This window comes from Dasypus novemcinctus, chromosome 1 (genome assembly GCF_030445035.2).
Source record: "Dasypus novemcinctus isolate mDasNov1 chromosome 1, mDasNov1.1.hap2, whole genome shotgun sequence".
Lineage (NCBI taxonomy): Eukaryota > Metazoa > Chordata > Mammalia > Cingulata > Dasypodidae > Dasypus > Dasypus novemcinctus.
The window spans coordinates 53,362,912-53,507,090 of NC_080673.1; the positions used below are offsets into that span (position 1 = coordinate 53,362,912).

Consider the following 144,179-nt stretch of genomic DNA (forward strand, 5'->3'; position numbering starts at 1 on the left):
TCTCTCATTCTCTTTGATTCTCTTTGGTTTTTGTTTTTGTTTTTTTTTTCCTTCCAGGTGGCTGGCCAAATAGTGGTTAAGTCCTAAAATTAGGATTCTGGTTTGATTGGGAAGGTGGAACCTTTTTAGGTCTCTGGCCTAATCTGTGTAAGTTCTCTCTGGCTTATTAAATGTTCCTACAACGAAACCCAAGGCTATACTGTAAAGGAATTTGGTCACATTTCTGAGTGGTACTAAGGAACCTTTGCTTTCTGGATTCTCAGAATAAACAACCAAGGAGCCAATCATTTGATTTTAGAAATTGTATAATGGAAAGAATTGTTTTGTGTGATTACTAATTAACACTTTGTTGTGGTGTTTGGCATTTAATCCATAGAGGACCCAAATTAAATAGCAATGCTCTTTTCAGAGTGTGTGAAGTCTGGAGTACAGTAAATTTATACTGAGAAGGGAAAATTTTGCTCCTTTCACTAACACTGAAATGGAATACTTTCTGTGGAAGGAGTAAAAATATTAAGGTCAGCGGAAACCCTAATTTGTTTTATGATGATTTATGTTGCACTTCTCTGAATAACATGCCACTGACCCAAATTGATAGATCCTTGATGCATTGGTCCCCCATGTGATCCTTCTAATAGGAGAAAAATGGGGATCCTGTTAATCCAAATACATAAAGTAGCTAGGGAAACGACTTAAGTCCTGAGCAATGGTAACCTTTGAGAACTCTACACTGAATTACAGTGAGCGATGAAGAAACTACAATGGACAGTGGCCCAAATATGCTACTGGGACCTTAAGATTCCAACACGTACGCATGATTTTAAAAGTTTCCGACGCTAGAATACTTGCAAATCTGAGGCTTTGAAAGAAAAATAATACTGCCACCTAGTGGCCACCTCTGAGATTTAGGGGCTCAACAACTTCCTAGGTCTGGAGAGTTGGTTTGTTGAGGAGCTCTTGGGCTCCCCTCAAAACGGTTCCCTTAAGAACAACAAATTATTTTGAATTCTTAAATATCAGTTATATGAGTGACATCAGAAAGAGATTATAATAAAAAGAATACTGTACAATAGTTTTCAAGTAAAACTGAATTCATGACACCAGGGGTGTCTCTGGGGAACTGTAACACATTCGTGAGCAGGTAGCACCTTTGCTCTGGCCTAATTTTAGAACTCTCAGGTTGTAGCCTATTTCTGTTGCTGAATGATCATGACTCTTTTTCCAACATCAGACAAATTTCTTGGCTTATCCATGAGAATTCCCATTTAATAGATTTTACCCTGTGGACAGTAAAAACTCAGTCAAATAATGCAAAGGTAAGTTCATACAATGGGCTGAGTTGAGAGCAGTAGGCATGACAGTGGAAGAAGAACTTAATTTTTTCCCAGAAGGCAACACCTACGTATTTAGAGTCATAGGTAGTAACTATGCGGTCAGGAAAATAAGAACCTCATATGAGTGAACATTAGGAATATCCCAGTGTGGAAGATCATTTGGAAGGCCGTATGAGACTTCCCAAAGTCATGCAATTGTGGGTGGGGTAGTGATATATTCCACTTGTCTCCTACCTAAGCCACTAATGTGAAAAGAGACTATGTTGAATGCTAACAAAAAAATCACTTAGAGATGGCATTAGGAAAAATCTGCTGGGCACAGGAGTCAGGGCATATGAATCAGCACACTCTGTAGCATTACTATTTGTATCCCCCAGACGAGTCAAATAAATGTGACACTCCATTTTGCACTTCACACACCAAGTAATGTGAAGCTAAAGTCACAAACATGATCCAAGGCTTGAAACAAAGAACAAATTTTAGTTTGTTTCCCCATCATATATCCCAATGAACCAAAGAATACAGGGCCAATGTACAGAAATAGGCTAAAAATGTCCCAACATGATATAGACATGTTGTATTCCTTACTACCTATGGAGTAGATGTTAAATTGATAACAGAACAAGTAACTTAACCATTTATTGTTGAACATATTTCGTAAGGATATGAAAGGTTGGCTGACTCAATTAGGCTCATGTGCACCTTGTCCAATTAGGAAGGGTATTAAATGGGGAATACTTTTAAATGGTTTGAGGGTGAAGAGGTGAAGGATGATGCTCTGATACAACTCTTTCCCACTGTACAAATTTTTATTTTCTTGGATCCTGTGCTTAAGGGGCCAAGATTGCATTTAGGTAACCCAACGGAAGGTAAATTGCCTAAGAGGCAGTTACCTGGTAAGAAACCTTGGAAGAGCTGATCTATATTCTGACAGGCAACAAATGAAAAAAGGAGTTGAAATATTAAGGAAAACAGGAGGGATACTGTCACTCTTATGCCTGAAGAGTGGCCCATAAGAGAATAATACACACAGCTATTTCTCTCAAATTTAAAGTCACTCTCAAGGTTGATGACAGAATAAACAATTGGAACTGTTCTCCCCCAAATTAGATTGAAGCTGATTTACATTGGGTCAGCCTGAAATTTCTGCTGGGTAACCTGGAGAAAAACTGTGACACAGGATTCCTAAATATGTGCCTGAATGGTAGCAGGTTGGGCTTGTCAATTGGGCTGCACTGTGTGGGCTTTGTTTATTTTTCTGGTTCTTGTCATAGTACCTTGCGGGCGATACTAACTGAACCAACTGAACTCTCCCTATCCAGCAATTAAAGCTTGTACTGTGCTGCTGTGAATCAGATTGACCCTTTGCTAAGACAGTTGCTTGGGAATGGTGGAAAAGCATTACCAAAACTTTCACAGGATGTTAAAGCCTGCTCTGCTGTTCATTTGTTTGTTTGTAGGTACAAGGGATTGAACCCAGGTCATCCTGGAAGCAGGTACTCAACCGCTCAACCATGAGCTACATCTGCTCCCCTCTGCTGTTTTTGATTATATTAGATGTAAATGTGAATGTAATACTTTAAAGAAAAGTGGAAAATAACCTCAAAGAGGGTGGGAATTGGAGTGGTACAGCGGATATCATCATTCTCTTTTTATATATAGATATTACCAATCACTTTTGAAGAATGTCTGCTTTGGGAAACCTAAGGGTATTATCAGACTAAATTGTACTTAAGAACAATGTGCCCAAAAGGAAATACTGGGGATACATAATGCTTTTTGTTTGCATGCACATAGTTGAACTATACAACATTCCCATTTGCATGCATTGGCACAAGTATATGTGGTAGCACTAGTTCAATTGATCCAGAAAGGACCTGGAAGCTCCAGGAACTGGATTCCATGTTCTCAGCTGAGTAGGGCTGACATTTGTGAAAGTAAGAGACCACCACCACATTGAAAAAGACATATAATTCTGTTTAGAGACACACAAGCCCAGGAGTGAGTATCTCCTTAAATGTTGCACCCAAGACACCTAAATTGCTTCACTCTCATCTGACTCCGGTGACAGGCTGAGAGGCATAGGTATGCAATGAACTAAATGGAGAGAACACTGTCCACAACTTAACTGTAGTTCTCAACTAGAGGGAGTGATTAAGATTCACCTGTGGAAGTTTCCAACCTATGCCACTCGCTTGTCCTCCACCCACCTCTTTGAGAACTGGTACCTGAAGGAATAAAGAACTTTCATGAAAAAATATGTGAAGATAAAGGCCATCTGTGTAACAGAAGACAGAAGACCTGATTAGCTGTAGTAAAAATTAAGCCCTGCTCAAGTAACCTTGTTGCACAACTCCAGGGCCATTCACACCATAAACTAAATGAATTGTGCCCTCTGGAATAGGGCAGTGCACAAAGCGTGTAGCCATATTAGCAGCTCCAGTCCTGCCTGATACTGCGTCCCAACCTTTAACCCTCTCCTCTCTTCCCATACTCTGTTACCTACTGCTGGGTAACAAATAACTCCAAAATGCAGTGGCTTAAAACAACAGTAATTCGTTTTGCTCCTGAATCTGCAACTTGGGCACAATCAGTGGAAATGGTTCTTCTCTGCTCCTTTTCTGTTGAAAAGTTACTTGGTAAACTCCGTGGCTTCCTAGTTTTCAGTAAGACCTGGACCATACCTCATCCTTGTTCTGTGGCTTCCAAGTACAGGTGAGGCTTCAGTGATCCTATATAATCCTCTTTGTGAATTAGTGAAAAAGGCTCTCTTTACTCTGAATAGACACATCTTGCATCAGCATGTACTTGGAGCAAGTGCAAATTTCAGCCCTAACCTTAGCTCTGAGCAAGGCACATTTGGTAGGACACAGCCCACACATACTTACATAGCAAGCTTGGGGCTTGGAGCCTTATTCCAAAAGACCAAGTATTTTTTTCTAATTCTGGCTGCACCTGTCTCAAATCCCAAGCTGACTTTTATTTCTAGATTCCCTATTACTGTTCTTTATTCACCAGGGGCCCTGTATTAGTCAAAACTCTTTAAGTTACAAGTGATGGAAAAACAGCTCGCAATGACTTAACAAAGGAAATGTTATTGGCTCTTGTAACTAAAAAGACAAAGATTAATATAGATTTAGGCCTGACTAGATTAGGTAATCAAATGGGATCATGCTCTCCCCAACTAGTAGCAAAATGGCTCTAGAAGCTGCAGGTCTAGGACCAAAAGTCATGTAATTGAGTCTTATTTGACCTGTTTGAGTCATGTGCAGATACTGTACCAATTTCTGTGCCCAGAGTCATAGAAAACAATGATTTGTCAGGACTGGTTCATGTGTAAACCTGTACACATAAATTAAGAGTGAGGGAATTGGCTCCTAAACAGTTATCATTGCTGCAAAACAAACCACCATTCCACATTTGGTAGCTTACAACAACAATTTGTTATTTCTCTTGATTCTCTGGGTTGTCTAGGACTCAGCTGGGGACTCTTGTGTGGCTGCATTCAGCAGTGAACTTGGCTAAGACCAGGATGTCCAAAATGGCCTCTCATTCTAGCAACCCTCTCCCTGTGTTCTCCAATCATTCAGTAGTATGACCTGGACTTCCTTCCAGCGTGGTGGCTGGGCTACAAGAAGGAGGAGGCAAAAGTTGCCGGTCTTAGTAAAGCATGTACTGGAAGTAGCATAACATCCTTTCTACCACTTTCTGTTGGTCAACACAAATTATAAGACCAGCTCAGACACTCATCTCTTGAGGTAAGGAGAAACACACACAAATGAGAATTGTTGGCTAACTACCATAATTCCTCTAACGAAAATTGGAGTGCTGTTACCATGGGAAGGACAATAAAAACAAACAAAACACGACCACTCAGTTCTTTTGCTCCAGGTTGGGCCCTTGGATGCTTTCTACTTTTCTGTACCCATTTTCCTGTTTCTGTTCATCTAATTGTTGAAACACATGCCCTGCTTGCTTGATAGAATTTCACCTTTTGTTTGCAGCTAGGCCTTTCAATTCAGGGGATAATCCTAGAAATCTGACTGTACTAATATTACTGTATCTTTTGGCAGTGACTCAAGTCAGTATTGGTATATCCAGGGATATAAGACACACTTTGAAAGGACTGTTTACTTCTAGAATATAATGGCCAAGGGACAGAGTGGAATACCTCTCACTAGTGGCAGATGCTATGGTGCCTTTATGAGAGAGATATTCCGGGAGGGTTTAGCAAAAGGATAACTATTTCCTTTTACCAGAAGCCACAATATCATCTGAAAACTTGTCAGAAATGCAAATTTTGGTGTCCCATCCTCAATCTACTGAATCAGAAATTCTGAGGGTGGCACCCAGGTACCTGTGTTTAACAAGGTCTCCAGGTGATTCTTACGTGAGACCCACAGTGATCATAAATGATCCAATGTCTCTTTCAGTACTTAGTTCTCATGAATTGTGCTGAGCAGATGGAGCTCACCCTCAGAACAGATGACTTATTCCTAAATAATGTGAAACAGGAAAGAGGGGCCAGGACAACTGTTGTTTTATCACCAGTCATTATCTTTCAGACTTTTATCACTTTCAGAATCCTACATATATGTGTCCAGAAAAACATGTGTTTAGTGAGTTGACTTTTCTGTGGTAATAACAGCCTTGAGACAACCATTTAGACTGAGGTTAACTAAAGAAGGCTCGATGGTTGTTTGTCACACTAGTGATATCCTGCAGAGGACACTTTATTCCTATTATATTAGCAAATATTTATCTTTAACCTGACAGTTTTCTACTTGAGTGTGACACTAACGTAAAAAATAAATCACAAAAGAGAAGTCTGAAGGTCTTTGAGCATGCCACTGTACTCTCTATCTACTGGATTTCCTGGAGTAATGTTTATCCTTGACTTAAGTGACACTTGGTAGTGACTGCAGGTGGTAAATTGTGAATAGCTCAGTTGTACCACAGGTTTGTGTTTCAATCAATACATTTTACATGTAAAACACCATGAAATGAACAATGGGGAATATTAAAATATGTAAAGACATCATCTCTCTCTTCTAGGGTGATAAAATTGTATAGAGAAAGTCCTGGGGACCCCCACAGAGCCAAAAAAGAAAAAACAAAAAATAAAAAAAAATTTTTAAAGAGAGAGAAAAGAAAAAAAAAATGCCCTATTTCCTCTGTATTCCCTTTTGAGTTTCCTCTTTATTTTTAGAAATTTGAAATGCCCACCAAGGCAGCAGACCTAGATAGCCAACCAAACCTAGTTCACTACATCTGACCCAATACAAAATAAAGCCCCCCTGCTCTAAACCCACCCCTATAAGACAGATAAACCCTCATCCCATCATTGACTCAAGCCAACTTCTTTTCATGTCTCTAAAAGTCATTTGCCCCCCTAGTATTCTAAGGCTACTTCCATTCTTGCAAGTGATCTGGCTACCTGTGCTGTAGCAAAACTGGTGGCCTGAATAAAATACTCTAGTCTGCAGGCTTAACTCCAATTTGTCTTTCCACACGTTTGGAAGCCCCTGAGAGATATAAAAGGTGCCATCTGGAGCTGCAGGCTCCAGCGACTGGCCAGGTGAGGTACCCACAACAGACCTCTTTGTGTCTGCTGTCCGATCGCTGAGACTCCACACCCCCCAGGTAACCCCTTCCTAGACCTGAACTTTGCAATCTGTGTCAAGTACCATTGCCTTTTATTCGGGACTCTGGTTTAGGTACCTCTGGTTTGCGTTTGGTGTCAGTTCTATCGCCAGACCTTCCATTTGATTTCATGTCATTTATCCCTCCTGCCCTCTAATTTTCTCACTCAGAGAAATAGCTTTGGGAATCCGGAAGCCTGCTAAGCTGACCACCCAAATGGGTCACATGGCAAGAGGTTTGCCCATCATCTCGCTCCTGTGATGAACCCCCTCTTCTACCCATTACACTGCCTGTGTGCAGTTCCAGACACCAGGGATTCCACCAAGGTCTGAGCAGTATCTAAAAGGCTGAGCCGAAAAGGCCAGACCTAAGAGGCGTTTCGTCTGACTGCTCTTCCTGCTCTAAATCTCCCTCTACTCCTCCTGCTCAAACTCCTGCTTCTTATGTGTACTCGCTCCATGGACCCCTGACTTTCTGTTCATGGGTGGATTTGATGAGGCATGATTTGTCTTTGTAGTGGCCACTTTGAGAAACTTCACAGGAACAAAATTGTGTTCTTGAGAGGTGCCTTGAAAGAAAAACGGGGTATCCAAGAATGGTATGTGGAGGCTGCTAGAGGACGATCTGCCTCTACAACAGCTTTACTTAAAGGTTCATTAGTAAAAGGCCAAAAACAGAACAAAGGGGGGAAAGCTCCAAACCAAACCTTTAGCTCCCCCATTTCCCTGTACCCAGCCGTTTTCCTACAGCTGCCCTAACAGGTTCCTCTTAAACCCCTGAGGGAAAATGATCTCGAGCAGGCTCCTTTAAAGATTAAGCCTTCTATGGAAACTGGCCACCTGCTACAGCAGAATTTAAACCCTGGACCTGAACTGAATTAAGAGCTATAATTAAAGGTTTCCCTAAATAAGACTATAACAGAGGGTTAAGAATTAACAAATAATTATGATTACTAAATTATATGGATGCCTTTATATTATAAAATAGCCAAAGGTTGATACCTGAAATTGCTGAAGCTAGCTAGAGTAGGCTCACCCCTTGTTTATGTACTCTAGATTTAGCCTCACCTTGGTGTGTGATTACCTTTGTGATGGTAATCCTAGATTGACTTTACCCTTGTTTATAGATAAGCCTCAAACTTGTGTATGCTTACTATTGTGCTGGTAATTCTAGATTGAACTTTCCCTTGTTTGTGGTTTAGGCTCACCTTTGTTTATGCTTACCATTGGGATGGCAACCTTTCCACCCTCCTCTGTTACTATCCATATGAAAAAATAAAAACTTGTAACTGACCTTTGTTCCCTCTACTTCTATCCCAGATCCTTGTGACTGACCCTGATTTGTTCTGTATACTCCTCTCCCAGATCCTTGTGACTGACCCTGGTTTGGTGGTGTACCCACCTGCACCAGCTAACTTCTATGAGCTCATAATGGGAAGGCCCATGTGGCTTATTGTTTGTTTTTCCTACTTTACTGGACTCCAGCCTATTACAGGGTGAAACTGCTAATTATTGTAAGGGACTAATCACAGTTCCACCATTCACAGTTCTAGGCTGCCTTTCCTGAGATTCTTCTACAGTGGACTGTACATGACCTTCAGCCAAGAGACTAGATATACTGGATGAGACATCAACCAAACACCGCTTCAGAACCTAGATGGAAAGGACCTCATCAAGTCGTATTGACCACCCTGCTGACAGTAAAACTAGGGAATTGATCCCTGGGTCCACATGTCACAACTAAAACATGTTCCAAACCCTTGAAACGTTACTCCCATTTTAGATCTCAAGCTAAAATTGACAGAAGGAGTCCACAAACAGACAGCATCTGATGTAGACCGTTTCTGCCCAAAGCATTGGAACAGTAAATGACAACCAAGATCACCTATCAAGACACACTTAAATTTCCTTATCTTATTCTCTGTCTCTTCCTTTTGACTATCTAAATGTTCTCTTATGTGTCCTGTACCCCTTACAATGCCCAATCTCCATCCCCAATAATGCTATACCTTCACCATGATTTTCTTTTATCTCCTTTCTGCCCTATTTCTGCTCTATGTACTTTGTGTTTTTTTTCCCCCTATGTAACTAGAACACAATTCACTATAACCCAAGGAATGTTATATATTTATCAGAAACCAGACAGGTAAAAATGTCCACCCTGTAGGATACAGTAAATGCCCAGTTTTTATACGGAAAGTCTCCTTTTATTTTCCTTAGCCAGAAGCACATTGTAGGGATCAGAACCCCATTAGAGACATGGTTTTTCTCCAAGCATTTTTGAAGCAAGACAGTTGTTCATCTCTGCAAGGGTTCAGCGGTCCTGTCTCTCAGCTACAGGCTGGCATAGGGCTCATCTTTCAGGGCTTCCTATATCAGTTTCTGGTGTAGAATTTGTTTCTTTCCAGGCCTTCTCCTTTCTGTCACATGGCAGGACTGAGATGACCAAGTTCTCTCCTCTTCCATGTCTTCTTCTGTGTCTTCTTGAGTGAGTGCCCATTTATATTACTTTAAGTGGAGACTTAATATGAGTTACACCCTACTGACTGGTCAAATCAAAGCCCTAATCTTAACATTATTTAATCAAAGACATCCCAGTTAAATGTAATACAATCAAAGGGTATCGTGCCCAGAGGAATAGATTATTTTAGAAACATCATCTCTTCTTTATTTTGTAATTCATAAATAATACTAAACTGCCACATCAGGTAAACTCATGGGTGTTGGGTTCTCAGGATTGTGCCCTAATCATTGGGGCAGGTATCTCCTGGTTGGGAGATACACTATTATAAGATTATAGGTGGTATTAGAGAAGGTAGCTTCAGAGTTAGACAAATCTGTCACCTAGGGCAGGCCATCGGTTCACTAGCTGATGAAGTATTAGAACTGTGCAAAATCACTCTAAAAAACTGGTTAACATTAGACTATATTCTGGCTTGCAAGAAGGGTGTGTGTGCACAAGTGGGGACCCAGTAGTGTGGATTGGTACATGACAGGCAAGAGGATGTTTACAAAGAGGTAGTGGCAGCAGAACGTCATGCTAAAGAAGCAGCCAAATCTGCTTACCAGCCCCCCAGTCTGACTGATCTGAGTCTCTTTTGATTGGTTTCTAGGGTCATGGGGAGCTCGGCTCAGAAAGTTCCTAAGAGGAGCATTTGTTATCCTCTTACTCTTACTCATAATATCTCTCAGTTGTCATAGGATCTCTCTCCTCTTCAAAGCTGCTGTGTAGCCACTAACTCAACAAATGAAACAACTGAAAATTAAAAAAAAAATAAAAGAAAACAGCATGAGTTAGATAACAGAAATCTTGAACTTCTGTTAAGCTGTGAAATCAGTGATAAAGCATGAGAGACTTTTAGTGGTGAATGAAAAATTAACAACATCTTTGGTCAAGCCCTCATAAGTAAGGGAATGACCAAAAAGGAGAAATTAATAAAATTGTATAGAGAAAGCTCTGGTGACCCTCAGAGAAAAAAAAAACCAAACAACAACAAAGAACCCATATAAAAAATAAAGCCCACCTGCCCTAAACTCAACCAACCCCTAAAGAATGGACAAACACTCATCTAATCAATAGAAGTCAAGCTCACTTCCTTTTCATGTCTATAAAAATCACTTGCCGTTCTGAGAATCCCAAAGCTATTTCTATTCTTGTAAGTTACCTGGCTTCCTTTGCTGCATCAAAACTTTGGTGTCCTGAATAAAATGCTGAGGTCTGCAGCCTCAGCTCTGATTCATCTTTTGGTAAGATGCTCATAGCATGGTAGAACAAATAAAAAATGTGCATAACAATTAAACATGAGGCAGACCTAGTGCTCTTAGAGAGGACTGGCATTCTACACGAGTTAAAAGTGGATTGAGACTGCTTTACACATGGGTGGTCAAAGCAGGCTTCATGGAGACAGTGGGACTTGAGCTGAGTCTTGGATGATTTTGATAGGCATGTGTGTGTGTGTGTGTGTGTGTGTATGTAGCGGGTACAGTCTTCATGTGTGAGCATAACAAAGAAGCTAAAGCCAAGAAGTAGCAGGTGACTTTGTATGCTCAGTACCTGGTTCAGTGAGGTGCACAGAGTAGGTGCTCAATAAATACCATGTGTCTTGACTGAAAGACAAAGTAATAATATAGTAATAACTTTTAATATATATATATACACAAAAGAAAAACCATGTTAAATGTACACCTCGATTGGAAGACATTCCTGACTTCAAAAACACTAAACTATTGCAAGGTACTTTTTCTCAATCTGGAGAACATGGTATTGGGTGACTTGGAAAGGAGAAAAACTTTTAAGTACTAGAGTAGAAGCATATATGCCTGAGAAGATAGAATGGAACCAGATTGTGCAAGACTCTGAATTCTAGGCTAGCACTTTTTTTAAACAAGAGGTCATTGAAGGAATTTTGAGTAGGAAGTCTGCTCTCAATTAGAATCAGTGAGAAAATAAGCTCTGCTTTTTAAAAAATGTATTTCACCAGCTGCTTTTATTCTTTTTTTTTTACATTTAAATTTTTATTAGAGAAGTTGCAGGCTTACAGAATAATTATCCATAAAATACAGGATTCCCATATACTACCCCACTACCAACATCTTGCATTGATGTCAAATATTTATTACAATTGATGATAGCATATTTTTATAATTATCCTATTTTTTTTTTCTTCACAGTAGTAGCCAGTATTTATTAAGAGATTCTATCTATGTTCTAGGCACTGTGTGAAGCAAGTTACATATATTACTTCATTTAAAATACCCAATATATAGGCCTGTGAAATACGTCCTTTTTAAAAAGTATCTTTTTTTAATTAGAGAAGTTGCAGTTTTACGGAAAAACACAATGTTTTCATACACCCCCTATTGTTGGCACATTGCATTAGTGTGGTAACTTTGTCACAAGTGATGAAAGAGTATTATTATAGTACTATTAACAATACCCATGGTTTACATTAGGTATATTTTCCCCATATACCTTATCCCCTATTATTAACACCTTGTATTAGTGTCATACATTTGTTATAATTAATGAAAGAACATTCTTATACTTGTGCTATTAACTATAGCCCACTGTCTACTGTAGGGTTCACTGTATTGTACAGTCCTATGTTTTTTTAAAAATTTATATTCTAATAACATACACCACCTAAAGTTTCCCCTTTTAACCACATACACAGGTATAATCCAGTACATTAAGTACACTCAATCATGTGCTATCATCACCCCCATCCATTTCCAAACATTCGCAATCAACTTGAAAAGAAATTCTCTACAAATTAAACATCAACTCCCATTCTCTAATCACAATCTACCACCAGGTAACCTATATTCTAGATTCTAAATCTGTGATTATGCTTATTATAATTAGCTCATATTAGTGGGATCGTACAATATTTGTTCTTTCGTGTCTGGCTTATTTGACTCAGCATAATGTCGTCAAGGTGCATTCATGTTGTCGTATGCACTATGATTTCATTTCTTTTTATGGCTGAATAATATTCCATTGCATGTATATATCACATTTTGTTTATCCATTCACTGGTTGATGGACCCTTGGTTTACTTCCATCTTTTGGCATTTGTGAGTAATGCTGCTATGAACATTGGTGTACAAAAATCTGTGCAAACCCCTGGTTTCAGTTCTTCTGTGTATGTACCTAATAGAAGAATTGCTGGATCATATGGTAATTCTACATTTAGCTTGGTGAGGAACTGTCAAACTATTCCATAGCAGCTGCACAATTTTATATTCTCACCAGCAATGAATGAGTGTTCCTATTTCTCCACATCCTCTCCAACAACTGTAATTCTGTTTTTTTATTTTTTTTAATAGAAGCTATTCTAGGGGATGTGAAATGATACCTCATTGTGGTTTTGATTTGAGTTTCCCTAATAGCTAGTGATGTTGAGCATCTTTTCATATAGTTTTTAGTCATTTGTTTATCCTCTTTGGAGAAATGTCCAATTAGGTCTTTTCACCATTTTTAAATAGGGTTGTTTGTCTTTTCTTTGTTGAGTTTTAGGATTTCTGGATATTCATATTCTGGATATTAAACCCTTGTTGGATAAGTCATTTTCAACTATTTTCTCCCATTGAATAGATTGTCTTTTCGCATTTGTGAGAAAGTCTTCGATGTGAAAGAGGTTTTAATTTTGAAGAGGTCCCATTTATCTACTTCTTCTTTCATGGCTTGTGTTTTGTATATAAAGTCTAAGAAAGCATTGTTTAATGCAGGATCCTGAAGATGCTTCCCTACCTTTCCTTCTAGGAGTTTTACAGTCCTCGTTCTTATATTTAGGTCTTTGTTCCATTTTGAGTTAATGTGAGGTAGAAGTCCACCTTCACTCTTTTGGATATGGAGCTCTAATTCTCCCCCACCATTTGTTGAAGGAACTTCTTTCCCAAATGACAGGACATGGAAGACCTGTTAAAAATTAATTGGCCATCGACATGAGGGTCTATTCCTAAACTCTCAATTCAATGCCATATGTCAATATATCTATCCTTGTGCCAGTAACATATTGTTTTGACCACTGTAGCTTTGTAATATGCTTCAAAGTAAGGTAATGTGAGTCTTCCTACTTTGCTCTCCTTTTTCAAAAATTTTCTGGCTATTTGGGGCCCCTTACCCCTCAAAATAATTTTACAGTTAATTAGCTTCCCCATTTCTGTAAAGTAGACTGAGAATTTTGATTGGGATTGTACTGAATTTCCAAATCATTTTGGGTAGAAGTGGCATCTTAATGCTTAGTCTTTCAAACCATGACCATAGAATGCCCTTCCATTTATTTTGATCTTCTTTTTATTTTTTTTAAAGTAATGTTTTGTAGTTCTCTATGTATAAGTCCTTTACATCCTTGGTTAAACTTATTCCTCGATATTTGATTCTTTTAGTTGCTATCGTAAATGGAATTTTTTTCTTGATTTCCCTCTCAGATTGCTCATTACAAGTATATAGGAACACTACTGACATTTGTGTGTTAATCTTATCCTGCTACTTTTCTAAATTCATTTATTAGTTCTAGTAGCTTTGTTATAGTTTTACAGGACTTTTCATATATAGGATTATGTCATCCGCAAAGAGTGAAAGTTTTACTTCTTTCTTTACAATTTGGATGCCTTTTATTTCTTTTTCCTGTCTAACTTCTCTGGCTAGAACTTCCAGTACAATGACAGATAACAATCATGACAGTGGGCATCCTTGTCTTGTTCCAGATGTTAGAGGAAAGCTTTCAGTCTTTCACCATTGAATATGATGTTAGCTATAGTTTTTTCATGTATGTGCTTTATCATGTTGAGGATGTTTCCTTCTGTTCCTATCTTTTGTAGTGTTTTTATTAGGAAAATGGTGTTGTATTTGGTTGAATGCTTTTTCTGCATCTGTAGAGATGATCATGTGATTTTTTTTTCTCTCAATCTGTTTATGTGGTGTAGTACACTGATTAATTTTCTTATTTTGATCCATCCTTGCACACCAGGGATGAAACCCACTTGGTCATGATGTATAACTCATTTGATGTGTTGTTATTAGCAAGTATTTTGTTGAGGATTTTAGCATCTAGGTTCATTAGAGAGATTGGTCTATAGTTTTCCTTTCTTGTGGTGTCTGTTTGGCTTTGGTTTTAGGGTGATGTTGGCATGATAGAATAAGTTAGGCAATGTTCCCTCCACTTCTATTTTTTGAAAGAGTTTAGGCAGGATTGGTATTAATTCTTTCTGGAATGTTTGGTAGAATTCAATTCTGGAGCCATCTGGTCCTGGGTTCTTCTTAGGTGGGAGGTTTTTGGTGACTAATTCTTTCTTGTTACTTGTGATTGGTCTGTTGAGTTCATCATTTCTTCTTTCATCAATGCAGGCTGCTTGTGTGTTTCTAAAAATTTGTCCATTTCATCTAAATTGTCCACCTTGTTGGCATATAATTTTTCCAAGTATCCTCTTATAATAGTCTTTATTTCTGTGGGGTCAGTGGTGATATCCCCTTCCTTGTTTCTTATCTTATGTATTTGCATCTTCTCTCTTTTTTTCTTTGATAGTCTAGCTAAAGGCTTGCCAATTTTATTGATCTTCTTGAAGAACCAGCTTTTGGTTTTGTTTATTTTTTCCTATTTTCAATTTCATTTAGTTCTGCTGTAATCATTGTCATTTCCTTCTTTCTACTTCCTCTGGGGTTAGTTTGTTGTTCATGTCCTAATTCCTCCAGGTGTGCAGTTAGGTCTTTGATTTTAGCTCTTCTTTCTTTGTTTTCTTTTTTAAGATTTTTTATCCACCCTCCCTGCTGCTTGCTTGCTGTCTGCTCTGTGTCCATTTGCTGTGCATTCTTCTGTGTCTGCTTGTCTCCCTTTGTTGCGTCGTCTTGCTGCACCAGCTCTCTGCAGGCACAGGCCATCAGCTCTATGTGAGCAGAAGCCAGCTTGCCTTCACAAGGAGGCCCTGGGAAGTGAACCCAGGGCCTCCATATCATAGATGGGAGCTCAATCGACTGAGCCACATCTGCTTCCCCCTTCTTTTTTAATATAGATATTTATGGCTATGGATTTTCTTTTTATGTATATTTACAATGTCTTCAGTGTGTTTTCCCTGTATCTTCTTAATATCCTTAATGTCTTCCTTTACTTTATTAAAGGATTCATGAATTTTTTTGAACACCTCTGATTCATTGTTCCATGGTCTGCATCTCCTCTTGTTTTTTAATTGGTTCGTTGGACTGGGCCATGTCTTTACGTTTCTTAGTATGGGTTATAACTTTTGGTTGGTGTCTAGGCATCAGCTCATCTTGATAGGTTTGTTAGTTGACTAGCTTCTCTTTGTAATCCAGGGTTTTATTTTGTTGTTGTTTTGGTATGTGTGGTAAGTTTTCACTTTGACACTTCATTACTCTTATTCTATCTCCTTGCTGTTGTCTATGTTCCCAGAGGATGGGCCCTCCCACTTGGTGCTGGTGTGAGTCAGGGGAGCATGGAAGATTTTCACCTTGAGGGTGGGGCCTTGCCACCTGCAGCTTCCAGTTACAGGGGTAGGAAACTCACAGTTTACCCTTGGGCTCTTTATCTCTTTGTTCAGTTCTTCCAGATCAATGCCCTGAAGCCTTCTGCTCTGTGAGTTCCCAAAACAGCTCACGTGGGTAGGATTTTGCACCTTCTGAGCCATTTTTGCAGGAGAGCTGGGGTGTGCACCCCTAAGCCAACACCATCTTGAAAAGATTCCCCTCATTGTCTTTCCTGTCTGTTACGGATTTCTAGTTTCATTCCATTACGATCTGAGAAGCTGCTTTGGATAATTTTAATCTTTTCATATTTATTGAGAGGTATACTGTGACCTAACATGTGTTCAATCCTAGAGAAAGACCCATGGGCACTTGAGAAGAATGAATAACATGCTGAGTTTGGATGCAGCGTTCTGTATATGTCTGTTAACTCTAACTCATTTATCATATTGATCACATTCTCGGTTTCCTTGTTTGTCTTCTCGTCTAGTTGTTCTGTCTAATGTGAGTGGTGTGTTGACATATCCAATGATTATTGTAGAGATGTCTATTTCTTCCTTCAGTTTTGTCGAGTTTGTCTCATGTATTTTGGAGAACCCTGGTTAGGTGCATAGATATTTATGACCATTATGTCTTCTTTGTGGATTGTCTCTTTTATTAATATATAATGACCTTCTGTATCCCTTATCTTTTTTTTTTTTTGCACATAAACTCTGTTTTGTCCAATATTAGTATAGCTACCCCTGTTCTTTTTTGGTTACTATTTTCGCTTTCACTGGTTTGTAACCCTGGGTCTAAGGTGAGTCTCTTGTAAGCAGCAAATGGAGAGCTCATGTTTTTTTAACCATTCTGTCAGCCTATATCTTTTGATTGGGGAGTTTAATCCACTCACATTCAATGATATTATTGTATACCCATTATTTACTTCTACCATTTTATTCTTTGGTTTTCATATGTCATATCTTATTTTAGACTGTCTGTTTACTCTTTTAGTTATTCTTTCTTCTATTCTCTCTTCTATACTATTCTCCAGGTCTCTCCTCTCCTGTCTTTTTCTTTCAGGCTTTAAGGCTTTAATATTTCCTGTAAAGGTGAATCACTTTTTATGAACTGTCTTTGTTTCTCTCTCTTTGTTTGTTTCTGTTTGTTTGTGAATACTTTATACTCATCTTAGTTGAAGGACAATGTTGCTGGATAAAGAAATCTCAGCTGGCAGTTTTTCTCTTCCAATAACCTAATTGTATCATATCACTGTCTTCTCACTTCCATTTCTCATGAGAAATCTGCCCTAAGTCATACTGGGCATCCTTTGTATGTGATGGTTTTCTTCTCCCTTGCTGCTCTCAGAATTTTCTCTTTATCTTTGATATTTGACACTCTGAGTAGCATTTGTCTTGGAGAAAATCTATTTGGATATATTCTGATTGGGGTATGCTGTGTTTCTTTGACATGTTTGTTCATTTCTTTCATGCGAGTTGGGAAATTTTCAGCTATTATTTCCTCAAGTACTCATTCTTCTCCTTTTCCCTTCTCTTCTCCTTCTGGAACTCCCAGGACACATATGTTTTTGTATTTCCTTTTGTCATTCAACAACCTGAGCCCCTGCTCATTTTTTCCCATTCTTTTCTCTCTTCAATTTTAGCTGTCCTGTCTTTGTTATCACCTATTTGTTCTTCTATCATTTCGAGTCTGCTGTTGTATGCCTCTACTGTGTTTTTTTATCTCATCTATCGTGTCTTTAATTTCCATGAACTCTGTTATTTTTCTACTCGATTTTAAATTCTTCTTTGTGCTGGCTAAATGTCTTCTTGAAGTCATTTATTTCATTAGCCATATTGTCTTTTAACTCATCAATTTGATTTTGGAAATTTGTGTGCATCTCATTAATTATTGTCTCAAATCCTATGTCTCTTCCAGGGCTTTTATATATTTCTTTCCTTGGGCCCTTTTCTTAGTATGGTTCAACATTTTTTGCTGATGTCTAGGCATCTGATTAGGATGGTGAGTTTACTCAAATGCTCAATTTCTTTCACAGGGATTTAGTGGTGGGTGGCTGTGTGTTACTGCTGCTCTTCGATTCTTGGTTCAATCTGGGTCTTTAGGATTGTCCCTGTTATGTGCTCAAAACTGGGCTCTGGACCCAGTAATGGGTTGCAGACCCGCTTCCTAGAGGGGAAGGGAGGTTATAATGGCCAGAACAAGCCTCTTACGTATTTACTTTTAATTTCCTCACTTGCACTTCCTTTGTCTGGCAGCAGGTTGTGCTCTTTGTCAGCCCTCTAATTTCAATGCCTGGTCGGACTGTGTTTGCTGCAACACAGACCAGGTCAATGATACAAGTTCCAGCCATGAGCCTAATAGCCTCGTATTTCGAACTTTCTTAGAGACAGTTCTCCAACCTTTGATGGCAGCCCCCTCCGTTTTCCCAGGTAGAAAATAGTTCCACTCCCCTCTGCATCTTCAACAAATCAGTCCCACTTAGCAGGGAGGAAGATTGAGAAGGTTGGATCTCTTTAGTCCCAAGCTGGCTCCCAAGGCAAATAATGGCCCGGCCCCACCAGGCCTGGAAGGGCTCATGGGACACAGCTGACCAAATTTGTGGGTCAAGAGCTCAGTCAGCCTTTGGCTGTGTACCTCTTTCTCCCCTTTCCGGGGGAGGTAACTTCCTGGGTCCCCCTTTGTCTGTAGCCACCAGCCCCAAAGCCTGAGAATTCAAAACAATTTTTAGTGTGTGGGAGGATGTCAGCAGTTGAAGCTGCTGCTTTTAACTCACAGTTTTGCCATTGTGATTTCTTTTCTTTTGTCCCTCTCTCTTCTGCACAGTGTCTGGCCCTCCCCCAATACCCTAAACTCTGGAAGATTTTTTTCTAGACCATTTCTGCCTGTTCTGTAGCTCTTTTTCTGGGAGAGAAGAGAGTCCTGTGTCTTTCTAGTATGCCATCTTCCTGGAAGTCCCATGATTCTTTCTTCTGCCTGTTCAGATTTGCTGTTGTGTACCTCCAGTGTGTTTAATCACTAGTATTATGTCTTTCATTGCATTTCTGTTACATTTCTTTTTATACTTTCAAATTCTTCTTTATGCACACACATTGTCTTCTTAATATGTTAGCTCTTTATTCATATTTTCCTTCATCTCCTTGATGAAGGAGTTTTGTTTGAACTTCTTTGATAAGTTGTTCCAAATTCTGAATTACCTTTGAGGTTTTACTTTATTCCCTAGAGAGAGCCATATCTTCCTGTTTCTTAATACATCTTGTAATTTTTTGCTTAAATCTAGGTATCCAATTATCTTCATGAGTTAACTCTGTAGTTTCTCCCTCTTGTCTAGAGATGTATTGTTGATTGGCTTTGTGTTAAGGCTCTTCTTTCACGCTTGGTCCAACTTATTTTTATCCTCTAGGATAGCCTGTGTTTAACTCTGTTTAGGTCTTCTTCATCTGGTTTTTGCTTTGGATATGCAGTATAATTTTTAGGATTGTACTTTTTTCACAATTGTTTCATTCCCAGGAGAAAGCTTCCTTTCTTCTATTCCTTCTCCAGGAAGCTTGATCTCTCCTGGGTTTTTGTTTTTTTGATTTTTGGGTTTTTTTTTGGTTGGTTGGTTGGTTTTTGTTTTTTTTGTTTTTTGTTTTGTTTTTTGTTTTTTTGTTTTTTTTGTGTGTTTTTTTTTTTTGGTTCAATTTTCTCCCCATCTCATATGATTTGTTTAAGTTGTCTCCCTCACTCATTGCCCTGTTTTCCTTATACTTTTCAGTTCTCAGACCTGTCCTGTCTTATAGCAGTTCAGTTAAACTTATACCTCCCCCCCTCCCCACCTTCTTAGTGTGTCTGTGAGGTTTTCCTGCCTCTAGTTTTTTCCCTGTTAGGGTATCCCATGCCAGGAAGCCAGATGATGTCAATCCAGAAAGGTAGGCCACCCCAGAAAAAAACACTTTGCATTTTGGTGGTCCAGCTAGCAGAAACTGGATTGAGTGGGGCACCGCATGTTAGCTATTCTTCTGCAGTCTCTCTTCTTCCCTTTGGGGATGCTTCTTTATATGCAGCATTCTTCAGTGGCCTTTGTCCTGTCCTGGGTATCTGTAGATTTGGATCCCTGTGCCTGGACATGCACTGAGTTCTAACTCACTGCTGTGAGCGGCTCTGTAGTCTGTGTCCATGGTGGGAGGGACCTAGGCCACTACCTCTAAATGACTCCTAAGCTGTATGCGATGGAGTGAGGGGGACAGGTATGGACCGGTGGAACCCGACAGAAATTTCCTACCTAATATTTCTCTTTTTCTTCGATTCAGTGCTTATGAAGTCCTGCAGTCTTTACCATCCACCCAAATTCTAAACAATTGGGATTTGTCCTTTTATTCACTGAATCTCTGGGAAGATTTTTTTCAGAGGATGTCTTACATCACCATGTTAATAAAATTACTCTCAGGTCTAATTTGATGAGCAACAGTAGAGAAAAAGGGGACCAATATTTGTAAGGCATTTGTATTACAACAATGTAGCAAAAATAAATATTGGACTATGAATTCCAAAAATAAATATTGGACTATGTTTGTAAACTGGTCTGTACCTGGGAGTGATTAAATTACAATTAGGACTTTGATTGGGCCACATCAGTAGGGTGTTGCGTCCCCACCACTTGGTGGGTGGGGACTCACAGATAAAAGGCATGAAAAAGGACAGAGTTGGAGGGTTTTTAATGTTGAAGTTTGATGTTGAAGTCTTAAGCTGGAGCCCTGGGAAAGCACACAGAGGAAAGAGAAGCAAGCCCCAGGAAGAGAGGAAACCTGAGCCCAGAGAGAAGCAAGCCCTGGGAAGAGAGGAACCCAGGAAGCCTGAGTCCTGGCAGATGTCAGCAGCCATTTGCTCCAACACATGGAAATAGACTTTGGTGAGGGAAGTAACCTATGCATTATGGCCTGGTAACTGTAAGCTCCCACCCCAAATAAATACCCTTTATAAAAGCCAACAGACTTCTGGTATTTTACATAAGCATCCCTTTGGCTGACTAACACAAACAAGAAATATGCTAAATACTTTGAATGTTATTTTATCTACATAGCAACCTTGGAAATGCATTATTTATCCCATTTTACTGATGAAGAACCAAAGAGAATTAAAAACCTTGCCCAACACTTCACTGCCAGTATATTGTGATATTGCATTCAAATAGAGTAAAAATAGTTGCACACTTGGGGTTTGAATCATGTCCCCCCCAAAAGGCCTGTTCATGTCCCAATCCCCAGTCCAGTATGTTTGGTCCCATTTGTAAATAGGAACTTTGAAAATGTTATTAAAGATGTGCCCAAACTGAATGAAGGTGGACCTTAATAAAATATGTCTGAAGTCCTTGTAACCAAAGGACACAAAAGAGAAGCCACAGGGAACAGCCAGAAGTCAAAAGTCAATGGAACCCAGAAGAGAAAGGAGAAGATGGCACCATGTACATTGTCATGGTACAGAAAAGCCAAGGCATCCCAGAGATTGCTGGCCAGCCAGGAAAAAAGTACCATCTCCCAGAGTAAGCAAGCCTTCTAGCCTCTGAAATCATAAACCAATAAATTTCTGCTGATAAACCAACCCATTATTTGTTTTTGCAGTTAGGAAATGGAAACAATACTTAACATGGATCTTTTATGTTCCTTTCTACTATTACTGTACTACTTTTTAGTTCACCTAATTTCTTCAATACAGAAACTGGTGGGGGTAGTGGCTGGAGATTTAAGTGTTTTCAGAACCATTATTATTTCTATTTTTGTTAAGATAATGTGGCAGAGATGGGTAGCTGGCCACTGAAGATTTGCATTCTCCTTCCATCATAGAAGTGTTACTGGTAAGCAGCTGCCCAGTCAGTGTTTACCTTTCTAGTCCCCTTGCAGCTACTTCTTGCCAAATGAATTTGAGCAGAATTAAGGCCCAAATTCCTTCTCCACATAATTTTCCACAATCTGCCAGCAGAAGAGAGAAGATTCAAAACCCTAGAGGTGAGGGAGCCATATGACGGAGAACCTGGCACACTGATTGGTCACATGAAAATCTGCCAGCTAATCAGAAACTCTGCTACTGGACATTTGGACATTAACTGAGCAAGAAATGAATCTCTATAGTAATAAGCCATGGAAGTTTAGGGGTTTATCTGTGCCTGCAGCTGAAAGTATTTTCATTAATCAGATGATAGCATGTGTAAATCAAAGCTATGAAGCAAATAAATTGCAAGGATAAAGAAAATGCATTTATTTGGATTTGTGACTTGGATTATATAATAACAAAGATTTGGCTTATAATGACCTATACTTACAGTAAAATAACAAACTGAACAGAAATAAAAAAGCACTTCTTACTTTGGATCTAAAAGTATTCATGCTGCTACACAGTGTCTCTGCATTCCAGGAGTTTGTCACTTAAAGCCTAAATCTTTTGAGTAATTATTCTTCTGTACTTAGCATTGTGGTCTCTTCGTTTGGCATTCTTTATGAATTCCAAAAATAGATATTGAATTATGTTTGTAAACTGGTTTGTTTCTCTGGGCATATTAGATTTTATTGAATTCATAGGTTTTGCTTAAACTTGATTAAATAATGATTGGGGCTCTGATTGGGCTATGTCAGTAAGATGTTCAGTTCCCTTGGTGGGTGGGGACTCAGAGAGAAACTGCACCTCAGGGAAGAGAGGTTGGAGTTTTGAGCTGGATCCCTGGGAAGTAAACACACAGGAGAAGAACACAGAGGAATAGAGACAACTCCACAGACACGGTGGAGGCACGGTCAAGCTGTTTGCTTGATAGTTTGCAGCTGAGCCCTGACAGAATTGAGCCCCAGGAGAGAAACAAGACTTAGCCCAGCCTGCTGATATTGGAAGAAGCTGGGACCACAGAGCCTTAAGGGGTAGAGGAAGCCTGAACCCTTGCAAATCTTGCCAGTCATCATGCTCCTACATGTGGCAACAGACTTTGGTGAGGGAAATGACTTACACTTTATGGCCTGGTAACTGTAAGCGTCTACCCCAAATAAATACCTTTTAATAAAAGGGAACAGATTTTTGGTATTTTGCATTAGCACCCCTTTGGCTATCTAATATATCAACCAAGATGAACTGCGTGGAGAAATTGAGATTCAAGCTGTTCTTCCATTGGATCTATTTTTTTCCCTCTGAATGATACTCAGAAGCAATTAGAACTCAATTTTAAAAGATTTAACAACTAGAAGCTTTAGATTATTAAATTACTACCCTTCAGTTTAGCAGTATCAAAAATAATCCCAAAACTTTCCTATTTTGGGACATATATGTTTGTCCTATTAGATCTAACTACACTGAGGGTTTCTTTATATATAAATAATGGCCTTTCAAGTTTGTTTTAATAATGCATTGTTTATTTAGAGGGGTTAGGTTCTTATGCAGTTTTTCTTCCAATGTTTTCTATCGTCTTTCGGCCCATAGCTACCTCCTCCCACCTCCACCCCCCTAAGCTTGTCTGGGTGGCATGGCAAAGGGATAGAGAGCCATCTTCTCCCATGTTTCTATGTACTGATACTCTTCCCAAGATCTCATTAACCACTGACACTAACATATGTAAGCACATTTCTTGGTATACCCAACAATAATTAATTCTGCTTTAGATGTTTTTTTCCCTCAAAAGTGGGCATAACTTAGGCTCATATTGGGGATCCCCATACCCAAATACATAAGACTATTTATCTAAATGAAAGTAAAGAGTTTCCTTAGATCAAGAGGGCAGAGTGAGATGTTTCAGGGCACTGTCCTCCCACAGAAGCTTTCAACAACCTGGAAGACACATCTTTCTAAAAGCTCCAGAAAATAGCTAAAGGATTCAGTAACAGAACAAGTATTGAATCAAGGAAAAGGATTCTTAAAAGCAGTAGGGGGAAGCGGATTTGGCCCAATGGATAGGGCGTCCGCCTACCACATGGGAGGTCCAGGTTTCAAACCCAGGGCCTCCTGACCTGTGTGGAGTTGGCCCATGCACAGTGCTGATGCGCGTGCAAGGAATGCCATGCCACGCAGGGGTGTCCCCGCGTAGGGGAGCCCTATGCACAAGGAGTGCGCCCCGTAAGGAGAACCGCCCAACGTGAAAGAAAGTGCAGCCTGCCTAAGAATGGCGCCACCCACACGGAGAGCTGATACAACAAGATGACGCAACAAAAAGAAACACAGATTCCTGTGCTGCTGACAACAGAAGTGGACAAAGAAACAAGACACAGCAAACAGACACAGAGAACAGACAACCGGGGGCGGAGAGGGGAGAGAAATAAATAAATAAATAAAAATCGTAAAAAAAAAAAAGGCAGTAGGATCTCATGGCACTCTGGCTTGCCCCTCCCTCATCCCCTCACCAGCTCAGCTTGGAGCTGGCCCATACTGCCTGTGTGGATTCCTGGTCCCTGTTCTAGAGGGAGCAGCACAATACATGTGTACATACAGGAGCATTTGTATCTGGCCCAATCTGTCTGGTGGTGGACTAAGGACTTGCTATCCCAGAATTTGCCCTGCATTTAAAAGGTGGCTTGTCAAGCACTCTTACTGAATGCTGTGGGAGAGCAGTCAAGTTGTGCTGCCTAGGGCAAGGGATTGCTGGCTGTAGGACATATAGTACAGTGCCATAGACCAGGATGAAACAGTTTCCTAGGTAAGAGGGGACATTCAGACCCATGTAATTGGGGGGAATTCATAGGGACACTTGTACATGTCCAAGACAAGATACATAAGCAGAAAGCATCAGGGCTATCTCTATACTTTGGCTTGGTGTTATTCTCCGAACTCAGTGTATGGAGAAGCCCTGAAAAAGAAAACTTTCACAGGTCAATCTGAAAAGACTGTGAAGACTGGAAAAGATGTTTTCTCCCCCCCCCCTTTTTTTTGGTTTGCTCCTGGCATTCAAAGAAAGCTCTGTCATAATACTAGCTAGATACAAGCTTAAGGAACTGATACCTCAGAGTCTAAATTCTAATGATAAAATGTTAAAATATCAAAATGTCTGGGTTTCAACAAAAGATTACAAAATATACAATAAAACAGGTAGTGATAGCCCAGGCAAAGGAGAAGATTAAAGCATTAGAAACCATCAATGATGAAAATCAGACCTGGGACATCCAAGACAACAAGCTGAAAAATAATGATCCTAACTATGCTCAAAGAGCTAAAGGAAAACATAGACAAAGAAATAAAGGATATCAGTAAAACAATAGATGAACACAAAGAGAATATCAATAGAAAGATGGAAATTGTGAAAGTAACCAAACAGAGTTGAAAACCACAGTAACAGAAATTTTAAAGCCCCTAGAGGGATTCAATAGTAGATTGGAAGTGGCAGAAGAAATAATCAGTGAAAAGAAAAGGTAAGACAGTGAAATCAATCAGTCTGAGGAGCAAAAAGAGGAAAAAATAAAATGTTAAAGAGTCAGGAGAACCTATGGGATACCATTAAGTTTACCAATATATACATGTAGGAGTCCCAGAGGAGAAGAAAAAGAAAGGGGCAGATAGTATTCAAAGAAACAATGGCTGAAAGCTTCCCAAATTTAATGAAAACATGAATATATACATCCAAGATGACCAACAAACTCCAAACAGGTTAAACACAAATATACCCACACTGTACCACGTTATAATCAAACTGTTGAATGCCAAAGATGAAGAAAGAATTCTGAAAGCTGAATGAGAGAAGCAACATTTCACACATAAGGGAGCCTCAATAAGATTAAGCACCAATTTCTCATCAGAAACCATGAAGACAAGAAGGCAGAGGGAAGATACAGTTAAAGTGCTAAAGGCAAAATATTGTCAACCAAGAATTCTGTACCTGGTAAAACTGTCTTCACATATGAGGGAGAAATTAAGACATCCCCAGACAAACTAAATTTAAGGGAATTCATTACCAATATATTGTCCACGCAAGAAATGCTAAAGGAATTCTTCAGGTTGAAAGGAAAGGACACAGGGCAATTGACTGAAACCACATGAAGAAATAAAGATCTCTGATAAAGATCATGATATGGGTAAATATAAATGAGTATTAATATATTTTTGTTAGTAACTCTACTTTTTACTTTCTACAGGGTCTAAAAGGCAAAGGCAATAAATGTAATGATAAATCAATGGTTTTGGACTTATACTATATAAACATGGCATTTGTGGCAAAAACTACAGAAAAGTGGGCGGGTAGGAGGTACATAGTTTATGTATGCTATTGAGCTTAAGTTGGTGTCAAAGCAAAGATTGGTATAGATTTAGTATCTTAAATTTAAGCCCCATGGTAACCACAAAGAAACAATCAGAAAATATGCATATTCATAGAGAAAAAAACAGATTACAGGTTACTAGTGGTGGGGGGCAGGGACAATGTGGAGTTAATGCAAAATAAGTATATGGTTTATGTTTAGGGTGAACGGGAAGTTATATTAATGGTTGGTGATGAGGATATTGCAACATTGTGAACGTGATTAATCCCATTGAACGGTATTCTTGGGAGGAGTTGGGATGGGAAGATTTATATTATATATATGTTACTACAATTTTTTAAAAAAGAAAAACTAAAGAGATAATGACAATTAAATGCAATACTGGATGAGATCTAGTAATGGAAGAGGAAAGGCTCAAGGGACATATTTGAGACATAAGAGAAAATTAGAATATAGAATGTAAGCTTTATATCAAAGTTAAATTTCTTGAACTTGACAACTGCACATCTAAGATGATTATATAAGTGAATGTCCTTTTTCATGGGAAATACACATGGAAGTATTATGTGTTCAAGGTGTATGATGTGTGAGACCTACTCTCAAATGTTCAGAAAATAGATGAATAGGTAAATAGAGTGATACCAAAGGTGATAAAATGTTGAAATGGGTGGATCTGGATGTCTGGGTTCGGGCAATGTTGGAGTGCTCTGTATAGAGTTTGCATGATTTTTGTAAGCTTGAAATTATTTCAAAATAAAAAGTTAAAAATAGATGAAAAGTATTTCCTGACATGCTAAAGGAATTCAGAGAAGGGGAAATTTGACTGATCTTCAGTACCCAGGTTTTGTTTCATGCAACTTACAAAACTTGAGCAAGACCTTCAGATGTGGAAAAGATTTGGTCAGTGAGGGGCCTGGGCTTTCTAGGCAGAGATAGACAGCGAGAGGAAAGGCACAGAGGGGAGCCAACATGCCATTTAGAAGAGAGGACAGAAGAGTCTGGCTGGTCCCATAGGCATGCAGAGGGGTGGGGGCGGGGGATGGGGAATCTTGAGAATGTAGGGAGGAGCCTGAGGGAATTTAACTGTGTCATCCAAGAAGAGTGGAGTTCCTTAAATGAGAGTGACAGCTGACATTGGTGAACTAGGAAGATTATCTAGCATTGAAGTGAAGGGTGAACTGCAGAGAGAAGAGACCACAGAGAGTGCGGCCAGCTTGAATATCATTGTAGTGATCTGGGTATTGGGGAAGTAGATAGCAACAGAAATTAATGTTTGAAGAGGAGACACATGTTTAGATCTCTCAGCCTTCTGAAGAGTCCAGAAACTAGCCAGCAGGTGGTTGGTGCAGTGCTGGTTTGAAATAGAAACGTGATTACCAGTGAAATAGAAACTTTATTGCTAGTGAGTTCCAAGTAAGAAAGATGAGTAGAGTGAAGGAAGCAAATAGAAAATCACAGTTTAAGGAGCCCAAAGAGAACCTCATCCTACTAATGTTCTTGTGTTTCCCAGCCTTGGGTAAAAGATCTGATAAACTGTTATCTTAAAGTTTGCAAAATTCAGCTAGGGTCTCCCCGGGCTGCTGCATGCTGTACATATAACTGCTTTCTTTTAGAGAAAATCTGACTCCCTGCTCTTGAAGTAGGTGGGGAGGGAAGCCACCTCCCAAAAGAACAACAAAAACTACATGGATTATGCTGAAGGCAGATATTGGTCACTTCCCACCCAAAATCCTAAACCCACCTCTAAATTAATGGAGACTTTTAGTGGCTACCAGTTAGGCTCATAATCGCCAAGTAAAGATACATGTTCTCTTCAGGAACTTCCTATCTATGTACACGATTTGTAAAGCAACTACTTCCAGATGTGTGACCCGCAGAAAGTTTCTCATTTTTCATATGGTTCAGGTTGTTCATCCATAAAACGAAGATAACAATAGCATCTACCTAATAAGGATGTGGGGAGGACTTAAGGAAATAATATATGCAAACATTTTACTCAGAGTTTGGCACAAAAGTTATTCACTACTGTAGAAAAATAAACCTAGCATGTGCCAGGCAGTGGGGCGCTTCCCATGGTTTGTCGCATTTAACCTCCCGCGAGTCCTAGCAAGTGGTTCACGATGATAAAGAAGTGCCAGCCGAATGGAAGGTCCGGGAGGGCAGGGGGCCCGCGGGGGCAGGGAGCGGGCGGGGCCCCGGGCGCGCGGCCGGGAGTCCGCGCCGCCGCGCGCGCTCAGCCCTGGCCGCCGCGCGCGCTCAGCCCTGGCCGCCGCGCGCGCTCAGCCCTGGCCGCCGCGCGCGCTCAGCCCTGGCCGCCGCGCGCGCTCAGCCCTGGCCGCCGCGCGCGCTCAGCCCTGGCCGCCGCGCGCGCTCAGCCCTGGCCGCCGCGCGCGCTCAGCCCTGGCCGCCGCGCGCGCTCAGCCCTGGCCGCCGGCTCCTCCCCGCCTGCCGGCACCACGATGAGGTCCAAGCGAGTGAACGTGCTGCTCGGCCTCCTCGTCTGTGTGCTCTTCAGCTTCTCCTGCTTCTGCATCTCCAGGATGACCCAAATCAGTAAGCAGCCGGTGGCCCCTCCCACCTCCGGCCTCGGGCCCGCTCAGCGAGAAGTGGGGCGGCTGGACCCAGGCGGCGATCGCCTGCTCTTTTTATTAGGATACTTTTTTTTTTTTTTGCCTTTTTAGAGAATAACTGCGGTGGGGCTTCGCCTATGTATCCCCCACGCCCTCGTCAGACCCGCGGGCGGTTAGGTCGTAACGGGCGCCGGCGTCCACGCCGGAGAGGCCTCGGCTCCCGCCGGGACGCGCGCCCCCTGCGGGCGGTGGCCCGAGGCTGCCTCCGCGGCCTTCCCGCGCCCCGAGGACGCCCTGCGCCTCTCTCCTCCGAAGGCGCAAGGGCGAAATTTGTGCCCGGCTTCCTTTTGGTTTTTCCTCCTCATCTTTTCAGGAACGTCTGAGTGTCTGACTTTTAAGAACTCCTCAAACAGAGCGAGCGTGCTTCCTCATTCGTGGGATAGAGGTTGTGTTGTCAGGTCCCACTTCAGGCTCCCTAAAGTAGTTTTACGAAGCCGAAACGGGGTCGGGAGAATGGAGAGGGACATGATGGACAATTGAGAGCACTGGTTTAGCGCCCACATTTTCTCAAATGGACCCTGCCACTTGAGTTGCCATTTTGAAACACACCCAAGGCTTTATTTTTGTCCATGGAGTTGCCAGCTTAACAAATAAAAATATAGGTTGCCCAGTTAAATTTGAATTTCGGACAATGAATAATTTTTTGGGTATTAAAAATATAGGACATTTATACTTTAAAAAAATTCATTGCTCTTTGAAATTTAAATTTTAACTGGGAAAACTGTATTTTATCTGGCAATTTTAATTGCCCGTAGGATACATTTAAGCATTCAAATAGTTGAATTTGTGAACTTAAGAATTCTGTAAATATATTAACCCAGACGTCCAAGACTGTCCTGAGGTTACTTTAAGCTTAATTTTCATTTTTCTTTGTAAACGTATTTATAACTCAGGATACACACTAAGTAATCTTGCTAGTAGTGTTGAGGTCCAAGTTTGGAAGTGGCTTCATGTTTTAGTACTCTAGCTAATACTAAAGTTTATAATGTACACAAAACATCTACATTCTATCCCACTTGTTTCAAAGATTAGAAAAGTATGTTCATTGATCTGATTTACAAAATTTCTACTAATCTTTAATCATTTTATATACTTGTCCTTTACTTCATTTTCTATAAGGAACATTATTCAACTGTGTATTAATTTTAGAATAACAAGTGAACACTATTAAAACAAAACAAAAAAAAGGGAAATGGACTTTGGCCCAGTGGTTAGGGCGTCCGTCTACCATATGGGAGGCCCGCGGTTCAAGCCCTGGGCCTCCTTGACCCGTGTGGAGCTGGCCCATGCACAGCACTGATGCGCGCAAGGAGTGCCCTGCCACGCAGGGGACCCCTGCGTAGGGGAGCCTCACGCGCAAGGAGTGCGCCCGTGAGGAAAGCCGCCCAGCGTGAAAAGAAAGAGCAGCCTGCCCAGGAATGGCGCTGCCCACACTTCCCGTGCGGCTGACGACAACAGAAGCGGACAAAGAAACAAGACGCAGCAAATAGACACAGAAAACAGACAACCAGGGGAGGGGGGGGAATTAAATAAATAAATCTTTAAAAAAAAAAAAAGGCTTCTCATAATTAAAAAGCAAAATGTGAACTTCTTAAATAGTAATTTTGGATGGTAATTTAGAATGTTAACCTCAAAAGTTTTAATACAGTTAATAAACTTAAAATGAAACTGTAAACTTTGAGATACATGCAGTCATTTTGGTGTGTTTTCTAGTTACGACTAGGAAAAAGTTTTGTTCCTCAAATAATTTCTATTCTTATAATCCATTTTTCAAGTCGAGAAAATGAGTTACTGTTCTTGACAATGAAACACTCTTAAAATGGCAGATAAGACAGTTTGTCATTTCCATGTCTTCTATTTATGCATTTTTGTGGAACCTAGCTCTAAAATAATTAGGAAATTAATTCTAGTAATATGAGATGCTCTTACATCAACAAAAGAAAACACAGACTACATTTAGTTATTGAAGTAGTAGTAAAGCACCAAGATGAATAGTTTCCATGTTTTTAACATTTGATCTATAGCTGTCACTCTTATCAGTGAAACTTTTGGAATATTTGTTATAATGATAGCCACAACCTACTGTTTTATTATTTCCCCCCATTAAAAATAATGTATTTATTTATTTTTATGAGTAACCTTTTTTCTTTCTGTACACTAATAATAGTAACAATTCATTCAATAATTGGTTCAACCCAACTTTTTTTTCCTGTTTTAGCCTGTATCCCCAACACCTGCAACAATGCCTGGTGCATAATAGGCATGCTAAATATTTGTTGAATGAATGAATGAATTTAACAAGTACCTGTTTAAATCATAGGCACTAGGTCCACAAAGCAAACGACCTTTCAAGGACCTTACATTTTGGTTAGGGAAAACAAGCAGTAAAAAATAAGTGATTAATTTATGTATGATGTCAGAGGGAAGAGAGCTATTTTAGATAGGGTGATTTGAGAATTCCCTTAAAAGGATATATTTGGGAAGATTACTAAATGAAGTGAGGAATCATTGCCTGTGAATATCTGGAGGAGGAGTTTTCCAGGCAAAGGGGAAAACAAGTGCAATGGCACTGAGGTGGAATCAACTTGATATGCTTGTGAAACATCAGGAAGCCAATGTGAACAGGAGGGTGGATGCCATAGTAAGGACACGGATTTTATTTTGTGTAAGAAAGGGTCTGGGTGGCAGACTTGGCCCAGTGGTTAGGGCGTCCGTCTACCACACGGGAGATCCGTGATTCAAATCCCGGGCCTCCTTGACCCGTGTGGACTGGCCCATGCGCAGTGCTGATGCGTGCAAGAGTGCCCTGCCACACAGGGGTGTCCCCACGCTGGGGAGCCCCACGTGCAAGGAGTGCGCCTCATAAGGAGAGCCACCCAGCACGAAAGAAAGTGCAGCCTTCCCAGGAGTAGCGCTGCACACACGGAGAGATGACACAACAAGATGCCACAACCAAAAGAAACACAGATTCCCGTGCCGCTGACAATAGAAGCAGACAAAGAAGATGCAGCAAATAGACACAGAGAACAGACAACTGGGGCGGGTGGGAGGGGTGGGGAGAGAAATAAATTAATAAAATAATTAAGTCTTAAAAAAAAAAAAGGGTCCTGTGCAGAGGAGCAGAGGAGGGCCTGGTCTCTCTCTCTCTCTCTCTCTCTCACACACACACACACACACACATTTAAATGATTGTTGGTTGTGGGCTGTGAAACAAAGAGAAGAATCTTGGAAGACTCCAAGAGGTTTTAGTTAAAATCAGGGTTTCTCAGCCTCTCCGCTATTGACATTTTGGGCTGGATAATTCTTTGTTGTCAGTGACTTTTCTCCATCATAGGACATTTAGCGTCCATTAGGTGTTTTTCCACTAGATGCCGATAGCATACTCCCACCCTCCACCCCTGAGTTTGGCAATCAAAAATGTCCAGATTGCCAAATGTCTCCATCAAAATCTCCCCTTGTTGAGTGACACTGGTTTAAAGTACTGGAGAAAGGAGTTTATTGAAATGATTAAGGCTGGTGGAGGAGGAGATTTTGGGGATAAAATCAATATTTTCAGTTAAGTATGAGGTGTCTATTAGACATCCCACTGAAAGTGTTAACTAGGCATTTGTATCTATGAGCCTGGGTCAGGGTTGGACGTAAAAATTTGAGAGCTGTCAGCATATAAATAGTATTTAAAGTCATGAGACTGGATGAGATCAACTAAGGAGTGTAGAAAGAGGAAAGTCTGAAGGTTTGAGCCCTGTGGATTGCTAATACTTCAAAGTCAAGGAAAAACTAGGTTAGTGAGAGAGAGCTCAGTCGAGAAAGTATTTCAAGGGTGTGAATAACATTGTCACATAATGCTAATAGGGATGGTAAATTCTCCAGGGCAGTAATAAAAATCTATTCCACCCCACAGTCCTTAAAATCATCAATTCACCTTAAAAATGAATTGCAGCAGCCACTTCATCCCAGTCAATGACAGGTGATAATTAGGTGACATTTAGTCAGTACATACCATTTTCTACCAGCAACGAGAGGTAGAGCAACACTGCATTCAAGCCGTGAAGGGCAGATAACCAATCCTAGATTCCTTTCTTTAAGTGTGTTTCCTTAAGAATCCAGCACTCCAGGAGCCCCTACTCATCTTTTGATTACCTTCCCTGGAGGAGCCAGCACTTACCTGCTGACAATAGTACACCCCCAATTGGGCTGCTACTGCTGTTGCCAATGCTGGAACATCTGTCACTCAGGCAGGGGAAGGCAGTTTGGCAGGGCACTACCAAATGCCATGTGGTGAAGTGAGATGGCAGGCGATGTTTGTGAGGATTCACCCTTCCTTCTTCCTCTTAAGGCTCCATGGTCCCAGCTTCTGATCTCAGCTGTAGCCTGGCATAAGGCTCGTCTCTCTCCCCAGGGCTTATTTCTTTCTGGACTTAGCAGCTCTGTTCTCTTCACAAGGTTAATTGTAGACTGTCAGGCTCATCTCTCTTCCCAGGGCCTCTCCCGTGTCTCATGAGCTGTCTCTTTCTCTGTGTTCTTTTTCTCTGTGTCTCTACTTCCGTGGGAGAGTCTGTTTTATCAGTCTGAGTCATATTCTAATGACATGGTTGAATCCAAGCCCTAATCTTAACATAGTTTAATCAGATGTCTCAGCTGAATACAACCAAAAGGTTATCACGCCCAGAGGAGCAGACCAGTTTACAAACAAAAATCTTTTTTGGAATTCATAAATCTCAAACTGCCTCAGATGATTTTAAATTTCACATGAAATAGGGTCAAAATTGCCAAGTGAAATTTGGGAAAAAACCAAAGCTGAAGGATTTCCACTGCCATATAAAGAGCTCTATTATATAATAAAAGTGCCATGATCAAGAGAGTGTATTCTTGGTGGGAGGATAGTGGTGTTGACTGAGGTAATGCAGGCAAAAGCACAGCTAGAATAGTTGTATATTCCTTTAAGAATGAATTTCTGACTCTTGCAGGATAGAAGGAGCCCCATGCAGTAAATTAATCAGCAAGTGGCCAATTGGTCTCCTTGAGAAAAGAACTATTTTGGAGTCTCAGTCTTAGTTTCTGTTGCTGAAAAGTTGGATGATCAGAGGCCTTGGTCAGTGAGTGTCTATATTGCAGGTTCTGTGTGTAGGTCTCTGCAACATGGCCATTCGGTGTGCTTGCTCTGCCATTTCTGGAGTGGTCATTGACAAGGCTGGCTGAGGTTAACTGGTTGAGTCACTTTGTCTACTTGCTTTTTCAGTGATCTTTAGAGATGCTTTCTTGTGAGCATTAACATGTGATACAAAGATTTTAACCCTTCAAGATCCCTCCCATATATCCATCCACATACTTCTTCACCAGATGTCCTGTGTCTGATTCTCCAGGCTTTCCTTTCAGGCCCCTGAGCACACAGCAGGCTATCTGCTACTGTCCATGGGTCCTTACATATCCTGAAATGAATGAACACATGCAGTGCTCGAAACTCTGCCCATTGGGAAGATTTTTCTTTCACTACTCTCTTTCAATAGGTCATGTTTCAGTGTGCCCGTGCTTTTGTAAAAATTGGCAACCTCATTCTAAAATTGATATGGAAATGTAAAGAGCTTCTGAAGAATAAGAGCAAGGTAGTAAGACTTGACCTAGTAGAATTGGAGATTGTAATAATTAAAACTGTGCTATTGGTATAGGGATAGACAGAATGACCAATAATAAGAGTGGTTATTACAAAGTAGTAAATAGTACTGAGAAAATTGCTTACATTTATGACAAATGAAAAAGGAAGGGGATTCTTATCTTACACTTAGAAAAATCATTACCGACATTATATGTAAGGTCAATTAATTTCAAAGACAATATTACAATATTTTGTGGGGACAATATGGAAAACTGGTTGTTTTTTTTTGAGGCACCGGGGATGATTGAACCTAGGACCTTGTACATGTGATGCAGGCACTCAACCACTGAGCTACACCCACTCTGAAAACTGGTTTTTTAACCTTGGGATAAAGAAAATTTCTTAAAATATAAGATATACAAATCATGAAGGAAGAGACTTTTAAATTCTATTTCATTAAATTCTTCAAAATTACCACTAAAAGAATGAAAACATAAGCCACAAATTGGTTGAAGATGTGTGCAAGACAAAGAACTAGTAATCAGAATGTATTAAAAATGGCTATGAATTAATATAAAAAAGACAAATAACCCAGTAGAAAAATGGCTAAAAAGAATGAAGATGAATTTAAAAAGTTGAAACATAAATGTTGAATAAACATATGAAAGACCTCATTAGCAATCAAGGAAATACAAATTTAAAATTACAGGATATTTTATACCGTTCTGATTTTTAAAATTAGGAAATCGGAAATATAATGAGTATATGTAACTACAGGAATTCACTCTTACTGTCCTAGGGGGATTATGTATATGGTCACTTTCGTTATGAAATTTGCATTTCCTAGGTCCTAGCAATTCCACCACTAGTCAGGGTTGAAATTTTATTGGTGTACAACCATACCAATGGTTTGTGGCCAAATTCTGTTTTCATTAACCAGTACTTATGCCATGCAGGTTGTCAAATATTTTAAATAACACCTCTATCACCAGTTATATCCTAGGGAAACTCTTGAACATGTTTACTGTTACTTTTGGTAACATTTCTTATAATAATTTGTTCATCAACGGTAGATGAGATAAATATTGTGGCATATTCAATATAGCGTTAAATTTTACAGCAATAAAAATGAAAGAACTACAGCTTGATTCATCTATATAGATGAATCTCAAAAACATAAATTGAGCAAAAGAAGCACTGTGGAAAATGCATACAGTTTTATTTTGTTTATAAAGGAGTTCAGTTTGAGGCCAATAAAATGTTCAGATCAAGGCATCATCAAGGTTATGACTTTCTTCCCAAAGACTGGCTGCCATGGATTTTGTCTCCTGTGCAAGGGCAGGGCACATGGTAGCTTCTGCTGGTCTTTCTCTTCTCTTCTTCTCTTCTGGGTTTCGTTGCTTTCAGCTTCTTGCTTATGTGGCTTTCTCTCTCTCTCTCCATTCTATTGATAAAGGACTCCAGTGATATGATTAAGACACATCCTCAATGAGGTGGGTCACATCTTAAGTGAAGTAGCCTCATCAAAAAGTCCTACTTACAATGGGCTTACATCCACAGGAATGGATTAAATTTAAGAACATGTTTTTTCTGGGGTACATACAGCTTCAAACCACCAAATAAATCAGCTCTCAGCAGTGGTAAAACTATAAAGAAAAACAGTAGCAATTAATAGGAAATTCAGGACCCTGGTTACCTTAGGATGGGGTAAGGAGGAAGGAGAATTTCATTTGGGAAGGATACAGATGGAATATCTAAGCCCAAGATAGTGGGGAGTTTGTGGATGTTGTATTATTCTTTACTGTTTTGTATACTTTTTGTAATTCGTGAAATATTTCACAATAAAACCTAAGGCATAGAAGGACCCCTCATAGGGAATTTAAAAGATGTGGCATGTAGTGTGATTTGCTTAGAGCAAAGCATGCCTGGAGAGGAGTAATCTAAAATATGTTTTACTTTTCTGGTTTCATCTTCTACTAACTGCTTCAGGGGGTACCAGGAATTGAACCTGGGACTTCGTACATGAGAAGCATGTGCTCAACCACTGAGCTATACCTGCTCCCCTGCTTCAGATATTTTTTCTTTGAAAACACCTTGTGTACAAATAATGAATAATATATTGGAAGTGTTCTGACAATACTTTAACTCCATACATTTTTTCTTTCTTTTTATCCCCCTGAATTACTTGCTTTCCCCTGAATATTCTGTACCATTATCTATTATTCTATGCATTCATTTTGTTGTTTCCTTAGTCTGGAATGCACTTCCCTGCCCTTTGCTCTGTGGCAAAATTCTATATATTCTTCAAGTTCTCCAATTCCCCTCTTCTCATTTCCCTCCTCCCTCCCCTACTCCTTAGTCCTTCTTAAGAATTAATCATTTCTATTTCCCTTTGCCTGTGATACTTTGAAAACAATTTCATTTTGATACTTATATTATAGTTAGTTGTTTAAATATATAATTATTTCCCCCCTCCTTTTGCGACCTGCTTGTCAATTGGTAGAGAGCAAGAACCTTACTTTATATTTATTAACCATAGTATAGTGAGTGGCAAATGGTAAGTATTAAATGGAAGGAGTGAATGTTTTAGCATGTTCCTCATTACTGCAGGCATTTAGTAAATGAAATCAAGGTCATGGCCATATTGTATAGAGCCTTCTTTGCCAAGATAAGTAGTTTGGACATTATTCAGTAAGCATTCAGGGAATGATTTAAAGTGTTTGAGCTGTGTTTCTGGAAGATTAATGGTGGATTAGAGGTAAGAGACCAATTAAAAGACAATTATAACAGTGCAGCTAGAGGCAATAGAGGCCTAACTATGGTAATGCCAAAGATAATAAAGACAAAACAAAAAAAATCACTGTAGCAGTGCTTCTCAAATTTTAATGTACATCCCAATCACTGGGAATCTTATTAAAATGCAGACTGTGATTACTAGGTCCAGAGTCCGGAGATACATTTCTAAGAAACCCACAGTTGATGCCCTAAGGGCTGTGCTGTCCAAAATGGTAGCTCTGAGCCATGTAGCTACCGAGCACTTGAAATGCAGCTAGTACCATTGAGGACCTGAATACTTAACTTTATTTAATTTTAAGTAATTTAGATTTTATAACAAAAGCAATGTAAAATATTTCTCCACTGAACAAAATTTTATAGTTTTGATAGGACTACATTTCATCGTAATGGTTAAATTCAGCACCTCAATTGAGGTGTGCTGTTAGTATGAAATACACACAGGATTACAAAAAAAATAAAATGCCCCATTAATTATTTTTATGTTGATTACATGTTACAGTAGTGGTGTTCTGGACATACTGGATTAAATAACAGGTATTATTTAAAATTACTTTCACACGTCTCTTTTTACTTTCTAAAATGTATCTTCTAGGAAATTGAAAATTACAAACATGGCTTGCATTTTATTTCTACTGAGAGCCTTGCTTGGATTCTTGCTGTGAGTAGCAAGAGTCACTGATATGTATGATCTCACCTGCAGACTTTTATAGGTGGATATCACATAGGCCCACTGCCCACGTGGACTGGTGTTTGTTTTCACAATTTCACCACAGTGATGCTTCTTTTACTCAAAACATCTAATGATTGTTTCTTTCAAACATTTGTAAAATGGTTTTATATCATTTCATCCTCACGAAAACCTGAGTTACTTTGCAAATAATATAAATATTTTAAATAGAATATTGATAAATTGCATTATCAGACAAGAATGTATAAGAAGCAGAACCAAGATTAGACATTGAATGCTTCAGCATTTCTGTGTAGTTGTTTATGTAAATACTGCTTCCTCTAGAGAAAACTCTTTTCTACCAAATTGATTCCTTGGGGGCTGAGCCACATTGTGGAAGCCCAGATATGTTGCATCACCCACGATATATCAACTCTGAACACATGATCCATTTTGCAAAGAGAATATCACCTAGGAAACCCTAAAAATATAGAGTTATACTGGTGAAATCATGTCCACCTCTAAAAATCAAAAGTATCCTCAAATAGTACTCACTATATGAGTATGCATGGTTTATCTAGGATACATGCAGTTCTTTGGCTTAAAGTATGATTCCATTTAAGAATCACTAAAATCATTCCAGACACTGACAGGTCCCTTAATTTATTAATTTATTTATTCAGCCTGTATTTGTGTAGGAGCTGAATGCCACTCACTATTTTAGGTATTGGGGGTTTAATAGTAAAGAAAATAAATTTCTTGCAGTTTTGAAACTTACATTCTAGAATTCTCTGGAGGAAAAACATAAAAACAGCAAACGTATAACAGACAGTAATAACATGGTAATAAGCCATTTGAAGAAAAAAATACAAGGAGGATAGTGTGAGAGAAAAGGGTGTGTATTTTTACATAGGATGGCAGGACAGGTATGTGCGAGAAGGTAATATTTTAACAGAGAATGGGATGAAATTAGGGAGCTACTAGCCACATTAGTCTCTGGGGGAGGAGCATTCCTTGCTGAGAAAGTTGTAAGACCCTGAGCCCTGTGGGGGAGTATTTGGTCTGTGTGAGGAATCAAAAGGAAGCCAGTGTGGCTGGAGCCAGGCTCCCTCAGAATGAGGTAGGAAGGGTAGGAAACGAGGACCAGATAATGTAGGGCTCTGTAGGTCATAGTGAGGATTGGGTGCTTTTTTCTAAGCCTAATGGAAAGTCATTGACGTGTTTGGAGTGGGAAAGTGGCATTACATTTTAACAAAGTGACCCAGGCCAGAGGGTGCTTTGTGTGCTTACTTTCTTTGGTCCACATCCTAGTATTAGATAGAATGAAAGTTCAGATTCATTGACAGATACCTACACAAGAAGGGTTTAGGGAAACGGACTTGGCTCAGTGGTTAGGGCGTCTGTCTACCACATGGGAGGTCTGCGGTTCAAACCCGGGGCCTCCTTGACCGGTGTGGAGCTGGCCCATGCGTAGTGCTGATGCACGCAAGGAGTGCCGCCCCACGCAGGGGTGACCCCGCGTAGGGGAGCCCCACACGCAAGGACTGCATCCGTAAGGAGAGCTGCCCAGCGCGAAAGAAAGTGCAGCCTGCCCAGGAATGGTGCTGCCCGCACTTCCCGTGCCACTGACGACAACAGAAGCAGACAAAGAAACAAGACGCAGCAAAAAGACACAGAGAACAGACAACTGGCGGGGCGGGGCGGGGGGGGGGATTAAAATAAATAAATAAATCTTAAAAAAAAAAAAAAGAAGGGTTTACATGAGTTAATGGGCTGATGTGGAGATTTTCCTCCGTAGCCTCATTGGAGTCTTTGGGTTTCTTCCCTTTTATTACTCTGCATCTCTAGGGCATTGTCTTCTCTGTATAATACCTGATGGGCCACCAGTATCTACATTCCACCAAGGGAAGGATAAAAAGAGGAAGGGAAACATACCACCACCCTCCCTGGACCCTTTAAGAGCTGGCACTAGAAGGTGCATGCAACAACTTCTACTCACATTGCACTGGATGAAAATCACATGACCCAATCAAAGGCAAGAGACTCTAAGAAATATAATCTCTAGTTAGGTTGCTGTGTACACAGCCAAAAATTCTAGTGCTATAAAAGAAGAAAACTGGTACTATGGGATAACTGCAATGCTAGAGCTTTTTAAGTGTAGAAGTTATGGTTAGGCAAGAATATTTTCCAATATTCTCTTAACTGTGGAAACTGCATGGAGAAGGAATGAAGGAAAAAGAGAAGGTTGAAGACAGAGGAATGATGAAAGAGAACAGTTGCCCCTCTATCTCTCTACTCTTTCTTTTTCTTTTTCTCATTTTTTAAATTCGAGACTTCAGGCTTACAGAAAATGCAGACTGTATCCCCAACCACACAGTTTTCCCTATTAACATTCACATTAGTGTGATACTTTTGTCACAGTTGATGAAACAATATCCATAGTTTATAATAGCATTCATTCTTTGTATTGTACAAAGATTTTTAAATAAAAATTTTAAAAAGTTTTAAAAATTTTATTCTGGAAACATACATGCAATGGAAAATTTCTCCTTTTAACTATCTTCAAATATAAAATTCAATGGTATTACCTTCATAGTGTTGTACTATCATCACCATTATCCATACCAAAATTTTTCCATGACCCCAAACAGAAACTCTGTAACAATAAGGTATTAACTCCTCATTCACTATCCCCACCCCAACCCCTGGGAACCTTTATTCTAGTTTCTGAGACTAAATTTGCATATTGTAGTTATTTCATATAAAGCAGACCATACAATATTTGTCCTTTTGTGTCTGGCTTATTTCAATCAACGAAGTGACTTCAACATTCATCAGTGTTGTAGTATGGGTCAGAACCTCACTCATTTTTTATAGATGAATAATATTCCACTGTGTGTATATACCATAATTTGTTTATCCACTCATCTGTTGATGAACACTTGGGTTGCTTCCATCTTTTGGTAATTGTGAATAATGCCACTACAAACATTGGTAAACAAATATCTGTTTGATTCCCTGCTCTCAATTCTTTTGGGAATATACCTAGAACTTGGATTGTGTTTTACATGCTAGTTCTATATTTACCTTTCTAAGGAACCATCAAACTGTTTCCACAGATGCTACACCATTTTACATTCCCACTACAAACAATATTCATTTCTACACATCCACTCCAAAACTTGTTTCCTTTTTCCTTTTTTTTTTTAAATAGTAGCCTTTCTAATGGGTACGAAATGGTATTTTATTGTGGTTGTGATTTACATTTCCCTAATGGCTAATGATGTTGAGCTCTTTGGCCAATCGTATATCTTGTTTGGAGAAATGTCTATTCAAGTCTTCAGTCCAATTTTAAATTGGGTTATTTGTCTTTTTATTGTTGAATTGTAGGATTGTTTTATGTATTCAGAATGTTAAAACTATAGTAGATATGTGGTTTGCAAATATTTTCTTCCATACTGTAGGTAGACTTTCACACTCCTCAAGAGGACATTTTTAGGGTGAACACCTGGAGGTTTTCCCACTGTCTCATTAGCTTTTCAGAATAAGGAGAGAGTTTTCTGGTTGGTGAGATTGCTCAGGCCCTACTTCTATAGGACCATATTTATAAGGAGCAGAATCACTTCCTTTGAAAGACATCTTGGGCCATCTCTGGCTCTTTCTCTTATACTCTCTGTTTTATGTACTCTCTGAAAAAAGGCCAGGGGTCACCCCTTTACTTCTTCCTCCCAACTAGTATTATATATGGCAAATTATCCCCTTTATAAGTGTCATGCCATCACTCTCCACTTTTTCTTTCAGTAATGTGGTGGTGGTAGGGGTAAGTTCAACTTGGGTTGGGAGCGAAGGACATCCCAGTACACTCTGCAAAGTACCCTTTATCAAAAAGTCCTGAATAAAGCTGATAGTCAGCTCCAGTTTGGGGCTGGTGTTACCTATGTCTATTCTTAACTAGTTAAAACTCAAGGGGAAGGGAGCCTATAACATCGGACTAGCACATTGTCTTAAGTTATCAATTAAAGTTATTTCTACCAATTGCCCTATAAGCTTCCTAGAGGCAGGAACTGACCATATCTTTTTTTCATTTTTGCATTTCCCCTGATGCAGAGTTCTTGGCAAATAAAAAGTAAAGTTTTCACTTGTTATTTTTTTCTGATTATAGAAGCAGTGAAACATTATTTTAGAAACAAAACAATACTGAAAAATAGAAAATAAAAATCACTAAATCCCACCAACCAGATTATATATTAACAAAATATTAACTTGTACATTAATAGTTTTTGCCATGTGTATATGTACTGTTTTTTCCTGAAAAAATGAAGTTATTTTATACATAATTTTGCCTTCACAAACAATTGCTTATACAACATTAAATATTCTTCATCAAGATGGTTCTTCATAGCTGCATTATAGTCCATTGGTAAGTGAATAAAGAGTAGTCTACTGATAAATAACAAATATTTATTAGGCACTTGTCAAAGCATTTCCATGTGCTTTGTCAAGTGGTTTACATCACGCCTTCACAACTCTTAGGCAGGTATTCTTATATATCCATTCACAGATGAAGGAACAGAAGCTAGTGGAAATTATTAAGTAGCTTACCTAAGGTCACACAAATACTAAATGACAAAACTGGCAATCAGTTATGTGCCATTTGAACCAGAGCCAGTAGCACTGTTAAAAGGTTATTCTTTCATTTATTTAGCAAATTTCCTGTTGTTGGGCCCTGGGTTTGTGTCCAGTTTTTTTTTCACAGTCATAAATAATACTGTCTATGTTGAACATCCTTTGAGCCATATCTTTGGACATATTCCTGGTCCTTTTCTTCAGATAAACTCTTAGAAGTGAAATTTTTGGGTCAATGGGGATTTTCCCTCTAATTATACATTTAATATATACACAAAATGGAAAATTTGGAAAACAGAGAAAAGTACAAAATAATTAAGCAAAAACCATTGATAATCCTATCTTCCAGATACTATTATTTTTTATATTTTATTGTTTATATTTCCAGTCTTTATGTATATAATATATTCACAATATGTGTATATAGCACTTATATATGTGTGCATTATATATAGGGCTATATGTATTATAGATATATAGTGCTATGTGTTTTACATTTTTGTTATACGTTATAGAAAATTGTATGATGCCATTGCTACATGTATAAACATGCATATATGTTTTCTTGCAGGTAATAAATTACTTAATTGTAAAAACCGTATTTTGGAGTTTAAGGCAAATATGCAACATTTAAAAAACAGAACTGATAAAAATCGCCAAGAGCTGATAAAAGCCTTGAATAAAATCAAGCATGAAATTACGGAGAGAGACATTCTATCAAGAAAACTAGGTTTGTGTTGTTTTTGTTTCATGTTTTGCTTTTGGAAATTTAGAATTTATGCCTTCTGATTTTAGGGCCATTTCTCCCCAATAAACATAACTAAATCAATACTGGTTCTATTGTAAGACATGCAAAAATCAGTTAAGAGACATCACTGATAGGCTTCCCCGTATCTCTACCTCAAAAATTATCGTTTTCTTTATCCCTGTGAATTTTACCACAGTCTGTAATTCATGCAATGGATACAGCCGGCCACCTGGCATTATGCCTGACGCTCCACTCCCCTTCCATACTGCCATGTCAGTCGACAGGCAATCTCATTGCTTCCACATCCTCTCTCTTTATATGTATCACAAATCTGTCTTATCATCGTCTCCACTAACCTAGTCAGATTACCTTCATGCCTAATCTGAATGACTACTAATATATTCCTGTTTTCTCTCTGTCACTAAATTTGTCCTTACCTTGCCTTGCTGCTTTTATAAGGTCCAAGAAGGCTACACTGTCTTGTAAATAAACCTTCAGTGGCTCCCTGTATTTCCAGGAGCCTCTTTGTCACCAAATCCTCCCCCTGCTTTGAACCCTTGCAACCAACAGATCAATTCTCTGTTACTATAGTCCTTTTCCAGATACCATATAAATGGAATCATATAGTGGATAACCATTTGGAACTATCTTCTTTCACTTAACGTAATGCATTTGAGATTCAGCCAAGTTGTTGAATGACCAACAATACTTCTGAGTAGTATTTCATTGTATGGATGTACAATGGATACAGTTTATTTACCCATTTACCAATTGGGGGACAATTGAGTTGCTTTCAATTCGGGGCAATTACAAATAATGTTGCAGTAAACATCGTGTCCAGATTTTTGAATGAAGAGAAGTTTTCATTTCTTTAGGATAAACACTTCGAGGTAGGATTGATGGGTCATATATATGTCAGGGGTATGTTTAGCTTTATAAAAAACAGCCAAATGTTTCCCAAGTTCCTGTACCATTTTGCATCCCTCCCAGAAATGTATGTGCATTCCTGTCCAATTTATTTTATCCATTTTAAAACTTTAACAATTTAAGTTTTAAATTGTGTTCCCCTAATGACTAACTATGCTGAACATTTTTATGTGCCATATATTTTTGTTGGTGAAATGTTTGTTCATATATTTTGCTAGATTTTTATTGAGTTGTTGGTATTTTGCTGTTGTTGAGTTTTTGAGAGTTCTGTATATATTTTGATACATAGTAGATGGATGAGTGATGTGGAAATATTGTCTTCCATTCTGTGACTTGTCATTTTCATTCTCTTTATGGAAATTTAAACTCAAGATAATTGAAACCTTAACTATATTTAGTCTTTAAATGCAAGAACACTACATGCCCCTCCATTTATTTACCTCTTCTTCAGTTTCTTTCATTAGTATTTTGTACTTTCTAGCATACAGATCCTGCACATACTTATTTTATATTTTCACCTAAGTATTTCATTTGGGGTTGGTTATTGTAAAACATACTACTTTTAAGATTTTTTTCAATGTTTGATTGGTCCTTGTTAGTATATTCAAATACAGTTGAATTTTTTATGTTTACCTTGTACCCTGCAACCTCACTAAATTTACTTATTAGCTCTAAGAGCTTTTATGCTGATTTCTTGGGACTTTCTACCTGGACAATCATATTATTTGTGAATAGGGAGAGTTTTATTTCTTCCTTTCCAATATGAATACATTTTATTTATTTTTACTTTATGTACTTATATTTTTACTTTATGTGCTTGCAAGATATACAGTAAAATATTGAGTCAGAGTGGTGAGAGAACTTTAATAGTTCTTAAAATTAAGGGGAAAATTGTAGTCTTCATGATTAAGTATAGTGTTAGCTGTAAGTTTTTTAAAAATGCCATTTATCATATTGAGAAAATTCAATTTTATTGCTAGTTTGATGAGACTTTTTATCATGTATGGATAATGAATTTTGTCAAATACCTTTTCTGTTTCCATTGGTAAGATCATTTGGGGTTTTTTGGTTCAGTCCGTTAACATAATGAATTCACATTGATTTTTTTTTTAATTGAGGTGGAATTCATATGACATAAAATTAACTATTTATGTGGCAAAATGATATAGATGGAATTTTATTCAGTCCTAAGAAGAAATGAAGTCCTGACACATGCAACAACATGGATGAAGCTTGAGGAGCTTATGTTGAGTGAATATGCCAGATACATAAAGACAAATATTGTATGCTGGTCACAGATAAGAACTAAGTATAGTTCTTAGGAAGTAGAGTCTGGAAGTAGGTTACCAGGAGATAGAATGGAAGTAGGGAATAGTAAGTGTATGCTTAATTTGTGCAAATTTATAATTCGGTTGATTGTAATGGTTTGGAAATGGACAGAGGTGATGGTAGCACAGAGACGTGAGTGTAACAGCACTCAAGTGTGAGTGTGAGAATGTGGTTGAAAGGGGGAGTTTTGGGTCATGTATGTTGCTAGAAGGAAAGTTAGAAGATAAAAATGAGGGACTGTATAACACAGTGAACCCTGTGATGGCCGAGGATTGTGGTTGATAATATACATATAAGAATGTTCTTTCAGGATCTATAACAAAGGTACATCACTAGTACAGGATGATGATATTGAGGTGAGATACAGGGGAAAATGTGCCTAAAACATACTTCTATGTGATATAAATGTATCTTTGTTGCCATAGGTAAGTTCTCTGCATAGAGGCCCACATAGTAGCCAACAAAATATTAAACTTCTCTCCTGGGAAAGTCCTGCTACTTTCTCAAATAGGATGGCAAAAAATTCTGAAATATATAAGAACTGTCTAATAAAAGACAACAAGCCAATAAGCCAAACCCTCAATCTTAATGCTTGTACTTATGAATCTTATTCCTGTGATAATGGAACTAAGCCTAATTAAAATTAATGCCTAAAAGTTAACCTCCTGATAACCTCCTTGTTGCTCAAATGGGCTCTCTTTCTAAGCCAAAGTCTGCAAATAAACTTACAAACTCCCCCCTGATGTGGAACATAACTCCCAGGGATGAGCTTCCTTGACACTGAGGGATTAATACTGAGCATTCATCAGCGATGTATTCAGAAAAAGTCCTTGACCAAAAGGGGGACATATCAAATAAAATAGAGATTTTATGTCTAAGAGATTTCAAAGTGAGTTGGGAGGTCATTCCAGATGTTACAGGTATACAAGTCTCAGGCAGGTTTCACAAACTGCCACATTAAACAAAAGTGCTTCCAGGGGCTCTAGGGACATCCAGACACCATTGACAAACCATAAAGCTTCACGAAATCAACACCCTCTCAGCAGGCCCATTTGGGAATATATGAAAATCTATGTCCCCACTGTAACATAGTTACACTCATTTATAATTCCCTTAATCATGATTCTTTTACTCCTTTTATTTGAACCTATAATTTTCAATGAACCTGTTAAGTATATTTCTCAGAGGCTTAAATCTTCAGATTGTTCATATGCTGGTTGAGTCCTGAAACCCTGCAGAGTTGTGGCCAACTCCCATTCTCTAGTTCTTCAGTCTTGTCCTGGAAAATTAACAAAATAAAGATGAAGGACTAGTCCCATCCCCAAAACAAGGAGTAACTTTGCAAGCAAAACAGTTCCTTTGCTCTGTCCTGTAATACCTATGTCCCTTCTCAGCCAGAAGCAGTCAGAGTGGGCATCATCCCATGTCCCTCAAAACTGAGGAATGAACAAAAGGGAGGAGTGTAACCACAGACCAAAGCAGATTTATTGTTATTGTAGTTATTATCTTGTATTAATGGAGTAACTTGTAACATTGATATATGAAAAACAAAACAAAACAAAAAAACTAAAAACCTACAATAAAAAAATTAACCATTTTAAAGTGACCAATTCAGTGGCATTTAGTGATGCTGTGCAACACCTTATTAATTCAAAAGTATTTCATTAAGTGAAAAGAAAACTTGCTTCCCAGTGTTCCTTGCCCCCAGCCCTGGTATCCATTGCTCTGTGTTCTGTCTCTTTGGATTTACCTATTCTGTATATTTCATATAAATAGAATCATACAATACATGGACTTTTGTCTAGCTTATTTCACTCAGCATAATGTTTTCAAGATTCATTCATGTAGCATGTATCAGTATTTCCTTTCTATGGTGGAATAATAATCTATTGTAAAGATACATCATAATTTATTTATCTGTTCTTTTATTGATGGATATTTGGGCTGTTTCCACCTTTTCACTACTATTAAAAATGCTGCTGTGAGCATTTGCGCGCATGTATTTGAGTACCTGTTGAGTACCTGTTTTCAGTTCTTTGGGGTACATAACTAGGAGTGGAATTGCTAGGTTATATGGTAATTCTGTGTTTAACATTTTTTTTTTTTTTTGGAGGTACCGGGGATTGAAACCAGGACCTCGTATGTGGGAAGCAGGCACTCAAACCAGTGAGCTATACCCGCTCCCCTGTGTTTAACTTTTTGAGAAAATTCCACAGTGGCTCATGCACTATACATTCCCACCAGGGAATGCATTAGGGTTACAATTAATCTACCTCCTTGCCAAAACTTGTTATTTCCCATTTTCTTGATAATAGCCATCCCAGTGGGTATGAGGTTTGATTTGCATTTTCCTGATGACTAATTTTCATTTTCCTAATGGCTAATGATGTTGAGCATCTTTTCATGTGCGTATTGGACATTTGAATATCTTCTTTGGAGAAATGTCTATTCAAGTCCTTTGCTTTGCCCATTTTTTATTCGGGTTGTTTGTTTTTTTGTGGTTTATTTGTAAGAGTTCTTTATATATTCTGGACATTAGGCCTTTACCAGATATATCATTTGCAAATATTTTCTCCCATTCTTTAGGCTGTCTTTCACTTTCTTAATAATGTCCTTTGATAAACAGTTTTAATTTTGATGAAGGTCAATTTAGCTATTTTTTCTTTTGTTGCTTTTGTTGATGGATTAAATTTTTTAAATTAGAGATGTTAACTTTTACAGAAAAGTCATGCAGAAAATACAGACTTTCCATATACCTGCCACTATTTTTTAACATTTTGCATTAGTGTGGCATCTTTGTTAAAGGTGAAGTTGGTACTAATAACTATAGGCTATGGTTTACATTAGGATTCACTGTTTGTGTTGTATACTTCTATGCTTGTTGCTGATTTTTATGCCATTGTATGTATGTGTATATATATATTATTAGAGAAGCTGTTAGGTTTAAAAAAAAATGATGTATAAAATTACAGAACTTACGTATCCCACCCTACTATTAACACCTTGCATTAGTGTGCCACATCTGTTAAAATTGATGTGAGAAAATTTTTATAATTGTGCTGTTTACTATAGTCTCTGGTTTACATTATTGCCATTTTATATATATGTATTTTTAAATTTTTATTTTAATAACATATATACACCCTAAAATTTCCCCCTCTAACCACATCCCAATATATAACTCAGTGGTGTTAACTTCATTAACAATGTTGTAAAAGCATCCGTTACAACTTTTCCATCATTCCAATAGAAATTCTGTACCCATTAAGCTTTAACTTTCCTTTCCCTAGCCTTCTCCAGCCCTGGTAACCTATATTCTAGTTTCTGACTCTAAGAATTTGCTCATTCCCAGTTTCATATCCGTGAGATCATGCAATATTTGCTCTTTTGTTCCTGGCTTATCTCACTCAACATGAGGTCTTTAAGGTTCATCCGTGTTGTCCAATGTATCAGAATCTCTCTCCTTTTCATGGCTATACAATATTTCATTATATGTGTATACCACACTTTGCTTTCCATTTTTCTGTTCATGGACACCTGGGCTGCCTTTATTTTGGGGGAATTATGAATAATGCCGCTACAAACATCAGTGTGAAAATATCTGTTCGAGTCCCTGCTTCCAATACTTTTTGGTAGATAACTGGTAGTGGGATTGCCAAGTCACATGGTAGTTCTATACTTAACTTTCTGAGAATAGTTGTTTTCCACAGGGGCTGCACCATTTAAAATTCCCACCAATGACAAATGAGTGTTCCTCTTTCTCCACATCCTCTTTAACACTTGTTATTTTTGTTTTTTCATTTCATGATGAAGTCTTTTTTAATACACAAAAGTTTTTAATTTTGATGAGGTCTCATTTATCTATTATTTGTTTTGCTGTTTATGCTTTTGGTATAGGGTCTAAGAACCTATTGCCTAACAAGTACCTGAAGATATTTCCCTACATTCTCTTTTAGGAGTTTTATAGTCCTGTTTCTTCTATTAGGTCTTGATCCATTTTGACCGATTTTAGAAGATGGTGTGTGTTAGGGTTCCCTCTTCATTCTTCTGCATATGGATATCCAGTTCACTCAACACCATTTGTTGAAGAGACTATTCTTTCCCAATTGGGTGGACTTGGCACTCTTGTCAAGAGTGTAGATGTCAGGGTCTATTTTTAAATTTTTTCTTTATTAGAGAAGTTGTGGGTTCTCTAGAACAATCATGCATAAACTACAGGATCCCAAATACAACCCTTCCACCACCACCTTGTATTGGTATGGAACAACTGTTATAATAAATTGTAGTGCATATTTATAATTGTACTATAAATTAAAATCCATGGTTTGACTTAGGGTACACTGTGTTGTGTAGTTCTGTGGATTTTTTTTTTAACTTTTATTCTGTTACCATATACATAATTTAACATTCTCCCTTTTAATCATATTCAGAGGTATATATTTCAGGGCTATTAATTATGTCCACAATGTTGTGCTACCATCACCACCATCCATTAACAAAACATTTTCATCATTGCAAATAGGAACCCTGCACATTTTAAGCCTTCCCATTGCTTATCCCCACTCCATCCCATGGTAACCTATATTCTAGATTCTTACTCTATGAATTTACTTAATCTAATTGTTTCAAATCAGTGATATCATGCAATATTGTGCTTTTGCGTCTGCTTCTTTCACTCAGCATGATGTCTTCCCAGGTATATCTATGTTGTTGCATGCATCAGAACTTCATTGCTTTTTATGGCTGAATAATATTCCATTGTATGTATATACCACATTTTATTTATCCACTAATCAGTTGCTGGATACTTGGGTTGCTTCCATCTTTTGACAATTGTGAATAATGCTACTATGAACATTGGTGTGAAATATCTTGTCAAGTCCCTGACTTCAGTTCTTTTTGAATATATACCTAGTAGTAGGATTCCTGGGTTGTAGTTAGTTCTGTAGCTAGCTTTCTGAGGAACCGTCAAACTGTCTTCCATAGCAGCTGCACCATTTTAGATTGTCACCAATAATTAATGAGTGCTTTAGTGTTCCTATTGCTCTGCATCCTCGCCAACACATTATTTTCTGTTTTTTGTTTTTTTAAAGCAGCGATTTTAATGTGTGTGAAATGGTATCTCATTATGGTTTTGATTTACATTTCCCTGATGGCTGATGGTGTTGAACATATTTTCATGTGCTTCCCAACCATTTATATCCTCTCTGGAGAGATGTCTATTCAAGCCATGTGCCCATTTTTTAAACTGGGGTTTTTGTCTTTTTGTTGTTAAGTTGAAGGATTGCTTTATATGTTTTTAATATTAATCCTTCATTGGGTATGTTGTTACCAAATATTTTTTCCCATTGGGTAGGTTGTCTTTTTATTTGCATATTAAAGTCCTTTGGTGAACAAACGTTCCCCATTTTGATGAACAAACGTTCCCCATTTTGATGAGGTCCCACTTATCTATTTTTTTCTTTTGTTGCTTGTGCTTTGGTATAAAGTCTAAGGAACCATTGCTTAACACAAGGTCCTCAAGATGTTTCCCTATATTTTCTGCTAGGAGTTTGATAGTTATAGCTCTTATATTTTGGCCTTTGATCCATTTTGAATTGATTTTAGTATATTGTTAGAGGTTTGCAATAATTAACAAGCTGTAGCTCAGTTCTCCCTGATATGCACTGGGGAAAGGCAAGCCCCCTCCCCTGTTAGCCTTTGTGTCTGATGGCACAGCACTTCCCCAAAAGGATCTTTTGCACCATTACTTTGCTGCATTGCTTATTAGCACTAGGAGCTTTGTTGTGGATTTTTCAGGATTTTCTATTTTATAGAATCACAACATCTGCAAACAGGGAAAGTTTTCCTTCTTAGTTTCACAAGTGATGCCTTTATTTTTTTTTCTTGCCTATTTGTTCTGACAAGAACTTCCATTACAATGTTGATTAACAGTGGTATCCAGGTTTGAGTCTTTTGTTGACCTCAGAAAATTATGTTTTTAAGCTAACCCATTCCTGTGCATGTAAATCAATTTTATGTAGGACCTTTAGGTTAGATTCAGTAAAGGGCCATTGATTAGATTGTGGAACCCAGGATGGGTTCTAATCCTTTTACTGGAATCCTTTATAAATGGAGTGGAGAGCAAAGAAAGAGAACCACCATTTTACACTGCCCTGTGAGACTGGATTCCAGGATTGCCTGCAGGCACAGAAAGACAGAGAAACCCCCAGAGGCCAAGCAGCTGAAGATGAAGCAATGAGGAGAGCGGAGAGATGAGCCCTAGGCCTGATGTGCACAGCTGAGTTCAGGGAGAAATTGAGCCTGAAGAAGGCAGGGAAGAGGCTGCCATTTTACCTTGCCATGTTACTGCCAGCAACTGACCTTGATGTCTTGATATGGACATTTTCACAGTCTCAAAACTGTAAGATTTTACCCTAATAAATTTCCATTAAAGAGCCAACTCATTTCTGGTATTTTGCATTGGCAGCCCTTAGTAAACTAAAATAAGTGGTGATAGTGGACATCCTTGTCTTGTTTCTAATCTTTAAGGAAAGCTTTCAGTCTTTCACCGTTAAAAAGGGTGTTAGCTGTCCACTTTTCATATGTGCTCTCTATAATATTGAGCAAGTTTCCTTCTACTCCTAGTGTTCTAAGTGTTTTTATCAAGAAAGGGTCCTATGCCTTGTCTGCATCAATTGAGATGATCATGTGCTATTTTTCCTTCATTCTGTTAATTTAGTATATTACATTAATTGCTAGTCTTATGTTGAACTAACCTTGCATACCAGGGATAAATCCCTCTTGATCATGGTGTTTAATTCTTTTAATATGCTGTTCTACTTGGTTTGCTAGTATTTTGTTGAGCATTTTTACATCTATATTCATAAGAGATATTGTTCTGTAGTTTTCTCTTCTCGTGGTCTCTTTATCTGGCTCCAGTATGACAGTGATAAGTTAGGGAGCACTCTGTTTTCTTCAGTTTTTTGGAAGAGTTTGAGCAGAATTGGAGTTACGTATTCTTGGAATGTTTGGTTGCATTCCCCTGTGAAACCATCTGGTCCCGGGCTTTTCTTTGGGGTTTTTGTATCAACTCAATTTCTTTACTAGTAATAATTTATTGAGATCCTCCATTTCTTCTTCAGTCAATGGAGGGTGGTTTGTTTCTAAGAATGTTTTACTGATCTTTTCAAAGAATCAACTTTTGACTTAGTTGATTTCATTTATCTCCAATCTAATATTTGTTATTTCCTTCCTTCTGCTTGCTTTGGGTTTTGTTTGCTCTTCTTTACCTAGTTCTTCAAGTTTTAAGGTTAGATTTTATTTGAAGTCTTTCTTCATTTTTAATTTAAACATTTAAAGCTATAACTTTTCCTCTCAGCACTGCCTTTGTTGCAGCTTATAAGTTTAGGTATGTTGTATTTTCATTTTCACTTGACTTAAGATATTTCCTAAATTTATTTCTAATTTCCTCTTTAACCCACTGGCTGTTTAAGAGTATGTTGTTTAATTTCCAAGAATTTGTGAATTTTCCACTTCTCCCTCTGTTATTGATTTCCAGTTTAAGTCCATTGTGGTCGAAAAATATACTTCAGTATTTTTTAATTTATTGAGACTTATTTTGTGACTCAATGTGTGATCTACCCAGGAGAATTATTCATCTACATTCAAGAAGTTTGTGTATTCTGTTTTTGTTGGGTGCGGTGTTCTTTATCTGTTAGGTCTAGCTGGCTTAGTGTGACATTCAAGTCCTTTACTTACTTATTGATCTTCTGTTTAAATGTTCTTTCCATTAAAGAAGAGTGGTGTGATAGTCTCCTAATATTAATGTAGAATCATCAATTTCTCCCTTCAAATCTGTCAGTATTTTCTTCACATATTTTGTTGCTCCTCTATTAAGTGCATATATATTTACAATAATTACATCTTCCAGCTACTTGTCCCCTTTTTCAGTATGTAATAACCACATTTGTCCCTTATAACTGTTTTTGACTTAAAGTATATCTTTTTCCAGTATTAGAGTAGATACCCTGGCTCTCTTTTGGTTAATACTTGCTTGGTATATTTTTTCCATCCTTTCATCCTCAATCTACTTGTATCTCTGACTTTAAGGTGTGTTCCTTGCAGACAGCATATGGTTGGATCATGTGTTTTTATCCATTTTTCCATTCTCTGACTTTTGACTGGAGAGTTTAACCCATTTACATTTAAAGTCACTACTGGTAACAAAAGACTTTCTTCTGCCATTCTGCTATTTAGACTTTGCAAGTCTGGTATCTTTTTATGATGTTAGCTTTGGGGTTTTTGTACATGGCCTTTATCATATTGAGGAAGTTTCCTTCTATTTCTACTATTCTAAGTATTTTTATCAAGAAGTGGTGCTGGATTTTGTCACATACCTTTTCTGTATCAATAGTGTTCTCCCTTTGTTTTGTTAATGCAATTGATTGCATTAATTGGTTTTCTTATGTTGAACCACCCTTATATATGTAGAATAAAACTCACTAGTTCATAGTGCATACTTCTTTTAATGTGCTGTTGGATTCAGTTTGCTAGTATTTTATTGAGGATTTTTACGTCTCTATTCAAATATTGGTCTGCAGTTTTGTTTTCTTATGGATCTTTATTTAGCTTTCATGTGCAGTGATGTTGGTCTCAATGAGTTAAGGAGTATTCCCTCCTTTTCAATGTTTTGAAAAAATTTGAACAGAATTGGGGTTAATTCTTCTTGGAATGTTTGCTGGCATTCACATGTGAAGCCAATGTGAATTTATCTGTTTCCTCTTGGATGAGTTTTGGTAGTTGTGCCTTTCAAGTTATTGTCCCATTTCATCTAAGTTGTTAAAATTATGTGAGGAGAATTATTTATAAAATTACATTTTAACCTTTTAACGTCTATGAAATCAGAAGTGCTACCTCTTGTTTTTATTTATTGGTAATTTGTGTCATTATTTTCCTTGGTTAATCTGGCTAGGTTGTATCAATTTTGTTAAATTTTCTCCCAAGAAGCAGCTTTTGATTTCAATTATTTTCTGCATTATTTTTGTTTTAAATTTTATGGATTTATGCTCTTATTTCTATTTCTTTATTCTTGTTTGTTTTCGGTTTAATTTACTCTTTTTTCTAATTTTTAAAGTGGAAGCTTAAATTATTTACTAGAAATCTTTCTTTATATTAAAAATTTCCCTTTAAGAAACTTCGTTTGCCTCCCACAAATATTTTCATGGTTTTTTTTTTTATTGTCATTAGGTTCAAAATATTGTCTAACTTTCCTTGAAACTTCCTCTTTGACTCAAAGATTATTTAGTAGTATGTTGTTTAATTTCCAAATATTTGGAGGGGGTAGGAGTTTCCAGGTATATTTCTGTTATTTCTAGCATAATTCCACTATGTTCAGAGAATACAGTTTGATGAATTTTAATTCTTTAAAATTCAGTAAGGTTTTGTAACCCAAAATGTGGTTTATCTTGGTGACTGTTCCATGGGCACTTGTAAAGCTTTCGTATACTACCTCATCCCTGACGGCATTCAGGTCAGCCTCAACTCACTAGGAGTTTTATAGAAGACAGAATTACTTTTGACTTCATCCTGCAGGCCAAGATGAATTCTGAACAATCACTAATACATTCAGTTATATCTGAATTAATACTTCAAGTGAAGTGGAAAGAAAGTTAAGGATAAAGTGACCCAGCTTTCTAAAGTAGACTCTGATATGCTCAGCTTTTGGGTCCTGGACACTGTGAGGTGTGGTTGAGATCAATATTGCAGATTGGCTTCATCCTGCTGCTTGGAGTTAGGTTCATAATTGCCTTAATTAAATGATATAGGAGGCGAATTGAGTGGATTTGGTCCCATCTCCTGTTGGTCAGATTAATCATAACTGTCAGTGGGGTGGTATACATATGGAAAACTTGAGCAGAAGCCAAAACGATGTAGAAGCTAGGGGTGGCTTTTTTGAGAGACAATTTTCATGATTTGCTTATGTTTCTGCATATCTTGGGAGGGGAGGCACTCTGATTTTTGTTCTGGACTGTCTTCTTTCAAATATATTTGTGTAGCAAATAACCTTGAAAGACAGAGATACCATTTCTGTCTGGTACAAATTTGTTTGCAGCTTATTGTAAAAGATTTGGATTCTATAAGCTCTGGGTTCATCAGTTGTAATGCAAACGCACTGCATGTACAACTTCCACATGGGCCCTTCTGCCTTGCTCCTGTGGGATCTGGAGCTCAAGGAGAACCAAACCAAGCATGAAGATCCCATTACTTTCTGTGCTATAAAAAGTCCTTTGTCTCTGACGCAGGAGTCTCATGTCTTCTGGCAGCATCCATAAAACTCTTGAAGTCTTCACTTGTCAGCTTGCAAGTAGAGTTAAATCCTAGACTCCCCACAGTTCTTGACATTAGTAGGTTTTCTGGCCTTACATATTATATACATTCCAGCATTTCCACTTCCTTCAGCCTCTTTATTTCTTCCACTCCCATTGACAAGACAACTCAAATATTGCTATATCACTGAGTATTGGCTAATGCTTTTTCTAAGTTTCTAAAAGCCACCCTAGTAGTGAGTGTATCCCATAACCTGGAGCAAATTCTCCCGTTGTCAATGAATTTGGCTCATATAGTCTTTCATCCAAGCCTTTTTCAAGAAACCTTAGAATCTAATCTTAGGGATACAACCCTGGCTTTTGCCAGTACATTCTAGCCTAGTCTTGCAACCATTTGGGTATATAGTCTGTTTTCTCCCTTATCAGACCCAGCACTTCCTTAGCCGGATTGTTCTGGGATTTCACTCTGGTTATTTGTCTGGCATTCACGAGAGGTAGTGAGATGCAGCTCCTCATGGAGTCCTCTACTGTAGCAGCAAGTTCTTTCCAGAAAAGGGTAGGCCATTTTGCACATTCAATGATTAAGGTGGTCTACAAAGCCAGCATCTCTGCTGTAACTGTCTACATGTCCCCATCTCATGTTTTAGAATCCATGGTTTTAATAACCAGGATCCCTGATATTAGCATAGCAAGGCTGCTTTGACTAAGCATTCAAACTCTCTGAAGCTCTGTGAATATAGTAATTAAATCCTGCCTGCTATTTAGCCGTGTCTACTCTTCCATTGCAGGAGATATGGGCCTCTTTGTACATTACCCAAGAGTGTCTAACTCTAATATTTACTCAATTTCTAATACTCAGACTGCCATTATCTCTAAGCAGGTTGGCAGGCCACAAAACTACCCTCACTTTTGACACTAATTGTAAGCTCAGAGGGTCTCCCAGACCACCCTCTGGCTCAATAAATCCATTAGAAGGACACACAAAACTCTCTGAAAGCTGTTGTACTTGCAGTTACAGATTATTACAATGAAAGGATATTGACTGAAATCAGCCAAGAGAAGAGATCCATGGGACAGAGTCCAGGAGAGTTCCAAATGCAGAGCTTCCAATTGTCCTATGCCACTGGAATAATGGAGAGTGATAACTCCTCTCACTAACCGAGTGCGACAATATGCATAGAATATTGGCAGTCAGAGAAGCTCATGCTCACATGGCTGACCTTTCTATCTAGTCTCTCCAGAGGTTGAGCTGATACTGTGCCACCCATGGGCCCCACCATAAATCACCTTGTTAGACTGCCTGGCCTGGCCAAGCCTCCAGGTAAGCAAAGACACTTTTATCAGGCAGGACATTCAAAGGCATAGAAATTACCTCCCAGGACCCAGGTAAAGGCCAGACTTCTCTTTGGGCAAGGTTAAATTCTTTACTACACACCAGCCAGGTCACTGTCTTTGTAGTCTTTGTTCTCCCAGTATCTTTTAAATGCCTAAATCAGCACACTTGCCACAGCTTTTCCCTATGCTAGTCCATTTTCTCAGGATGCTATCAGTGAAATCTTTAGCAATTGAGATATCACCTTATGCCAAGGACTATAAGGATTATCTGTGCCTCACCTGTGATTTGAGATGATTTTTCCTTTGCCCACCAGGCGGTAAATGAATCAGTCCCAAATTCCCTGATATAAAATAATTAGAATAAGCAAAATCATAAAGTCAGACTCTAGAATATAAATTACCAGGCAATGGGGTGGGGGTAGGGAATAAGAAATTAAGGCTTAAATTGTACAGAGTTTCCATTTGGGATGATGGAATAGTGTTGGTAATGAATAGCGGTGATGGTAGCACAACATTGTGAACCTAATTAACAGTACCAAATTATGTATTTGAAGGTAATTAAAAGGGGAAATTTTAGGTTGTTTATATGTTATAAGAATAAAATCTAAAATAAAAAGAAATCCATGGAACTGAACAACACACACAGTGAACCCTAAGTTAAACCATATAGCTAATAGCATAATTATAAAAATGTGCTCTCATCAGTTGTAACAAATGTTCCACACGAATGCAAGGTGTTAATAATAGGATGAGATGGGAATCCTGTATTTTATACATGATTATTCTATAAACCTACAACTTCTCTAATTAAAAAAAAATGAATGGAAAAAACCTACTAAGTAGGATAAAGTAGCACTGGAAAAGATATCACTGATCAGAATCATACAGCCATACTTAATTTATATCCTGCAATACTTTTCCATAAATCACATTATATATCTTTATTACATCATACTCTTCCTTATGTAATCTGCAGTCCCAAGTAATCTGAAGAACATAGCCAAAGTTCCAGTATTAATTTTTTTATGACTGATTCTTATTCATATATTCTCCCCTTTAAAAACAACTGATTTAGAGTATTGAAATGTCATCATAATGTCCCTAAAGCAGATAAATGCTGGTAAACCCTCTACTGCCATACTAATATAAACCAGGAAAATAGATTTACCAGAGCACAATAATTGCTACTTTGAAGAGAAAATAGAGAAAAACATATGTATTTGAAGAAATTTGCATGCCTCCATGAGATAACTTCAAAGCACTTGCAAAATAATCAAACAGCATTTTCAAATTAATGGTAAAAATAGAGTCATTAAATGTTGAGAGCTACAAAACAAAATTATAAAGATACAAACCTTAGTGAAGTGATATTAATCAAAGTAGCAGAGCAGACCAGTAATAACATGTTTTGTTATACTTGCCACATTACGAACTGGTGGTTATATTAGCCTCTGGTTTGTGTAGCTCATCATCCTAGGCTTAAATTAAATATTCTTTTTTTTTTTAAGATTATTTATTTCTCCCCACCCCCTTGTTGTTTGCACTAGCTGTGTCTGTTCCTCTTCCTTGGTTCTTTAAGAGGCACAAGGAACTGAACCTGGGACCTCCAATGTGGGAAGGAGGCACCTAATCACTTGAGCCACCTCCACTCCCTGCTTTGTTGTGTCTCTTATGTTTTTCTTCTTGTGTCTCTTGTTGTGTCATCTTGTTGCATCAGTTCACTGTGCCTGCCTGTCTGGTCAGATTGCTGTCTTTGTCTTACTTTAGGAGACACTGGGAACCTCTGTTCCCTACTTTGTTGTGTCTCTTATTATGTATTTTCTTCTTGTGTCTCTTATTGCATCACCTTGCTGTACCTTCTTGTCACACCAGCTCATGGTCTTCTTTAGAAGGCACTGGGAACTGAACCAGGGACCTCACATGTGGTAGACATGAGCTCAATTGCTTTAGCCATATTCACTTCCCTAAATATTCCTTTTTAAAATAAAGATGAATCAGTAATTTTGAGCTATATTTTGTAGCTTATGTCTTTTATAATCTAAATTGAATGATAGTACTTCTTTTATATTGAATATTAAATTACTCTTTGAATTAATTTATTAACCCTCACTTAGATTTTGTAGAGTCAATTTTATTGTAAAAGTTAATATGGAAAGGCAAAGAAACTATAATAGGTAAAACGATTTTGAAAAAGAATAATAAAGTTGGAAGAATGAGTGCCCAGTTTTAAGCCATACTATATGGACACAATAAGACACTGTAGTATTGGAAAAGGATTAGAAATATAAATCAGTGGAAGATAATAGAGAATCTAGAACTACACCTGCACAAGTATGGGTAACTGATTTGTACAAAGGAGGAAAAGCAATGCAATGGAAAAAGGATGTCGTTTCAGCAGCAATGTTGGAACAACTGGACATTCAGAGGCAAAGAAAATGAACCCCAACTTAAACCTCACACTAGTATATTAAATTAACTCAAAATGGATTATGATATTGAATGTAAAAGTCAAGACTATAATACTTTTCTAAGAAAACATGGGAGAAAATTTCATGCCTTAATGTAGATGAGGAATTCTTAGACTCGACACCAAAATCACAATTGTGTAGAAAGGTTTTCCTATTTTCATTAACCTCAGGAGGATTTTTTATTTCATATCTTCTATTCTGATTGACTAAACAAATTTGAACTCAAAGTTTTAGCGTATAAGTCAAACATCATGATTTTGCTATAGGGAAAAATGTGTTTTGCTCAGATGCTCCATGTTTCCAAATTCATTCTATTCCGTTCTCTTTAGAAATGTTTGGTTTCCAGAGAGCCCATGTAGATGACTGTCAACTGTCCTGATTTCTGGACAGATTCTACTGCAGGTTTCATCTTCTGTTATCCATGGTTCCTCTCCTTGTGCCACCTTGGAGAACGTATTTGGTTTGCTAGCCTTCTCCCATGGATAGCAGGTTGCGAGAGCTCTCCAACATGAAGTCCTGGTACAGGTTCTAAGCAGGGACCAGAAGTTGCTCCTCCTCCCAGGTGAACGCCGTAGCCACATCTTCAGTGTCAGCAGTTCCTGGGCCTTGATCGTTTTCTTCTGTGGTCAGGAAATAGCGAGTAACATGAATTCTTCTTTTGTCTCTTCTGCATCGGTCATGAGTTCTGATGGTTAGAAATCTTGGTGGTCAATTAAACTTGTCGCTAGAGATAATGTCTTTGAAGTGATGGAACAACCTGCTACTTCCTTGACTTGATCATGGGAGCCGGAACCTGTGGGACTGATGTGATTTTTTCCAGATGCCACGGCAACATCCTTAGCCCATTACTTTCCTGAACCTTTTAATTCTCACTTTAAAAATAATAATAATATTAGAGGGGGAAAAATCCCTATGATAGCAAACTAAAAAGCCCCTCCTCCTTTTTTCTTCCTTTCAGTTGAGAAGAAAGTGGATACACTGATTATAAATGAAACAGTATCTAATAGATTTGAAGAATTCAAGTCTTTTTTCCCTCATCTAAGGAAAGCAGGCAAAATTTATCCTGATATAGTCATTGGCAAAGGGAAAACAGGAGGTAAGAAAACTTGGAATTGGAAAATGTAATACAGCTATTTTTATATTGGGGGATATGCCTTGAAGTTTAAATATGCCTTGAAGTTTAGAAATATTCCTCTAATATGACTCACTTTGAAATATAAACCACTTACCTATCTGGCATTTATGTGGACTAGAAATCAGTAGACTGTCTGCCAGAAAGTAATAGTTCAATAAATATTTGGTGATTTGAATTCAAGTTTAATATAGATGCTTTGAAAATAAGTCAGTATAAATCAAACATATTAAGCATTTACTAAGTGATTTTCAACTCTTTTTCTCCCTTGGTTTGATAAATCTATTCCTATCTGATTATCACCTGTTTCCTTGGTCACCAAAAGCCAAGGCTACCATAGCTCTACAGAAGAGGTGATATATGAGATGTCTTGAAGATTGAGTTAAAGTTTGCAGGTTTACAAGAGGAAAAAAACGTTTTAGCTAGAAGGGTTATATTAGACCAAGTCTTCAGAGTGCCTGCCATTCCCACAAACCTCATTTCTTCTAATGGGTGAATCACTCGAGGCAGGGCACTGGCAGACTACCTGCAGGCTGCCTGTTTTTAACTACACTGTTTTGGAACCTAGCCAGACATTTAATATTGTCTATAGCTGGTTTCATGCTACAATGGCAGAGATGCATTGTTGCAAGAGAGATGACATTATCTTCAAAACTTAATACTTTCTGACCCTTTACAGAAAGGTTTGGTAACCCCTACTATTGGCAATTCCTTGGAAATTAGTAGCTTTGTTCTATATCACATGCCTCTGGCATATTAACCAAGCTCATAGTTTGGGGTGGAGGTGCCAAATAACATTGTTTAACATCTATTGAAATCTTGCTATTTTCCACACAAATGTTTTCTTTCATCATCTTATTACCGCATAAAAATTCATGGAAGTAGAGCCTATTATTATCTCTATTGTACACATTAAAAAAACCTGAGTCTTAGAGAGATTAAGGAACTTTTTGATATCATACTTGTAAAACTCTTTAATAGTGTCAGATCCCCTTTTCAGAGTACATTGAATGTGGCATATACATGCATGCATGTGTGAGTGTGTGTGAGTGGAAGAGTGCATACTAGACAAAAGTCGTAGTTTACAGGAGGAGGAGAGGTAAAAGGACACAGAAATACATAGAAATGACAAGATGTTAGATGCCTGGAATAAGTGCAGCTGTGGACACACAGCTGCAAAGTTAGGTAGAAGATGGGGAAGCCCATGAGGCAGTGGAAGGAAGATGGTAGTGGTGGGGAGCTCCTTGTGTGGGGATGGGGGGTGCTGGCCCCCTTTGGTGGCTTTTCTCAGGTTCTTGGGAGGACCAGCTGGCTTGCATATAAACCATCATTACCAGAGATAATTTGAGGGAGATTTTTTCCCTTATAACCCAAAATCCTCACATATAAAACATATGCAGAAGTATTGAGACTGTGTAAGCATGGCCTATTGGGGAGCTAGTAATTGGTCTCATTTATTCTGTATTCTAAATATATCTCAAATATTCCCCTCTATAACTATTTTTGACTGAACCTCTCCTTATTTCTTGCCTGATCTATTGAAACAGATTTGTTTTTTTTTTTATCTGATGGCTTTAGTATTACTAAAGTCAATCAACTCTTCATACTTTCCTCAGAGATATGTTAATAAAATGCATAACCAATCATGTCTGAATTTTACTTAAAATCCTTCAGTTGTTCCTCACTGCATATAGGATGAAATTAGTTTCTTGTCATGGCATATACACAATAGGCTTCAGATTTCCATTTCTGCCACTTTCTAGCAACCCCAAACCACTTTCAGTTCCTGCAAATAGATCAGGCTCCTAGATCTCCATGTATGTTGCATGTGCTGATAACTGCCTGTAGTTAAATAACCGCCTCCTGTCAACCCACAATTGGATTGTCATGTGAGCTTTCCCCATCAGTGTGATTTTTCAGCATACATGCCCAGGTCCTTGTGACATCTTCCATGTCCCCTCCTTTAATATTGTATTCCAGGCCAGGTACTTGTTAGGCCCTGGGGATATAGTGGTGAAGGCATGGACCCCAGCCTCATGGAGACAGATGATAAAGTGATTATAGCATTAAGTGATGAGGAATGCTGTGATTTGGGGAAATACATGCATGAACAAGTAACCTATACTAGGGGAATTAGAGAAAATTTACTGGAGGAAGTGTCCTCTAAGCTGAGACCTAAAGGGTAAAAAGGAGTAAAGCAAACTCAGTAGGGAAAAGGTAGATAATGAATAGTGGAAAAGTAGAAGATATGGTCCAGGTAGAGGAAAAGAAATGTATAAATTCTAAAGACAAGATAGCCTGATAAAATGTGTGAAAGTGCAGTTGGGCAGGGCTTTCAGTAGTTATTAGTAGTGCAAGACATAGGCAGAGGCCAGATAGCTAAGGGGCTTGGCCTTTCATTCATCTGCCCCCAATTTTTTATACTACCCTGTACCAACTGTTATATAAGTGCTGGATTTGTAAAGCCAGGTAGAAACAGTGTCTGCCCTCATTCTAGCTCAGACCAGTGGGTTACAACAATAAGGAGTGGTAAGTACTGTGAAAGATGTGAGAATACATAGTTGGTGCATCCAATCTAATTAAGAAAGGGCTAAGTATAAACCTGTGGTCAGAATTACTGGTTAGGTGAACCCTGAAAAATGAGCAGAATTAGCACAGGGAACCAGAAGAAGAGTGTTCTAGGCAAAAGGAATGGATATGAAAAATTCTGAAGGTCTGTTTGAGGAACTGAAAGACAGTAAGTATGGCTAATTTGGAGAAGTGGTAGTTGAAACAGAAGAGATGGTTTGGGACCAGGTTACTAACGACCTTGTAAACCCTTGGGAATTCATTGCTTTTTTTTGGCTAGGCCAGTAAAAAGAATTTATTTGGGAAATGGGGAAAAGAACAGAGCTTGCTGAGAGTGAATTCCTTTTTTAGCCAAAGGTATGGGAAGCCAATCCAAGGATTGCACTGTACAGTGATCCCTCTGCTTGAAACTTAATTCCTGCCTCACACCATCCATAAAAATCAATTTCAGGTAGATTATAGATATAAATATGAAAGCAAATAATTAACCATCTAGAAGAAAACTTAGGAGACTATCTTTATGACACAGAGATAAGCTAAGATTTCTCAACAGGACTCAAAAGGCACTAACTATAAAGGAAATAATTGATTAATTAGACTACATTCAATTTAAGAATTTCTTTCATCAAAGGGTATAAAAAATTGACAAGGGAATCCAGAGTGATATTTGCAACACATAAAACTGACAAAGGGCTCATATTCAGAATCAATAAAGAACATCTGTAAAGCAATAAGAAAAATGCCAGACAAAATAGAAAAATGGGCAAGAGCTTAAACAGGGATTTCACAAAAGAAGATATCCAAAAGGTCAGTAAACATGAAAACATGCCTAAACTGTTCTTACCAAAGATCAGTGGATTTTTTTTGACTGAACACTTCTCAGTTTGTGGTATTCCATAGCCTTGATATGTTTGTTTTTCATAAATTTCTAGATTTAATGTTGCCTTTAGGGAGATGATTTTCTGACTTCCTCACACAGTCATTCCAAAAGACATTAATCCCATTTTTACAGGTGGGGTAATGGAAGATGGAGAGGCTGCATGTCTTGCCCAAGCTTGTACAGCCAAGGAGTGGTGCAGCAACAGTTGAGTTTGGGAGAATTTATTGACAGAATCTTAATAACTTTTCAGGATAACGTCTTCCCAATACTTCAGTCATTATTGAGTAATAAAAGCCATATAGGGACATGGATTCGTTCCATCAAATCATTTGGAAATTACTTCATCCTTATTTTTTTCACAGCTGAAAATATTTCATGGTGTTTTCCTGTTTTGCGGTTTCAACTGCTCTTTAGGGAGAAGAGTACTGAGCCAGTCAATGTGCAACATTTCACAGTTAGATAAAAGCTATAGTATATGGAAAGTAGTTAGTTTCATTTTTTACTACAGTGAGATCTGCCAATACAACACGAGCCCATCCTGGAGCCTATTTAATGCATTTATTAACAATCCCCTGCAAATTGGAGTTTCCTTAAACAGAAAACGAAAGGTGTGATTAAAAAATTAACAGTAGTTTGCATTATTTTTATGATAGCTTCAAGCACCCTTTTTATGACCATAGAACTAACCCAAACATATAAATAAACAAATATTAATGCCAAGTATTTATAATTTCTCTGTGGTTTGAAATGATGACACCGTATCCCTATGTTTGCAGCTTCTTTTGCACTGGGTATTCCCACTATTAGCCGAGGAAATTATAGTTACCTGAAGCAAACACTGACCTCTATTGTCTCCGCGATGACTCTTTCAGAAGAGAAGGACTCGGTGGTGATTGTTGCTATTTCAGATGTATGTATTAAAAATCAGTATCTCTCCTTACTCCCAGCCTATAGTATCCAAATTGCTATTCTTCAATGGTAATTACTGTACTATTTTGCAAAAAGAAAAATTAATTAAAAGACCAATTTATAAACACCTTTTGGGATAGCAGACAATATATTTAATACTTGTTGACACCACTGGGAAGGAATTAAATGTGTCAATCTGTAAAGAAAATATAATGGTTTATTGTGGAGAAATAGATTGCTAAATTTGATTTGCACTTAACATAGGAGACCTGCATACTGTATGGTACAGAAATTACATTTATAAGCAGAACATTAAAATTGATATTATCGTAATGAAATCTGCTGAGCTCAATAAAGCGTTGGTATGTGAATCAAAAGATAATTTATACTAAGTGATAATAACTGTCATTTATTCAGGTTCTCATATATCTGAAATAATGTCAAAGATTTAAAAAATTTTTCTTTTTACCTTTCCAATTTTTGTTTTATTTTTTTTGAACCCGGGACCTCATACATGTAAAAGCAGGTGTTCAACCACAGATCTATGCCTACTTCGCTGTCAAAGGTTTTTTATTTCTATATTTTTTTTATAACCTGCATATCATCCCTGTAAAGTAGGTATTTTAATCCTGATTTTACAATTAAAGAAACTGGAGCTTAAAGAAAATAAGTGTCTTGCCCAGTAATAAATAGAATCAAATTCAAATCCACATCTTTCTGGATAGCTCCAACCCTTTCAATCTTGCCTCCAACACATATAAAACTATAAAGTTATGTATAAATGTTAACATCGTGGAACATTTTGGAAGGGAATTTGGCAACATGTATCAAATTTTAAATGTACATATTCCTTGTCTCAGTAATCCTAACTCAGTAATCCTAACTCTGGGAAGATAATCAGGCAATTGTTTCAAAATAATAAAAGCATGACAGTATCGTATAGCAGTTAAGAGCACAGACTCTGATTCTAGATTGCCAAATGCCAATTTCATTGCTTCTTGGCTTGTGAACTTGAGCATGTTACTTAAATTCTCTGTACTTCACTTTTTTTTATTGGTGAAATAGTGATGATAATATTACCTATGGTATAGGGATGTTTGAGGGATTAAATGAGCTAAGATTTAAAGTATTTAGATTGATACATCGCACATAGTAAGTGTTCATTAAATAATTATTTAAAAAATGTTCAGTGCACTGTGCTTTGTAAAAGCATATTGGAAGCAATCAAAATCTCTATTAAGAGGCTGATTAAATAATTTGTTATACGTCTCTACAATGTAACACTCTGTAGTCTTTGAAAGGAGAATGGATATCTATATTCACTGAAAAAAATTATGTCCCTGTCATTTAGTTGTGTGAGAAAAAGTTGCAAAGCATCACATTTAACATAACATTACTACGTAAAATCAGAGATAGAAAAAAAAAGGAGGGAAGGAGAAAGTAAGAAAAACAGATATCTAGACAGATGAAATGTATAAAGAAAAAGGAACGAATGATCGTGTTTAGAGGTTTCTAAAATATAAATTATGGTTATGTCTGGGTGCTGGGAGTTAAAAGGATCTTTGTTTTCTTTATTCTTTTCTTCATTGTTTGAATTTTCTATTAAAAAACATATGAATTCATTAAAAACCCATGAAAGAGCTATATAAAACCAATAGGAAATATAAATAAAAAATTAAACAATCATTTTCTCAAAGTTTAAATTTTTAAGATTGGCTACATATACATAACCTCCAAAATATTGTCACATTTCCTTATTTTATATATTACAATCTTAATATCTTTGCTGCTGTCACAATACACATCTGTCTAAAATTTTTAGACCAGTAAAGAAAATATTGGGTGCTAAACTTAGAAATGGAATATAGAATTCTTAAGACATATAACTTTAACGCAATGTATAAAATACACTATGTTTCAGTGTGTGCCAAATAAATGGTAATTAAATTTATAACTATCATATGAACCTTAAGCACAATAATAGATCTTTCTACATCATGACAGATATTTTTAGACAAACAGCCTGTCTCTAGACGGTCAAATCTTCACAGGACTTAGATTTGACAGTGGAACTGTCAGTGTTTAAGCTATTTTCAGAATTTTATATAGGAACTGCTTATTGGCCCTCAGGCCACATCTTGTAAATGTTACCAGTTATTTTACCAAAAAAAAAAAAAATCATCCTGAGAGGATAAACCATTAAAGCCACTTACAAATGAATCTGCTATCTAATCTAGTGTTCAGCGAAGACGAGGTACACAAAGTTTGTTGACTGAAAGAAATTTAGTAATCAAGCTGAGTAATATTGTCTGGAAAAATATGGTATAATTTTGAGGTAAGCTTATTGTCATATAATACTCATAAAAAGATATTTTAAAAGAGAGTATTTCCTTGAAATAATCCATCCCAAGGTGACCATCTTTAGGGTAAAACTTTCTAAGACATGATTATTGTCTACTAATTCTTAAAGTGTACATAATATCCTGAAAATGAGAGGATAATGAACTATTTACTGTATCAGGTAAGACTTTTTAAAAACATGAATATTTTAAATTCTTTTATGAAAGTGAAAACACTAATAATGACATTCCATATATAAATTAGATTTATGAAAATACTGAAAAAATATTGTATTAGTAAAACTATGAGGCAGTCTTCATTTCAGTAAAATATTTTTTCTCATTTTTAGAGTAATGAAGATTATTTTAATTATGTTGTTAACATGATTAAGAAACAGTAAGTATTGTCTGACAAATTTTTTAATTTTCTGTTTTTTCATTTCTCTATCCCAGTTTTTTCTATCCAATTGTTTAATTTTACTAGCAATTATCTTTTTTTAATGAGTGTGACTGTGAAGAAAGAACCTGTAGTTCTTTCTAAGCTCTGATGAAGTGTGGTTTATGATTTCCCTAAATTTACAGGTTATCTACCAATTAAAATCCATGTTTTTCATCTTATCATATTTGTATTTGTATGTGTGTGTGTATATATATATATATATATATAATTATCCTCCATGCATCAGTTTCCTCTGAGAAAGGTGAAATGCAAGTACATACTTATGAATCAATATGAAGTTATTTATTAAGTAAGATGTTGCAGATACACACAGAACAAATCTAGCCTTCCATATCCTAATGCTCAAATATATGGAAGAGACCTATCATTCCAAATCCCTGTGTTCAAGTGAGTGATATAACTTTTCAAAAGACCACATCACAGCAAGGAGGTTGTATTATCATAGTGCTCTGAGTAATTGCAATGAGAACATGTAGAAGAGGATGTATTTAGCTATGTAAGAACATCAGCAAGGACTTTCTGAAGAAGGTAATGTGTGAATTGAGTCCAAAATTATAAGTTGTCATTCATCAGGCAGACACTCAAGGAGAAAAGGTATGCCAGGCAAATAGAATTGCTTGGGAAGGAAGACAGGCAAAAAAAGGGCAGTGTAATTTGCTGAATGGTGACCCCCTAGAATGATATTTCTATTTCCTAATCCTTGGAACCTCGGAATCTTACCCTGTCTGGAAAAATAATCTTTACAGATGTAATTAAGAATCTCGAGATGAGGCGATCATCCTGGATTATTGAGGCGGACCCTGAACCCAATGACATGCATGCTTATAGGAGACACATGGGGGAAATTTGACAGCCAGAAGAGAACTCAACATGACCGCAGAAGCAGGGAAGGGGTGATGCAGCCCCAAATCCAAGAATGCCAGCAGCCACCAGAAGCTGGAAGATGCGAAAACTGGAGTCTCCCTCCGGTACACCCTCCCAGTTTTCAGACTTCTGGCCTCCAGGACTATGAGAGGATAAATTTCTGTAGGTTTAAGCCACCGGGTTCATGGTAGTTTGTTACAGCAGTAGACAAAAGAAACTCTCACAGGGAGTGTGTCAGGTTTTTTGTTTTTGTTTTTTAAAGTAAGTGTATCCTAGAGTGTGAAGTGTTTGAGGGTGAGGAGGAAGGGTTAGTGGGAGATAAGAGAGGCAATGATGAGATCATGAAGGACCTTATATACCTTGCTAATGAATATGGACTTTATTCTGAAGATGAGAGTTGCAAGCATGGCCTACATGCTGAATATGGCTAATAGATATTTTTGGTTTATTTAGCAGATTGTTTGTTTTATTTATTTTTTTAACCAAATAGCTCTAGCGGATGAGGCAGAGTTATCTACCTAAAACAAGTATAGGATGACTAGAAATAAGAAATTACCCTTAATGAAATAACTGACCCAGGCAATGTCCTAGGTGAAAGGTAAAGTCATTAAGTGATAGGTTGTGGGGAAATGATAAGGAAGGTGTGCTGGTCAGTATCTAAACAGAAGACCAGTGGTATTTCAAATAGAGGGAACAGAAGGAAGTTAATGCAAATTGTTGAATGAGCTGATGAGAGCAAAGGGAGAAGCAGCAGAACTGGAGAAGTATAAAGGAAGATGGAGATATACCCAGAGATCAGACGTGCTAAAGCCAGTGGGCTGTAGTCTACAGTCCTGCAACTAGTGCTGCACAACTGGAAACACTGTTACAGCAGGTTCTGGAGGTGCCACTTCAACCAGAGCTGGAGCCTTCACCAACTCTGTCTCTGACAACACTGCTGCTCCATCCTGCTGCTGCTGGAAACTTCACCTGACACCAAAAGTAGGAAGACTGTCCCGTGCCGCTGACAACAACAGAAGCGGACAAAGAACACGCAGCAAATGGACACAGAGAACAGACAACTGGGGTGGGGGTGGGGGGGAAGGGGAGAGAAATAAATAAATTAGTTTTAAAAAAAGACGAGAAAAGAGATGATAATGGATGAATGTAGGAAAGTTAATTTCTTTGGGGAAAGAGGGTGAAATGAAAGTCTTCTCCTTGAGAATTTCTCTTTTCTCTGTGAAGGAGATAAATTATGTGCTGAGAATGAGGGATGTGTTAGTGGTAAAGAAACAGTAGTTGACTTAGTTTACCAGGTTGCTATGCCAAAACCACACAATGGCTTAAATAATGGCATTTACTCTCACCGTTTCAGAGGCTTGAAGCCTTGCTTTCTCCATGGGTTGGTAGTGGTCCAGCTGATCAGCAATCCTTGGGTTTGTTGGTTTTACCATCACATGGCAATGACCTCTTCTCTTTTGAGTTCTGTTAACTTCAGGTTTCTGATTCCTCCCCTTAGCTTTCTCTGGCAATGTCTAAATTCCTTTTGCCTCTGAAGGATTCAATAGTTGAGATTAAGCCCCATCCTCATTCAGTTGGATCATACCTTAACTAAAACAGTATCTAAAGTCCCATTGACAGTGGGTTTACACCCACAGGTGCAGATCAAGACCAAGAACATGTCTCAACTGGAGTATATGATTCAGATCACCACAGGCGCGAAGGCTAGGGTAGCAGTTTGGCATTGTTTGTGAATTCCAAAAATAGATATTGGATTGTGTTTGTAAACTGGTCTGTTCCTCTGGGCATATTAGATTGTATTAAATTCAGAAGTTTCACTTTTACTTTATTAAATTATGATTAAGGTTTTGATTTGACCATGTCAGTAGGATGTTGAGTCACCACCTCCAGGGAAACAACAAGAGAAAATGATAAGGCAGAGGAGAGAGTTGGAGTTTTGATGCTGGAGCCCCAGGAAGTAAACACACAGGACAAGGACACAGAGGAATAGAGATGGCTCACTAGACATGGCAGAGGCCCCAGGAAGAGAGAGAGCCTGATACTCTACAGCTGACCTTGTGGAGAGAACAGAGCATCTGAGCCTGCAAAGAATCAAGCTCAGGGGAGAGAGACAAAGTCTTATGCCAGCCTATAGCTGAGTTTGGAAGAAGGTGGACCACAGAGCCTTAGTAGGAAGAGGAGGGCTGAACCCTCACAGAGACTTGCAGCCATCTTTCTCCATCACATGGCAACAGACTTTGGTAAGGGAAGTAACTTACACTTTATGGTCTTGTGACTGTAAACGTCTACTCAAAATAAATACCCTTTAAATGCCAAAAGAGTTCTGGTACTTTGCATCAGTCCCCCTTTGGCTGACTAATACATGTATGTAAAGGGAGAGGGAGTTTTCCAAGATTAAACAAAACATCACATAATAAGTCTAGTTTTTCCCCCAAATGATTCCCAAGAAAGAAAGTTTCCTTATACTCAAGTCCTTAAAGTCTTCTCATATTTCAGGATGTTATCTCAGTTGCTTTATTTTGAATAATAAAATACCATTTGGAGAAGATATTGTTCTGAAATAACCTCGATCTATGCTAGTTTGAGATGCTTGTAGAAGATTTTTGATAGAGTCATTTTAAAAGAGGACATTGTTTTCCAAACAATTACTGGATATATAATCTCTTAATTATAAGCCTTGTGATGATCACTTTAAAAATAATTGTATTTGTGGTTACATGTGGAAATCAAAAATGAAAAAAATCACCTACTATATGAGAATACTTATAATGTGCTATTTAGTTTCTGACGTCTACTGTGGCAGTTTGAGATTATTTTATGAATCCCAAAAGAGAAAGATTGTGTTTTTTAAACTAATCTGTTCCTGTGGATGTGATATCTTTTGATTCCATTAAATTCAGTTGAGGGGCCTTTGAATAGTGCTTGATAAGATAGCTTTAGGGCTTTTGATTGGACTATGTCAGTGAGGCATGGCTCAGATTGAGTCTCTGCCCCCTTTGCATTGACAGTCCTTTGGCTAACTATAGCGGCTGCCAATGAAATATACCAAAAATGGGTCGGCTTTTATAATGGGAATTTATTAGGTTAAAAGCTTATATTCTGAGACTATGAAAGTGTCCAAATCAAGGCATCACCAAGAGATGCTGTCTCACCAAGTTGCATCGTGGGTGAGCAGGCACATGGCAGCGTCATCTAAAGACGCTTTCTCTCTGAGCTCAGCGGTGGGCAGTCAAGCACAGGGCAGAGCACTGTGCCAGTCCACTCGCCTCTGGGCCTGGTCTCTTCAGCTTCAGGCTGCCCCGGGGGCCTAGCTGTTGGGGGCCTCTTTCCATACCTCTGTGCTCTGCTGACTCCAGCCTCCAGCTTCCAGGACCTCTCCTTCTGTCTCCGAGGCTTTTTTCTGTGTTTCCGGCTTTTTAGTCCTTCATTTGTAAAGGACTCCAGTAAGAGGATTAAGACTACCCCGAAAGAGGTCGGTCACATCTTAAGTTAAGATCCTACTTGCCAAAAGATCCTACTTACAGGAGTGGATTAACTTTCAGGTCATACTTTTCTGGGGTCCATACAGCTTCAAACCATCACATGCACTGTAAAATTTTCAGAGAAAATATCCCTGGTTTCAGAAATTGCTGTATTTTACTTAGAATTGAAGATCCAGTGCACCTGAAAATAGTCGGATGACTCAAAAAGTGATTCTAGTATTGTATTGGTGGAAATAAAATGCTTTTATTATTTGTGAGAATGGGGAAAAACAATAATTTAAAATTAACATGTTAATGTAGACATACACATTTTTTTCACTTTTATACCTAAACTTTTTTTTTCTTCAAATATGATATCTGTTTTTCCCCTTTAGTACATATTTCTAAATTGCCTTTTTATTTCATTTTTGGGGCCTAGGGATTGCACCCAGGATCTTGCATATGGGAAGCCGACACCTAACCACTGAGCCATATCAGCTCCCTGAGCTGTTGTTTGTTTGCTCTGCTTGTTTTCCTGTTTCCTTGGGAGGCACCAGGAACCAAACCTGGAACCTCCTGTGTGGGAGGTGGACACTCAGCTACTTGCTCCACAACATCCCCTTTATCTAAACTTTTACATAGTCAGTTTAGTCTAAAACCCTTTCTTTAGGGCTTCTTATGGGGATAAGAAGGATTACTTTATATTTGGATTAGTTCTAAATTTGAGAATATTTTTAATTTTTAAAGGCCCCAACAAAATACATAACCTTATATGAAACTGAACGTAACTGTATTTTATATGAAACTATACAGCTGTAAAGCTTTCCACTGTTATATGATTGAAAGGGAAAGCCATTTATATATAATGGCAGCAACCCATAATTATATTATTTTCTCCAGTCATTGGCAAATAGCAATTCTGGTATAATTATCTGAAGGATTTTTTGATGCTACCAGTAAACTAGTAAGCTAGAAAAGTTTTGAAAAGTCCTATAAAAGTGTGGATACATAAGATTCCAAGTACTTGCTTAAGAAGGAGTGAATAAAATGGGAACTGGAACCTTTCTGTCCATAAGTAATAATTCATACCATCAAGATAGAAGTTAATTATAATTTGAACTTTGGTATTTGGGACTTAGAATGAATTTGTCTAGAAGATGAACTGTATTAGTCAGCCAAAAGGGTGCTGATGCAAAATACCAGAAATTGGTTGGTTTTTATAAAGGGTATTTATTGGGGGTAGGAGCTTACAGATACCAGGCCATAAAGTATAAGCTACTGCCCTTGCCAGCGTCTAGTAGGAGCAAGATGGCTGCCGACATCAGCGAGGATTCAGGCTTCCTATATTCCTGGGGCTTGCTTTTTTCTGGATTCAAGGTTCCTCCCTTTCTGGGGCTTGCTTCTCTTTCCTCTGCATGCTGACTTCCTGGGGCTTGAGCTTAATTCTTCAGCATCAAACACCAACATCGAAACTCCGGTATTAAAAGCCCTCAACTCTGTTCACCATGCCTTTTAGCTGTGAGTCCCCCACTAAGGGGAGGGGACTCAACGCCCTAATCATAACGCCCTATTCATAACTCAGTCATGCCCAGGTACAGAACAGGTTACAAGCATAATCCAATATTTCTTTTTGGAATTCATCAATTATATCAAACTGCTACATGAACTTTACTTTTTAACTACTGTAATCACAACTTTTTTTTAAATAGTTTTTTTTAAGGTTTATTTCAACCCCCATGCCCCCAGTTGTCTGCTTTCTCTGTCCATTCGCTGTGTGTTCTTCTGTGATCGCTTCCATCCTTATCAGCAGCACCGGGAATCTGTTTCTTTTTGTTGCATCACCTTGTTGTGTCAGCTCTCCGTGTGTGCAGTGCCATTCTTGGGCAGGTTGCACTTTCTTTCGCCCCTGCTGGGTGGCTCTCCTTATGGGGCACACTCCTTGCATGTGGGGCTCCACTACGCAGGGGATACCCCTGTGTGGCAGGGCACTCCTTGCACATATCAGCACTGCGTACAGGCCAGCTCCACACAGGTCAAGGAGGCCCGGGGTTTGAACCGTGGACATCCCATGTGGTAGGCGGATGCCCTATCCATTGGGCCATGTCCACTTCCCACAACTTTTTTGATAGTCATATGTATACACTATGATTTGATGTTACTTACAGTTGCATCTGCTGTCCTAAAGTGCTACACGAAGTTGTGTGGTTTGTAGTTGTGCAGTTTCACTTTTACAAACTTACACATTCATTTACTAATATTTTCCCCAAAGCAAACAAAACTCCCCATTCTTCCACACCAATATTTTCTACTCCCAGAGGAACATATAAGAATTAATTTTTTAAAACTATACATTTGGTACACTGTTAAATCAGAGGGCAGCCAGTGAGAATTTCATTCCTGATCCTCCCTCATTTAAATACCCATCAAGATAGACAACTAGGAAATCCTCCACTAATGCATGGGAAGAAATCAAGTATGTATACTGAACAGTTCTTTCCCTCCAAGGTATATTACTATTCCAGTTTTACAGATGAGGAAATTGAAGGTTAATGTAATTAAATGTTGTGCTCAAAGTTTATAAGTGTATTAGTTGTATTAATCAGGGTTCTCTAGGGAAACAGAAGACAGAAGATATCTGTAAATAGTATGAGATTTTATAAAAATTCTCTCACATGACCATGGGATGTGTAAGTCCAAGTTCCACGGGGCAGGCTGCAAACAAGGGGCTCCAATGAAGGTCCTTGATGAGTTCCCAGGAGACGCCAGCTGTTCAAAGCAAGGATCAAGATTCTCTCTGAATGCTGAAATCACTTTCCCTTTTAAGGCATTCAACTGATTGGATAAGACATCACTCATTGCTGATGGCAATTTCCTTGGTTGGTGGTAGATGTAATCAACTCACCGATGACTAAGGTTCATAAATGTCCATGTTTTACAGTTAGTCCAGTGCTTGCTTGACTGAACAACGGAACACAATTACCTGGTTGAGTTGACACTTTAGCCTTACCATCACAGTAAGTGAAGGAAGCAAAACTGATAGAAACTTTTCTGGGTCTAAAGCCCACATTCTTTCTAGTACATTATGGTACCCTTACCCCATGCTCAGAAACATACTCGTTATTAAACATTTGGAATCCATTTAAAAAGCAGAAGAAATTGTCCACAGTGGCTCACAGCCACAAAAGGTATGTACTTTTCTCCCATGTTTGTGTTAGTGTGTGTTTATGCATATATAGGCAGCTTGATTTGCTTGATAGTGTGGGTCAGTAAAAATGATCATGTGAGCTGAAACTGTGTAAAGTGATAATACTTAATGGGGAAATGACAGTTGTTCCATGACTTTTAGGCATTTTGTCATAACATTAAATTCTCCCTTGCTGTCAGATACACATGTATAGGAAATTTTTTTTAAAATAGTAAACCTAATATGCATGCTGTACACTGTAATTTAAAACATTAGCAATATTAAGAATTAATATTTTAATTTTTTAAAAAATTTATCAAGATTAAACAGTGTTTGCCTTCTGCTTGTCATTTAACTCAATTTACAGAGCAATCATCTCTCTATGCCTTGGCAAATTATAATACTCCTTTCTAAGTTTGGATCAGCTTCCAACAATTTATCCCTTGAGTTTTCAATGTCATGAAACATCTCTGAGAGTTCCTTTAATGTAAAGTGTGTTTTGCCAGTGTTACTTCCTTTGGGACATCATTTTTGTCACAACTTCTTTATATCGGCAGGTTCATGTTCACTATTTGCCTGTAGCTGCATATCTAAAGTCTTTCAAAGGCAATGTCAACATTCTCATGGCCAGCATTCTCATTAATCATAGCTAAATTTAGTTCTAGCTTTCTCCCTTTCTGTGCTTTCACCTATTGGTCAATTCCTTATTTGATTATCCATTTTTTTGTAAAATGTCATGTTGGACCACAACTGGGAGACAAGGAAGCAACACAACTTCTTTTCTGTGTGTGAACAGAATAGCACATGCACAGTAGCCAATCACCACAGGTTTTTAAAGAAGTGATGTGATTGGCCACTGATCATGATGTTCACTTGTTATTTATATAAATATTTGTGAACGTAAGAGTTAGCATGAAAGTTAAGTGTTAGCATGAGTTTGTGCAATTATTTACAGTTAATATACCATAGAGACTAAAATTTGAATTGTGTTGTTGGGGATTGGTGACTGAAATTCTGCAGTCAGAATCTTGCAGTGCAAGGACCACCTGCTTAGCACATTATTGAGAACCTGCCGATAAAACCTAATGCTTTGCTTTTTCACCTAATAGTATAAAATAAACATTTACTAAAGACTTTAACATTTCCATAAATAATGTAATGCCTAAATTTAAATCCCATTTGAAGTCATATTATCTCTAAAGGAAAGCCAGTTAAAATGCTCTATCCAGCTGGTCTCCCACCTCTTGCATGATGGTACAAAATTTATATTGAATATTTGTGAGCAGTAATTTATGTATTTAAATGATGTTCCTGTTGCCCTATAAATATTAACTTTACAAAAATGATGTTAAAGTATCCAACATCCTCCAATTACTTGTGGAGAAGAGTCAGACTTAATCCTTTCTTGCTAAGGTAGCCTAGTATCAGGAGACACATTTCTTTTCAGTAGGACTCATTTTTTTAAAAAAATAATTATTTTTATTTTTAAAGACGGTTTAGATTACATAAATGTTACATAAAAAATATACAGGATTCCCATATGCTACACTCCCTCCCCCTCCCACACTTTCCCACATTAACAACATCCTTCATTAGTGTGGTACATTTATTACAACACATACTGAAGCATTGCTGCTAACCATGGACAACAGTTTACATTATAGTTTACACTTTTTTCTGCATAATGTTGTAAGTTATGACAAAATATACAGTGGCCTGTATCCATCACTACAATGTCATGCAGGATAAATCCAGTGTCCCAAAAATACCCCCATATTATACCTATTCTTCCCCCTCTCATCCCTCAGAACCTATGGTGACCACTGCCTTTACATCAATGATGAGTTCTTCCATTGTTAGAATAATAATAAGGCTATAGTAGAATAATAATAAGTCTACTTTAGTCCATTGTTCATTCCCCAGTCTTGAGGCTTTTGGGATGGTGATGTCCACTCTGCTTCTAATTGAGAGGGGGCTTAGATCCCATGGGACAGGTGGTTGGAACTCTCTTGCTTGCATTTGCAGACACTCTCTGTTCTTGGGATAGGCATTGTCCATCATTATCATTTAATAAGAGTAGTACTCTTATTATGTAATATTAGTAGTACTCTTATTAGTAGTAGTACTCTTAGTACTAAATTATGTATTTATAAAGTTCTTGTGCAGATACTTATTATCATAACCATTATCTTTACTCTGTCACAGTACTTATCTGATTGTAAACTTTAAAAAAATTCAAAGCACCTATCATTTCTATGAAAGAAAATAAATTTATATTGTGTATTTTAAGTTGTACATATGCCTGTAATTAATTTATAAAAGAAATACTTTGGCTCAAAACTACTGGTTTTATGATGTTAATAGCTAGTCTTAACAACTGTTGTAATGTACAATAATTCAAACCAAAATATTACATGGACCTACCCAGGGAAATTCCTTTTCTTTTCTTTTTAAATATTTCTGATACTTTAGTAAATCAAATATTTTATTATAAGCTTCCATGTACTTCTATTTATAGATTCAAAAAGCAAGTGAATTCTGGATCCTTAGAGGTCATTTCAATACCAACCATTTTCCATCCAAACATGTTAGATGCCAACCTGTCAACTGAGGACTCACGAAAACAGAGGTATGATTTAACAGGAAACAAAATCCTTAAATAACAAACTCCATCTGAGGAAATATTAGAGTCAGCATCTGACCAATACTGTTTCAGACACAGTGATGTGCTGGAGCTCTCCTCCCTGACTTAAAAAAGCTGATAATGTGTAACACTTCCCACCTTGGAAAGTTGGCAGCATGAAATCAAGCATGGTAGAAGTATTACATCACAGAAATGGGTGAAAGCTATAACTCAGGACTTTTCTCCCCCCAGAGAGCCAGTTGCTAAACATTTAACAACACACCGTTAATTATTTATATTCACATGTTTAGGGGAAGTAGTTTAGCAAAAACACAATGAAGGAAAAATAAATAAATAAAAGAAAAGCCTGGGAAATTAAACCATTACATCCAGTTTATCTATTTGGTCAGTTAATTTAGCACTTTTTTCTTAGCTTCTCTAAATTTCCGAGGTATATAATGAATTCTTCATTACATATTTGGAAAAGTCATTGTGAGGATAAAATAACATAGTATTTATGAAAAAAACTTTAATAAATTAAAAGCTTTATATACATAAAAAGAATTGTTTATTTATAGCTGTGTTAGGTATTATGGTGAATGTCATAATTTGCTTCCTCAAAACTTAATATAGTGAGGAATACGTCAGAATTCAGAAAAAGGCCTTAAACCAGGAAACCTATTAGCTTTGTTTTGTTTGTAAAATTATGAATTATGTCAGAATCAAGAGATGGTTGAAGAGTTTTGTTTTGTTTTACAATAATGGTCCTTCACTATACCCACTTTTTAGAATCCAAGCTGGGAATCATCCTAGACCCTTCTTTCTCCTTCAGCCCTTTAGGTTTCTATCTCTCCACCTCAACCCTCTCCTCTACATTCTACTTCGTGGGACTTAGTTCCAGCATTCATCATTACAGATCTATTTGGGCACCCTAATTCGAGCCTAGCCTACCCTCTCCACCAATCCAGTTGTCCATACCATAGCCAGAATCATCTTATTTCACATGAAATCAAGTCCAGACTTTGCTGCATATCATGAGGTGTCTCATGCCCTGGGTTCTGCGCAGCTCGCCATGTCAGTCCCTGCCTGGGACTCTCCCTGGGCTCTGCACTGAAGAGGCATGCTCTCTCCATGCCATGCTTTGGCACCTACTGTTCCTCTACCTCCTTCTGTCCCTCCCTCCTCATCTTACTATGAGGTAGTTAATGTTAACATCTCTTTTATGATACTTGTTCCAGTTATATTCGTTTTCTGTGTTTCCCTATATGCTAGGATACCCAGAAGGGCATGAAATGTACTGGGTATCGTTCTTTCTATCCTTAGGACTTGGCTTAGTGTCTAGCTTAGGATTAGGATAAAATTTATATTTTCATTGAATAAGGCCTAAAAACAGAAAGAATTAACTTTATTATATAGAAAAAATGTTAACTAACCATAATATAAAATAAATAGATTATGCTTATCCTAGTATAGCAATGGTAGAACTGTTCACTGTATAAAAATGGAGAAATATTTTAGTATAACTTTTTAGTATAAACATAGTCAATTTTACCCAATGGATATAGTGTTCTATCTTAGTAAACTATAAGAAAAACCTGTTAATTACTGGTTTGCTTATAAATTTAAAAATTAAATCATAATGACAAAAATATTAAGAGATTTTATTGCTTATCTTTAGTTGGGAAGTCAAGCAATTATTGGATTTTTGTTTTTTGATGCTCTATGCCCAACCAAAAGCCATGTATTATTTACAGGTAAGAACTGCGTGCATTTAATTTAAGTTAGAAGTATTATTTTCTCTCTCTCTTCATTCCTTCCCTCCTTATTGCCTTTATTCACCTTACTTTGTACCCAGAAAAACAGAAAATACTCATTATATTAAAATGCCAAAGGAAAGTTAAAATTTATTATATATTAGTTTGCAAAGAAAATCTCAAATTAGAAAAAAAATAAAAATTATACTTTCTATGTTTCTCTGGCCACAAGTTTATTAGAGTCAATAAATATATTTTGAGCCCTTATACATCAGACATTTTATTAAGTTCTGGGGTAACGGTGGAGAACAAGATAGACAGGCATCTTTTTTATGTTATATTCTAGTGCAGGAAGCTGCAAAAATCTTAAAAGAGGAATAAGTTGTTGTTAATGCTAGGAAGACTATAATTAGAGTGTTATGGTACACTAAATAATTCCCACCCCTCCCCACCCCCAGATGTGCATGTCCTAATATATAGGACATGTGATTATTATCTTATATGGCAAAAAAGACTTTGCAGTTGTAATTAAGTTAAAGATCTTGAGATGGAGAACTTTTCCTGGATTGTCCAGGTGGGCCTGATGTAATCACAGGGGAAAGCAAGAAGGCCAAAGGAGTCAGAGGAAGAGGTGACAGTGGAAGCAGAGAGAGATGAAGATGCTACACTGCTGGCTCTGAAGATGGAAGAAGGGGCCATTGGCCAAGGGATGCAGCTCTAGAAGCTGAAAAGCAAGAAATCAGATTCTCCCTTAGATCTTCCAGAGAGAGCATGGCCCCTTGGTTTTGGTATCCATTAAAGCCATTTTGGACTTCTGACCTCCAGAACTGTAAGAGAATAAGCCTGCCTTGTTTTAAGCCACAACATTTGAGGTAATTTGTGACAGCAGTAAGAAAAAAACCAACAAGGTGCTATGATAGAGAATAACAGGGCTGGCATGCTCTAGAAAGAAGGCCTTTCTCAAAAGATAACATTAATTGAGGCTTAAGGAATGAGGAAGAGAGGAGCTGGAAGATAGGAAAGCAAGTGCAAAAGTCACAAGGCAGCCAAGAGCATTTAGGAACTTAAAGGAAGGAACCAAAGAAGGCTGGTGTACACGAGGGACAGAGAGGCAGGTGATGAGTTTGGAGAAGAAGCCGTCAAGGCATGCCTTGTGGACCAAAGTAAGTGGGATTGATCTTAAAACAAGTGCTATGGGAATACATTAATGGTTTATGCACAGGAGTCACATGTTTGGGTTCAAAAAAATAAATGGTATATAAATATTCATCTATCTACCACATGGATTTAAAAAACACTCATAAAATAATTTATTGAAGGAAGAAAAAACTCAAAATGACCAGCCATTGAAAAATTAATGATATTGATGGTACTACAGTAGTATGTATCAAAATTTATTAGACATAGGTAAAATTGTACTAAGATAAAGTCTAGCCCTAAATGCTTATTAAAAAGCAGAAACTGAAACTAAATTAACTAGCCATACAATTCATAATGTTTGGAAATAGAACAAATCAAAAGAAAGGAAAAAATCAATAGGAGCAAAATAAATTTATAGGGGAGCAGATGTAGCTCAAGTGGTTGAACGCCTGCTTCCCATGTACAAGGTCCCAGGTTCAATCCCTGGTACCTCCTAAAAACAAAACTAATACTCTCACTGGGGAGTGGATGTAGCTCAGTGGTTGAGCACCTGTGTCCACATGTGAGATTCTGGGCTCAATCCCCACTACACCCTAAAAATTTTTAAAGAAATTTATAAACTAGAAATCAAGAAAAATATAGTAGACACAATAAAGAAAAATCAAAAGTCTATTCTTTGAAAACATTAATCAAATAGACAAATCCCTGGCAAGGTTGACTAAAGGAGAGAAAATGTAAAGAACATTAGAAATGAGGGGGAAAACATAACAATATATAGAATACTTACACATTACAAAAAATACCATAATTGTAGATAAAATTGAAAGCTTGGCATAAATACACCATTTCTTAGGAAAATATGCATATGTAAAATTAAATAATTAGAGTGAGAAAAAGTAAGTACGTGAACATAAAATTGAAATAATCAAAGACTACCAAGGGTTTACCACCAGATAACCTTGGGGTCAGTTCTTTTGGATCTGCTACAGATGGATACTGCCTAAATTATTTAAATTGTTTCAGAACATAGAAAAAAAATCTAAAAGTTGCCAATTCATTCTACAGGGAAATTGTGTCTCTGATCATAAACTTTACAAGGATGGCACAAAAATTATAGACTAATTGTACTAAAATATGGATGCAAAAATCAATTGGCAAATAGAGTACAGCAATTTATCAAAAGAGTAATGCTATTGCAAATACCCATGGATGAAGCTGACTTAACATTAGAAAATATACTAATATAATGCAATAAAAATCGGAGGCTGACAAACTTTTTCTGTGAGAAGCCAAATAGTACATATTCAGGCTTTTTAAAACCATATGATCTCTAGCACAACCATGGAACTCTGACTATGTAGTGCAAAAGCAGAAATAGATCATATGTAAATAAATGTGCATGGCTGTGATCCATTAAAACTTTATTTACAGAAAGAGGGCTGCAATTTGGCCCCATAGCCATAGTTTACCAATCCTTGCAAAACTTTAATAGCTTACAGGCAGAGAACCAAATGATTATATCAATAGAGGTTAAAAGGTATGATAAAATTCAATATTCCATCCTGATTTAAGACTAAGAATACGTTTTACCACCACCATAAAAGGAATTTATTAGAATCCAAAGGTCAGCATCTTATAATGGTGAAATATAAATGCCATTCCCAATTAAATCAGTAACAAGAGTAGTGTTCATTTTTCTGGAGGTCTCATCCTAGGAAATCAAAGAGGAACAGACGTATTTGGGAGAGAGACAAATAAAACATTATCTACTAAGAAAAATTAAGAGAATATAAAACTATTAGCACTAATGGATTTCGTTATTTAAGTATGAAAACATTAATATTTTTGCTATGTACCAGCAGTAACCAGTAAGAAAATAGGTTTTTAAAAAATCAATTCGTAGCATGATCATAGTGAACAAAATGCCTAGGAATAAATTTAACAAGAAGTGTGCAAACATTTATAAAGGAAACTGTAGTTTCTACGGATTTTCCCTCTTAAAATTTCATCTTTTATTATGAAAATTTTAAAACATACCAAGAATTTCAGAGAATAATATAATGAGCATGCCCAGGAAACTTTTTATTCCACTAACCTGTAAGCTCCACAAGGACAGAACAATCACTTCTTTGCTCATTACTAGTGTTATAGTTTCCTAGGCTGCGCAGGCAAATACAAGGCAGTGAGTTGGCTTAAGCAATGGGAATTTATTTACTCTTGGTTTTGAGGCTAAGAGATCGTCCAAAGCAAGACATCATCAAGGCAATGCTTTCTCACCAAAGACTGCAGCACTCTGGGGCTGGCTGCCCACCATCCTTGGCCCTTAGTTTGTCACCTGGCAAGTCACACGGCGGCATCTCCTGTCCTCTCCTTTCTCTTCCACGATCCACAGATATTCAACTGCTGGCTGCTATCTCTGACGTCCTCTTTGTCTGAATTTCATTTTGCTCATAAAGGACTCCAGTAATAGGATAAACACCCATCCTCTTTGAGGTGGACACACCTAACTTAAGTAGGTCCCATTAAGTAGGTCCCATGGGTCCCCAAAAGGTCCCATTTGCAATGAATGGGCTCACACCCACAGGAATGGACTAAGTTTAAGACCATATCTTTCTGGGGTACATAGCTCCAAACCTTCACAAATAGCTGTTCTACTCTTGGCACATGCCTAGTACACAGTAAGTGCTCATTAAACACTTGAGCAGTTTAGTGAAGAATAGACATACATGAACTCATTTTTTTTAAGATATATTTTTTTATTTATTTCTCTCCCCATTCCCCCCTGCCACCACTACCCCAGCTGCCTGCTTTCTGTGTCCATTCGCTGTGTGTTCTTCTGTGACCATTTCTATCTTTATCTGCTGCACTGGGAATCTATGTTTCCTTTTGTTGCGTCATCTTGTTGTGTCAGCTTTCGGTGTGTGCGGCGCCATTCTTGGGCAGGCTGCACTTTCTCTTACACTGGGCAGCTCTCCTTACGGGGTGCACTCCTTCTGCATGGGGCTTCCTTATGCTGGGGACACCCCTGAGTGGCATGGCAGTCCTTACGCGCATCAGCACTGCGCATGGGCCAGCTCCACACAGGTCAAGGAGGCCCAGGGTTCGACGGACCTCCCATGTGGTAGACAGATGCCCTAACCACTGGGCCAAGTCCGCTTCCCCATACATGAACTCTCGAATAAATGAAAAGAAATTTGTTCTTTAATGGTGTCAAAAGAAAACTGAGTCCCCAATAATAATCAGTTTCATTTGTTTATTCAAAGAGAAACTGCTAGAGCAGGGAAAGTTCGAATGAAGTAAGCATCTCAAATTAATTAGCAAGTTACATCAACTTATTAAGGCATAGGGAACTTCCAAAGGGGAAATACCAATAATTGGTTGCCATTTACCTTCCTTATTCTAAAGGAGGGTCTTAACAAGTAGAGAATAATCATACATCATTTATTTTAACATTTTAATCTATTTTTGATAGGTTTTCTCTATTGGACCAAAACCAGCTTATTTTCAATTACAGTTTAAATTGCAACTTTTGCAGAGTATTCTGTTGTTTTGGAAAATTCCAAAGTTTCCGTCGCTTCTTCTGGCAAGCCAATGTGGGTGGCCAATTTATTTCAGTTAACAATGGAAATAAGTAGTGTTGTAAAGACCTCAGTCTCCCCAAAATATATCTATAAAAGTAATTTAATTTTACTCAAAATTGCCTTAGGTTTTTTCCTTTTGTTTAGTTTAGTTTTTGTTATTTGGGGGTAAGGAGTAGTGCCAAACTGAGAAGTTGCTCCATAAGTTTATCTTGAAAAATAAAGGAACAGAAATAGCAAAGAAGATTTTGAAAGAGAATAATGATTCAGTAACGTGGAATTGCTTTGATAAATAGCAAAACAATAATAATGCAGCAGTGTTATCCAGGAAAATTGGCAATTCTCCCCAAATTGATGTATAAATTTAACACAATCCCTATCAAACTCCTGGCAGACTTTTTTTTGGTAGAAATTTACCAGCTGATTTAAAAATATTTATGGAAATGTAAAAAACCTAGAATAGCCAAAACAGTTTTGAAAAAAGAAGAACAAAGTTGAATGACTTTCAGTACCTGATTTCAAAACTTCCTATAATGCCATAGTTATCAGACAGTGTTTAATTGGCATGAAGATAGACACAGAGATCAGTGAAACATAATTGAGATTTCAGAAATAAATCCGCATATTCATGGTCAGTTGATTTTTGACAAAGATGCCAAAAACAATTTAGTGTGGAGAAGATCTTTTCAACAAATGGTTCTGGGAATTGGATATCATCATGTAAAATATAAAACAAAGCATCACGAAAAGAACTTAGGCCCTAACTTCATAACACTACACAAATGTTAACTCAAAATAAATAGACCCTAGACCTAAATATAAGAAATAAGACCATAAATCTTCTAGAAGAAAATGTAGAAGAAAATTGTGACATTGGAAAGAAATTGTAATTTTATACCCAAACTGTCACTATGACTAAAAGTCACAGAATACAGGTTTGAAATACAAGAACTTAGATATTATGATTCCCTGGAACTCTTCTTGAAGAAATTTTATTTAGAATATGAATGGAGAGATTAGTAAGGGGACCAGAAGTGAGCTTTGAATTAGTTTAATTATAGGACTAAGACTCATACAAATGTCAGGATTATGATTATAGTTTGGGATTAAAGGTAAAAATAATATAACCAAGAAATATTGAGGGAGGACAGGGAAGAGGAGATGATAGTGTACATATGACTTATACATTTTTACAATGAAAGGGTCAATAGATATCATTTAAAATAGACAAATAAAATAAATAAAGTATATGTACATTTAAAAGTAAAAAGGAGTCTCTAAGAAAAAAACCATACAATTAACTAAAATTGAGTGGTAGAAGGGAGAAAGGAGGAGATGAAAAATCAATTTTATCATTGTTAATTGTTGGGACTCAATAGATCCTGCCTATAGAAGTAGATGATTATGTAGTATGTAACATTATAGTAACCTCTAGAGTAAAAATACAAATCTTCCAAATTTTTAGAAGAAAAATGAACAAGGAAAAGAAAGTACAGACTATATAAAGATTTTTAAAAAGATATAAAAATCAGAAAGAATAAATTGAATATGAAACTAGAACTAAGACCAAAAGTACCTTTCATATCAAGTTCCGTAAATACTGGGACAGGGCATGTTTTAAAGGTAGTGAAATGCCTGGAAGGAAGTGGTTGAGCTCTAGACTGGTCAAACCAAGGACATGCATGTAAAATTGCATGTGAAATTACAATGTACATTCATTTTTTCAGCAAATTTTTATTAAACACTGAATTTGTTTCCTAGGGGGAAAACAACTCAACCTAAGTGCCAACTGCATGCCAGGAAATGTGTATGCAGAAGAAAACAAGATATAGTTACTGCTTTCAAAGATTTTTAGTCTAATAGAATATTTAGATAAGTAAATCATATAATATGATAAATACCGGGAAGCTGTGGAGTACATAGCCCTCTATCCTCACTTTCTTACCTCTACTATACATCTAAACCTTTTGTGGAGCCCTTGCAAGGCAGCACACCAGATATTCATTTAGCCACCAAACAATACTCTGGTACAAAATTATTATTTATTTTTATTTCCATTCTGAAAATGAGGAAATTGAAACTTAGAATGGTAACTTACAAAATTACACATGTAAGAAAGTGGCAGAACTAGGTTTCAAACCCGTCTGACTAGAACAAATCCACTCTTCATTGCCGCATGCAGGTCTGTGTGTAATTCTTCACTTAACATAATGTCAAATGAGTCCATTCCTTGCTGTATTTATAAATCAAAGCTAATTGGTCCTAAATTAGAAACTGAAGTACTTGTGTGGATGAGATTAAATTCGGATAAAGAGACTCTTCCGAAGAGGATTCAGATTGAAATTTACATAGTATTATTTAGGAAAGAAACAGATCATCTCTGGTTTGGCTAACATCAGACTCTGAAAATGAAAACTAACAGCAAATACCTTCAGTGAATTTGAACTAAACATAAAATTATTACCTCATAAAAATTTGCTGCCAATTATTCTTGTTGTGAAAGTACTTTCAAAGTTCAAGCTAATATAACTTAGTCGTTGGAAGCAATGAAGGTGCTAATGACTCTTTTTTTTTTCCAGTTAGAAGATGATATTGTAGCTAAAAAGAAGTACTTCACAAAAATAACTGATTTCATGCATAATATTACTTCAAATAATTGGTTATTTATTGAGTTTTCAGTTGCTGGATTCATAGGTAAGCAAATGACCTATTTAATTGAATCAAGCTTTTTAGCACACAATAATCTTAACATTTCTTAAGAATTTATCAGTTTGTTATTAAATGGAAAAGTGTGATGTGATTTCTATGCAGATACTATTATTTTAATACTAAAATCAGATTTGAGCATCTGAATTTCAAATAATATATTTTTATTAATTTTATTGTGATAAAATATGTAACAAAATTTGCATTTTTACCATTTTTAAGTGTGTAATTCAGTGGCATCAGTTATTTTCACAATGCTGTGCAACAATCACCACCATCCATTTCCAGAACTTTTCATCATACTAAATAGAAAATCTGTCCCATTATGCAAGAACTTCCCATTTCCCTTCCCCCTCTCCCAGTCCCTAACCTCTAATCTACTTTCTGTCTCTATGAATTTGCCTATTTTAGATACTGCATATAAGTTAAGTCCATCAGATAATGTATTTTTAATATTTAATATTTTTTGCTTTTTAAAAATTAGTTTTATTTAATAACACTCCAGAACCACCAAACAAAAATTCCCTTACTCTCTATTTCCCCTCCCATGATAACTTCTAATCTACTTTCTGTCTCTGAGAATTTATTTTTAGACATCTCTTATAAGTGACATCACACCATATTTGTCCTTCTGCATCTTAATTATTTCACTGAGCATAATGTTTTCAAAGTTCTTCCAAAAATAAAAAAAGAATCACCGTTTGCAAGGAGCTGGTGTACCTCAGCAGTTGAGAACACGTTTCACATGAACGAGGTCCCCCCAGGTTCAATCCCTGTACTTACTTAAAAAAAAAATCACTGTTTGGGAGTGGGAGGGAGCCAAGTCTGGCCACACACTCGAGCTCAGTGTGAGTGCAGGTACAGATGGAGTAAACTGGAGCAATTAGTGAAAGACGGAGGGAAAACAACTCAAACTTACTGAGCGCCTACGATGTGTCAGGTTTTCTATATGTCTGTGTTCTCTCATTACAAGCTTAAATAAATACTAGTAGGAAAAAAAAAGGTCCTTTCATGTTGCAGCATGGAATAATATAGGCAAATAATATTCCTTGTGTGTATATACAACATTTTGTTTATCCACTTACTTGTCGATAGACACTTGAGTTGTTTCTATGTTTTGGTTTTTGTGAATAATTCTGCTATAAACATTAGTGTACAAATATTTGTTTGATATTCTGTTTTTCATTTCTTCAGGTATATGTCTAGAAATGGAATTACTGGGTCATGGCAATTGTATATTTACCTTTGCCCATTTTTAAAATTGGGTTGTTTGTCTTTTTGTTGTTGTGTTTATATATTTTGGATATTGAGCCTTTATCAGATATGTGGTATATTAGTCAGCTAAAGCGGTGCTGATGCAAAATACCAGAAATCTGTTGGCTTTTATAAAGGGTGTTATTTGGGGGTAGAAGCTTATAGTTACCAGGCTGTAAAGCGTAAGTTACTTCCCTCACCAAAGTCTGTTGCCACATATTGGAGCAAGATGGCTGCCGACATCTGTCAGGGTTCAGGCTTCCTCTTCCTCTCAAGGCTTCATGATTCCAGCTTCTTCCAATATCAGCTGTAGGCTGGGATAAGTCTCCTTTCTCTCCTGGGGCTCATTTCTCTCTGGGCTCAGCTGCTTTGCTCGCTCCTCAAAGCCAGCTGTAAACATTCAGGTGAACTCTCGTCTGTCTCTCTTCCCAGGGCCTCTGCAGTGTCTAATGGAGCCTTCTCTCTTTCCTCACATATGTGTTTCTCTGTGTTTTTACTTCCCGGGTTTCCAACACTAAAACTCCAAACTCTGTTCTCTGCCGTGTCTTTTCTACTGACATGGCCCAGTCAAAGCCTTAATCATTATTTAATCAAGTAAAAGTGAAACCTCAGAATCCAGTATAATTTAATATGCCCAGAGAGAGATAGACCAGTTTACAAACATAATCCAATATCTATTTTCAGAATATATAAACAATATCAAACTACCACATGTGATTTACAGCTATTTTCTCCTATTCTCTAGGGTTTTTTTCCCACTTTCTTTACAAAGCCTTTTGATGCACAAAAGTTTTTTATTTTAATGAGGTTGAATATATCTATTGCTTCTTTTGTTGCTGATGTTTTTAGTGCCATATCTAAGAATCCATTGCTGAATCTCAGGTCATGGCATATTCTCCCTAGCTTATCTTCTCCAGTTTTTATAGTTTTAGGTTTAATATTTAGGTTCTTGACCCAGTTTGAGTTAAATTTTGATATGGTGTGAGGTAAGCGTACAACATCATTCTTTTACATGTAGATAGCCAGTTTTCCCAACACCATTTGTTGAAGAGACTATTCTTTCCCCATTGCATATACTTAGCACCCTAGACAAAAGTCAGCTGGAGAAGGAGGTATGGGTCTGTTTCTGGACTTTCAGTTCTGTTCCATTTGTCTGTATGTCTATCTTTATGTAGTTACTACACTGTTTTGATAATTTTGAAATCAAGAAGTGTGAGTCCTCCAACTTTGTTCTTTTTAAAAATTGTTTTGGCTATTGGTGCCCCCTTGCAGTTCCATATGAATCTAAAAATTAGCTTTTACATTTCTTAAAAAAAAAGAAAAATGCTGCTGAAACTTTTATGGACATTGCATTGAATTTGTAGATCACTTTGGGTAAATTAACATCTTAACAATATCATTTTCTAATCCATGAATATGAGGTGTCTTGCAATTTATTTAGGTCTACTTAAATTTCTTTAAACAGTTTTCAGTGTATAACTCTTTTTTTTTTTAAGATTTATTTTTTATTTATTTCTCTTCCCTTACACTCCCCCTGCCCCCACCCAGTTGTCTGCTCTCTGTGTCCATTCGCTGTGTGTTCCTCTGTGACTGCTTCCATCCTTATCAGCGGCACCAGGAATCTATGTTTCTTTTTGTTGCGTCATCTTGTTGTGTCAGCTCTCGTGTGTGCAGCACCATTTTGGGGCAGGCTACACTTTCTTTTGCACTGGGAGGCTCTCCTTACTGGGCGCACTCCTTGTACGTGGGGCTCCCCTACGTGGAGGGACACCTCTGCATGGCATGGCACACCTTGTGCGCATCAGCACTGCGCATGGGCCAGCTCCACACGGGTCAAGGAGGCCCGGGGTTTGAACCACAGACCTCCCATGTGGTAGGCAGACGTCCGATCCATTGGGCCAAGTCCGCTTCCCTAGTGTGTAAGTCTTTTATAACCTTGATTGAATTCAGTCGTAGCTAATTCATTCTTTCAGATGCTATTATAAATGGAAATCTTAATTTTTTCTTCTGTTTGTTCATTGACAGTATATAGAAACATGATTTATATTTGTGCATTGATCTTACTTATACCCTAGCACTTTGCTATAATATACATATATTATAAAAACATAAAATAGCTGCCACTTATTAAATGCTTGGTATAAGTCTGACACACATGTTGGCTCAGGGACTGATATGCACTTTTCTCTATTTTATGTAGAATTCTGAGACTTGTACAATTAAAGTTGTAGAGAAAGGAATTTAACTGAAGACTATTTGTATGCAAATAGTCTTTCAGGCTGGATTTACCTAAAGGCTATAGTTTCAACCTTGAATTTTAGCTCATACTTCTTTTGCTTGGTTGGTTTTTGTTTGCTTGCTTGCTTGCTTGTTTTTGTTTGTTTCTTTATTAGAGAATATGGATATACAGAAAAATCACGCATAAATACAGGGTTCTCTTATACCAACCTATTATTAACCCCTGGCATTAGTGTGGTACATTTGTTTCAATTGATGAAAGTACATTTTTATAATAGTTCTATAGTAAATAGCTCATGACTTGTAATGAGTTTATTTATTGCTTAGTTGTCAAGTTTGATTTCCTATAACAATCTCTAGATTAAGTGAACAAATGCAATTACTATTAACGGGTATTTTACAAGTTTTGTGGTCATCACAATCCTCATGGTTGAAGTTACATTACATTTCAGGGAATTAAATAACAGATATCTTTATAATAAAGAAAGTAAGTGGGTTCTTGCACTTTTTGGTAACTATTGACTATCAGAACTGTTATTTGTGATAACAAAAAACAAAGCCTTTTTAAATTTAAGCTTATATATGTCTTTTGTCTCATCTATGTAGTGCTCCTCGTTCAATGTGTTCTTACAGTGACTGGAACTTTAATAGCCTCTATCCTTCTCTTACTTGACTTTGTTGCAAAAGACAATAGCTGACACAATACTTTAAATTTCATAGTACATTTATCAACAAGATCAATTCCTCTCAAAGCAAGTACTTATGTTATCTATAATCATCAAATATTTATGTTATCTATAATTTTTCTTCTGATTTTAATCAAGGCTAAGCAAAATCCTTCAGGGCTTTAAAATAATAGTCTACACTATTTTACAAGAAAGTTTGTGGAAGAAAATTGAAACACCCGCAATTACCTTTCCACAATATAATCACTTCTGTAATTTAGTTGCCTTCATGTCTCTATTTAGCTAATATAGTATAAGTCATTTGTGCTAAGCACTCTTTTAGACACTAGGAATACAACAGTAAGTAATGCAGGTAGAGTGCTTGCCCTCACAAAACTTATATTCTAAGGGGGATTACTAAAGTATCAAACCAAATGAGATATATTGAGTGTTTGGATATCTATGGTAAAAGGAGATATGGTAAAAGGGGATGGATTCAGGATATATTATAATTTAGAGCCAGTAGGATTTGCTGATTAATTAACAGTAAGGAGTAAGGGAAAGAGGAATCAAGGATAAGCACTAGGTCATGTATATAATTTTGTGTTCTTCAGGACTTAGTGTAGGTTCCAGAAAGTATTTCCTGAACATTTCTTCATCTTTCATGGGTTATATTCCACTTCATGTACTCCCAGAATATCTTGAGCTTATACCTAGCACAGTACTCATCACATTAGATTGTAATTATACATCTGTGTGTGTGTCTTAAATACTAGTCTGTATATTTCATCGTAATTCCCAGGGCATTGCAGAGTCGCTAGAATACAGTAGGCATTCATTTGTTGAATAACTGACTAGTAAATCCTACTTCATTCACACATTGTAAAAATTTTCCCATATTTTCACAAAGATTGGCTAGCTATCCTATTAATTGCTACATAATACTCCACACAGTATAGGTTCCATAATTACTTAACCATTGAATTTACATTTATGTTCAAACTTCTTCCAGATTTTAGATGCCATCTTTAGGATTTATTCTGAGAAGAAATATTACTGCCAAGCTGATTTCAGGAAGTATTGCGCCCATTTACATTGCTAAGAACAATGAGTTAAGGGAACCACTTGTCCCAGCACTAGGGCTATAGCCAGTACAATGTTTCAAAGTGTGGCTGATCAATAGGCAGAAAATACTGGCGTAGTTTTAACATATTTTAATTGGTGATTACTAAAGTTAAATATCTTACTGTTTACCAGTTATGAGTCCTTTGTCTCTTTAATTATTGAGTGAATGGTGGGGATTTTATTCATTTTACATCCATTTTTGAAATTTTATATAAAAAGGAATATATTAATTTTCTATCTGCCTTCTTAGGAAGAGATTTACCCTGGTCTTTTCTATGTCTTCTAATTTTGGTTACATATTATTGTATTTCTACCATAAATGTTTTAGATTTTTTACATAGAGAAATATGTTGATCATTTTCTTGATGACACCGTCCATCACATGTAAGATTAGAATGTCACTTAAGAGGTATGAAAAATGTTCAGTTACATTGCCTTTAGTTTTTATTTGGTTTAAACTTATAACCATAGCTGTTGAAATCATCTGGGGGCTTTTTGTGACTAAGCTTGAATTCATATTCCTGAAGTAAAATAGAGAAAGAAGAAATTGAGCAAATATAGCATACTAATTAAGAGTGTGAGCTCTCTCCTTCTGTTTGATTCTGACCTCTGCCACTTCAGGAGCTGTGTGACTAAGCCCCAATTTCCCAACTTCAAAGTAGGGATAAGAATCCACCAATTCTATTCTATTGGCAGCAGAAAAAGAAAAAGTAGAAAAAGAATAGTAGAGCAGTGCTGATAGGTGATGCTTATCATTGCTCTATACTGTGTAATGTAATCTCTTTCAGTTATCTATGGCTGTATAACAAACATCCCCTAAATTTAGCTGCATAAACCACAACTTATCATATTATATCATGGGTCTGTGAGTTTACTGGGCTCTGCTGGGCAGTTCTCACTTTGGGTCTCTCAGATCATTGCAATCAGGTAGCAGCTGGGGCTGGAGTCAGTTGAAGACTCACTAGGGCTGGACATCCTAGACAGCTCATTCACATGCTGTGGTAGATGCTGATGGTCCACTAGGAGCTTCGCTCTGGCTGTCAACCATGTGCTTACATATGTTGGCTGGGTCCGTGTTGCTTGGTGCCCTAACATCATGGCAGCTGCTGGTAGTTCTTTATCTTACAAGGCAGCCCAGGGCTTTCTCACTCAGGTCAACTGCCAGATGTGGAATAAGATGGTGGGTGATCGCTCCCTTTTCTCTGCCTTCCCCTCCAGGCTGAACCGTCTTCCGGAGCTCAGCTGAGGGTAACCATGTATAGGGCTTGTCTCTTAGCAGGCCTCTTCTCTCAGGCTCAGCTGCACTGCTTTCTTCCCAATTTCAGCTGTAAACTATCAGGCAAATGGTTCATCTTTCCCTGTGGCCTCAGCTTCTTGAGCCTCTCCTTTCTGTCACATGGCAGGATCAGAACTGGCAGAGCTCTCTTTTCTGGTGTATCTCCATTTTTTATTGGACCCACCAAGAGGGCAGAGAATCAACCTAAGTCATGCCTCACTGAAGTAGTCTAATTGAAAAGGTCTCACACCCACAGGAATGGACCAGCTCACAAACATAATATTTCTTCTTTGAGGATTCATAAAGTAATTTCAACAGCCATACTCCATCCTCTGAATCCCAAAAAATATATTATATGTTGCAGAAAACCTTAAGTCATTTCGGTAGCAATGCTAAGTACAAAATCACATCAAAATCAGTTATAGGAATACAGTTTGTCTTAGGTCAAGTACCCCTCTGTAGACCTGTGACACTTAAAAAAACAAGTTATCTGCTTCCAATATACAAAGGAGAGACAGGCTTAGGATAAACATTTACATTACCATAGGAGAGATTGGGAGGGAAATGTGCCACAGATCCCCAACAGTTCTGAAAAATTACAGGGCATACTCCATTAGATCCACCTATAAAATGAATCACCCTTAAAATGATGGTTTCTTCTTTACCTCAGGACTTCATGGAGGCCCATCCTCTCCACAACCTTAACCAGTGGCCATTTTCTCAGTTTCCCCCTCATCAAGCATCTGGGGGGCAACCAAGCTCCAGACCTCACCCTCCAAGAACTTGGGCTGATGACCATACTTTCCCCAATATCTAGGAAACAGTCTCAAACACTTAGTTTACAGTGAGTTGGCAGCAACATTCTCTCATCTGTGGCATACAGCCCCAACCCTCTCAGAAAGGTGGGGTGGCAACTTGACTCTTCCTAATCTATGGAGACCAGACTCAATACCCTTGGAGCAGTGAGGTGGCAACCTACCTCTCCCCAGCCTATGGAGAACAGGCCCAACCCCTCAAAGAAGTGGGGTGGTAACCTAATTCTCCCTAACCACCAGGAAATGCCCTCCACCCTGTCAGTAGCCTGGGGTGGCCAAACTCTCCATAAACAAGGGGCTGAAACATCCACCCTCCTTAAATGTTGGGGCACACTCACCCTCTCCATATACATGGGTGGGGACCCTCTCTTGGCCCGAAGAGCAGTCTTAATTCCATACCTTAGCTTCCATGATTTTCCTCTTGAAGCCATTTTCCCTTCAATCTCTCCCCTCCGTGTCCCTTTTAGACCAGGCTGGCAGAGGTTTCATTCATCCAGATCTCACAAAAAAACTTGTTGGCTTAAGATGCAGGAAATAGGAGTCCAAGCCATCAGGCAGTAAGACTTTCCACAAGTCCTTCCTGAATAACTACATTCTCAATTCTGATGTACAAGTTCCAAATTATGTTAAGTTTTCACATGGGCTATACTCTTGGGGCTTATTTTCTAGAAGCTTGGAATGTCCAAGATCAGTCTCTAGTTTCTTTGTGCCCAGCAATTCTAAGTTTATCTCTTTCCTCTTCCATTTTGCTCTAAGTTACAAGAAGATACCAGACCACATTTTCCACATTTATCATGAAAATCTCCTTAGCTAAATGTCCCAACTCATCATTTTCAAATTCTGCCTTCCAGCTAACATCAGGAGGCAATTTTGCTAAGTTCTCTGCAACTTTAAAACACTAATCATCTTTCTTCCAGTTTCCAATAATAGTTTCATCATTTTTTTCTAAGGCTTCACTGGAAATAACTTTAGGGTTCATATTTCTACCAATAATCTCTTCGAAGCAGTCTAGGCCTTTTTATCAAGCATCTCACAATTTCTCAAAAAAAAAAAAAAAGATACCCATTACCCATTTTTAAAACCATTACAGCATTTTTGGTAATTGTAAGAAGCACAACCTCCTCCCATTACCAATTTCTAAATTAGTTTGCCACATAGCTGCCAATGCAAATTACAAGAAATGGGTGGGTTTTATAAAGGGGATGTACTAATTAGCCAAAGGGGTGGTGATGCAAAATACCAGAAATCTGCTGGCTTTTATAAAGGGTATTTATTTGGGATAGAAGCTTACAGTTAACAGGCCATAAAGCACAAATTACCTCCCTCACCAAAATTTATTGCCATGTGTTGGAGCAAGATGGCTGCTGACATCTGTAAGGGTTCAGGCTTCCTGGGTAACTCTCTTCCCAGGGCTTGCCTCTCTCTGGGCTCAGCTGCTCTGGTCTCTCCACAAGGCCAGCTGTAGACTATTAGGTGAACAGCTTGTTTCTCTTCCTGGGGCCTTCTCTCTTTCCTTACAATCAAGCTCCTCTGTATGTTTACTTCCTGGGGCTCCAGCTCAAGACTCCAGTATCAAAACTCCAACCTCCCTTCTCTGCAGTACAGTTTCTCTGTGAGTCCCCGCTCCTTGGTTTGGTTGCCCCAACGTCCTACTGACATGGCCCAGTCAAAGCCTTAGTCATTTTTAATCAAGTAAAAGTAAAACTGCTGAACCCAATACAGTCTAATACACCCAGAGAAAAAGACCAATTTGCAAACATAATCCAATATTTCCTTTTGGAATTCATCAATAATATCAAACTGCTACAGGGGATTTATTTGCATAAAAGCTTACAGTTCCAATGCCATTGAAAGTCCGACTCAAGGCACCATAAGAGGTGTTTCTCACCCAAGTCAGCTGCCATGTGTTGAAGCAAGATGGTGGGAGATCTCTGCCTGGTCTCAGCCTTTCCCTCCAGGCTGTATCATCTCCCAGAGCTCAGCTAAGGTTAACCAAGCATAGGGCTTTTCTCTTACTGAGCCTTTTCTCCTTCCAGCTCAGCTATAGGCAAAACTGGAGTCTTTCCTTTCACATGGCAGAATCAAACATGGCAGTTCTCTTTTTTTCATATCTGTCCATGTGAGTCTGTTTTTTATTGGGCCCAGCAAGAGGGTGGAGACTCAACCTGAGTCATGCCTCCCTCAGATGTAGTCCAATTGAAAGAAGATCTCATACCCACAGGAACAGCCCACAAACATTATCTTTCTCTTTTAAGATTCATGAAATAATTTCAAACTGCTACAACCTATAATTACCTATTTTCATCATGAAATCATTTCCTTTAGTTACTATATAAATGCAAGCCAAAAAGTTCAAATATACCTGCACATATAACTAAGTGGCCCCATGCAGACCCAATTCCTAGTGAAGAATTGTACATGTTTCCATCCTACTTTCATGGTTTTGAATGGTTAGAGGTAAGTTCACATTATTTTAAAGTGAACATTTATCTGAATCTTATTATTCCTTCAACTTAATTTTAAAATTAAAGATGCAATACTATAGAAAAAAGTTGGACCTAATGAAATCATACTTTAAAATACAATAAATCTTAAAATCATAAGCATAAAAGAAAAAAATCTGATAAAATTTTAAATATTAAATAATACTTTATTTTAATCAACATTAAGTACTAAAAGTAAAATTATAGTAGTTTGGTAAAGTTCTACAATAGCAAGTTACAAATCAGTTTTTACAAAAGTAGTACAAGTGGTATACTTCCCATTTTATTTACTTATCTTTCACTTGTTTTAGATAATTAATTCTCAGTAGTGATAAAAAATTTGATTACCTGAGAGTATTCATTATTCTAAACTTGCTTTACACTCTTTTCCCCCAGAAATGGTAATCCTTAATACTTAAGCAAGCACACTTTTCTTTATCATCCTCCAATTTCATTAAGCTGTAAACCTTATTTTGGATGTATAGGATATTTAAATTTTTAAATACATTCTGTACTTTCACAATTTAGTGGAATGTACAAACAACACAATTGAGGCTTATGTTTTATTATTTATAAGTGTGAATACTGAAGAGTTATTTGGATTTACTTACTTTTTCTCCATAGGAAAACTGTTCAGATCTGAGGACTTAACTGAATTTGTACGTTTTTTCTTAATGTTCTACAAAAAAAAACCCATAGACAATCTCTTGGAAGACATGTTTTACATGAAGATGTGTAACCTAGGAGACTCTCTTGTGAGTATTTATTTACTCTATGAATGCCAAATACATTAGGAAAATACTTTATGTAGAATCTGATTACCTAAAATTTGTTTACTAAACTAAATCTAATGGGTACATCAAATTTTCTAAATTCCCATGTCTTAAATTTTGACTGACACTTTTACCTAGTAAATGAAGTAATGAGGGGGAAAAAAAGTGAAATAATATGAGGTAATCAGGCTATAACTAAGCTACTTATTCTAGTAGAATAGTTTTCTTTCAAGAGAGAAACATGCCCTCAAAAATTGGAGATTTTTATTTCTACTTTCCAATCTGCATGCCTTTTTTTCTTAATTGCACTGAATTGGACTTCCAGTACAGTGTTGAGTAGGAGTAATAAGAATGGACATCATTGCATTGTTCCCAATCTTAGGGAAAAGCATTCAGTCTTTCACTATTAAATATGAACTTAGCTGTAAGATCTCTTCTATATATGCTCTTTCTCATAACAGGGAAGTCCCCTTCTATTCCTGGTTTGCTGAGAGTTTTTATCATGAATGGATGTTGAGTTCTGCGAAGGCATTTTCTGCATCAATTGATATTAACATGTGGTTTTCTTCTTAAGACTCTTAAAGAAGTCTAAATTGGTAGATCACATTATATGATTTTCAAATATTAAGCCAGTGTAGTATCTGTAGGATAAACAATCAATATGCTTTATATATTTTTTTTTCCTGGATACAAATCACTATTATTTTGCATCTATATCCATTAGGATTTGACTTTGATTTTCTTTCTCCCCTGCCCCGCCCCTTTCCTCAGTTGGTTTTTGTGTCAGGATAATGCTGGTCTCATAAAATGACTTGGAAAGTGTCCCATTCTCTTCTGTTTTCTAGAAGATGTGTTGAATTGGTTTTATTTCTTGTTTAAATGCTTGATAGATTTCACCATTGAAACCATATGGATCTGGGGATATCTTTTTCAGAAGATTTTTCACATGGATTTAATTTCTTCAGTTGTCTATTTTATGTTGGGTCAGTTTTGATAGTTTGTGGGTTTTGATGAATTGGTTCATTTTATTTAAGTTGCAGAACTCGTGTGTGGAATTGTTCATCATGTGCCCTTATTATTCTTTTATATGTGAAGTATTTCATGATATTCTGTCTTTAATTCAAAAGAGTCATTTATGTCATCTTTCCTACGTTGTCAGTCTTGTTAGAGATTTATTAATTTTATTGCTCTTTTAAAAGAACCAGCTTTTGGTTTCATTAATCTTCTCTATTGCTTTTATGTGTTCAATTTTTTTCTGCTATTATTATTATTATTTTCTTCCTTATGCTTGCTTTGGGTTTATTTTGCTCTTTTCTCTAGTTTCTTAAGGTGGGAGCTGAGATTATTAATTTGAGAGCCTCTTTTCTCAAAGATTTAATTCTTTGTATTTCTCTCTAAGTAGCAGTAGCTACAGCTCAGATACATTGTACATTCATTTTCATTCAATTCAAAGTATTTTCTAGTTGCCTTTGAAACTTCCACTTTCACCCATGGCTTATTCAGAAGTGTGTTGTTTAATTTCAAAATGCTTGAAGATTTCTGAGTTATGTTATTTCTTTCTTTCTTTTCTCTCTTTCTTTCTTTCTTTTTAATATATCTCTATTAAATTTTGAACTTACAAAATAATCATGCACATGTGTGGAATTCCCGTACAATACCCATCCACCAACACAGTACATTGTTGTAGAATGCTTGCTACAAATTGTTACCATCAACTATGTTCTATAGCATACATTTGTTATATTTTTAACATACAGCCCCATTATTTACACAGTACATCTTTGGCATTGATGCAAGAATATTACAGTATTACAGTTGACTACAGTCCATAAGTTACATTAGTTATATTTTTCCCAAGCTTCTCCACATTCTCACCACCTTGCAATAGTGATGTACATTTGTTCTAGTTCATAGAAGGGCATTCTTATATTTGTACTATTAATCTACAATTCTCATCCACCTCTGGGTTCACTATGTTATTCAGTCCCTATATTATTCTCTAGCTTTCCTTCAATTGACATTTATATCCCTAGACTACCCTTTTTACTTACAATCCCATTTATAAACCAGTTGTGTTAGTTCTACTCACTATAATGTGTCACCATCAACTCTATCCATTTCTACACATTTACAGTTGAGTTAATTAAAACTTAGATATACATTACGCATCGATATCCCTTCTCAGCCCTCTTCTTAGCTCCTTATAACCTATACTCTTTTTGCCAGTACCATGCAGTTCTTACCACTGTAGCTAAGTAGTGATTTAAAGTCCGGAAATGAGAGTCCTCCAACTTCACTCTTCCTTCGTAAGATGTTTCAGGCTATCCCAGTCCTCTTGCCCTTACAAATAAATTTGATAATTGTGTTTTCCATTTCTTTAAAAAATGCTGGTGGAATTTTTATTGGGATTTCATTGCTTCTCTAGATCAGTTTGGGTGGAATTGACATCTTAATGGTATTTAGTTTTCGAAACCATGAGTACAGAATGCCCTTCCAGTAATTTAGGTCTTTTAAAAATTACTTTTCAGAATGCATTGTAGTTTTCTGAATACAAGTGCTTTATATTCTTGGTTAGGTTTATTCCTAAATACTTGATTCTTTTACTCACTATTATACATGGGATTTTTTCCTAGCTTCCTCCTCAGATTGTGCATTACTAGTGTATAGAAACACTATGGATTTTTGATCTTGTATCCTGCCACTCTGCTGAAATAGTTTATTAGCTTTAGCAACTTTGTTGTAGATTTTTCAGGACTTTCTAGGTATAGGATCATATCATCTGTGAATAGCTAAAGTTTATTTCTTCCTTTCAAATATGGATGCCTTTTATTTCTTTTTCCTGCCTGATTGCTCTAGCTAGAACTTTAGCATTATATTGAACAACAGTGGTGACAGTGGGCATCCTTGTCTTGTTCCCAATTTCAGTGGGAAAGCTTTCAGTCTTTCACCATTGAGTACAGTGTTAGCTGTGGATTTTTTATATACAGCCTTTTTCATGTTGAGGAAATTTCATTCAATTCCTGTCTTTGGCAGTATTTATCAAGAAAGGATGCTGTAATTTCTCAAATGCCTTTTCTGCATCAATCAATAGGATCATGTGATTTTTCTTCTTTGATTTAATAATATGTTGTATTATGCTGATTGATTTCCCTGTGTTGAACCACCCTTTCATGGCTGGTATAAAACTCCCTTGAACATGATGAATAATTCTTTTAATGTGTTGTTGGAGTCAATTACCAAGTATTTTGTTGAGGATTTTTGCATCTATATTCATTAAGAAAATAGGCCTATAATTTTATTTTTTCCTAATATCATTGTCTGGCTTTGATATTATGGTGATATTGGCTTCATAGAATGAGTTTGGTAGCATTCCTTCTTCAGTGTTTTGGAAGGTTTTGAGTAAGGTTGGTTTTAAATCTTCTTTGAATGCTTCGTAGAACTCACCTATGAAACCATCTGGTCCTGGTCTTTTCATTTGGGGGAGTTGTTTGATGACTGTTTCAATCCCTTTACTTGTGATTGTTTTGCTGAAGTCTTCCATTTCTTCTAGGGTCAGTGAAGGTTGTTCATATCTTCCTGGGAATTTTTGCATTTCGTCTACATTGTCTAGTGTATTGGTGTGTAGTTGTTCATAGTATCCTCTTGTGATCTCTTTTATGTTTGTGAAGCCAGTAGTAATGTCTGCATTCCCATTTTTTATTTTATTTATCTGCATCTCTTTTTCTTTGTCAGTCTTGCTAAGGGTTTGTCGATTTTGTTAATCTTCTTGAAGAACCAACTTTTAGGTTTTTTGTTTTTTTGTTTTAAATTACAGAAGTCTTTTATTAATAACAAGACAATCATCACATATTTATTATTCCTGTTAAAACATTAGAATTATCTAAATTCTATAACTTTCTAGTAGTTCTTACAAGTAAACTATATCAAGCAATCATAAAAATATGCTTACATTTTAAAATGTGGGAAATAATGACATTAATCTTATATGACAATAGCACTCTAGGAAAAAAAGAAATATGAGAACTTTTGATAATACTTGGGAAAATGGAGAACAAAGATTAAACACACTAAAAATAACTTCTTTATATATACATATATATATTATAAAAAGCACTAAAAATCAATACCTTCTGTATATATACATATATATGTGTATGTGTGAACAAGAATGCTTACTCCCAAACATTTTTAACTTGAAAAAAAATTTGTCACCATACTTTTTTTTGAGCATTTTTTATTATATTTTTGAAGATATCTAGATCACAAAAAAATACTACATTAAAAAAATATAAAAGGTTCCCACATACCCCACACTCCACCCCTCCCCCCAGTTTTTAAAAATTCTATTTTTTTTCCATCTTGTTTTTACTTATTTCTGCTCTAATCTTTTGTTTTATTATTCCTTCTGCTTGCTTTTGGAATAGTTTGCTCTTCTTTTTCTAGTTCCTCCAGTTGTGTAGTTAGGTTATTGATTTTAGCTCTTCCTTCTTTTTTTAAATGTAAACATTGAGGGCTATAAATTTCCCTCTCAGCAACATCTTTGCTGCATCCTATAGGTTTTGATATGCTGTGTTCTTATTTTCAGTTGTCTCAAGATATTTATTGGTTTCTCTCACAATTTCTTCATTGACTCATTTATTATTTAAGAGTTTGCTGGAAAAAAAACAATTAAAGAAACAGTATAAATAGAAAAAAGAGGGTGTTGTTTAATCTACATATATTTGTGAATTTTCCCTTTTTCTGCCTGCTGTTGGTTTCCAACTTTACTCCATTATGATCAGAGGAAATGCTTTGTATAACTTTGATCTTGTTGAATTTATTGAGATCTGCTTTATGACCCAACATATTGTCTATCCTGGAGAAAGATCCATGAGCACTTGAGAAGAATGTATCTCTTGCTGTTTTAGGGTGCAGTGTTCTGTATATATCTACCCATATATATGTTTAGTCCATTTATCGTATTATTCAAGCTGTTTCTTTATTGATCCTCTTCCCAGATGTTTTGTCCAATACTGAGGGTAGTGTGTTGAATTCTCCAACTACTGTTGTAGAGACATCTGTTTTCCCCTTCAGTTTTGCCACTGTTTGCCTCATGTAATTTGGGGCATCCTGGTTATGTGTAAATACATTTATGATTTTTATTTCTTCCTGGTGAATTACCCTTTTTATTACTATATAATGTCCTTTCTTGTCTCTTATAACAGTTTTGCTTTTTAAAGTCTATTTCATCTGATGTAAGTATAGGTACTCCAGCTTTTTATTTTTGGTTATTGCATGCATGGAATATATTTTTCCAGACTTTTACTTTCAATCTATTGGTATCTTTGGGTCTAAGGTGAGTCTCTTATAGACAGCATATAGATAGACCATATTTTCTTACCCTTTTTGCCAGTCTTTGTCTTTTGATGGCGAGTTTAATACATTAACACTCAATGTTATTATTGTAAATGCAATTCTTCATCCAGTTTGACCTTTGGGTTTTATCTATCAAAATTTGTTTTTCACCTCTAGTTTTACACCTGTAGTTACTTATACTGGTATAATCTTCATTTCTTGACTCTCTTCCAAGCCTCTCCCTCCTGTCTTTTCTTTTCAGGCTGTAGCACTCCTTTAGTGTTTCCTACAAAGCTGATCTCTTGTTTAAAGTCTCTGTTTATGTTAATCCCTGAATATTACAAACTCCCCCTCGTTTTTGAAAGACATTCTTCTCAGATATAAGACTCTTGGCTGGCAGTTTTTCTCTTGCAGTGTATTAAGTATATCATCATGCCCCTTCCTTCTTTTCTCCATGGTTTTCAATGAGAAATCAACATTTAATCTTATAATGGTGGATCACTCTTGTTGCTTTCAGAATCATCTCTTTATCTCTGATATTTGTCATTTGAATAGTAGGTGTCTCAGAAGTATGTTTATTCAGATTTATTTGGATGGGAGTACGTTATGCTTCTTGGACACAGATACCTATGTCTTTCAATAGGGTTGGGAAGTTTTCTACTCTAATTTCTTCAAATATTCCTTCTGCCTCTTTTCCCTTTTCTTCTCCTTCTGGGACACCCATGACACATGTTTGCATGTTTCTTACTGTTTAGTTCACTGAGACCTTGTTCAATTTTTTCCATTCTTTTCTTCATCTGTTCTTTCTTATGTTTACTTTCTGAGGTCATGTCTTCAAGTTCACTGATCCTTCTGCCTCCTCAAATCTGCTGTTATATGCCTCCAGTGTATTTTTTTACTTTTATTTTCCCAGTGTATTTTTAATTTCATTTATTGCACCTTTCATTCCTGTAAGATCTGCTATTTTTCTATGTATGCTTTCAAATTCTTCTTTATGCTCATCCAGTGTCTTCTTAATATCCTTAATCTCTTTAGCCATCTCTTTGCATTTATTAAGGAGATTTGTTTGAAAATCTATGATTAGTTGTCTCAACCCTTTACGTCATCTGGAGCCTTATCTTATTCCTTTGACTGGGCCATATCTTCCTGTTTCTTGGTATGGATTATAATTTTTTGTTGTTGTCTTGTCACCTAGCTTACTAGATCTATGTATTCTGGATGCAGTTTCTCTCTTTAGGACTTTTTTGCCCTTTCTCTCTTGCTGGTTGTGTAGCAGGAGCTGAATATGTAGTTGGTATTCTAAGCTATGGAGGCTTAAGCTGCCCATGTTGCCCTAGGAACCGAAGAATCTTCTCCAACCTTTCTCTTCTGCCAGAGCCACAGCTATGTGTAGTAATCCAAACTGTGCAGGCCAAGACCATCTGTAGTTTCTCAGAGAAATTGTTGAGGCATCACACCCCTCATCCCCTGCCCAGGAAGGGATGGCACTGCAGATGTGTGCAGCAAACTAAGCTCTGCAGGTCAAAACTGACCACAGTTGACCAGGTAGACTAACATACCTCCAGTCCCCCTCCTCCCTTGGCAGGGGTGGGGATGGACCTTCTGAAGTGCCCAACAATATAATCTATGTGGGCCGAAAGTGCCTGCAGTTACCCTGAAAGGCTGAGGGATTACTGTCACTTCTTCCCTTTAAGGGGTTAGGATGGAAACACAGGCACCCAACAAATAGTCTTTGCAAGCCAAAAGCACATGCATTTGCCCAGAGAGGCTGAGGAAACACCAGCCCCCTTCTATTATATGGGGGCGGGCAGAGGTGGCGCACTCAGTGTGCAACAAACCAGTCCATGTGGGCCAAAAGCATCTATAGTTGTCCAGAGAGGCTGAGGAAACACAGCTCCCCTCCTATGTTATTGGGGTGCAGGGATCGAGCTAAGTTCTCTGAGTATCCAGTCTGTGTGGGCAGTTTCCCAGAAAGGCTGTGAAAACACCAGCCTCCTCTCTCCTATGGGGGGAAGAGAGGGTAGAGACCCAGTTGCTCAGCAAACAAGTTCATTTGGGCTGAAAGCACCTGCAGTTGCCCAGGGAGGCTGAAGAAACACAGCTTTCCTCCTGTCCTATTCGGAGGCAGGAATGGAGTTACAGGAGTCCTAGTATATAGTCTGTGTCAGTGGAAAGCACCTATAGTTGCCCTGAGAGACTGAAGAAACTTTAGCCCTCTCCTATTCTATGTGGGGTGTGGAGAGGGGCAGGGATGGAATCAAAGATACTCAACAAACCAGTCCATGTGAGTGAAAAGCACTTGCAGTTGCCCAGAAAGGCCAAGGAAACACAGCTCCCCTCCTATCCTATTGGGGGAGGTGGGAATGGAGCCCCAGGTGTCCAACTATCCACTCAGTGCTGGTTGAAAGTGCCTGCAGTTGCCAGGAGAGATTGGTGCAGGTCCTGCCAGCTTCCTCCCTGCCAGAGTTGAGGCTGGGTCCTAGGTTAGGGCTGTAACCCAGTCTGGGTGGAAAGAAGCCAGTCCCTACAGTCACTGTGATTTTCAGTCAGCCCTGCTTCCCCTCAAGTCAGGGATGAAGATAAAATAGCACCTAGAGGCCTCTCTTTGACTTAGACAGGTTCCAACTTCAGCTGTTCTTAAGATTATACTTTAGCCAGCCAAATTTGCTAGTCAGCAGTTGAAGTCAGTGATTGACCATCTCTTTCTCCCTCATTTTTGGGAAATAGAACTTCGAACTCCAGCCACGGAATAGCTCCCAAGGCAGCTTGTGCTGCCAGTGGAGGATGAGTACTGGCCTCTGTGGCCTGGAGTTCTCTACTCAGGAATCTTCTCTACAGATGGGCAGTCTCCTCCTTCCATTCTTTCAAGGATATTGCAGGATGCTCTTCTGGTCTACTCGTCCCCCCAAACTGGTGCTTTAGATAGCTCTAGATGGTAACTGCCTGTAAGACGAGCTGACTTCTAGAGCTTCTTACTCTGCCACCATCTTGATTGCTTCTCCTGTAATTGCTTTTTAACTTGATTCCATTTTTTTATGACCAGATATATACATTCTATGATATGAAGGCAGATAGAGTTAAGGGATAGTTTTGACATGGACTATGGAGGCATATAAGATACAAGAATTTTGGGTATGGAAGGAATCATGTGTATTCAGTTTTGGACATGTTGAATTTGGATTCCTCTGAGTTAACCAAATGGAATTGTCCATGAGGTACTTATGTGTGATCAAGTAAATATAGAGACTTCAAGAGATATATCGAGGCTGGAGATGTATATTTGGAAGTCTTCAGCATACATTGTGGTCAGTGAGGCTATGGGAATGGATGACATCTTCCAGGAAAGATTTATTTAGTATATGATTCCACTCTCATTTTCCCCTTACTATTCACTTGCTTTAAATAGGCCTTCTATTTTAAAAATTATTAGTTATAGAAATTTGAGATGTATTTTTTTCAGGATTTTCTATGTATGCAATATCTAACTTCTCAAATAACAATCATAATAATTTCAAGTGTTTGTTTTTAATGAGTGATGTCACAGAACCTCTTTCTTTTATTTTTAAGGAGCTTATTCAAATGCTTTTCCAATAAATACAATATTGACTCTTTGTTTTAATTATATACTTTTTAAATTTTAATAAGAAATCAAGGAGCGTGTAATTAAGTACAGGAATTACTGACTAAGGTAAGAGAAAGACAGAGTAATAAGGCCAAGAAAATATTAAAAACCGTACTTAAGTTATTAGAATAAAAAGAAGGAAGATGAAAGTTATAGGGGGTAAAACTGTTTTTCTAAGTAGAGTTCATGAAAATACATGCTTTAACCAAGACCTACTTTTATATCCTTACTCTTTTGTTGTAATTTTAAGAATAAAAAGCTAAGAATTAAATGTTTTTATTTAAATCTTAAAATACTAGTAAAGAACTATAGCAAAACTAATATAATAAGTATTCTGCCATTAATAAATGCAATAAAAAGGAATGTTTGGGATTTTAACAGAAGATTGTTTTTTCTCTTACTTTTTCCCCAGAGAAAATGTGTACAAAAAAAGAAGCATAGTCGTATTCAGTATTCACCTTCTCTTTTTCAGCATGTGGGTATACATTCATCATTCCCTGGAAGGGAACAATATTACAAAGTAAGATTTTGAAATGTAACTTCAGTAGTATGTAATGTTTCATAAACATGTTATTTAGTAAAGGAGTGTTGAGAACATGAGAAATACTGTAAAATGCAGTTGTTTAAACATAGTCAATCTTGTAACAGAACTGTATATGTTACAAAGATCATGTACAGATTGGACTTTTAAAGACCCAAGATACCTATCATGGTTAGAAAAATCTAGCCTCAGTAAATGTTGCCATACTGTTCCCAGCTGTACAATTCAAATAAGGAGACTTAAAAAGCATTTTGAAAATCTTAACAATATTATGTTAGTCTAAAAATTAAAATTATACAACAAAAATATTAATTCAAAAATACAGTATTCCTATTATCTAATTGAAATGTATTAAGGTGTTTATTTCAGCTTACTTTTTAACAGATGAAGGCTAATTGAGCGTTGTTTGATTTTTAGTGATCCTAAATTTTTACATTATTTTTGGAAACAATATTACTTATAATTGACTTAGCACTTTGGTAGCAAAGAAGAAACAAAGACTTCAGTGTCCAAACGTATAGTTTTTTAGTTATAGTGGCCTAAGGGGTGTTCATGATATTGGGCCTTCTTCATCTGTAAAATGAAGAGGTTAACTTACATGTTCATTAAGATTTCTTCCACCTCTAAAATGCTATTAACTCTCAACCTTCCTAGTTTCTTCACATAACAAAGTAAATTATTGTTTTAGTCCTTTGTCAATTGCAATGAGAAAAATGTACTTATTCATCCATCAGTTCATCCATCATTCATAATCTGCCTCTTCCTTCCATTTCTGTGTATTCTAGTGTGCACACCTGAACAGTACCTGTAACACAGTCTGAACTTACTAATAAATGTTCACTATTAGCTATCAGGCAAGGTTAAATTCATGGTTGAAAGCATTTATTAAACAAGACAAGAAAGTGCCCAGATAATGAAAATTTAAATATCATGAATCTTTATGCAAAAAATAACACCAAGAAAATACATAAAACAAAGTTACAGGTAACATGAAAAGAAACTGGTCTATAGCAGTCTATTTTTTGGTGCTATTATAAATGGAATTCTTTTCTTCTGTTATGAATATATTTTGCCAAAGATATTTTAAGAATTTTAAACTAACTTTGTAAGCACATGATGAATTTAGTAGACTACACATTAAAAATATTGACTATGAATAATTTAACTTCCAAATTGATACACAAAAAAAGTACCCACAGATACCTACATACACAAATAATAAAACCTACAAATTCATTTGATCTTGTGAAATAGCAGAACTACTACATGGCACAACTTGAAAGAGTTACCATTCACATTCTAAAGTGTGAGAATATTGATTCATTAATTCATTCAAGAAATATTTATTTAGCATGCATTATGTTTTAGGCACTTAGGACACAAAACAGAACACAACAGATAAAAACTCTATGTTCTAGTTCTAATTTAATAATGACATACTACCTTCTGAGTATTTGTTCTGTAGCCCATTTTATACTATATTTACTAGATATATATCTGACATGTTTAAGGATTATTTATTTCCAACTGGGTTTTCTTTATACTGTTCCATAATTTTTCCAATGTAAATGTATTTATTCATATTTTGATGGCATAATCTTTTTTTATGATTCATGCCACATAAAATAAAAAATTTAATAAGATGTCAAATATGATTATATATTAATCATTTTCTGAATTTCTAACAGGATTTCTTTTATTAGGGATTTCATAAATCTAACAGCTTTTTAAAAAATTATCAGAGTCATTCTTTGGAAAAAAGCCATATTAAAGATTAGACCATTTCTTGACTTTCTTCATAGTGGATAAGAGAATGCATCATATATTAAAAAGCAAGTCTTCAATAATAAAATGGTAAGTATAAAAATTAAGATAAACATATATCATAGAATTAATATTATATTATTTTAAATTCTTATATTTTTGTGTATTCTTTTAGTTTTTTATGTGGAATCTTCTCATACTCTCCAATTGTCTATTTTAGAAGAATCTGCCAAGATCTAAACAAATCATAATTTCCTTTTCCCTATTTATCATATTCTATATAAATAAAATGAATTTAAAGACTATAGGTCTAAGACTGAAGCCTTATTCTTGTCAATAGTTGTAACAATATACACAAATCTTTAAAATATGCTAAATGAAAGAAACCAAATGAAAAAGACTACATACTGTATTTTATTTGTGTGAAGCTCTAGAAAAAGCAAAACTATAGTATTGACCTGATACTCATTATGATTATTTCCCTTTCTCTAATGACCAGTGATGATGAATTATCTTTTATCATGCTTGAGATATATATATTTTTTGTGACTTGTCACTTAAGATATTTGCCACTTTTAATAATTAGGGAAAATGGATGTGGCTCAACCAATTGGGCTTCCGTCTACTATATAGGAGGTCCAGGGTTCGGTGCCCACGGCCTCCTGGTGAGGACAAGCTGGCCCACATGGTGAACTGACCCATGTGGAGTGCTGGTCCACATGGAAATGCAGCCCCACGTAGAAGTGCTACACTGCGTGGGAATGCTGCCCTGTGTGGAAACCCCTCCATGCAGGAGTGCCAGCTGATGCAGAGAGCTGGTGCAACAAGATGTCACAACAGGAGACACAGAGGAGAGAAAATAAGAAGACATAGCAGAACAGGGGAGTTGAGGTGGTGCAAGAGAGTAATTACCTCTCTCCCACTCCAGAAGGTTTCAGGATTGGTTCCCAGAGCTGCCTAATGAGAATACAAGGAGACACAGAAGAACACACGGCACATGGACACAGAGAGCAGACAACAGGGGGAATGGGGGGTGGGGGGAATAAATAAAATCTTTTAAAAAGTAATTAGATTGTCTGTTATTGAATCATAATACAGCAATATATTTACTGGACACAAGTCCCAGCCAATGGCTTGCATTTTCATTTTCTGAAGAGGCTCTTTTGATAAGCAGAAAAAATTTTAATTTTGATGGAGTACATTTTCTCAACTTTTCTTTTATACTTTGTGCTTTTTGTGTTGTAACAGAAGAATCTTTGTGTAACCCATCATCTCAAAGATTTTCTCTTCTGCTTTATTCTAGAAATGTTATGGCTTTAGCTTTAGCTTTTAGGTCTATGCACCATTTTCAGTTAATGTTTTATATGTCGTGAGGAAATGGCCAAGACTCGTTTTCTTCCATAAGGATATTTAGTTTTTCTAGGACCATTTATTGAAAAGACTATCTTTTCCCCAAGGATTTAACTTAGCCCCTTTGTTGAAACCCAACTGATCATATAACTGTGGGTCTACAGACACTCACACATAAGAACACAGGGGAATAGCGAGAGCTCCATAGACATGGAAGAGAAAAGAACTTGTCAGCTTTAATCCTGCAGCCCCAGGAAGAGAGATAAGCCATTCACCTAATAGCTTACAGCTCACTTTGTGAAGAGAACAGAAAGAAATGAGCCCTCCAGTGCAGAGTTGAGATTGGAAGAAGCTGGGCCCACAGAACCTTAAGAGGAAAGAGGAGGGCTGAAACCTCGCAGATATCGGCCACCATTTGTTCCAACATGGGCAACAGACATTTGGTAAGAAAGTACCTCTTATGGTACCTTGAGTTGGTACTCTTTAGGGCCTTGCAACTGTAAGCTTCTACCCCAAATACACTCTATAAAAGTCAAAAAATTTCTGGTACTTTGCATCAGTACCCCTTTGACTGACTAATATACCCTCCAAAGACATTCCCTATAGAGAGAATCAGATTGTAGACAACTAAAACAATGTAAGAAACAGGTCAAATTGCCCTGTGGCATAGGATTACCTGATTTAAGCCATACCATACAACATCCAAGAGTGGGAAAGTCTATCTCACGGGATTAGAGAAGGCATTCAAATTCTTGTAAATGACTAAATTCCTAAGTCTATGAGCAAGGACCAGCTCAGGACAAGACCCAGGCTCACAAAGATAGGACCCTGGACTTCACATTCATCTTGGGTTGGTCATCTTGAAAGGAAGGCTAAACTCTGAAGGAAAACACAGCCAATGCACAGCCGATTTCCAAAGAGTGGGAAATGTGCTATTTTCATTGGTTTGTTTGTGTTTTTTTAGGTCCTGGCACTCAAGGAAATTTCTATCTTATCACTAGCTCAGTACAAATTTAAGTACAAATAGCTGAGAAACTAAACCCAGAGTAACACTTGAAAATATTAAAATGTCCAGTGTGCAGCTACAAATTACAAGACAAAGAGGAAATAATGGCCCATCCAAAGGAAACAGATAAAGATCTAGAAACCATCAAAGAAAAAGACCAGACTTTTGGACACATCAAACAAAAATTTTTAAAGAGTGATCCTCAGTATGTTCAAGGAGATAAAGGCATATAAGGAGAAAGCACTAAAGGATATAAGGAAAACAATAAATGAACAATATGAGAATCTCAGTATGAGACAGACATTTTACAAATGAACCAAACAAAAATACTGGAGTTGAAGAGCAAAATTACTGAAATGAAAAATTCTCTAGAGGGTTTCAAGCAGTAAATTGGAAATGACAAAAGAAATAATCTGTAAGTCAAAGACAAAACAGATGAAATATTTTAGGCAGAGGTAGAGAAAGAAAAAAATTGTTTTGAGTGAACAGAGTCTGAGACCTGTGGTACACTGTCACCTAAAGTAACATACACATTATGGGAGTCCCAGAAGCAGAAGAAAGAGAGAATATTCAAAGAAATTATGACAGAAAACTTACCAAATTTAACTCCAGACATGAATATACACATTCAAGAAGCCCAACAAACCCTGAACAGGATAAAATCAAAGAGAACCATGCCTAGAGACATTGATAGTAGATGAAGATTTCTGAAAGCTGCAAGAGAAAAGCAACGTGTTATGTACATGGGAGTCCCAATAAGATTAAATGCCAATTTCTCACCAGAAACTGTGGAATCAAGAAGGGAGTGAGGTGACATATTTAAAGTGCTAAAAAAAAAAAAAAAAAAAAAAGTTGTCAGCAATGGATTCTATCTCTGGTAAGACTGTCTTTCAAATATGAGGAGAGATTTAAACTTCCCAGAGAGCTGAAAGCTGATAGAGTTCATCACCACTAGACCTGACCTACAAGCCTTACTAAAGGGAATGTGTATGTTATTAAAGTTAAAGTAGCAGCTAATCAAACATGATATAGATTTAGGATGTTAAAAATGTAAGTGAAGGGATAAGACAGGGGCATTGGGATATTATTGGGTTGGGCTTTGCAGGCTTGAGGGAAGCTAGGGTTGGGAGGATGGGTCAGATGGTACAGGGAATTTGGTGGAGGGGTGGGGGAAGCAAGTGAACATGGCAGGTTGTTGAGTAAGTGGTTCAAACTATAATGTTGAGAAAAGTCTTTAGAAAATATGATAAGGAAGGGTTACTGGTATAAGGTGTTTGATGGGTGTCATCTGGCACAGGGTGCACCTGGGGCAGGCTTTCAGGGAGTGTGTGAGTACTCATCATGTCATAGTATGCCATATCAGTGGGTGGAAACCCATACAATAGCAGGAAGGTGTTATCCTCCATCTTGGGGAGGATTGATGTTCCCAAACAGAGGGGAGGATGTCTCTCGAGAGCACGGGTGGCTCCCAATGGGGGAGGACAGAGTAGTGTGTCAAGCCCTCAGCATTGTTGGAAGTATCTATGGATCTTGTCCTTCAAGCAGTGAAGCTTGGTTGTCACTGTGGGTCCAGAGGGGAGGAGGAGAGAGGAATTGAAGAGTTGGAAGAGGGGGTAACTGGGGGCAATGGAAGTGTTCCGCATGATCCTGCAATTATGGATACAGGCCATGTTAAATATCACTAAAAATGTATGAAGTTGTATAGTCTAAAATGTAAAGGATAATGTAAACTATAATGTAACCATGGGTAGTAACTATGTTTCAATATCTGTACATCAGTTCCAGCAAATGTAACATCCACATGTAAAAAGATCATTGCTGGGGAATGGGGGAAAGGCTTTGATGTTGAATATATGGGAGTTCCCTATATTCTATATGTGACTTTACTGTGAGCTAAAACTTTTTTGAAGACATATATATATATTAAAAAAGGATGTAGACACTAAGGAAGAAATGGAAAAGATTGTATTGCCACTGTACATACAGGGCAACACCTATTAAAGTAATGTAAGGCAAAATGCCAAAAAAAAATTTATGATATTTTTTATTACCCCAATTTCTTTTTTACTTTATTTTAGTTTCTCTAAATTATTATGTATTCTATTTCTAATCTTTAAACCTATCATTACTATTTCATTTTCCTATTAATTGAATTTGGCAATGTATTAGACTTCATTTTTTAGGAAGTTTTGGATCACAGAGGGTTTCAACTATGGATGTGGGGTGTCATTGAAGGGGGATGCATGGGTGGGAGGGAGTTCTCCAGGGCATGCATATAGGGTATATAGATATGTTTGGATGTTTGCCGTATTGACATAGGGGGAGAATTTCACTCAACAACTGAGGGAGTGCTGAGTCCCCATTCCAGGAACTCTGTCACACTCCCCAATGGAGCAGCAACAATCCCCTAAGTACAAGGTCAAAGACCAGTGAAGAAGGATAGTCCAGTGCTGGACCCTTGATGCTGATTACTATGCTTATGAGCCTCTATGCTTGAAATTTCAACTAGGCCTAGAGCTGCAGCATGTCTAAGAGTTAGAGAGCCTCTATGTTGCTCAAATGTGGCCACTCTTTAAGACAAAATGAGCATATAAATGCATTACCTTCCCCCAATGTGGGATATGACTCCCAGGGATGAGCCTCCCTGCTGCTGAGGGATTACTTCCAAGCACCAACTGGTGATGCAACTAGAAAAAGACCTTGAATAAAAGGGGGAAATGAAGGACAACCACCACACCATGGAGCCTAGAGTGATTACAACTGAAAGTGGGAGGATTGCATCCAGCATCCATGTGGAATCTGAGCCTCCTCTTGACATAGAGGTGCAATGGACACAACCAATCCAATGTCCACATAGAAAAGGTGGCATTGGATTGGGAAAAGTGGACATGGTGGCTGATGGGTATGGGGAAAGGCAGGAAGAGATGAGAGGTGGAGGCGTCTTTGGGACATGGAGCTGCCCTAGATGGTGCTTCAGGGGCAATCACCGGACATTGTAAGTCCTCACAGGGCCCACTGGATGGAATGGGAGAGTATGGGCCATGATGTGGACCATTGACCATGAGGTGCAGAGGTGCCCAAAGATGTACTTACCAAATGCAATGGATGTGTCATTATGATGGGAATGAGTGTTGCTGGGGGGGGGAGAGGTGGGGTGGGGGTGGTGGGGTTGAATGGGACCTCATATATATATATATATATTTTTAATGTAATATTATTACAAAGTCAATAAAAAATAAATAAATAAATAAATAAATAAAGGGGGAAATGGTAAAGACAAATGAGTTTATATGGCTAAGAGACTTCAAAATGACCTGGAAGGTCATCAGAGGGATCATGCTTACACACATCTCAGCAGGATCTCAGAGACAGCCAAAGTAGATACAACCCCAGGTAGGGGTGCTCCTAACCCCAGGTCCTATGGTGATGACAGATGGCTATGGATTTCAGTGTCTTGCCAGTGGGCCCTGTTTTGGAATTTGTGCTCCTGAGTGTGATGGAGTTGGACTCAGATGTGACCTCTCTATGCATACCTCTTCTTTTACTTTTACTGAACCTTGGTTGGTGCTGGAGATGGTGTACGTTCAAGAGACTTGAATCTCTGGATGGTCTATGTGTTGGCTGGACCCTGAGCCTTAGCAAAGCGGCAACACCTATTGTCCAGTTCGTTGGACTTACCCAGATCAGCAAACAGCGAGGTGAGGATGGTCAAGCACCACACCAGGGTACCAAGAGAGTCTACAGCTGCAATGTGGAGAATTCCACCCATCAGTCATGTGGGATCTAAGCCCTCTCTCAGTTTAGAGGTGGAGGGAACATTGCCATCCCAGGGTCCTCAGGATGGAAGAATAAAATAGGGATTAGAGTGGACTTACTGGTATTCTACTACAGAATCATTGTGACTTTAGCAATGGAAGAAATTATATCATTGGTGCAGAGACAGTGGCCGTGGCAGTTGCTGAAGGTAGGGAGAAGGAAAAAGAGGTGTGATATTGGGGCATTTTCAGGACTTGGAGTTGTCCTAAATGATAATGCAGGGACAGATGCAGGACATTATATATCCTGTCATAACCCACTGAATGGACTGGGAGAGAGTGTAAACCACAACATAATCAATAATCCATGCTGTGTAGCAATGCTCCAAAATGTATTCATCAAATGCAATGAATGTACCACACTAATGAAAGAAGTTGTTGATGTGGGAGGAGTGGCAGGTGTGGAGAGTGGGGTATATGGGAACCTATTATATTTTTTAAGGTAGCATTTTGTGTGATCTATGTATCTTTAAAAAAAAAGATAATAAAAAAAAGTAAGACACATGGTAACCACAAAGAAAATGCATGAAAAATATATATAGAAAGAAACGAGAAAGGACTCAAAATTGTATACTACAAAAATTAAATATGAAATTAGGTATTAATGAAATAATTGAGGGGCAAAAAATGGTTTAAGACTTAAAAAGAACAAGTAGCAAAATGGCAGAAGAATGTCCTGCATTATCTTTAATTACTTTAAAAGTAAATGGATTGAACTCTCCAGTCAAAAGGCAGAGATCTGCATAATGAATAAAAAAGCAACACCCAACATATACTGTTTATAAGAGACTCACTTTAAATTCAAAGACACACATAGGTTAAAAGTGAAAAATTTTTTTTAAATGTGCCATACATATAGTAACCAAAAGAGCCCTCAGGTAGCTATACTAATATCAGATAAAATAGATTTTAAGTCAAAAACTGCTACATATAAAGGTTACATATATTGACTGTTAAAGGGGTCAATTAAACAAGAAGATATAATTATTAAAATATATACACCTAACAGCCAAGCTCCAAAATATATGAAGAAATATTGGCAAATTTGAAGGGAGAAAGGAAACGTTTTCCATTAATAATAGAAGATTTCAGTACACAGCTGTTAGGTGTATATATTTTCATATGGCCCATTTTAAAAATGGTTAGAACATACAGACATTTGTTACTATTGATGAATACATATTGAAACATTGCCACTAATCATGGATTATAGTTTATATTATAGTTTACACTCTGTCCCATGCAATTTTGTAAGTTATGATAAAATATACAAAATATCAATCATTGCTGTGTCATGCAGGACAATTCCAATGTCCCAAAAATGCCCCTTATTTTTCCCCATTCCGCCACCCCCTCAGAACCTCTAGTGGACACTGCCTCCACAGCAATGATAAAAGTTCTTTCATTGCTAGAATAACAGTAAGTCTATAGCAGAATAATAGTAAGTCTACTTTAGTCCATTGTTCATTCCCCAACCTTGAGGATTTGGGGATGGTGATGCACTCCACCTCTAATTGACAGGGGGCTTAGATCCTATGGGGTGGATAGATGGAACTCTCTTGCTTGCAGTTGCAGACTCTGTTCCTTGGGATGGGCATTATGCATTATATTTACCTTGTTAGTTGCCTGGGTGAGTCCAATGAACTAGAGAATAGGTGTTGCAACTCTGCTGAGATTCAGGTCCCAACTGGCATATCGATGGGCCAAAGATTTAATTCTCTTGGATACCCACCTATCAAGTATAGTACTAACTATAGGTTCAAATAGAAGGGGCAGAAGAACCATGTGTAGGGAAACAACAAATAAGTCCAATTCTGTCACACTGGAGAGCATAAATTCCAAAGTAAGCCCCATTGGCAGGGTGCCAAATTCCTGAGCTGTCTGCCCTTTCTGTGGAGTCTGGATGTCTCTAGAGCCCTCAGGAGCCCTACTATTTGAGGCAATATTTACTGTGGCAGTCAATGAGATCCTGCTGTGATGTGCATAAGCATAATCTCTGGCATGACCTCCTGACTCACTTTGAATTCTTTTAGGCATAAGAACTCATTTGTATTGACCATTTCCCCCTGTTGTTCAAGGTCTTTTTTCCAGGTACATTGCTAGTTGGCACTTGGTAATAATCCCTCTGTGCCAGGGAGGCTCATCACTGGGAGTCATTTCCCATGCTGGAAGGAAGGTAGTGAGTTCATATGCTGAGTTTGGCCAACAAAGAGGCCACATTTGAGCAACAAGGAGGTCCCCAGGAGGTAACTCTTAGGTAACATATAGTACAGTACTAGGCTAAGTTTCAATTTCAAAGAAAAGGTTCATAAATACAATCATTAATATAATAGGACTGGTGCAGCCAACCGATTTTTGACAAGTGTGCTGTATTAGTTAGTCAAAGGAGTGCTGATGCAAAGTACCAGAAATCTGTTGGCTTTTATAAAGAATATTTATCTGGGGTAAAGGCTTTGAGTTACGAGGCCCTAAAGAGTCCAACTCAAAGTACCATAAGAGGCAATGTCAGTGAGGGTTCAGACTTCATCTTTCCTCATAAGGTTCCATGGTCCCAGCTTCTAATAGTCTCAGCTGTAGGCTGGCATAAAGTTCATCTTTCTTTTCAGGGCTCTTTTCTTTCCAGGCTCAGCAGCTCTGTTTTCTTCACAAGGTCAGCTATAAACTGTCAGGCACATCTCTCTTCCCAGGCTGCAGGTTCCTCTGTGTATCTACTTCTCTCACCTTCTTCAATTATTATCCTTTTATATAGCCCACCAAGGGAGCAGGGAATGAACCCTCAACACCCTAATGATGTGGCCAAATCAAAGCCCTAATCTTAACGTAATTTAATCAAAGGTGTTTCAGCTGAATCTAATAGAGTCAAAAGGTCATGACTCCCAGAGAAACAGACCAGTTTACAAATACAATATTTCTTTTTTGAATTCATAAATATTATCAAACTGCCACAAGTGCCAAGACCATTCAATGGAGGAAGGAATAGTCTCTTCAATAAACAGTGCTGTGAGAACTCGATTTCCACATACTAAAGAATGGAGGTGGGGTCTTACCTTGCACCATATACAAAAATTAATTCAAAATAGATCAAGGACCTAAATATAAGAACAAAAATCTATAAAACTTCTAGAAGGAAAACATAGGGAAACATTTTCAGGACCTTGTATTAGGCAATGGTTTCTTAGACTTTATACTCAAAAAAGCATGAGCACAAAGAAATAATAGGTAAATGGAACTTTATTAAAATTTAAAACTTGTGTGCATCAAAGGACTTCATCATCAAAGTAAAAATATGAATGATAGAATTGGAGAAAATGTTTGGAAACCACATACCTGATCAGAGTTTCATATCCAGAATATACTATAGAACTTTTACAATGCAGGCACAAAAAGACAATTAACCCAATATTTAAATGGTCAAAAGACTTGAATAAACATTTCTCCAAAGAAGAGATATAAATGGCCAAAAAGCACTTTCAACATCATTAGCCATCAAATGAAAACCACAATGAGATACCACTTTACACCCACTAAAATAGCTACTATTTTCTTTGAAAAATGGCAAATAGTGTCGGAGAGGATGTGGGGAAATAGGAACATTCATTAATTGTTGGTAAGAAAGTAAAACTGCTCAGCTGTTGTGGGAAAACAGCCTGGCCGTTCCTCAGAATTTTAAGTATAAAAGTACTATAATACCCAACAATTCCATTTCTAGGTAGATACCCTCAAAGAACTGAAAGCAGGGAGTCAAACAGATACTTGACACTGATGTTCACAGTAGCATTCTTCACAATTGCTGAAGGAGGCAACCCAAGTGTCAATCAACCAGTGAATGGATAAACAAAATGTGGTATATACAGACTATGGAATAACATTTAGCTGTGAAAATGAATGAAGTTCTGATACATGTGACAATGTAGATGAACCTTGCAGATAGTATGTTGAATGAAATAAGCCAGACACAAAAGGACAAATATTGTATGATTCCACTGATATAAAAATAATTAGAATAAGGAAATTCATAGATTCAGAAAATACAATAAAAGTACCAGGGGCCATGGTGAGGGTTGGGGGGATAGTTAATGCTTAAATTGTACAGTGTTCCTGTTTGAGGTTTTGAAAAATTCAGAGTAATTGTTGGTGGTAATGGTAGCATGATATTGGGAACATAATTTTCACTACTAATTTTATATTTGAATGTGGTTAAAAGGAGAAAATTTTAGATTGTAGGTATATATATATTGTTAAAATAAAAAGTTTAGAAATACATAGGACTATACAACACAGAGAACCCTAATGTAAGCTCTGGACTATAGTTAATACTAGAATTGTAATAATACTGATTCATAAACTGTAATGAAGTTATTGGACTAACACAAAGTGTTAATAGGGATAACGCTTTGTGTGAGTTGACATATAAGGGAACTCTGTATATTCTCCATGATTTTTCTTTAAATCTTCATCTTTTGTAATAAAAAAATTAATATAGGACCTATTTTAATGCTTGGCATGTGGTCTATCTTGGTGAAGTGGTTTGAAATGTGGCCACCAAAAAGATATGTACAAGTTCTAATCCACTGATACCTGTAAGTTATGACCTTATTTGTTAAAGAGTCTTGCGAATATAATTAAGTAAAAGATCTTGAGATGGGATCATCCTAGATTAATTGGGTGGGCTATAATCCTATGGTATGTATCCTTATAAGAAGAAGAGAAGATACAAACAGAAGAGGAGGAAACACAAGGGAAAACAACACATGAAGGTGGAGGCTGAGACTTTAGTTATGTACCCCAAGCCAAAGAATTCCTGGACTTTCCAAAGCTGGAAGAGCCAAGGTAGAATTCTTCCCTAGAATCATTAGAGCAAGTTTGACCTTATAGCTCTTCAAGTTTGGACTTCTGGTCTCCATAATTATGAGAGAATTTTCTGTTATTTTAAGTCACAAGTTTATGGTAATTTGTTACAGCATTGCTAGGAAACTAATATATTTGGTGAATGAAGAATTCAGTTTGAACATGATAGCATGTTTGTGTGCTAAAAGGATGAACTAATAAAATATAAATTTTTGTCATTTTTCCTATGCCCTGGAACAGTTTATATACCAGAGTTCTTTTCAATTTCCCTGTAAAATTTTGTGACACATATCCTATTATAGGGTAGATTCTTCACTATCTTCTCAGTTTTTAAAATATTTATAGGTCTAATTTTCTAATTTTCCTTGAACTAATTTTGGTATTTTTAATTTTTTGATAAAATAATACCTAAACCTAAATATTTAAAGTCATTAATATAAACTAGTACAAACGTTCTCTTACAATGTTTGTAATTTACTCTATCTGTACTTATACTTATTCCTGGTGGGGTTTTAAAAAAATTCTCTATTTAAAACTACTATAATATGAAATGTAGCACCAATATTTACAGATTCACAGCAAAATTTCTCCAACCCTCATTTTTATATTTAGTCCCTGATTTTCTTTTATATTTTATTGTTAAAGGATTGTTATTTGTGGTTTCATTTTAAGTGACCTTAAATCTTTTCTAAATTTATTTATATTTAAATTATAAAAATAAATAAAATGAATGTTTTCAAATATTTTCCACATTATCTACAATATTTGTTGACTGTAATGACAATCTGACTATAAATTTCCCAGAAATTCCAACAACAGAAATCTACTTTCAATTACTTTAACACCATGACTATATTAAAATGGATATATATAATTTATGAATTATATACTTTTTAAAAAAAAGATTTATTTATTTATTTATTTCTCTTCCCTCCACCCCCCCCACCCCGCCCCAGTTGTCTGTTCTCTGTATCTATTTGTATCTATTTTCTTCTTTGTTCACTTCTGTTGTTGTCAGCGGCACAGGAATCTGTGTTTCTTTTTGTTGCATCATCTTGTGTGTCAGCTCTCCGTGTGTGCGGCGCCATTCTTGGGCAGGCTGCACTTTCTTTCGCGCTGGGCGGCTCTCCTTATGGGGCACACTCCTTGTGCATGGGGGCTCCCCTATGCAGGGGATACCGCGTGGCAGGGCACTCCTTGCGCGCATCAGCACTGCGCATGGGCCAGCTCCACATGGGTCAAGGAGGCCCAGGGTTTGAACCACAGACCTCCCATGTGGTAGACGGACGCCCTAACCACTGGGCCAAGTCTGCTTCCCTATATACTTTTCTAATGTAAAATTATCTTCATTGTTTAAAAGGGAGGGTCAAAACAAGGAACAAAAGAAGGAAATTGCCATGGAAACAATTATATTCTTATGAATTTATGTTATTTCTAGATGTTACTTTGTTTCTTTTTTTTCCAGAAAAACATATAAAGATAATAAGCATAACATGAAGAAACTCTCTAAACCTTGGAGGCTCAGATAACCTTGATTTCTAATGACATTTCTCAGATATTGTAGTAATGGAAATACATCATTATCTAGAAGAGGAGAAAACAATGAACAAACTAGTAGACTTCAAAGTATCAAATTACCTATGTCAAGAATAAAAGGAGATGTCTATTTATGCTGTTTATACCCTTAATGTTATGATTTAATTTAAAATAGTAAAGACAGGGAATTTTTTTTTCAATTAAGATATATATTTTATCAACTTAGATAGTCGCACTGTCACATACCTTAATAAATAACAGTTCAGAAACTTGCTTTTGTCATGGACAGATTCTGTGTGAATTGTTATATGTTCTACCCATTTACTTAAGTCATTTAAAGAAATAGAAAAGCACAATTCAAATAAGGCTGGGTTTAACTGTCTTCTTGCTTTTTAAATAAATGCATTCAAAACTATAAACTTAGCCCAAAGTACCACTTAAAACTGATTATCAAACATCTTGATATGTATATATTCTGAAAGTCATTCAGTTCTAAAGATTTAATAATTTCTTTTATGTTTTCCTTCTTAACTAATTACTTAGGAGTGAAGTTTTTTCTTTCCCAATACATGGTTTTGCATTTTCATTGTTGGTTTCCAATATAATTTGCATTGTTGTTAGTAAACTCTTAAATTTGAGAATTATTGAGAAGTCTTGTTCCATATGAATTTGAAAAGAAGGTATTGTCTCTGTATCCTCATTTAAAGATTTGTTGGATTTATTTGTTTCTATAAACTTTGCTTTCGTGCTTTTAAAAAAGTCTATTCCTATTTATTGGGTTCTACATTTGTGTTACATCAAGCTCTTTATTTTGGTTTTTCAAATCTTCTAATCTAATTTTTGTCTCTTTGAGTCACCTGTTTCTTATAGAGATATATCAGTCGGGTTCTCCAGAGAAATAAAACCAATTGTGTGTGTGTGTGTAAAGAGATTTATTATAAGAAATTGGCTCATGCATTTGTGGGGTCTGGCAAGTGCATATTCCATATAGCAGATCAGAGGATGGAAATTCTGGGTGGAATGATAAAATTTTTAATTCAAGTCTTTTGGGAATGCTATGGAGGGGTGGAGGGTGTCATCTGGAGGCAGAATTTTTTCTGAATCTTGAAACCCTCAGTTTTCCCCTTTATGACCTCCAATTCATTGAATGGGGCCCACTCATATTTCCTTAAATTCAACAGATTGTCTATGATAATCCTATCTTTTAAATACCTCTACACTAACAACTGGGACAGTGTTTGACCAAACAACTGGTCACCATTACCTAGCCAAGTAGACCATAAAATTAGCCATAAAAGAGTATCCCCTACTAATCCTCTTCTTGTGGTTATTTTATTGTTTTACCTTACATATTTTAAGCAATAATAATAAATAAACCAGAGATACTTCTCATCCTTCAAATATTATGAAAACCTTAATTTCATACCATTGCATTATCCTCCTGTGCCAGAATCTTCATACATTTACTTCATTATGGACTGTATCACATACCAGTGTATAAAGAGAAGATAAAGATGAACTCTTCATATGTATCTATTTTACTCTTTGGTTTTTGAAGAAAGAACATTATATATATGTTGCAAACATTTTGAATTTGAACTTTTAAAAATTAAATCTGCCAGAGCATATTAAAGGTTAATGTGGAAAATTTAAGTGAAGTCCAGGTACAGTATTTATCAAAAAGATGGCAAAATTCCTTAAAAAGGTGCTTTACCTGGATCTAGTCCATCACCAGACTGTAACAAAATAATTGAAGGATTGGGGCCATAAAGTAGAATAGGTATTGAAAGAGGCTGTCCATATTACCAAGTGTTAATCAGCAATGCATTTGGGGAAAAAACCTTGACCATAAGCTGGAATCATTGACTAAATATTCAAAGGAAGTCAGGAGGTCATTCTGATGTATGCTTATGAAGGCAGGTTTCAGACATTTCACAAATGCCACAGTAAACAAAGCCTTAAAAGTGCTCCCAAGGGCTCTTGGGACATCTGGACACCATAGGCAAGCCATGTGGCCTCATGAAATCAACACCCCCTCGATGGGCCCTATCTGGGAATATATGAAAAACTATCTCCCCAATAGAACATAGTTATACTAATTTTTAATTCCACTATCATGGTTTTGCTACTCCTTTTATTTGAACCTACAATTTTCAATGTACCTGTTAAGTATATTTCTCAGAGGCTTAAAACTTTAGGTTGCTCATATTCTAATTGAGCCCCAAAACCCAAAAGAGTTGTGGCCAACTCCTGCTCGCCAATTCTTCATGCTTGCCCTTGACAACTAATAAAATGATGACAATGGGCCAGTTCTATCCCTCAGACAAAGGAGTATCTTCAATTGCAAGCAAAACAATTCCTTTCCTCTGCCCCATAATATCTATGTCCCTTCTCAGCCTGAAGCAGTCAGAGTGGGCATCATCCCAAATCCTCCAAGATAGAACAAAAAACAGAAATAAGGGGAGAGTGTAACCAAAGACCAAAGCAGATTTATTGTTAATGTAGTTATTATCTTGTGTTAATGGAGTAATTTGTAACATTGATATAAAAATGTAATTAAAAAAAATTTTTTAAAAGAGGCCATCCAATATAGTACTGAATGTTACTGAAAAACTCACATGATTCCAAGGGAATGCTGCATTGGTACTCAGAAAGTGGGTTGAACCCTGACTGAAACACTGTGGGAGTAGCATGTCCTAGAAGACAAAAAGAGAAGGAAGTTGTAAGACAGCTGTTTTAGTCTGCTGGGATGCTGAAAGCATATACCAAAATATGTTGCCTTTTACAATGGGGATTTATTAGCTTACAAGCTTACATTTCCACGGCTGAGAAAAGATGTTCAAATCAAGGCATCACCAAGTAATGCTTTCTCCCCAAAGATCAGCTGCTGTCAATCTTGGACTCCTGTTACATGGGAAAGCACGTGGCAGCATCTGCTTGTCTCTTCTGCCTTCTCTTTCTCTCTCCCCCTCCTTTCCTTCCTCTCTCTCTCTCTCTTTCTCATTATTCCACTTATAAAGGAGTCCAGTAAAAGGACTAAGACCCACCCCGGTCCACACCCATACTGAAGTAAACTAATCAAGAGTTTCTACCTACAATAAATTTATAGCCACAGAAATGGATTAGCTTTGAAAACATAATATTCTGGGGTCCATCCTGCTTCAACCCATCACAATACACTTAAAGACCCAACCCAATTACCACTGTCCCTAAAGAAATGATGCCTAAACAAAAGTTCAGGTGTCTCCTGTAGCCAGGAGAGATACCACCTGCTTCCAACCCCATCCCTACTGCTCCCCAATGGTAGATGTCTAAAGGGGCTCACTGACTATCCAGGGTCTCTGATGTGAGTTGTATAAGGGGATATTTGGGATACAGCAAAGCAAATAGTGCTTCCTTGGCTGATTTTGGCATTTGTTTTATAGCATTTATACTGATTTTGTTTTAATAAAATCTCCTTAGCCAAATATGCACATGAATGCAAAGTGAGTGTCCTGTATGTTAATTTGTCCTGTATGTAAATATGACAACCTTAGTTAAAACGTATATACCTCAGTCTTAAAGCCAGCGTATTACTTAGTGGAGAAACAAGCCCTAGGGGCACTTCCATTAAGGTCAGGAACCAGGCAAATGATTCCCACTATCCACACTACTATTACATTGTTCTAACAATGTTAGCCAATGAAAATATATAAAACAATTATAGGCATAAAAGTTGTAAAAAAAAAAAAAAAGAGGTGGATCTCTATTTGACACAATACTTAACGTTGAAACCTCTTGGAATCAATCATAAAAGTAACTCTATAGGTTCAATAAGATATCAGATAAAAATTTAGCATTCAAAATTCAACAAACATTTAAAAGTATAAACTGAATAATCATGGATATATTCTCAGCCTCATCTACAATAGCAAGGAAAAATATAAAAATTTTAGGAAGAAATCTAAGAAGAAATGGCCAAAACCAGAGGAAACTTTTGGAAGAGATAAAAATGTTCTGTATCTTGATTGTGGCAGTGGTTTCAGAGGTGTATAAATGTCAAAACTCACCAAATTACACAATTTAAGTGAATGATATTTACCATATGTAAATCTCAAGTTGATTTAAAAATAAATATGTAAAATCTATATAATAAAACACTACTAAAGATGCAAAAATAGACTCAAGCAAATAGATATCCATATTCTTGGATAGAACATCTCAACATCATCAGTTGATATTAAGTTCACTTGGAAGAACATGTACAAATAGCTAGAAAAACACTGAAAAAGAAGAATTATAAGGTTGGTCTATAATAACCAGACATTACAAAGCCTCTACAATTAAAACAGTGTGGTATAGTTTCTTAAAAAGATAAGCCAATGAAATAGAAAAGAAATTCCAGAAATAGATCCAAGTACATATGGAAATTTAGTAAATGATAAATGTAGTATATGAAATCACTGGGCAAGATGGGCATTTCAGTAAATGATACTGGAACAACTGGATAGCCACATGAAGAAATATTAAAACATCATACAATACATACATACATACAATACAAACCCCCAATGAATCAGAAAAATAAATAAAAATGAAATTATACAAGTACTAAAAGAAAATACTTGTATTTTGCATTTCTAAAACATGGAGGTCAGGTAAGTCTTTCTAACTATGAATCAAAATCTGACGTAAAAAAAAACTTGATTGACATATCTGATTACAAATAATTAAAATAAATTATTGCGTGGCAATAGAAAACCCTCTTAAGAAAGATTAAAATACAAAAGACAATTTGTAGAAAATATTTGCAACATCACACGAGTGGCTAATATCCCCATCACGTAAAGAACTTTATTAAATTGGGAAAAGACAATATTGTATAGAAAATGGGCAATAGTCATGAACAGACAATTCACAAATCTAAAAATGGCCCTTATATATAAAGTATATATACTCAGCCTCACTTATAATAAAATAGGTAATTAAAATTTCACTGAGATATCAATATTTGGAAACTCCTATCATATTTGGAAAAATACAAAAACTTTCACAATGCATTTAATTGATGAGTCCATCTATGTAAGTAATATACTGTTTGTGGGAATGTGAAATTTTTCACTTCATACGAGGGGAATTGGTAATGCATCTCAAAACACAGCATTTAAAACCACAATGAGATATCACTGATTACTTAGTAAAAGGGCTAAATGTAAAGACTGACCATACCAAGTAAGAATGAAGATGTAAAACAACTCTTATACATTGCTGATGGAAATGTAAATTAATATAGCTCCTTGGGAAAACAGTTTAGCATTTTCTTGAAAAGTTTAACATATGCCTACTATATATCCCACCATTCCATTCCTAGTCATTTGAGAAATGAAAGCATTTGTTCACCCAAAAACTTGCATATGAATATGTATAGCTTCTTTATTTGTAGTAGCATAAAAACTCTAAACAACCCAAATGCTCATCAACAGGTAAATTGTAGCTTTATATCCATAAAGTGGAATATTACTGAGCAATAAAAAGAAGCAAACAGTTAATACACACAATCACATGGAAGATCTCAAAATAATTATGCTATCTGAAAGAAGTTAAACAAAAAGAGTATAACCATTTATATAAAATTCTAGAAAATGCAAACTCACCAATTGTAACAGAAAATAAATCTGCATTTACTTGAGAATGGGCATACAAGGAAACTTCTGGAGGTGATTGCTATGTTCATTATCTTCTTTGTTTTAGTGATTCTTGGGTGTATTTTTATGTCAAAAGTCTATCAAATTATGTATGTCAAATATACTTCAATAAACCTTTAAAAAACGGTTTGGCAATTTCAAAATGATGCAGAAAGTAGGTTGAAGAAATTCCCACTTGTCGAGTCTGGGACAATTTGGGCACCACAATATCTGAACACAGTAATGGATTATAGCTCATAGAATAAAATTAAGAGTAAATACTGATGATAGATAGAGCAGATCGATGGATGGATGGATGAGAAGTAAAAGTCTAATAAATATTACAGGAAAATCATTAGAAAATCACTAGTAAAATTAGTTTAGGCAAAAATGGTCATTGGATGCAAAATCTTGTGTTGGGAAGGGCAAATGAAGTTTGATGAAGAATAGGGCACTTTCACAGTCTCAAAACTTCTCCACACTTATTACTTAATGATTACAAGTGGAGTGATAGTAAATATAAAGCAGATAAAGCAGGAAACACTGTAAATGAGGTGTAGAAAATTAATATCACCAATACGAGGCAAAAGGAAATCATCTGTCTCTGGTGTAATTCCCTAAGAAGATCATAAAATCACTTATAAGGTATTCTAGACAAAAAAAAAAAAAAGGATAAATTGCATCTAATCATAAGAAAACATCTGACAAATCCATGTTGAGGGATGTTCTACAAAATAATTGGTTTGTATTCTTCAAAAGTACCAATTTCATGAGAAACAAGGAGTGTGGAGGAACCTAAGAGCAAAGCCTCAAAAAAATGAAGTAAATACTGACAGATTTAAAGGGAGAAAATAATGGTTCTATATTAATAGTAAGAGACTCTAACACACCACTCTCAATAATGGATAGAACATCTAGTCAGAATAGCAATAAGAAGTACAAGACTTGAATGATACACTAAATTAGCTAGATCTAATATATATGAAACATTGCACCCAATGAAAACAGAATACATACTCTTCTTGAGTGCATATGGATCATTCTAACATGACTCAATAAATTAAAAAATGTTGAAATCATACAATGTATATTCTCCAACTACAATTGAATGAAGCTAGAAATCAATAACAGAGGGCGAAATGAAAACTCTCAAATTTTGGAAATTAAACAACATAATCTTAAACAATGGGTTAAAGAGGAAATCTGAAGCAAAATTAAGAAATGCTTTGAGGTAAGTGAAAATGAAAATACAACATACCAAAATTTATGGGATGCAGTGAATGCAGTGCTGAGAGGGAAATTTATAGCTCTAAATGCTTACATTAAAAAAGAAGAAACACTTCAAATCAGAAACCTAAATCAAAATTGGAAGAACTAGAAAAAGGAGAGCAAACTAATCCCAAAGTGAGAAGAAGGGAAACAAAGATTAGAGTGGAGATAAAATAAATGAAACAGTAGGTAGAATCAACAAAACCAAAAGTTGGTTCTTGGAAAAGATCAACAAAAGCAACCAACCTTTAGCTACACTGAAAAAGAAAAAAATAAAGGATACACATAATGAAAATCATTATCATTGACCCCACTGAAATAAAATGGGCTATAAGAGGATACCATGAACGAAAAACTGTATGCCAGTAAATCAGATAACTTAGGTGAAATGGAAAAATTCTTAAAAACACACAAACTACCTACATTGACTCAAGAATAAATAGATGATCTCAACAAATGAATTGTTAGTAAAGACATTGAATCAGTAATCAAAAACCTCTCAACAGAGAGAAAGTAAACTACAATGTACACTACAAGCCACGCTTAGTGGCAATGCTCCAAAAATGTGTTCATCAATTGTAACAAATGTATCACAATAATGAAGGATGTTATTAATGTGGGAAAATGTGGGAAGGGTAGGGAGTGGGGCATATGGGAATCTCCTATCTTTGTAATGTAACATTTATGTAATATAAATATCTTTTTTAAAAAACTAAAGTATTTTAAAAACAAAAACCTCCCAACAAAGAAAAAGTCCAAGACCAGATGGCTTCACAAGGCAATTCTACGAAGTATTCCAAGAAAACTTAATCCCAGTATTCCTCACACACTTCCAAAATTGAAAAGGAGGGAAAACTCCCTCTCATTCTATGAGGCCAATAGCACACTCATACCAAATCTGGATGAAGACAGCACAAGAAAAGAAAACTACAGAGCAATATCTCTTATGAATATAGATGCAAAAGACATCAAGAAAATACTGTCAAACCACATCCAACAGCTTATTTTAAAAATTATGTACCATGATCAAGTGAAATTTATCCCTGTTATGCAAAGGTGGTTCAACATAAGAAAATCAATGAATGTAATACACCACATTACAAGAATTAAGGGGGAAAAAAAACACAGGATCATCTCAATCAATCCAGAAAAGGCATTTGGCAAAATACGGCACCCTTTCTTAATAAAAATACTTAGAACATTAGAAATATAAGGAAACTTCCTCACCATGATAAAGGGCACGTATGAGAACCCCACCACTAACATTCTTCTTATTGGTGAAAGACTAAAAGCTTTTCCTCTAAGATCATGAAAAAGATGAAAATGCCCACTGTCCCCACTGATATTCAAGATTCCACTGGAGTTCTAGCCTGAGCAGATAGGCAAAAGAAAGAAATAAAACATGTCCTGATGAGAAAGGAAGAAGTACAACTTTCCTTATTTGCAGATAACATGATACTATCTATACGTAGAAAATCCTGAAAAAATCAAAAACAATGCTACTAGAGCTAATAAATGAAATCAGCAATGCTGCAGAGTACAAGATAAAAATTTAAAAATCTGTAGTGTTTCTGTGCACTAGTAATAAGCAATCTAAAGAAGAAACCAATTTAAAAAATTATATTTGCAATAGCAACTAAAAGAACCAAATATTAGGAATAAAATTACCAAGGATGTAATGACTTGTGCACAGAACTAAAAAACATAGCTAAAAGAAATTAAAGAAGATGTAAATAAATTGAAGGATATACAATATTCATGGATTGGAAGACTAAATATTGTCAAGATGTCAATAATACCCAAAGCAATTTATAGATTCATGCAATCCCAATCAAAATTCCAACAACTTCCATTGCAGAAATGAAAACGCCAATCATCAAATTTTTATGGAAAGGTAATGGGCCCTGAATAGCTAAGGCCATCTTGAAAAAGAAGAATGAATTTGGAAGTTTAACACTTCTTGATCTTAAAACTCATTACAAAGCCTTGTGTAATCAAAACAGCAGGGTTTGGTCACAAGTACAGACATAATAGACCAATGGAATAGAATCAAGAGCTCAGAAATCAGCTCTCAAATTTCTGGTCAACTGATTTTTGAGAAGGTGGCATATACCACTCAATTGGAAAAGAATAGTATCCTCAAAAAATGGTACTGGGGAAACGGACTTTGGCCCAGTGGTTAGGGCGTCCGTCTACCACATGGGAGGTCCGCGGTTCAAGCCCCGGGCCTCCTTGACCCGTGTGGAGCTGGCCATGCGCAGTGCTGATGCGCGCAAGGAGTGCCGTGCCACGCAAGGGTGTTCCCCGCGTAGGGGAGCCCCACGCGCAAGGAGTGCGCCCGTGAGGAAAGCCGCCCAGCGTGAAAAGAAAGAGCAGCCTGCCCAGGAATGGCGCCGCCCACACTTCCCGTGCCGCTGACGACAACAGAAGCGGACAAAGAAACAAGACGCAGCAAATAGACACCAAGAACAGACAACCAGGGGAGGGGGGGAATTAAATAAATAAATAAATCTTTAAAAAAAAAAAAAAAAAATGGTACTGGGAAAGCTGGTCCTCTATTTACAAAGAAAAGGAGTTCCCCTGTGTCAGCCATATGTGATGGTTAGGCTAATTTGTCAACTCGGCCAGGTAACTGTACCTAGTTATTTGGTCAAGTAAGCAGTGCACTAATTGAAATACAAGGGCATTTATGGACTTGATTCATGAGTGAATTCCTTGCATAGATGGCTGATTACATCTACAATCAACCAAGGAGATTGCTGTGAGCAATGCATGATGTTTTATCCAATCAGTTGAATGCCTTAAAAGGGGAAGTGATTTCAACATTCAGAGAGAATTTTCCAGCTTAACTTTATACAGTCAGTTTCTCCTGGGAATTCATCAAAGACCTTCATCAGAGCCCCTGCTTTGCAGCCTGCGGAATTTGAACTTGTGTATCCCACAGTCATGTGAAAGAATTTTGTAAAATCATATACTATTTACAGACATCCCCTATTGATTTTGTTTCCCTAGAGAACCCTGACTAATACACCATATACAAATATTAATTTAAAATGGATCAAAGACCTTACCATAAGAGCTAGAACTATTAACCTCCTAGAAGAAAATGTAGAGAAGCATCTTGAGGCCCTTGTGTCAGGCAATGGTTTCTTAGACTTTATACCTAAAACACAAGCAACAAATGAAAAAAATAGACACATGGGACCGGATCAAATTTGAAAACCTGTATGTATCAAAGGACTTTATCATGAAAGTATAATGACAACTTACAAAATGGGAGAAAATATTTGGAAACTATATATCCAATAAGGATTAGCATCCAGAATATATAAAGAAATCCTTCATTTAACAAACAAAAAAAAAAACCCCACAAACAACCCAATTTAAAAATGAGTAAATGGCTTGAACAAACATCTGTCCAAAGATGATCCACAAATGGCCAGAGAGCACAAAAAATGATGCTCAACATCATTAGTCATCAGGGAAATGAAAATCAGAACCACAATGAGATACCATTTCACAATGATTAGGATGGCTGCAATTAGAAATAAAGGAAAATAAAAAGTATTAGAGAGAATGCAGAGAAATAGGAACACTCATTCATCACTGGTGGCAATGTAAAATTGTTCAGCTGCCATAGAAGACAGTTTGGTAATTCCTCAGAAATCTAAGTTTAGAATAACCCAACAATTACATTACTAGACATGTACCCAAAGAATTGAAATCAGGAATTCAAAGAGATATTTGCACATTGATGTTCGTTGTGATATTATTTCTTTTTGTTCTTTGTTTTGTTGTTTTTTCTTTTTGTCTTTTGTGGCATCATTTCTAGTTGCCAAAAGATGGAAGCAATGCAAGTGCCTATTAACTGATAAATGGATAAATAAAATGTGGTGTATTCATACAATGGAATATTATTTAGCTGTAAAAAGGAATGAAGTACTGATACATGTGAAAACATAGATTAACTTTGAAGACTTCATGTTGAGTGGAATAAGCCAGGCACAAAAGGACAAACATGATATGATCTCACTGTTTGAAACATTAGAATAAATAAACTCATAGTATCGGAATCTAGAATATAGGTTACCAGGGGATGGGATGAGGATAGAAAATAAGAAGTTAAGACTTAAAATGCACAGAGTTCCTATTAGGAATAATGGTCATATTTTGGTAATGGATTGTGGTGGAGGTAGCATAATATGATGAACGGAGTTAACAGGACTGAAATAAATATCTGAATATGATTAAAAAGGCAAATATTACATTGTATGTGTGGAAACAGAACAAAAACTTTGAAAAATTCCCATGGAACCACACTACACAAACAGTGAACTCTAAGTTAAACCATGGACTTAAATTAATAGTACAATTATAAAAATGAACTATCATCAACTGTATCAAGTGTTCCACACCAATGCAAGGTGTTGGTGGTGGGGTAGAATATGGGAATCCTGTATTTTATGCATGATTTTTCTGTTAACCCACAACTTCTCTTAGAGGAAATGAATTCAATATTACAGAAAAAGAAAAAAAGAAAAAAGGATAAAAGAAAAATGTCTTCTGTCTGGAGGGATGGGCTCAGATAGAAGCCTGGATGCAGAGGAATGCAAAATTCCCCCAAAAGCATCTGGGCTCCCGAGGCTCCTTGTCATGCTTGAGGCTGAGTCTTCTTTTTTCTTTTTTCTTTTTTTTTTTTTTTGCTAAGGAGGTTGGATCTTTTTTTTCTAATTTTTTTTTTAAGATGAGGCCGAGTCTTTTGAATAAATACTCTGTCAGCCTGGCTTGCGAGCTGGCCAGCCCACGGAGGTTGGTCAGGTCATCCCTATCTCCTTGGTTATTTTCCCCTCCTTATCTTGAAATGGACCTCCAGGAAGCCATAGAGATGAAGGTCTCTGTTGGCAGATTCCAGAGCATACAGGCTCAGTGGAGCCTGGTTCAGGCTCTTCTCTAGGACCAAGATGGCCTCCATGGCCTCCAGAGCTTTACCTCCCTCATCTTGGGAGGGCTTCTGCATGTCCTGAAAGAGGGTGCACCTCTGTGCTAGTTTTGGATCTTCAAGGGACTCTTGGTGCCCTTGGGCTTCACAACTTGCTGAAGAAATGATCCATGCCCTTCAGGGCCAAATCTTGTGGTTGATATAGAAACCTAGAGAAAGGTAGGTGTAGGAAGCTCACAGATGTAGGCTGAGAGAGGCTTCCTCTTCAGCAGAATAATTCTGATGGACCTGGGAGTTCCTGGTCGGACCAATAATGAGGAGCTAACCACAAAAAATGGTGTTAGCTGGACCCAGAAGAAGGGGATGCCAAGAAAACGGTTCTGGAGTTTGCAACTGGAGAGGCAGTTGGAGGGTGGTCCAAGGCTGAAGTGGAGGGTGGTGGGTGCTAGTTACCAGGTCTGTTCTTGTTCCATCCTAACTCTTTAGAATATATACAAGTGTTTATAAAATAACTAAACCTCAATAAATATGCAACTTTACACAGAGACCAACTCCAAGATTTCAGATATGTGGTAGATTCTACTGTTTTGATGTGTAAATGTCATGATAGCTTTCTTTTTAATTGAACTTGGTATAGTAGCAATGGGAGTGTACAGATTCCTGTTGATGTTCAAATAAATGATAAGTATGTGATTGATGGAACATATGCTAATGAAACAAAGCTCAAGATAATACAGCTTGAAGATAAAGGATCTTCCTGATGCCATGCAATATTTCAATTAGGTGAGAGTAAAAATCACATTGAACCAAAGCCAGGTAAAAATACTACAAGAAAAGAAAATTACAGACCAATCTCTTTAATGAACAAAATACTTGCAAATAGAAACCACTAAAAACAATAATACATCATGACATCAATTAATGTAATACATTACTTTAACAAATTGAAGGGGGAAAAAACACATGCTCAACATCTCAATTGATGCAGAAAAGGCATTTAACAGAATCCAGCATCCGTTCTTGATAAAAGCACTTCAAAAGATAGGTATAGAAGGACAGTTCCTCAACATAATAAAGGGCATATATGAATATCCAACAGCCAACAATGTACTCAATGGGAAGAGGTTGAACACTTTCCCTCTAAGATTAGGAACAAGACAAGGATGCCCACAATTATCATTTATTCAACATTGTGCTAGAAGTTCTAGCTAAAGCAATTAGGCAAGAAAAAAAAATAAAAGGCATCCAAGTTGGAAAAGAGGAAGTAAAACTCTCACTATTTGCAGATGACATAATCCTATATTTAGAAAATGCCAAAATATATACAACCCTATTAGAGCTATTAAATGAGGACAGAAAAGTGGCAGGATACAAGATCAATGTGCAAAAGTCAGTAGCATTTCTTTACACCAGTTATGAGCAAGCTGAGAAGGAAATCAAGAAAAAAAATTCCATTTACAATAGCAAGAACAAGACTCAACTATTTAGGAATTCATTTACCCAGAAATGTAAAGAATCTGTATTCAGAAAACTACAAGATACTGCTAAAAGAAATCAAAGAATATATAAACCAATGGAAGGACAATCTCTGCTCATGGATTGGAATACTAAACATCTTGAAGATGTCAATTCTACCCAAATTGATTTATAGATTCAATGCAATCCCCACACCCCAAAATTCCAAGAGCCTACTTGACAGAAATAGAAGAGTAAATCACCAAATTTATTTGTAAGGGACAGGGGTCCCAAATAGCCAAAAATATCCTGAAAAAGATGAGTGAAGTTGAAGACAGCATAGTTGGCAAAAAGATAGACACATTGAATAATGGGATCAAATTGAGAGTACAGAAATAGATGCTCACTTCTATGAAAACTGATTTTTGATAGGCTTATGATATTAATCAGCTAAAGGGGTGCCAATGCAAACTACCAGAAATCCGTTGGCTTTTATAGAGGGTATTTATTTGGTATAGAAGCCTACAGTCACAAGGCCCTAAAGAGTCCAACTCCTTACCAAACTCTGTTGGCACATGTTGACACAAGATGGCAGGTGATTCCGCAAGGGTTCAGCCTTCGTCCTTCCTCTTAAGACTCTGTGGTCCCAACCTTCTTCCTGTCTCAGCTGTAGGTTAGCATAAGGCTTATCTCTCTCTCTGGGGGTTGTTTCTTTCTGGGTTCAGCTGCTCTGGTCTCTTCACAAGATCAGCTGTAGACTATCAGGCTCATCTCTCTTCCCAGGGTCTCTGCTGTGTCTATTGAGCTATTTATTCCTCTGTGTTCTTCCCCAGTGTATCTATAATACTACTGTGTGTTCTTGATTGAGCATACATATATATAGTCTACCAAGGGGGGGGTGGGCGCTCAACCCTGCACACCCTAATGACTTGTTCAAATCAAAGCCCTAATCTTGACATAATTTAATCAGATAGCTCAGCTGAAACTAATAGAATCAAAGGGTTATCACACCCAGAGGAACAGACCAGTTTACAAACATAATCTCTCTTTGTGGAAATCATAAATAATCTCAAATTGCCACACCTACCAAATCTACTTTTTTGGGACAGAACAGTCTCTTCAACAAATGGTGCTGAGAAACTGAATATTGAAAGCCAAAAGAATAAAAAAGGATACTTATCTCAGTCCCTATACAAGAATCAACTTAAAATGCATCAAAGGCTTAAATATAAAAGCCAGGACCATAAAACTCCTAGAAGATAATGTAGGGAAACATCTACAAAACCTTGTAGTCGGTGGGGATCTCTTAAACCTTACACCCAAAGCACAAGCAAGAAAAGAAAATATAAATAAATGGGACCTCCTCAAAATTAAACACTTACACACTATGAAGATGGAAAAAGGCAGCATACTCAATGGGAAAAAAATATTTGGAAATCACACATTCAACAAGGGTTTAATTTCCACTACTAGCTAAATACCCAGAAGAACTGAGAGCAGTGACATGAACAGACATTGGCACACCAATGTTCCAGCGACATTATTCACAATTGCCAAAAGATGGAAACAACCCAAGTGCCCATCAACTGATGAATGGATAAACAAACTATGGAATATACACATAGAGGAATTATTCAGCTGTAAGAATAAATAAAGTGTATGAACCTGGAGGACATTAAGTTGAGTGAAACAAGTCAGACATAAAACATCATTAAACTATTCAAAGGGTCTCATTCTATACAATGTCTGGAAAGAGATATGATAATAGATTTCTGAGCATAAGCTTTAATAGTTACTTTTCCAGAAAATATATTCAGTAAAGATGGTCCTGTAGGAACAAATTTGGCCTCAAAAGACTTCGAAATTTTTAAGTAATCTTCATGATGTTGAACAGGAAATTCCTTCATTGGTGGAACAACTTCTCAAGTCTCCAGAATTATATTACCTGGGAATGTTCTGGCCTTCCTTTCAATATATGACTCGGTATTCACATGATATTTGAGATAGTAATGAACAATCCTATCAGGTATATGTACATAAAAGCAAAGATGCTACATCTGTATACTTTATAGAGCATGTTCCTCCAGGGGGACTTGTTCTGCAAAACCTTTATTCCAGACCGGCAGGGACAGCATCGGCTCTGGAGGGCTCAGCTCTTGGTCCTTTAGCCATCGCCTCCTCAGCTGTCACAGCTGCTGCAGCCACAACTTCTCATCCAAAGTGTACCCCGACATGCCACCATTGGTACCAAGCCCCATATGATCTCTCTCCTTTAATCTTTAACATAGTATTGCATTGATAGACTTCCTAATTTAAGCCATCTTCAAATTTCTAAGATAAATTGTACTTGGTCATGCTGTATCCTTCTTTTAATATTTTACTGACTTTAATTTAGTAGCATTTCAGTTAGAATTTTAGAATCCGTGGCTGTCTGTATAATGTCTTTTCTTGTAATATTCTGGTCTAGTTTTTTATATGAAAATTGTTCACCTTGAGTAACTGTTTTCTACAGCTGCCATAACAAATTACCACAAACTGGTAGTTTAAAAGAATAGATGTTCTGGAATCTAGAAGTTTAAAATCAAGGTGTCTGCAGGGATACCCTCCCTCTAAAGACTCTAGGGAGGAATCCATCCTTGCCTTTTCCAAGTTTCTGGCCACTCCCCACAATCCTTGGAATTCCTTGGCTATTAGCTGCATCACTCCACTTTCTGCCTCCATATTCACATGGTCTTCTTTGAGTCTTGCTGTGTGTCCTTCCCAATCTTGTATAAGGACATTTTCTTTGGATTTAGGTCCACCTTAATCCATTATGATCACATATTGATCTTTACCTTATGACTGCAAAACCCTATTTCCAATCGGTTTTAAGGACATTTTCATTGGATTTAGGCCCATCCAGTATGATCACACATTGATCTTTACCTTAATTATAGCTGCAAAACCCTATTTCCAAATAGGGTCATTTTGAGGCTCCTGGTGGACATCAATTTTAGGAAGACACTCTTCACCCACTATAGTAACTTTTCATTTATTTTAGAGCTCAGCAACAACTTCTATATATGTGGTTGAGGTAGGCCCTAGCTTTGAATGCCATGGTTATGATGTTCCTGTAGGCCTTGGAACATCAGATATAACTGACTGCATACTTGTTGTCTAGTCATCATTATACAACTTATGGACTAAAGAGCTTCTCCAAAGCTGAAGTTATCTCCATGACTTTGTTAACCAATACTATTTGTCTTTTCTTCTTTGTTCTTTTTTCACTCTTGCCAAAAGTTCATTTGTTTGGTCTTTGAATATCTTTTGTTTTTTGAATATCTTTTTATTGATTATTTTGACTTTTTAATTTCCATTTCATTAATTTCTGTTTCTATCTTCATTAAATATGCTTTTTCTTGGGGTTTATTTAATCATTTTATCCTAGTTTCTTGATTTAAAACAAATATTTCTTTCTGATTTTCATATTTTTAAAAATAATCCATTTAAGGATTTTCTTCTGTTTTGGCAGGTTTTGATATGTATTATCCTCATTGTTCTTTACTTTTAATTATTACGTATTTTTCATTTGGATTTAAATTTTCATTCCCATTTCCAGGTATATGATTTTGATTCAGAGTGGAAGCCTATCTTAATTTTCTTAATTTGTACAAGTATTATATCATGGTCAGTGAATATATTTGTAATCAGCTATTGGGAATTAAGATTTTTGAGACCTACTACTATTATCATTCCATTTGCCTTGTGAAAAGACTAAATTCTCTGTTAATGTGATAGCAAAGTTCTATATGCATCCATTAGACCAAATTTCTTAGTTGTATTATTCAAGTTCTCTATATACTGACCTTAAAAAACACACTTTATATTCATTTCTATTTAGAATGATTTAAAACAAAAACATTTAATAATTATTATGCCAGGCACTGTTTAAAACAATGAACATCTATTTACTCAACTAAATGCTCTGAGTGAGCTAAGTCTAGCATGGGACTGGAGTAAAAAATCAGCTTAGTATTGAAAAAGTTAAAACCAGCTCTGTCATTAATCAGGCTATGAATAAATACAGAAAAAGCCAGATGCAAAGTTAACAGGAACAGTTAGAGTTAATTGTTCTGTAACTGTTAAGTCCTAATGACTTACAGTTGTAAGTCACTGTAACTAAGTCCTAATGATTCCTTTCTTACCAATGATGCCCCTAGCCTCGCCGTGCTATTCCCACCTGTTGAACAAAGATTACTGTGGTGTGCAGTTGCTAGGACACTCCTGCCTAATGCCAGTAACCGATCTAAAGCTGATCATACTTCTTCTAGAGAGGAGAATGAATGTCTGAATCATTCATGGTAAACCTGAACCTTACAGAAAAACCTCTCCACACTCTTTTCACAGAGGCTCCCAGGGTATGTTCTTTTTACTGTAGACAGTCAATTAACCAACTTTGTTGGGCTACAGGTTTGTCCTTGGTGGTCTTTGTCAGATGGGCTTTATCTCCTCACAAGAGCCCAATATACTTACTATTATCCTCATATTAAACATGAGGAAGCTGAGACATAGAGGTTTAAGTAAGTTGCCCAAGGTCACATAGGTAGAAAATAGTTTAAACTAGCTTGTCTGATGCCAGAATCAAAGCACTTAATTTCTACTATGCAAAATCTAGATATAGATTTATATTTAGAATACCTATGTTGATGCAAATGCAATTATTATATGCTTTTACTTCTTTAAATTTTGGATTTCTCTACCTTGAACTCTGTAAAAGCAGGAACCTTACATGTCATATAACTTTTTGTCAGTAAATGTTAATGTATGAATGAATGAGATTTATAGTTCACACAGATATTTTATTATCAATTTGTTATATTTGTTATCAATGAAAACCACAATGATAGGCCTCTATTATTTTTTCACACAAATACTATTCCAGTTATTGGCTTAGTTGGTTTGTTATGAAATATGTTGTGACATTTAAAAATCTTATTCATTCTTTTACTGAGGAAAAAAAAAGGGAAGGATCTTTTTCTTTTATTCTGTCAATTAAAAGCAGATTAAATATTTACATGAGAGAGAGTTTTGTTATCCAGGATTTTTACAGCAGCTTGCTTAAACTATTATAGTCAATCTCTGTCTTTCGTTCAAATCTTCCTGCTGAGTGATTATGTCCAGAGTTTCCCTCTGGCATCCATTAGTCACATCCTGTATATTTGAGGTGGTTGCTCTGACGTTCTCTTTAAGGCATTTTATTGGAATTTTCTTTGTTCTTTCCTCTCCCTCAATGAAGGCTAGAAAGTTATACATTCTATTTCTCTTCCAGAAATTCCTAAAATAATATTTAAACTTTTTGAAAATGCATTTAAGCTAATATTTTTCATACAATACATAAACTAATCAATATCTAACAATACATATTCCTCTAAACAAGACAACAAACCTTAGTACACTTAGGGGAATTTTCAATCTTCACAGCCCCCAATACTTGCCTTACTGTGATGACATTGAATTTTCCTTTCAGATTGTTATTAATTTTTTATACAGGCATATCTCATTTTATTGTGCTTCACTTTATTGCACTTCACAGATACTGTGTTTTTTACAAATTGAAGATTTGTGGCAACCCTGCATTGAGCAAATCTATCAGTGCCATTTCTCCAACAGCAAGTGCTCACTTTGTATCTCCATATCACGTTTTGGTAATTCTTGCAATATTTCAAACTTTTCCATTATTATTATATCTGTTATGGTGATCTGTGATCAGTGGTCTTTGATGCTACTATTGTAATTTTTCTAGGGTTCCATGAACCGCGCCCATATAAGATAGGGAACTTAATAAATGTGTTTGTTCTGACTCCCCCACCAACTGGTCATCCCCGTCTCTCTACTTCTCCTAGGGCCTCTCTGTTCTCTGAGACACAACAATATTGCAATTAGGCCAATTACTAATCCTACAATGGCCTCTTAAGTGTTCAAGTGAAAGGAAGAGTCACTGTCTCTCACTTTAAATCAAAAGCTAGAAATGATTAAGTGTGGTGAAGACGGTATGTTGAAAGCTGACATAGGCTGGAAGAAAACCTGGGTTTCTTGCACTAAACAGTTAAAAAGTTCTTGAAGAAAATTAAAAGTGCTATTCTAGCGAACACATGAATGATAAGAAAGCAAAACAGCCTTATTACTGATATGGAGAAAGTCTTAGTGGTCTGGATAGCAGATCAAACCAGCCACATTCCCTTAAGCTAAAGCCTAATCCAGAGTGCAGCCCTAACACTTCAATTCTGTGAAGGCTGAGAGGGGCGAAGAAGCTGCAGAAGAAAAATTCGAAGCTAGCAGGGATTGGCTTCCTGAGGTTTAAGGAAGGAAGCAATCTCCATAACATAAAAGCACAAGGTGAAGCAGCAAGTGCTGTTATAGAAGCTGCAGCAAGTTATCAAGAAGATCCAGCTAAAATAATTGATGAAGGTGGGTTCACTAAACAACACATTTTCAATGTTGATGAACACCTTATATTGGAGGAAGATGCTATCTAGGACTTTCATAGCTGGGAAGAAGTCAATTTCTGGCTTCAAATCTTCAAAAGACAAGTTGACCCTCTTGTTAAGGCCTAATGCAGCTGATGACTTTATGTTGAAGCCAATGCCCATTTACCATTCTGAAAATTTTAGAGCCCTTAAGAATTATGTTAAGCCCTTAAGAAAGATGCTAAATCTCCTCTGCCTGTGCTCTATAAAGTGAAACAACAAACCTTCTGGATTCTTAAATTAGAATCTACCCATGGTGAAGAGGCTATGAATATTGATGAAATGACAACAAAGGATTTAGAATATTTTATAATTTTAGTTGATAAGGCAGTGGCAGAGTGTGAGAAGATTGATTCCAGTTTTGAACGAAGTTCTACTGCGGATAAAATGGTATCAGATAGTATTGCCTGCTACACAGAGAAATCTTTCATGAAAGAAAGAAGCTATCAATGCAACACACTTCACTGGTGTCTTATTTTAAGAAATTGCCACAGCCACCCCTACATTCAGCAACCACCACCCTGATTACTCAGCAGCCATCAACATTGAGGCAAGATTATGACTTGCTGTAGGATCAGCTGATGGACAGCAGTTTTTAGCAATGACGTACTGTTTAATTAAGGTATGCATATTGATTTTTTATACATAATGCTATTTACTATTGTACACTCAATAAATTGCAATATAGTGTAAACATGACTTTCATGTACACTGGGAAACTAAAAAGTTTGTGTTACTTACTTTATTGCAACCTTCACTTTATTGCAGTCATCTGGAACTGAACCTGCAATATCTCCAAGATTTGCCTATAAAAATGTACTTCTGTTTCTTTCCTCATGGTCTTTGGCTTATTTTTGCATACATTTTTCTTCTACATATATTATAAAACCCAAACTACTTTATTATCTTTGTTTAAACAATTATTTTTTAAAAAGATTAAATACTCAGAAAATTATCCTACATATTTACTCATATACTTACCATTCTGATGTTCTTCATTACTCAATATGTGAAGATCCATATTTCCAGGTGGTATCATTTTCCTTCTGCCAGAAGGACTTCTTTTAGCATTTCTTGTTGTTCAAGTCTACTTTTGACAAATTCTTTCACCATGTTGTAAAATGATTTATTTTTATTTTGTAAGATATTTCGCTGGGCATAGAAAATCTATCTTGACAGTTTTTTCTTTCTTTCAGTATTTCAAAGATATTGCTCTACTGTATTCTTGGTTGCATAGTTTCTGCTAAGAAATGTGATACCTTATCTTTGCTCCTCTTTACATAAATAATGTGTTTCTCCCCCATCCCCTTACTACTTTTCAAATTTTCTGTTTGTTTCTGGTTTTGAATAATTTTATTATGTTCCTTGGAGTAATTTTCTTCATGTTTCTTGTGTTTGGATTCATTGTGATTCTGGGATGTGTAATTTTACAGTTTTCTTCAAACCTGGAAGGTTATTTTTTTTACCATTATTTCTTCAAATAACTTTTCTGCTTTCCACCATTTTGAGAATTCCATTTGCACATATATTGAGTGACATGAAGTTTTTCCAACCATACCGGTGCTCTTTACATTTTAAAAAAATTCCTCTATCCCTTTGTGTTTCATTACAATGATTTCCTGTTGCTGTCTTCAAGCTCAGTAACCTTTCCTTTGAATATCTGTCCTTACACCCACAGAATGTAATTTTCATCTCAGATATTTTAACTCTCTCTAAAAGTTTGATTTGAGTCTTTTTCATTCCTTCCAAGTCTCTATTTAACATACTCAATCTTTACCATGGCTTTTTGCACATGTGGAATACATTTATAATAACTGTTTTAGTATCCCTGTCTGCTATTTATAACATCTATGTCAGTTTTTGGTCTGTATGATGGATTTTTCTCCTCACTTTGGGTAATATTTTGTTTCATTCCATGCCTGGTAATTTTTTATTGGATGCAAGACATTGTGTATTTTAGCCTATTTGTTTTTATTATTCCCATTATTTGTATTGATCAACCTAAAGACCACATAATTCTCAAGGAGTCATAACTCTGGTCTCATTTTTAGGTCATTCTTCTCTTAAATTATTATCACAGAAGAATAACACAGTTTATTAAACTGATGAACAGTTATCTTTTTAATTTAATAAACAAAATTAAAGGAGCAGAGTTGGCTCAAGCAATTATACACCTCCCACCAACATCAGAGGTCCTGGGTTCAGCTCCCAGTGCCTCCTAAAGAAACAAGGAAGATGAAGAGACACAGCAAGGGAAAAACAACAAGGGGGTAGGGAGAAATAAATATAAATAAAATAAACAAAATTGGAAAATCACAGTCTTTTTTTTTTTTTTAAAGATTTATTTATTTAGTTATTTATTTAATTTCCCCCCCTCTCCCCTGGTTGTCTGTTCTCTGTGTCTATTTGCTGCGTCTTGTTTCTTTGTCCACTTCTGTTGTCGTCAGCGGCACGGGAAGTGTGAGTGGCGCCATTCCTGGGCAGGCTGCACTTTCTTTAGTGCTGGGCAGCTCTCCTTACGGGTGCACTCCTTGCACATGGGGCTCCCCTACGCGGGGGACATCCTGCGTGGCGCAGCACTCCTTGCACACATCAGCACTGCACATGGGCCAGCTCCACACGGGTCAAGGAGGTCCGGGGTTTGAACCGCGGACCTCTCATGTGGTAGACAGACGCCCTAACCACTGGGCCAAGTCCGTTTCCCAGAAAATCACATTCAATCATCCTTT

The 144,179-nt window shown here is 37.0% G+C and overlaps 1 protein-coding gene across 2 annotated transcripts; it reads left to right on the forward strand.

Moving 5' to 3' along the window:
- Positions 1-28,534: 28,534 nt before the first annotated feature.
- On the forward strand, positions 28,535-109,153 carry MGAT4D (MGAT4 family member D). 2 transcript variants are annotated; one of them, XM_058288918.2, is made up of 11 exons: positions 28,535-28,702; positions 43,033-43,191; positions 60,534-60,671; positions 64,932-65,065; positions 67,754-67,800; positions 77,891-78,001; positions 79,674-79,749; positions 87,047-87,161; positions 97,654-97,784; positions 107,171-107,278; positions 108,988-109,153. In XM_058288918.2, the coding sequence occupies exons 1-11, from the start codon at positions 28,609-28,611 to the stop codon at positions 109,000-109,002; spliced, it is 1,128 nt and encodes a 375-aa protein (XP_058144901.1). In that variant the 5' UTR covers positions 28,535-28,608; the 3' UTR covers positions 109,003-109,153. The 2 variants fall into 2 exon arrangements, with proteins under 2 accessions (XP_058144901.1, XP_058144767.1); XM_058288784.2 differs by having other exon boundaries at positions 109,102-109,153.
- The last annotated feature ends 35,026 nt before the right edge of the window (positions 109,154-144,179 follow it).

Coding starts and splice junctions, on each gene's coding strand:
- MGAT4D (XM_058288784.2), top strand. CDS start 28,609: ATGAGGTCCAAGCGAGTGAACGTGCTGCTCGGCCTCCTCGTCTGTGTG. Junction 65,066..67,753: donor TGATTGTTGCTATTTCAGAT/GTATGTATTAAA, acceptor TCTCATTTTTAG/AGTAATGAAGATTATTTTAA. Junction 78,002..79,673: donor GAGGACTCACGAAAACAGAG/GTATGATTTAAC, acceptor GCTTATCTTTAG/TTGGGAAGTCAAGCAATTAT.